At 50.4% G+C, this 109,598-nt stretch overlaps 2 protein-coding genes, 1 long non-coding RNA gene and 1 other non-coding gene across 17 annotated transcripts; 1 reads left to right on the top strand and 3 right to left on the bottom strand.

Moving 5' to 3' along the window:
* Positions 1 to 6,483: 6,483 nt before the first annotated feature.
* Positions 6,484 to 105,492, bottom strand: LOC125628634 (uncharacterized). Of its 14 annotated transcripts, XM_075123974.1 has the most exons (6): positions 104,535 to 104,710; positions 102,807 to 102,863; positions 102,136 to 102,274; positions 101,174 to 101,286; positions 9,886 to 10,029; positions 6,484 to 9,552 (listed from the first exon to the last, which is right to left on the bottom strand). In XM_075123974.1, the coding sequence occupies exons 4-6, from the start codon at positions 101,205 to 101,207 to the stop codon at positions 8,090 to 8,092; spliced, it is 1,641 nt and encodes a 546-aa protein (XP_074980075.1). In that variant the 5' UTR covers positions 101,208 to 101,286; positions 102,136 to 102,274; positions 102,807 to 102,863; positions 104,535 to 104,710; the 3' UTR covers positions 6,484 to 8,089. The 14 variants fall into 14 exon arrangements, with proteins under 14 accessions (XP_074980075.1, XP_074980077.1, XP_074980076.1 ...); XM_075123976.1 differs by lacking the exon at positions 102,136 to 102,274; XM_075123975.1 differs by lacking the exon at positions 102,807 to 102,863.
* LOC142070337 (uncharacterized) lies at positions 50,733 to 55,337 on the top strand. The gene is made up of 2 exons (XR_012666295.1): positions 50,733 to 53,156; positions 53,206 to 55,337. It is a non-coding gene; the product is annotated as an uncharacterized LOC142070337 (long non-coding RNA).
* Positions 57,378 to 71,514, bottom strand: LOC142070324 (uncharacterized). The gene is given in 4 exon segments (XM_075123967.1): positions 57,378 to 58,621; positions 58,623 to 59,982; positions 70,423 to 70,549; positions 71,422 to 71,514. Coding segments are annotated over 4 exon segments (1,725 nt in total). The 5' UTR covers positions 71,500 to 71,514; the 3' UTR covers positions 57,378 to 58,461.
* Positions 105,309 to 105,380, bottom strand: TRNAM-CAU (transfer RNA methionine (anticodon CAU)). The gene has a single exon. It is a non-coding gene; the product is annotated as a tRNA-Met (tRNA).
* Positions 105,493 to 109,598: the final 4,106 nt, after the last annotated feature.

Genomic DNA, 109,598 nt, shown 5'->3' with positions numbered 1-109,598 from the left:
CCCGCTCCAACCTCCAAACCAGACGGTGCAAACCTTCCCCTCTCCGGTGTATTTGCTGTCCCTCTCCCTCCTGCAGGAATCCACCAGCAACCCCCCGATAATCCCTACCCGAACTGGCTCCTCTGCAGCCATTTCTCTCCCCTGTCCGGTGGGAGGCTGGGATGAGCTGGAGTGAAACGTGGCCGTCATTCATGGAGCACATTTTGATAGGAAATATTTTCAGACCAGTTCTAATCCCTAAAGCACCATGAACATTTATACGGCCGTACTGTCCTTTACACCACTCTGGCAACGTAAAGGAGGCTTACCACTTTTACACCTTGTGGCGGGCCTGGCATCGCACCGCCCTTTTGGGCTGGGGGATGCGGTGTCGGGACCTTGCCACTCCCAAGTTCACGAGCTCACCTCTCTGTGGGCAGCCCGATGCGGCCTAATGACCTCCCTCCATGCAATCACCCCTTAGTCGGGGTAGTGCGGCCTAGCGGCCGGAGTCCGGGTAACTCCGGGTAACTGATTTAGTTGGGGATTGGTCCTGCTTTAACGCTGTTTTCCCCTAAAGTTCCCCTGGGTCGCTTCCTACAGTAAACGCCAGGTTCTCCGCTTCGGGGGGTGAGGGGGGTCCGCTGGTCTGTTTCCCTTCTGTGATGTACTCTGTCAGGGCACGTCCCGGCTTGGCTGGCCTCCAGATTCTGCTGCGCGGGCTGGCCCTCCTCGGGAGCTGGTGGCATGCCTCCTTCCCCTCCTTCTCCGGTCTGCCCAGATTGAGCAGCTGTGCAGGCTTTTATACCTGCTTTCCAGCTGGAGCATGCCCTGCAGAGCCCCGGGGGCGGGGCTTCCTCTGCTAGGAAGGAAGGGTTAAGCCCTCCGGTACCAGTGTGGGGCCGCTTTGCCCCGTCACCCACCTGTTTTATATTCCCGGGGAGAATTCACTAAGAACAACGGGAGCAATTCACCAAGCCGGCAGGCAGCTACATTCTCCTCTGCCTGAGGAAACAGGGCCTGCCCCACGCCTACCTCTTCCGAAAGACCCCAAAGTCCTCCCCCGCCACGCCGAGCATGCTGCAAGAGCGAGCAAAATAGACAGAATGTCCCTCTCTCGCACACACAGGTGATGATTTATGTCTCCTCTGGCTGCTCAAACTGACCTGTCTGCACTGCCAGGGAGTGGGCACAAGACCGCTCTTGCAGCTTCCCTTTGCTTCCCCGTCAGACGTCATTTTTCTGCAGGGGCCACGACTTGTGAGCACGCGCGGTGACGTGGAATTCCCCCAGGAGTAGTGATGTGGGTTTCTATATATTTCCCGACGGCTGTTTGGTCAGCCAGTTGGGTATTAGTTTAGTTTGACAGGAGGTAGCTCAGATTTATTGGAGACTTCGAGACAAATGACTATTTGCGAATGTCATTATTTCTTTCTCTAGTTTTGCTTTTCCCCCCACCCTTCCATGATGACATGGAGAAAGTTCAAAGAGAACTCTCCAATTGACTGGACATGCTAACAAAGAAACAGCCGTGATTTGAACTCTCCACTCGGTAAATTTACCCTAACCAAGGCCAAGGATTCGGAAAGAACAGGGGTAAAAAGAGTACAAACCCAGTTCTTGGTTTTCACCCCAGCAAAGGAAGCTATGGTGACCAATGAACCATTATTTGTTCAACTCCACTTCCTTGTTCAGTGTCACGGATTACACTTCCAAAGGATGCCATGGTTAAACTGAGAACCATCATCCTTCACTCTTTGGATCCAAAGTTTCTTCAGGAAATGAGAAAGAGAAGGAGTCTTTCAGGGGACATTCCTTCCCCATGGATCCCAAACTGGCTGCCTGATTGGGTAACAAGGGCTTTCCTGCTGTAGAAATGATGGCAACCCGGTAAGGGAATGCATGTGTCAGGCTCCAGTTTCAGACTGCAGGATGCACCAAGGTTGAGTCCAGATTCTATGGTTTTGTGTCCTCTCAGACGTGTGGATGTTTCACACCCCTGATCAATGTAGATATCCTAGTCAATGTCTTTAGTGTAAACCCGGCTTTGGTTTTCCCTTGTGTTTTATGCATTTACGTCACTTCTCCTCTACCTCCTCTGACTTTGAAAGATTAAGAAGTGTGAAAAGAAGAGAGAGCTGTTTTTCTTCATGATGCAAACGTTCCCACATAGCAGACCCCTTCCACCAACACATGGGGCAGAAGATCCAGAGATATAGGAACTCATGGAAGTGGTTGGGACCTACGTTGGGACAAACCCACAACTTGAGCCAAGGGTTCAGTTGTTGGCAGTGGGGATTAAGAGAAAACAAATATACAAGACAAGCATTTGTGATCTTTGAATATGTTAGAGTTACCAGTGAAAATGAAACGATAGGTGAAGTTATTGGTTAACGAGTAAGAGACCAATTATGTGATCATTTGAATTCTACTGGAAAACTGAAAGTTGTCTTGTTTTTGGTTTTGTTAGTCGTACAGGAAATGATGGCTAATCTTGAAAAGTTCATTTGATTTAATTTACCCCCGGTAGCGGAAGGAGTTCTGGTAGAAAACCTCACTCCAAAGGTTGGGGTGGGAGCATGTGTGTGAGAAAGAGAGTATAAGAGAATATTGGCCCAGTATAGATTTTAATTTTTTGTATTTTAAATAGAACTTATTTTGCTTAGCTTCCAAGTCAATTTCTAATAAAAGGAAAACTACTCAATCAGACAAGTTTTTACCCCATTGGACTGTAAGGGTCACTGACTTCCGCACTTCTCTAATTTGCAAAGGAAAGGCATGACATCTGTCGTAGGATGTGTCCAGCAGGTAGGAAAGCTACAATCGTCAACCATCAATATCGAGGAAAAGGCTGAAGTCCATTGCCTCTCATGTCAAAAAGCCATCTAACGGCTGGTCTACACTGAAAAGCGACGTGGACATAGCCACAATTCTCAGGGGTGTGAAAAAGCCACTCCCCTGAGAGAAGTAGTTAAACTGACCTGAGCTCCAGGGTAGACAGGGTTAGGTTGTCAGAAGACTACTTCCCGTGTTTGAAGGGTAGACAGAGCCTTAGTCAGATTGATCCCCTATGGGAAGCGAGTCATGACATCAATTCCGATCTTGACCCATCTCCCTGTATGTGAGAAAGCGACTAGCATGGAGGGCTGGGCCAGCTGTCCGATCGCCTGCTTCCTCACATGTAGCTACAGCTCTTCGAACCCATCCACCCAAAGACTGAGAGAAACGGAGAGTTCCAACCATTGTCATTTTAGTAGCTTATTGTTCCTTTCTCTGTTTTTTGTTTTTAATAACTCGGAGATGCCCTGGCCTTTCTATTATAGCATGCTGTGACAGCCCTGTGCTCGTGTGACAGAAGCCCACCAGTGCCAACTGGCAAAGGGGTCGCTCTTCTTCACAAGCAACTCCTGTCTCGGACCTGACAATCTCGCCACACCTCATACACTGCTTTCCCAGTATTTATCCAGGAAGCGTAGCAGTGAGATCTCTACTGAGAGCTTGTAAATTATGGATACTCCTAATCACTGTGAGAGGTGTTGTACGAGTCATATTTAAGGAATAACGTAACCGTATGGAAAATTATGCCCATATGGCCTTGAAATGAAAGTGGGTCACCCCAATCATAGGTCTCGGTGATGACGACCCATTCAAGTGGGAGGGAATTGTCACCCCTCCCTTGCTAGCCAATTATACGATATATTACTCAACTGTCAACCTTTGCACAAACCTAGAAAAGCCAATGGAAAACTATCAAAGACAAACTCGAGACATCAAAACTCTGTGGAAGTGAAAAGGACACTATGACAATGAGGAGATGGTCCTTTCTGTGAATAAAGACAAAAGACGGATTCAGTCTATAACAGGGTGGAGAAAACCAGCCTGGGAGCATTCACCAAGGAGATCCCTGATGAGCCCTGGTGCTTCATGAAAGACAAGGCCCTGGCTTCTAGGGACTAGCAATGGCTGGAATGAAGTGTGAGGTGAGAATCTACTTTATTAGCTGGGAAAGGTAAGTATTCATAAGTGTAGATCACATTTTGTGTGTGTGTGTGTGTGTGGGGGGGAGTTGTCTCTAACCACTTGTTTCCATCAATCACATTTGTTTTTGTTTAAATCTCTATCCCTTCTCAAATACATTTCCTTTTGTTTGATAACTGCACTCAAGCGCTGTGTGTCATGCCGAAGCAGTGGCCTGCAGTTAAACTGGTAATCTGGGATACACCGTTGCTTCGGGAACAGAGGATCTGGGTTTTCTCTGAATATCCGGTGAGGAGGGGTTGGACACCAGAGGGGGACACATTGAAGGAACTCAGGGGCTAGGGTGGATCTATTGTCAACGGGCAGGGCTGGCGTAGCCCAGAGGATAACTGAGTGGGTGACAGGCTGGGTGAGTTTGGTCGCTAACATCCAGCTGCCAAATCCCTCTTGCTAGTGGCAAATGGCAACCAGGAGACTCACAGCCCTGAGCACCCTGAGAAGGGTCACAACGTGCATCTATGTTGATCCACCTGTCAAATCCACGTAGGAAAAGGACCCACTAGCATAGTTCCCCCAATCCAAATAGCCCTAAAACTCTGCCCTGTGAAATCATGGAACATGTGCTCTTCGCTCTGTGAAAGCACGTAAAGAATCCAGGCTGTCGGTGATAAATTGCTAACCAAGGGCTGTTATTCTTTTCTCAGGGCTTGTCTACACTTGAAATGCTACAAAGGCACAACTGCAGAACCCCTCCCTTCCCTGTACGTAATCCCCTAGAGGTGGTAGCTTGGTCAACGGGAGACTGCTTCCTTTGGCCTAGTGCGTCTCCACTGGGGATTAGATCAGTTTAACTGTGCTACTAGGGGGTGGATTTCTCACATCCCTGAGTGATTTAGTTGGGGATCGGTCCTGCTTTGAGCAGGGGGTTGGACTAGATGACCTCCTGAGGTCCCTTCCAACCCTGAGATTCTATGATAGTTAAGCCAAATTCATTTTCTAGCGTAGACCTGGCCTCATTAAAGCCTCAGTGAAGGGTTTATCTGTGTTGTAGGGGGATGCCGCAGGATTTAGCCACACAAGAGTGAAAGCTAAGGAGGAAGGTTGACTTCTCTTTGAGGCTGTAGCTTAAATATGGACGATCATTTGGTTTCAGCGTTGAACTATTCAACCAGCTCCGTGTGGATTGCTCTGCCTAGATGAAGTTTTGGGGTTGGGGATTATGATGAAATGGCTAGACGACGCTTTGGATTCCTGTTGTAGGATTGATAAGATTTTAGTATCTGCCATATGAATGGGAAGATTTGACTAAATTGATGACTTGAATCCAATTCAGTATCATTATGCACACATTAATTTCCTGAGTTGGCCGTAACTTCATGCGTGTGTGTTCAACCCATAGTTAATTTAGTGGGGTTTTAGCAGTTCAGCCTTCCTGACGTGTGTTCTTGGTTTTATTTGTGTCCTAGTTGAATGAAATGGCTCACAGGGATATCAAGTCATCTTTCCTGACGCAGCACGGGCTAGACCCATACAGGATGTGGATGGAGATCAGATGGTCCAGCTCAGAGCCTAATCATCTACCTCTAAATTCGCCCTTTAGTCAGGGCCAGCCTTAGGGATAATGGCGCCCTGGGCAAACTTGCACTGGTGTGTGTGTTGGGGGGACTGTGTGAAGGAGTGTGTGTGTCCGCCCGAGTGAGTGCGCTGTCTCTTTAAGAAAGCACTCAGGGTCAGGAACCTGAACCAGGCTTGTTCAGACACCAGCAATGCACACAGCTGGCTTGTGCCCCCCGTCAGCTGGCTCTCGGCAGCTCAGCTGGGAATCCAAACCCTGCGCACGGTGCCCCCTTGGGTGGGCCGCCCTGGGTGGGGGGCCCCTACAGCCCACCCCAAAGGCCGGCCCTGCCTTTGGTTCCCACAAGGCAGCAGCTGCGGGGGAAGCTCCCACTGGACCGTGGGCACCTCCGAGCATGGCGGAGAAAGAAGGAAATAGGAGCCACGAGTCTCTGTGACAGAGCATTTGAGCCTGTTAACAGAGCCTGTTAATGGAGCAGTGGCGGCTTCAGGCTCCCCCGCCCCGTGGCGATTTCCTGGAACGAGATTTGGGGGGATTTCAACTGCAAGAAGGAAAATCTCTCCTCCTCCTGCCTAGCCTCGTTGGTCTCCTTTTCCCTTCTTGTTCCTTCCCCCTCACCCTCTCTTCTTTGCAGGTGGGAAGATGCAGAAACAAGACCTAGTCTGTCCGAGACACAGGGTCTGTCCCCAACAGCGTGGGGGGGTGAGAGTGTGGGCCGTAGGTCACTCTTAAATATTGATAATAAGTGTGTGTGTGTTAGGATGGAAACAACGGAGAACTGACAGTGGGGCTATCAGATTTCCCCACAGATTAGTAGGACTCCCTCCAGCCCACTTTCACCCATCTCTTGGAGGAACAAGTAGGAATTGCCTTTGGGAAGATCCCACTTGTAATAACTCAAGATCTTTTCCACGCGGTTGCCAAGAAATTAGCTCAAATCCAGGCCTGGCCCCTTTTTACTATTATTTTTAATTTTTACGGGCATACGGCAAAACGGCACTGAGGTGGCCAGGCTATTTTTCTACAGCTATTTCATTTCCAACACTGCTTCCATTTCATGCACATTTGCGGCACCTACAAACAGTCAGTTCATTCACAGCCCCGCTTCTGTTTCCGCCACATCTGTCTGATAAAGGGCAGCATTTCCCATATCATAGGATCATCTAGGAGACCTTTGCTGTAGGGCCCGAGTTACAAATCCTTTGGGAACCAAATACACGGGCATTTGGCATAGCTCCACGACACGGTGGAACTCTCTCCTCAGATCATCGGAGACAATATTGTCAAGTGAAAGTCCAGAGCAGGTGATAACTGATGATTCAGAATCAGGAGAAGAGGTTCTCCCATCACATTGTCCTCTGATCCATTCAAACCTGCTTCACTCAGCACAGTCTCAATACTGAGTTATGTTATTTACAACATTTTTAGCGTCCTCATACTGGAGGAAAAAACAGCCAACCTTCCCACAAGTGGCTTTGCCAATAGATGGAAATGGATTTTCAGTTCCAAGTGATCGCAGTGTTTACAATCCATTTGAAGTCCCCTTCCAGGTCTTGGACACTTTCATCTCCAGCCACAGTGACTCTGATATAGGATTAAAGAAGTCAAAACGTCCTCTCCAAGAACAGACAGCTGAGAACACTGCACCACACGACACTTTGAGAGGTGGAGGGATAGAATGTGAAGAAGATAAATTCTGCATGGCTCAAAAAGGAGGTAACCGTTCTGGAGTGATGAGGAAGGAGGGAATCTCTCTGAGTCACCCCATCGCCTTCCAGTGTCACCAAGGCTGAAATGACATTTTTTTCCCTTGCCACTGCTCCTCTTCATTTAAAATACATTTAAATATAATGAGGAAAAAAGGTCCACAAATAACTGCTCTTCAGCACAACCCAGAGCAACGTGAGAACAACTGAGAATGAAACAATCTGTATCATTCATGACCCTAACAATTACTCTGCAATAGGAGGAACAGTACAAATGTGATGCTCCTTGTTTCCTGGAAGAAGGGACACACTCCCATTACTCATGGGACAATGGAGTGGATAGAAAGGTCCATCAGGTCCACACCATGACAGGACAAACGGCAAAAAGCAAAAACGGGCCACTCCCCTGGACAAACTGAGGGATAACGGTGCTACAAATAATGCAAGCAGCCTTAACGGTTACTACGGTGGGAATTAGCAAAACGGTTAAATTTTTGTCATGGGTATTTTTAGGAAGTCACAGACAGGACATGGGCAATAAACAAAAATTCATGGAAGCCTGTGACCCGTCCTTGCCTTTCACTAAAAATACCTGGCGGTGGGGAATAGCAATTGGAGCCCCGTGGGGAGGGGGATGACTGTTAGCGGCAGCTCTTGGTCTGGTGGCTGACTTATCTCGGCCACTACTCTGGCCCTGGGGACTTACCACTGGCACCAGGATGATGGTGGTTCCTACTCTGGCCCCAGGGGCTGACAGCTGCTGAAACGGAGGTCCATTCAAGCCACAGAATCCATGACCCCTGTGACAGAATTGGACACTTAACCATTAAAAACAAGAGGGTTGATATCTCTAGAAGTTTTTATGGTGTTTAGCTCCCTTGCAAATTTTCTGATGTTTAAGAAGGGCTGAGTGATCGGTCAAACTTTTTCCACACTCACAGCGTTCGTATGATGTCTCTGCCGTGTGGGTTCTCTGATGTGTAGAAAGTTGTGAGCTCTGCGTGAAGCTTTTCCCGCACTCACTGCATTCGTAGGGCCTCTCCCCTGTGTGGATCCGCTGATGTGCAATGAGGTTTGAGCTCTGAGTGAAGCTTTTCCCGCACTCGCCGCATGCGTAGGGTTTCTCCCCTGTGTGGATTCTCTGATGCGTAATAAGAGCTGAGTTGTCAGTGAAGCGTTTCCCGCACTCACAGCATTCGTAGGGCTTTTCCTTTGTGTGGATTCTCTGATGCGCAATAAGATTTGAGCTCCGAGTGAAGCTTTTCCCGCACTCGCCGCAGGCGTAGGGTTTCTCATCTGCGTGGATTCTCTGATGTGCAATGAGGTTTGAGTTCTGAGTGAAGGTTTTCCCGCACTCGCCGCATTCATAGGGTCTCTCGCCCGTGTGGATTCTCTGATGCGTAGTAAGGTCTGAGCTCCGAGTGAAGCTTTTCCCGCACTCGCCGCATACGTAGGGCCTCTCTCCCGTGTGGATTCTCTGGTGTTGAAGAAAGGCGGAGCTGTCACTGAAGTTTGTCCCACACTCACTGCATTCATAGGGTCTCTCCCCTGTGTGGATTCTATGATGGGTAATAAGGGCTGAGCAGACACTGAAGGCTTTCCCGCACTCACAGCATTCATAGGGCTTCTCCCCTGTGTGGATTCTTTGATGGGTAATAAGGGCTGAGCAGACACTGAAGGTTTTCCCGCACTCACAGCATTCATAGGGCTTCTCCCCTGTGTGGACTCTCTGATGCGTGGTAAGTTCTGAGCTGTGGGTAAATCTTTTCCCACACTCACCGCATTCATAGGGTTTCTCACCAGTGTGGAGTCTCTGATGTACAAGAAGGTTTGAGTTGTGAGTGAATCTTTTCCCGCACTCACTGCATTCGTAGGGTTTCTCACCTGTGTGGATCCGCTGATGTCTAATGAGGTTTGAGTTCTGAGTGAAGGTTTTCCCGCACTCACCGCATTCATAGGGTTTCTCACCTGTATGAATTCTCTGATGTTTAACAAGGGCTGAGCAGCAACTAAAGGTTTTCCCGCACTCGGTGCACGTATTTTTCCTCTTTCCCCTGAGGATTTCCTGCTGGGCTGTGGTTTCCTTGAGGTCCTTCTGAGTTCCCCGACAGTAAATGAATTTATCCAATTTCTCCCCTGGCTGGTTTCCCTGATGTCTCTCCGGTCTGTGCTGAATCTCACAGGCTGTTCCCTGCTCGTGACTCCTGGACACATTCCCTTTCGATCTTTGCGATAATGCTCCATGTGATTCCACTTGCTCCGCATCTTCCTGCTGAGAATTCTGCTGCTTAGTCTCACGTAGCATCACGTCGCCTGCCGTGATAGAGACAGAAACCTCAAACAGGCATGGAAAAGGGAACACCAAACCAAAACAAGTGCTGGAGAGAGGTGGAATAAAAATCAGAAATTGAACTCCCCCAAACTCTTCCCCCAAATGGGAGAGAGGAGATGATTAATTCAGCACTCACATCCCATCCAAATTCTCAGTGGGAAGGGAGGAAGCTAATGCCAGGGGTCAGCTAAAATCTGTAGGAAGCCATGAGCTATCTCTGCACTGAGAATGCCACATCTGCTGGGCACAATCCTGAACTATGAAGCTCCCAAGGTCCTTGTAGGGTATGCCAGATGTTTATTTCAGCCACTTACAGATTCTGAGTTGGTTTAATGGGCCTTTGCCTGTGCAGGGACCTCTCAGGATCTCTCTTTCCTCTGAACACTGGAGGTCTGGGAGCCATGGTTCTTCCCTCTGTTCCAGCTGGGAGATCACATCAAGTCTGGAGACTGGAAACCCTGCTCAGATGAAAGAAAACAAATGAGATTGGGGAAATTCATAAGACTTTGTCATAAAAAATTGTCTATTAACTAAAAGAAGGTTGAGGGGAGATATGATTGCTCTCTATAAATGTATCAGAGGGATAAATACCGGAGAGGGAGAGGAATTATTTCAGCTCAGTACCAATGTGGACACGAGAACAAATGGATATAAACTGGTCATTGGGAAATTTAGACTTGAAATTAGACAAGGGTTTCTAACCATCAGAGGAGTGAAGTTTTGGAATAGCCTTCCAAGGGAAGCAGTGGGGGCAAAAGACCTATCTGGCTTTAAGATTAAACTCAATAAGTTTATGGAGGAGATGGTATAATGGGATAACATGATTTTGGTAATTAATTGATCTTTAAATATTCATGGTAAATAGGCCTAATGGCCTGTGATGGGATGTTAGTTGGGGTGGGATCTGAGTTACCCAGGAAAGAATTTTCTGCAGTATCTGGCTGGTGAATCTTGCCCATATGCTCAGGGTTTAGCTGATTGCCATATTTGGGGTCGGGAAGGAATTTTCCTCCAGGGCAGACTGGAAGAGGCCCTGGAGGTTTTTTGCCTTCCTCTGTAGCATGGGGCACGGGTCACTTGCTGGAGGAGTCTCTGCTCCTTGAAGTCTTTAAACCACGATTTGAGGACTTCAATAGCTCAGACATAGGTGAGAGGTTTTTCGCAGGAGTGGGTAGGTGAGATTCTGCGGCCTGTGTTGTGCAGGAGGTCGGACTAGGTGATCATAATGGTCCCTTCTGATCTATGAATCTATGAACTCCACTTCTTCGTAAACCAATAAAATCCCAGGGCCAGCTCCTCAGGTCCTCAAAGGTGAAGAACACTGATGATGAGGGACTGAACTACCCACATATCTGCTGAGAACTCACACAGATAGACACTGTGTGAGTCTGTAAACATATATTCACTATTTTACAAAATTATATTTAGTACAAAGTATGCCTTTTTGAGGTTTCATTTAAAATTCATAATCCACTGAACATTATTGTTGTGTTATAATATGTGTAACAACACTATGTACGTAAATTTATGAGATTTTAATGTATGATATTCATGAAAATATGTTACAGTTCTGGGGAATACCCACAGACCTGTTCCTCAGAGAGCAAGGCTATCACTTGGTTAAATGGCCATTCTCCAGCAGGGGGGAGGTGTGAACAAGAAATTTACTTTCCATTACAGGGGCTGCTTGAAGTTCACATCCAGAACAGACAGCCAGTCATCATGACAGCTAAAAATTGAAGATGTTTCCAGTACAAAGTGGTGAACAAACTTGAGACTCTCTCTGCTCACAAAATCAACAACTCCTGAAGAACTGATCTTGTGGACATAGGGAGTCCTGACTGATAGGAAACCCAGCCTGTCACAAGATATGGTGAGAGAAAGACATTTGCTTTGAATCTGTTTTCGCTTGTTAAGTTAGAAGTTGATTTGCAATGTATCTTTTATTCCTTTTGTAATCAATTTAGAATTTTATGCCTCATTATCCGTTGTCACTTAAAATCTTTTCTTTCGGTAGTTAATAAACGTGTTTTATTGTTTTATCTAACCAGTTCATTTGGATTAAAGTGTGTGGGAAACTATTTGGGATAACAAGGCTGGTAACATGTCAATTTGCACTGATTAAATTAAAGATTTTAGATGAGCTTGTAGTGTGCTGGACAGTGCAAGATGCACATTTCTGGGGAAAAGTCTGGCACTTGACAATTTGCTGGTGTTCTCCTGAGGTGTAATTCATGAGTGGCTGACTAGCAGCACTCAGTACTGTGTAGCTGGGAGAGAGTTACATGCTGGAGACGGGGTGTTTACTGGCCAAGAGAGGCTGTTCTCACAGTAAAACAGTGGAAAAGGCACCCAAGGTTGGAGAATTGAGGGGACACAGCTATTCAACAGTCCAAATTGTACCCTGGGTAATGTCACAGATACACATTATGAAAGAGGCTCCTACAAAACAGAGGAAGTAAATCCATGCCCCAGAAATTGAAGACTCCAGACTGAGGGCAAGTCTCCCTGGCACTGCTTCTTGCTGACAGAGAGGTCCAGAGACGATGCGAGAGTCCTGGAGAAGCTGGGAATGGCCAGCATGGGCTGGTGGGGTTCTGTGCAGTAAGGAACAGGAAGGGCAGGGAGATCACTGAATGCAGGAACTCAGCACTATTCGAGGTCAGGAAGGCACATACTGCGGGATTGGTGAATCTAGTGAGTCCAGTGCAATGGGAGGAAGTATGAAAATCCCTGGCTGTGGAGAACACTGGGAAATCAGAAGCTATAAATCAGGAGCAAAAGACACTAATTCATCTGGAAAAGCAGAATGTGAAAAATAAGGATCAGGCCAGGTGACTTCAGGAATGATGGACCCCAAGATCCAAGGAGCCTGCAGAGAAGAGAGATTGAGGCTACTGCAGATGGGGCTGGGGGAACAAGACTCTCCATCTCCCGAGAAGTGTCTTTACCGACCCAGGCCATTTTCACATGCTTAGTTGCAAGCCAGAGGAGTTGTGTCATCTGTAATGCTGGGTGACTTTCAATGTCCTGTTGCTGGAGCTCCTTTGTCCAGACATGTCCTGCCAGCATTGAAGGATGCACTGTGTGTCTGAGTGATAAGTAACCCTGGATCAGCAGCTCTGACTCCAGCAGCCTGCTTGTTATACCCCAGGCACATTCTGGCATCCACCAGCCTTGGATGCCCTGGCAAGAGATAGAGACACTCCCAAACTTGACCGCCAAGGAGGAAGGATGTTTGGTTGAGGCCCCAGCCCAGAAGCCATTACAACCTTTGCCTGCGGGAGCCAAATACCTCGAGACCCAGACCGGAGCCCTGTTGCCTGCAGCTGACCGGCTGGAGTCAGAGTCCCAGGGAGTTACCTGCGCTGGGGAGCCCAGAGGACTGAAGCTCCAGGAAGCCTGGGAAGAAGTGGCCGAGGGAGGTGGAACGAGTGGTATCTCCCACCCGGGTAAGGTCAGAGTGTTGCGGCTGGATTCCCTGCTGACCCAGTGGTTGTCCACTCCGCCACTGTTAGGGCCCTCGGCTGGGACCCGGTTGAGTCGGGTGGGCCCGGGTCTCCCTATCCCAGCTGCCGCCCCCACTTCGGTGGTGGCCCCGGGATCTGGCCATTAGGCCTCACAGCCCTGCACTCGAGAACCGCTTGATTGTCTTGAGCCATTAGGCCAAGCCGTCCAGAACCTAAGAGCAGCCACTTTACTCTGGCCATTGAGACGCACTGTCTCAAGACCCAGGACTGGTAGACTGTAACCACGGTGTCACCACGGCGACAATCCACCCCAAAGGGGGATGAGGTGTGTGTACACTGCCACACACGTGCTCTGCAATGTCTAATTTTTCTTGGAGCACTCAGAGGAATAATAAGGTTTCTTTGCGCCTCAGAAGAGACAAATGGCCCAGCTCACCACTTTAACTGGCGTTAGCCACCACTTGAATTCAAAGACAGCACCTCATTTGTTTAGATTAAAACTAAAAGAAGCTTAGTAGCAGAAACATTTAAAGTGAGTTCAGGTAGAAAAGATAGTTTTAGAAATGGTTACAAGCAAGTGAAAATGAAAAATGCTTTCTGGAGACTAGAACTTAACAAAACAGTCTTGGTTCAAGGGAAGAATCTGACCACACTACTTTTCAGCAAGATGGCAGAGCACCCCCAATATCTCCCCCCAAAGTGCTTGGTTCCTTTGATTTCTTAAATGAAAGATAATTTGGGAGTCTTTGCCTCTCTTTTGTATAGTTCAGTGAACCTTTGAAAGGGAGTTTTCTGAAGGTTCCCCTCCAAAGTAAAGGTCATTCAAGCTGTGACGAAGGAGGCCTGGAGTCTAGTGATGAAGGAAGTTCAATGCTGGTTTCTTCCCCTGCTGGTGTTTGCCAGAATGCAAATTGGTTTGTTCCTGCGATATCCTCCCCTGCCATGATGCTGAGTGGGTATTTCTTCCCCTTGTTAGTTTGATGGGTTTATTTATTGTTTATGTAAATGGCATCCCCATTGTCTCTTAGTGTACCCTGAAAGTGCCTGTTATAGAAAAGTGTTTATATGCTATTTTATATAAATGTTGAATAAGTTTGCTCTTATAACTTAGCATAAGTTACTAGCTTAGTATAAGTGATTAAAGTAGTTGAAGCCTTAGGCCGAGGTCAAGCTGACCTGAGAGGAATGCTGAAGAAGCAGCTGCAAAACCAGTTGGGGCCGCCCGTTATCACTGGAGATAGGGGAGAAATGCAAGAAGAAGAACTAATTGTCTTCAGGAGTGCATCTGGCACCCTTCAACGGACTGTCCGCTGTCCAACTGTAAAGGGTATAATTGTTTGCAATTTCCAAAGGGCGGGGTCCCTCTCTTGAGGCACCCAGCACGAGCTGTATTTCTGTTGACTAATAAAGGACGCTTGTATAAATTGGACTCAGAGTTTAGAAGTTTGTGGGATCCTAGAGTCGAATCTAACACCTAGATTGGTGAGAGACCGGCTAATTCATTTTCCTTTAACAGTGCCTTCCAGGTGGCAGAACCACCTGCCTTTGTCTAAGGTGGGGGAATTTTCAATCCTGCCTGGCAGACACTCTTTCAGAGCAATCATTCCTAATAAGTCTGCAATTTTGCATGTATCCTGCATACATACACCATGTAATAATATAAACCAACATTATCTCATTAGCTTTCTGTTGATATCTTAGGCTATGTACACACTACAGTTGAGGTCAGTATAAATTATGTCACTCAGGGGTTTGAATAAGCCACCCCCCTGGGTGATGTAAGTGACAGTTTAATGGAGGGATCCGTGAGGGACGCAAGCAGGAAGGGAAGAAGGAGGACTCAAGATGTCACTCAGTTGTGACATCTAGTGCAGGCCTTCCCAGAGGTCTTGTTCGGCCCACCCAGGATGGAAGACTGCAATGAGCCACCACGCGGCCACTATCCCGGGACAGAAGGCCCTCACAAGATGTGGGGAGTTGTCCAGAAAGAGCTGGATGACCACCTCTTCATAAACATTTAAGGGTTATAAAAAGCCAATGCCTAAACAATTAGATTTGAAGATTTTACCTTCTGCCTCCAGCCAGCTCGCAGAACTGGGTTAGATAACCGGGGGAAGGTCTGGGACTCAAAAGATCAAAAGAACTGGAGCAGTATAAAAAGGGATTCCCTCTCAAAAGGGGGGGTGGGTATTTAGGTAATTGTTTGGGGGAAAGACAGAGGGACACAAGGACACTGCTGGGGTGTGAGGAAGTTCTGCCTGCCTAGCTGACCATCAGAGGATGATAAGCTTTAGATAAGACAGGCAGCTATGAAGACTCTTTATATTTAAAATCCTTTGTTCTCTTATTTCCTTCCCCCCCCCCTTCAAAATAAAGACAGCTCTGGTTTAGAGGAGGACATTTTGTCAGTGCGCACCACGGACCCCAGACGGCCGAAGGGGTCTGCACTCAGCCTGGCCTGCTGGGTAAGCGCATGGATACACAGGACATTGTAGCCCCGGTCTAGTCTAGGAGCAGGATAATTGCAGAATTCCAGTCTCGGAGAGGAAACGGCAGGATGCCTGACACCTGCGGGGAGGAGGGGAGCACTGAAACAGACCAGGAAGGGGACAGGGTGCAGCTAGCCCTCTAACTCATTATGACACCAACTCCCCTTCCACCCACGGCTCTCACCCCTCCCTACCTTCTTGGGCCCCAGGAGCTCCCGCTGGGCTGCAGGGGAAGGCGAGCACGCTTCTGTTCTGACTGCAGCCGAATTAGGGACTTCAGTATCTCTGTCTGGTCCTTCATCAGTTTTATCATCTGCTCCTGTGTAGGAGCAGGATTTTATAATGAGTTTAGTTTATAATGAGTTTATAATTAGTTTAGTGAGAACTAATGTATGATTTGATATCATCCTGCCAGTCACCCCTTTTGAATAGCAGAAAGGAATGACCCTCCGGGACTATGGGAGTCTGTTTCCCATAAGCATTACAAATTGGGCCCTTTTAGTTCTTTGTTTCAAGATTTAGTTAGTAAGAGACAGGATCCTGTATTGTGTCTATGTTAAGTAGATTAGAGGAATGTTGAAGGCCTCGGCCGCGATTTGAATTGTTTTGGTTATAAAATTTAGCAAGATTTAATTTACAATGTCTTTTCACTTGATATAAAATACTGCTGTTTGTATTCTCAAATGTCTCTGTAAAAGACTGTTTGTGTGAATGAAGAGTGCATGCATCAGAAAAAGATAAGGTGTGAAGGCCATTGTTGGAGCCAGATGGTCAAGGGAGGAGGAGTGAAGAAATTTAACAGACTTATTGACCCCAGAGAACCATCAATGCGCATCCATGACTGAGGGAAGGCAGGTTGACGACCCTGAGGTGGAGGCTGGCATCCCTAAAGACAAGACAATTGATTAAATCAAAAGGACAGGATGGCCCTCTCGGAGGTGGTCAGAAGATAACACTGATTAAGGAGTAACCGGTCACAGACTGACACAGCAAAATCCATAGACTTCAACGGAGAAAAAAGACTAGAAGAACAGGGTGCTTTGCCATGGGACTTTGGGTTCGTCTTGCCACTACTCCAGAAGCATCAGATCGTGACTGACTGAGCCCGGCTCCCCTCTGCAACCAATCTGGCTGGCCACTAGATAGATCCAGACTCTGGACTGGTAACTATAAACTTCGACTCGGGGGTCTGTGTGCATGGGGTGTGTGTGTGAGACGGAAAAGCATATACTAACTGCTGTATTCTCAATTAATGCGACATTTTGCCTTCTCCCCTACAAAAGATCTTGTGTGCTTTGTTTAAGCATAACACCTGGCCCTCTAAGACATGCTCCTGGTCCTTCTTCCTCTCCTGGCTACGTATTTTCAATTTTTAGTTAATTTTCTCTCTCCACGCCCTGTGATCATGATCTGCGGTGTCAGACGATTGGAGCACCTCCCTAAACGTGCCCTCCTTCCTCTGCCTGGTTCGCCTCCTTATCTGACCGAGGTGCTCTGCTTGTGTCCAGGGGATTCCCCTTAATGACGCATCTGCCGAAGCAGAATAAACAAGAAACAAAGGCAATATTGTGAGTGCCCGCACAGCACAGAATCATAGTATTTAAATTCACCTCCTTCTCACTGTCCCTTGGCTAGCACACAGCTTGGCGAGTGCCCTCAACATGGTGAGTTCGGCCCAGGGCGGAGGGAAATGCTCAAGATGGGGCAAAGGGTCTAGGTGGTATGATCAGGGGATCACTGCAACTGCCCAGGGACATTACTGTAAATTCTGCCACCATTTTTCATAGACGGGGTGAGTGAAGCCAATATCTCACTCCTGAGGGTAGGCAAGGGTGCATCTCTTTAGCTGTGCCATGGAACTAAAAGCAATTTAGACTAAACAGATGGGAAACATTTCTTAAATGTGTGGCTGTAAACAGTTTCTAGAAGAAAGTGGTGGGCACCCTAACGTAACTTAAAGTGAAATTGTTCAGAGTATTTTAACCATATTTTTAGAACAATCCTGCACTGGCAGGAATAGACCAGGGCACACAGTGATCTTAGCTGATCACTCTCATACAAATCAGAAATAAGAGGAAGAACACTGAACTTCTTGAATCTAGTGAAGGGGATATTTCCATGGCACTTAAAGTTTGGTATGTAGTATAATCCAGGAAATGACGTTAAACCACAAGCTGTCGGTTGTGTCCTTCACCTTTCGGGAAAGTGGAAAAGTTGACAGCTCAGCAGCTTTAGTTAACGGATGTATTGTTGACCTTGACTGGGAATTGCCTGGCTTTGTCATTTTCATGTAATGTTGTTTAAGTATAGATTTCGGTGTTTAGTTCATTTTAAATCATGGAAACATCAAATGTGTTACACTAAGGGGGGAGGGATAGCTCAGTGGTTTGAGCATTGGCCTGCTAAACCCAGGGTTGTGAGTTCAATCCTTGAGGGGGCCATTTAGGGATCTGGGGCAAAAATTGGGGATTGGTCCTGCTTTGAGCAGGGGGTTGGGCTTGATGACCTCCTGAGGTCCCTTCCCACCCTGAGATTCTATGATCCTCCTACACGCGTGTGGCTTCAGACCAGGTCCCTGTGCTGGTTGGTCCCTGAAGAAGTGATCCCCAATGGGTGTGGCAAAGTTTCCTACAGTGGGGGAAGAAAGAAAAGAGCCCTGCCAAGGAACCTTTGGCACAAGATTGGTGGGTACCTCCAGGAAAGTTTCCTAGAGATCTCTCTGGAGGATTCCCGGGAAAACAAACTTCCGCAGGGCCCCTACTGCGTAACTGCACAGCGGAAGGCGAAGCAGATGCAAACACAGCTAGTCTTGTACGTTCCTATTCCCTTCACCCACAAAGGACAGCTCTACCTCATGTAACCGAGCAGTTTCAACTCAAAATGAGCATTTACCAGAGCTTCCCCTCTCCTGCATCATGGGCGCCAGAGCTGGAGTGCTGGGACCGGCTTGAGGCTACCAGAGTCAAGCAGAGCTCCTGACTCGCCACGCTACTGGACGACCCTGTCGCCTGTCCCATCTCATCCTCCAACTCCACTTCTTCGGCCTCAGGGTTAAGTCTGCTGGCCACTGTCTCCGGCTCCCCCCCGTCCCGCCGAAGTATCCATGGTGGAGACGGCATCCAGCTCTTTGTAGAAGTGGCAGGTCTTCGGCGTAGCACCCGAGCGATGGTTTGCCTCCCTTGCTTTCTGGGACGCCTGTCTCAGACCCTTGGTCTTCCCACGGCACTGATGCACGTCTGGTTCGTGGGCTTTCTCCAACGTGCCACGAGAAATCTGCCCGTAGGTATCGAAGTTCCTACAGCTGGAGCGGAGCTGGGATTGCACAGCTTCCTCTCCCCACAGATCCAACAGCTCTGTCCTGCTCCAGGCAGGAGAGCGTTTTCTGCCATGGTCAGCTGGGAAGATGCAATGTGAGCCCTCCTTGCTGAGCAAACAGGAAGTGGAATTTCAAAAATTCCCGGGTCTTTAAAGGGGGACGGGCTAGTTTACCTAGGCTGCAGGGCACAATCTGGAGGCCACTTACCGCGACACAACCAAGCACAGTGTCCACACCGGCACTGTGGATCTAACTTTGTCGCAAAAAGCTCTACGCCTCTCGTCAAGGGGGATTTTATTTTGCCGGTGTAGCTGGAGCGTGAAATCGGAGGGAGGAGTATTGTAGTGTGTCGACAAAACCCTGTCGTGAAGACGAGGCCTAAGCCAAGAGACAGATGGGAATGGACAGGCAGAAGCGGGAGGTGTCCCAGTTTGTATATGGAGCCAAATGCTCATGAAGAGATTGTGAAATCTTCAAGAGAGGAAATTTACTCGAAATAACAAACAGCAGGATCCTGATTTGGGGGGTACAGAAGAACACCCTGCATCCTCCAGCGTGGAGGCAAGCTGACAGCATCATTTGTCTCATGAGCAGAAGATCAGAGCCAAGCCTGGCTCTAAAATGCTGGAAGGACGTTGCTTGAGCATTACTGTAGAAGGTATGAAAGGATCTAGTCCTGTAAAGTCTAGGTTCTAGAAAGCGTGTTCTGATTTTACCTGATGTGTAACTATTTTTTCCCCCAGTACTTCTCCTTGCTATCACTTCAATCTCTAGACTCCCTTAAATAAACTTTTACTGGTTTTCACTCTACACACATCTAGGTGCGGTGTGTTAAGCGGCACGGTGATGGGATGTATAACTAGTAAGCTGCAATAGCTGTGAATCTGTAAGTGTCCAGTGGGAACAGGGGCTGGCTTCTCCAGGGAGATGCTCAGCGGTAACAAGAAGGGTTTCTACAGGTATGTTCACAACAAGAAAAAGGTCAGGGAAAGTGTGGGACCCTTGCTGAATGGGGGAGGCAACCTAGTGACAGACGAGGTGCAAAAAGCTGAAGGATTCAATGCTTTTTTGGCTCGGGTCTTCACAGACAAGGTCAGCTCCCAGACTGCTGCACTGGGCAGCATGGTATGGGGAGGAGGTGAGCAGCTCTCAGTGGTGAAAGCACAGGTTAAGGACTATTTAGAAAAGCTGGACATGCACAAGCCCATGGGTCCAGATCTAATGCATCTGAGGATGCTGAAGGAATTGGTGGATGTGATTGCAGAGCCATTGGCCATTATCTTTCAAAACTCGTGGTGATCGCGGAGAGGACCCAGATGATGGAAAAAGGCTAATGTAGTGCTCATCTTTAAAATAGGGAAGAAGGAGACTCTGGGGAACTACAGACTGGTCAGCCTCACCTCTGTTCCTGGAAAAATCATGGAGCAGGTCCTCAAGGAATCCATTTTGAAGCACTTGGAGGAGAGGAAAGTGATCAGGAACAATCAACATGAATTCACCAAGGACAACTCATGCCTGACCAACCTGATTGCCTTCTATAATGAGATAACTGGCTCTGTGGATATGGACATGATACACCTTGACTTTAGCAAAGCTTTTGACACGGTCTCCCACATTATTCTTGCCAGCAAGTTAAAGAAGTATGGATTGGATGAATAGACTATAAAGTGGATAGAAAGCTGGCTAGATCATCGGGCTCAACAGGTAGTGATCAACTGCTCGATGTCTAGTTGGCAGCTGGTATCAAGCGGAGTGCCCCAGGGGCTGTCCTGGGGCCGGTTTTGTTCAACCTCTTCATTAATGATCTGGATGATGGGATGGATTGCACCCTCAGCAAGTTCATGGATGACACTAAGCTTGGGGGAGAGGTAGACGTGTCGGAGGGGAGGGATAGGGTCCAGAGTGGCCTAGACAAATTGGAGCATTGAGCCAAAAGAAATCTGATGAGGTTCAACAAGGACAGATGAGGTTCACTTAGGACGGAAGAATCCCAGGCACCGCTACAGACTAGGGACCGAATGGCTCGGCAGCAGGTCTGCGGAAAAGGACCTGGGGATTATAGTGGATGAGAAGCTGGATAGGAGTCAGCAGTGTGCCCTTGTTGCCAAGAAGGCCAAGGGCATTTTGGGCTGCATTAGTAGGAGCATTGCCAGCAGATCGAGGGAAGTGATTATTCCCCTCTATTTGGCATTGGTGAGGCCAGACCTGGAGTACTGCGTCCAGTTTTGGGTCCCCCGCTACAGAAAGGATGTGGACAAACTGGAGAGAGTCCAGTGGAGGGCAACGAAAATGATTAGGGGACTGGGGCACATGACGTATGAGAGGCTGAGGGAACTGGGGTTATTTAGTCTGTGGAAGAGAAGAGTGAGGGGGGATTTGATAGCAGCCTTCAACTACCTGAAGGGGGGTTCCAAAGAGGAGGGAGCTCGGCTGGTCTCAGGGGTGGCAGATGACAGAACGAGGAGTAATGGTCCTCATGTTGCAGTGGGGGAGGTTTAGGTTGGATATTAGGAAACACTATTTCACGAGGAGGGTGGGGGTGACGCACTGGAATGGGTTCCCTATGGAGGTGGTGGAATCTCCATCCATAGAAGTTTTTAAGGCCCGGCTTGACAAAGCCCTGGCTGGGATGATTTAGTTGGGGTTGGTCCTGCTTTGAGCAGGGGGTTGGCCTAGATGACCTCCTGAGGTCCCTTCCGACCCTGATCTTCTATGATTCGATGAGTGTGTCTATCGCTTCCCTGTTGAGAATATTTTGAAGTGCTGTAAAATCCACAGGCACACTGACAAGGTGTGCTCTTCAAAGTTTGGCCAGGATAGCTCTGTCGCTTAGGGCTGTACAAAAATCACACTCCCTACCCCATCCAACATAACAATGTCGGCAAAAGATTCAATATAGACACAGTTATGGTGGCAAAAAATCCATTACAAAAAATGAAGGAAACTAAATACCCATAAACTATTTTACTGCAGAGTTAAGGTTGCCCAGAGCTGTCTCCTGCCTTTCACCATATGGACAGTGGCTAAACCTAAACCTTTGCAAACCAGAAAATGAAAAGTAAATGTACACGCTACCCCTGCATTGCCCCTTAACTCTGCTTCCATCCCCAACCCTGCAGCTGGTAAGAGCCACTGGGAATGGTTCTGTCAGGTTGGTGCAATGGTTAGCGAACTACCCCAGGAACTGGAGAATTCTCCATCTCTTGAAGTCTTCATGTCGAGACTTCCTTTCTGGAAGATGATTTAGCCAAACACAAGGTGTTCAGCTGTGACCAGATGAAATTCTACAGTCTGTGTGATACAGGAGATCAGAGTAGATAACCTAATCATCCCTTCTGGCCTTACAAATTCATGGATCTATAATAGATACGAGGAAGGACTAAGAACATGCCATTGCATTGTGTTCTCCAGACGGGAATCCCAGCATTTATCCACATCCCCTCCGGCTGTGTGCACTGGGTCAGGTGTAGCCGTAATCGGACGGTGGAAGGAGTACTTGGAGCAGCTTGGCAGAGCTGTGACTAGTATGCAGAAAGGTGCACGTGACCCCTGAGGGACCGAGTCTGCCCCATTTCAGTGCTCAGTGTTGTAGGTTGTGTCAGTGAAGGTGCACAAGGGGGAGTTCCTGCCCTGAGGATTGCCAGCACCCTGGTGGGATACACGCTAGTGGTCTCCAGGGCTTAGTGAGGGGCAAGTGAAGACAACGACTCAGAAGGAACTCAGACTCATGGTGAGGGTAGGCGAGTGGGATCACTTTGCAAGACGGAGCTGGTTTGCGTGGAGCAGGCTCAGTGTTTGAGAGAGGGGCAGGGGTTGGAAGTTTCTGTTCGTCATGCTGGACCCAACCCCCCGTTTTACCTGAGCAAACAGGAGAAATCTGACACCGTGCTGTAGTTCTCCTGTGCTCTGTTCCCAGGGTGTTCTGTAGTGAGCAGGGCAGAGGGCTAGTGTGTGTGTCATTCGCATGTCGGGGTCATGCTGAAACAGGGCAGAGTTAAGGTTACATTGTGGGGGTGACATGAACCTTAACTCTGCATTTCCCCTTCTAAGAACCGAGGGGACAGCAATCCTTACCCAGCGAGGTCACAGTCTCATAGGTCTCCTGCATGACGTCTCTGCAGAGGGCTCTCTGAGCGGGGTCCTGCAGAGCCCCCTCTTCCCTGGTGAAATACACAGCCACTTCCTCGAAGGTCACCGGCCCCTGAAAGAGCAAGAGTCCAACCCTCAGTGCCTGCTGCCCCACTCACAGCCCCACTATTCGTGGGGGAGAGGAGCCAAACAAACGGAAACTCCGGATGGTTTGGAATCAACAGAGTCCGTTAGGATACAGATATTCAGGCCTGTACTCTAAGAGTTTAGGTGTATTCTTATCACTTGGCTAGTTCTAGAGGTATAAAAGAAAGAATCAAAATCACTGACTGCGTAAGGCCTTTTCTCACTGTGACAGTCGGAGGCCCTGTTCTTAGGCTGAGATCTCTGGCTAAGCAGCAGAGACAGCCATAAGCTGGGAAGCGACCGGTCACCTCCTCACATCCCAAACTAGTCACATTGAAGGAAGGTGCTATGGGGCTGTTAGGATACAGTCCTGTCCTGATAATGCCTATCGCCTCCAGAGAAAGGGAAGAGCCAAGAAGACGTAAAAGGAAACTTAGTCTGATAGCATCCTGTCTGGCAAGAACTCACTTCTCAATAGCTGGGATGTGAAATCCTCACTTCTGTATTGTTTTGTCATTATAGTTCCCACTTTGCTGTTGTTTGTCTGTATAATCTCTGTCTGGTTCTGTGATTGTTCCTGTCTGCTGTGTAATTAATTTTGCTGGGTGTAAACTAATTGAGGTGGTGGGATATAATTGGTTACATAATCATGTTACAATATGCTAGGATTGGTTAGTTAAATTTCAGGAAAATGATTGGTTAAGGTATAGCTAAGCCGAACTCAAGTTTTCCTATGTAGTCTGCTGAGCTGAGAAGGGGGACACAAAGGAAGGGGGACACTAAGAAACTGGAATCATGCTTGCTGGAAGTTCACCCCAAGAAACATCGAATTCTTTGCACCTTTGGACTTCGGGTATTGTTGCTCTCTGTTCATGCGAGAAGGGCCAGGGAAGGAAGTGGGTGAAGGAATAAGCCCCCTAACAGAGTCCCACCCCCACCCCGCTCAGAGCATCCAGGAAACACCAGGGTGAGGGGCGAAGAGACACCCCTCCTCTCTCCCAGCAGATCCATCACACACCTACTAGCCACAGACGGATACAGGAGATGGAGCCCCTAGCAGGGTCCAGGGCGAGCTCCCTGGTAGGAAGCCCAACACCCTCCTCCTTGTGAGGAGCTGGATATGAAGGGAGGGGCAGCTCCCCTGAGCCTCACATGTGGGTGCCCCCTTCATATCTCACAGCAGCTGCTGGTTAGCCGGGTCAGGCTCCAGCACTGGGAGTCTGGGCCGTTTTCCCAGCCCCAGCTAGGTGGGTTGTTTCCTCTTCCACAAATTAGGGCATTTCCACCTCCGAAACTCATGGGTCTGTTCCTAGAATCTAGGCCACTTATTAAACAACTCCCAGCAGGTCTGCCACCCCCTGGCCTCCTCCCTTTCTCCACCCTGTGCATTTCCTGCCCCGCTCCAACCTCCAAACCAGACGGTGCAAAGCTTCCCCTCTCCGCTGTATTTGCTGTCCCTCTCCCTCCTGCAGGAACCCACCAGCAACTCCCCGATAATCCCTACTATGAACTGGCTCCTCTGCAGCCATTTCTCTCCCCTGTCCCATGGGAGGACGGGATCAACTGGAGGGAAACTTGGGCGTCATTCTGCAGCCTGGCAGGGCGAGAAGGGCAGTTGTGGAGGTTTAGGAGCGGGCTTTCGTTCATTTCACATCAGGATTCCCCCAGGCCTTTTCCCTGCAGACAGACAGCCTAGATTCTGCCATGCTGGGAAAATGCTTGTTCTCTGTATTACAGTGTAGACCGGGCCCCTCCTGCCAGGCTAAGCCCACAGAGAGATTTTAACCCCCCTTCTCCCTCCCCCCACCCCATAACAAAGTGTCTGAACACAGTGCTAGAAAAGAGCAGAACCAAAGGAGTCACTTAGGAGGATTCCCTCTGACCCCAGGGCAGCCACACCTGTTAAGGAAAAGTTAGCACATGTGCATATGTGACTTCATTTTGGTTTGGGGCCCACCATTGTCTAAAAGCAAACACATCATGTACCAGGAGGAGTATTCCCCAGATACTGCATTCCTGTGAAAAACCCCTCCTTGTTTCCAGCCTGTCTCGACTCCCGGTTTCTGTTCTTTGTCTGTTCCTAACTCCCTGCCTCCTGGCCTTGATGCGAGCCTCCCATCCTGATAAGAAAGGCTACTGGTGCATTGCTTTAGGACCATGTTGTGTGGTTGAAATAATGGTTTAGCACGGGGGATGCACTTAGCAGGGATAGGTGGTAGATAAGGGAAGGATTTGTCGCAGCAGTTCTTGTGCGTGACCTATCGGGTATAATTCGCAGCAGTTGGTGTGCGTGACCAATTAGGTATAATTCATAACAGTTTTGGAGACCACGAAGGGACCCTCGGCTCGCCCCGACAAGCAAGACCGCACTCCTCCTCTCGGACAGCTCCAGCCGGCACAGGGTGAGTTCACCTTTGAGAACTCCAAGGAGGGGGTGTGTGAGCCGTCGCTTTGGCGATAAGGCAGCACATTTTGTGTCCTTTTGGTAGCCCATTATGGGTTCTGGGCAAAGTGTAAGTAAGGGGACCCCTTTGGCTGAAATTCTCAAGAATTGGGGGAATATTTCTGGTACCCATGGGTTAGGTAAAAAGAAAGCAGTAATCTTGTGCAAGGTTGAGTGGCCAGCACTAACAACTCAAACACCTCTCGAATGGCCACCGGATGGTTCTTTTCCTGGGGAAAAATTAACAGCGCTTAGGAAAAGGCTGGAGAACAAAGCTCCAGCCCAGATGGATTATTGGTATGTATGGGACAACTGGGCTTACGCGTGTGCGAAAGGACGTCCTCTTTCCTCCTCCTTTTCTTATTCATCTCAGGGGTCTCCAGCCCCGCTCTCTGCTATGCCTGCTTCTGCCCCTCCTTCGGCTTATCCTCGGCTTTCTGACTTATGCCCGTCACCTCCTTGCCTGCCAATTGGCCGTGCGTTCTGTCCAGGTGACAAGCCTCATGGGGGGAGGACTCGGGTAGCCCTTGTAAGTGAGAATATTTAAGAGAAGAGAGCAGGAGGGCTGGGGGGCTAGTTAAGAAGCCCACCCTCCTTGTTAAATTGGTAGTGAAACAAAGCTGGTGTTCATGGAAGGGACAGTTCAGAGAAAAAAACAGGATCGGGCCCAAGCGGGCAGGCAACAGGTAGAAAGATTGGAAAACAGGTTGAAAACTTGGAGGTCATAGTGAAAAAAGAGGAGTAAATAATTACAGGAATGAGAAACGTAAATCCCGGAATAATACTTAGAATGGTAAAATCTAAGTTAATTGGGTGTCAAGATAAGCAAGTAATTTAAAAAAGAAAAGTAAAAAGTTAACTCTCTAGTTGCTGAAAAGAATTAAGCAGTTAAACTTTGTGAAATACCGGGAAAAAAAAAGAATTCTTGGTTTCTTTGGAGCCATTTTGAGGAAAATTGGCCCTTTTCCAAAGGAATGCAATTATACAGTGCTACTTAATATCTTATTAGGCTCCAAGGGGCTACAATAGGTGGTGTCTTCCTTTTCAGGTTGCTGTGTGTTTGACAGCAGGAGTTAAAAGTAAAAGGCAATCAAAAGTCTGGTAAAGTTTATTGTGCCCTTTTTAAAGTAAGAATCTTTAAGCTGTGGATCCAAAAGCAAGCCGGAAAGCATTTGTTTTAATGTAAATTACCTAACTGATAAGGTAGAAGCCACTAAAACCTGGGCTGCCTATGAAACAAATACAAGAACATATGGGTAATTCCTCTGTTTTGCCTGCAATTAACAAGGATATTTGTATAAAAAGGAGATATTTTAAGCAATGACTGACTGCCCGGAAGAGGTAGATCTATGTTCTTTTTGTCTTTCAGAAAATCAGAGAAAACTGATGCCAGCTGAAAAGCAATTCAACATCTCATGAACTTACTGGCACAATAGGAATTCTGGTCTGCGTTCTATGTCCTGTCTTGCGGTGTTTGTCTTGTGGCCAGAATTGCTGTGTTTAATTTTTCATAGGACAGTTTAGTTTAAAACTAAATAGAAGGGTTAAATCAAAATGCAGATACTTGTTTTATTCAACTTGGAATACAAAGTGTTTGGATAATATCAGAAAAATGTGATAGACTAAAGTTTAATACATTTGCTTAAGTAAAAAAAAAAAAAATTTCATTGGCCAGATCTTTTAATTGAAAAAAATTGTTGTTAAAATTCGCACATCAACAGTCTTTGGAAGCGAGGACATGGAAGGTTAACCACTCTCCATATTATACATGGGATCCTTCTGGCTACCTCACATTTCTAGCCAGAGGGCTGGGGAGGGAGGAAAGCTATTGGACACCAGAGGTTGTACCAAGCGGACTCCTCAAAAGTGGGTGTGCTTGTCCTGGCTTGTTGCTCCAAAGCTCCGTAATAAAGTCATTTTCCTAGAAGGGTGTATGTGGCATACGTTGAACAATAAGACGAAAGTGCTCTATAATGGGCAATGTACATGTGTTCCTTTTTGAACAAGGGTGTGGGAGTGGAAAGTGAAAGTTCCCTTTGCAGGTTAATAAAAGCCAAGGGGAAAAGAAATAAAACGGAGGACGAGCTCATTCAACGCTGTAGCTGGCAGGCTCGGTCCAAAGATAAGACACTGGCCTTGCCCAAGGACACTGCTCACAGCTAGGATTTGGCTGACAGCCAAGAAAGAGGGGGGCTTGAATGTGCCCAGGCAGCTGTGAGATCTGCACCACACTGCCAGACATTAATGAAATGTGTGAGGTCTCTGTATTTACAGGTGAAAGGAGTCCTGCTTCAAGAATCCTGAGCAAACCTGCCATTTGTTGAAACCAGGTGACTGGGTCTACATAAAGGTCCATCAACAAAAGACTATTCTGGCCCCATGCTGGAAAGGCCCTTATTAAGTCCTGCTAACTACCAACACCGCTGTGAAGTGCCAAGGACTGACTGCCTGGGCCCATGCTTCTTACTGCAAAAAGACCCCTCTGCCTCGAGGTGACTTCACTTCGACTACTGATCAGCCTCCTTCTGGGTTTTTTTTTCTTTCCTCCTTTTGGACAGCAGGGAAAAGGACAAGGTGAAGTGCTCGTAACCTCTCCCTTGTCCACTGACAGAGCTAACCTGCATTCAGTATTTGCTAAAGAAACCAAAGCACGGCAGGGTGACGTGCTAGTAACCTCTCCCCTGTATAATGCAAAACCATGACTCTTCCAAGAGAGAAGAAGGAACGCCTGCTCTGCTGAAACCACCAAGATCCAAGGATTCCTGACTGCAAAAGACACTGAGAATTGGCCTTGGTGGCGAAGACGGAGCATTGTACATTGGCAGGGAGGGAGTTGCGGGATGTATTCTTGGGAATGTGCAGTGAAGCGGTGGGGTGGGTTTATTCCAGGGGCTGGAATCTGTTCCTGTGGGCAAGTATGAATACCAGAAACGCCTTACTGCCACGAACATTACTCCCACCATCTGCCACCACTCCTTTGCAGGTAAAGGTTCCTGGCTCCATCATAGCTACGTTAAGTTGGCGCTGGGACCCCCACCTGACCCTGACAAGCCATTGGACGAGCCACTTCACGAATGAACACCACGACCAACCCATGGATTGAGCTTTCCAGCTATTGGGACATTTATAGCCCACCAGGACTTCTTGTGTTCCTGTTTATTGGACTTACATTGGTGGCGTTGTTTTTTGTATGGTATAGAGAAGGATGCCAACATTGGTATCGTTTGTCTGGGAGGTTCCTCTCCCTATTCCCAAGTCCAGTACAAGGATGGGAGGGCAATAGCTTCTTGAATTTAACCCGTGCTATCAAACAGGGTGTAAATCGAACGCAGTGTTGGATTTGTATTCATACCCCCACATATTTAGGTCAGGGGGTCCCGTTGGTAGGGGTACCTATCCCCCTTAATCGAACACTCCAAGCTAAGCTATGGGCAAACACTACATTCAACTGGAATGTTACGATCCAAAGATGGTCTATTGATATGGTGGCCCAGGGTAATTATGCTTTATGTGTGTCATGATATAAGGGCACGGAAAATACAGTTTTTGTGGAAAATTTTGTGGGATGCAAGGACACCACCCAGATCAGCTCTGGTGCGGGAGGCCCCTCCACCTACTCTGGGGCCCCGTGGCCAGTCCCCGAGGGGTCTGGCTGGTATTGGTTATGCAATCACACAGCCTATAAGGTTCTCCCAGCAGGATGGTGTGGTCCGTGTACCTTAGGGGCGATAGTACCCCCCGTGACAGTACACCAGACCCTGACCCAGGGAGAGATCCGCAATCTAGTATGGAGAAACCGTCGAAGTATTCCTTTAAACCCTCTTTCTCAATGGCCCAGAGGCTTTCACTCCTTTGCGCGATGGTTTCTGCCCTGGTTGGGAGTAAGCGAACTAGAAAAAGCTATAGTTAACATTTCAGCTGCTTTGAAACTAATGGCAAATGCAACTGCAGATGCCTTATCTGCCCTTCAAATTGAAGTCACTCAGGTATCCCAAACTACATTGCAAAACCGCCTAGCCCTGGATTATCTTCTTGCAAATCAGGGCGGGGTTTGTGCTCTGGTTAGCTCAAGCTGTTGTGTATTTGTAAATCAGCAGCACAGGGTGGAAACTGACATCCACCTCCTCATGCAGCAGGCAGCCATATTCCACCACATCAGCCTCGACAATACCAGCGCTGGATTCCAGGAGGTCTGGAACTGGCTCACCTCATGGCTACTGGATGTGGGGGCTTGGGGACGGCGTATTTTGTATTTCATTCTTTTGGCTGTTCATTGCTTTTGTGTTATTTTTTGTATGCCTACAATGTTGTGGTATGTGCTATCGGCAACTGCTAACCCTGCATCACGGTTACTCAGCCCCGATATAGTTTCCTGACGTACAAAAGAAAAGGGGGGACTGTTAAGGAAAAGTTAGCACATGTGCATATGTGACTTCATTTTGGTTTGGGGCCCACCATTGTCTAAAAGCAAACACATCATGCACCAGGAGGAGTGTTCCCCGGATACTGCATTCCTGTGAAAACCCCCTCCTTGTTTCCAGCCTGTCTCGACTCCCGGTTTCTGTTCTTTGTCTGTTCCTAACTCCCTGCCTCCTGGCCTTGATGAGAGCCTCCTATCCTGATAAGAAAGGCTACTGGAGCATTGCTTTAGGACCATGTTGTGTGGTTGAAATAATGGTTTAGCACGGGGGATGCACTTAGCAGGGATAGGTGGTAGATAAGACAAGGGTTTGTCTATTGGAGAAGGTTTCCGATGCACGAGGGCAACATGCTTTGCTAAAAGGTATATAATCTCTGTAGAACCGGCATTCGGGGTCCCCTCCTGATTAGCAGGGGGGCACCACGCTCGAGCGTAATAAACTTAGTATCTTTGGGAACTCTGCAGTTGTGGACTTTGTTCGTGTGCCTCAGCCTAGACTCGAACTGTGCGTGACCTATCGGGTATAATTCGTAGCAGTTCTTGTGCGTGACCTATCAGGTATAATTCGCAGCAGTTTGTGTGCGTGACCAATTAGGTATAATTCGTAACACACCCCAGCAGGAGGGATGTGGAGTCAGGAACTGGCTTTTCCTCTCTCTGATCCTCACCTTGTCCACAGGAAAGTGATTCTGCCCAGGGATGCTGCAATACAAGTGTCTGGGCAGATGGGAGATCTAGAAATCCCTCTCACCACTTATTTCTCCCACTACCCCTTTCAGCCTCTTTCCTCCCTTCCAGCTCCTTTGCCCTGTCCCCTCCCCCTACCCCCTAGCCAGGAAAGCCCCATTCCTGGGTTGGTTGCTCCCCCATGGCTGGATTTGCTCCTGCAATTGCTAACGGGAGGAGAAATGAGGAAGGGCCGTTTGTGCAGAGTCACTTTCATGGCAGACCCCAGCACTTTCCCCGAGCTCTCCCAATTACCTGGAGTCTCTGGCTCAGAATTTAGCATTAACAGGGCCCAGGGCTGCCCCAGGGGGTGAGTACCAGCTGGAGAAAGTCCTCACCTCACGTGGGCACAGAGGAAGCCTTCATTCAGGTCACCTCCCAGCACAGCTCCCGCTCGGGGAGCCGCAGCTGCCCAGATCGCAATGGAGGCTGCAGGGTCTGACCAGGAAGCTGAACCCCCATATCCTGAGCAGAGGGGGACAGAGCGTCTGAGCCGCCTTCCCTCCCTTAGCTCTCTGGGGAGAGCAGTGCATGAAACCACCTCCTCACAGAGGGAATTGCTGATCTCATTTGTCCCACTGTCCATCTGGAGTCACTTCTTGTCTGTCTCTTGCAGTGACTCCGGATTAACACTGGTCTCAGAACCACAAACACTGTTCAGAAAGGATGAGGCCAGAATCCTCCTCAACAGATCACTGTGTGGGAGCGCTCACCCCCTTCCCACCTCCCTCAACCCCCAGATCTCGGGCACGGACTCAGGGCAAGAATTTTCCCCACAGAACTGGAAGTTCCTGCAGTTTTCCAGAGGGAAGAGAAGCAAAATCGGTGGTGGTTTCACCTCATAGTGTCTGATAAGCGGGTAGAAAGTTCTCACCACGCCCTGCTGGCCACTCACACAGGCAGAGGGAGCCCTGGGGGACGCTTCTTTAACAGGAGAAGGGAAGGGCTGGAGGGGCCAAAATAGATAAGAAATTTCCATGTCCCGTCACTAGCAAATAATGGCCACCGTGGATCCACCCCAGAGGTGGCTGCATCTTTGCACTGCGGGAAGCCGCCCCTCACGGAGACCCTTTGTCATGGGGTTTGGGATACTTCTGGACCCACGCTGCACTCAGAGGGACCTCCTCATCCCGTGCCAGCTGGAGAAAAGAAAAGGGTCCAGACAACTCTCCTGTTACCGGCTGGGAACCACCGATCCCCCAAACAGGGGGAGGCCTCTGGCTGTGATGGGTATTGAATATATGGCTGATCTCTTTAATCGGCAAATATTTTAACAGGGCAAAATTATTCATAGATAACTAGAGAGAAAGTGGGGCAAATGTGTAGGGTATTTTAGGTCAGTCTTTGAGATTTGCAGAGAAAACGGGTCACAGACTACGCATGTGGTAATATGAGAGAAAAACACCGAGATTGGCGGGGGTTTTATATGGCTATTAAATAACAGAGCGGGAAAAGGGGAAATGTTTGAAGGGATTTTATATGACTGCCCAACACATAAACAAAGTAATGTTTTTCCCCACCCCACCATTCACATGGGGAGCAGGGAGCCCTTTGAGGAGCTGCTTTAAGAGGGCAAGGGAGGGCAGATGCAGCAGGAAGGTCCCTGGAAGAGGGAAAGGGGCAGTAGCAGGAGGTGGGCAAGTGATTGGCAATTGGTGGCTGGGGGCAACTGTGTTGATAGCTTGGGGGACGCCACTGGGATTGGGTAACCGGGGTCCTGGGGGACACTTGCTCTTCCCCGCCCCGCCCTGGCAGAGAACGGCCACCCCATCCCCACCCCAGAGGCAGCCGAGTATCAGGGCTCCCCCGAAGAGCCCCCACTGACCCCGATCCCTTTGGGGGGAATGGCTCAGGGCAACATTTTCCCACCTGAACACAAATTAGCGCCGATAAAATGGGTGCGAGATTGGGGGGAGATTTTAAACTGACATTTGATGATTATGGAGAGAACAGGGGGAAATCGGGGCGGCCGGGGTGGTGGTGGGGGAGACCAGAGAGCGGATGCTTGGAGGGGAAAGGGGGGAATCTCTCTGGATTTTAAAGCCACGTGTGGCACTGAGAGAGAAAAGGGGAAGAACTAGGGGGCACAAACAGGGACAGGATCCAATTAACTGCCCTCCCCCGGGGAATTTCCTGGCTGCCCAGAGACAGTTCAACCCCACAGCTGCCCCACTGACCTCCCCCCCCCGGGCCCCAGTCTCTGTCCCCACCTGGATTCCAGCTGCGCCCCTCGGATCTCGGGGCTTTGTTCTCCCCGGCTCCTGCCTCCTTCCTCCCGGCGGCTCCAGCCCCTTCCTGTGCCCGGCAAACCCCCGCCCGGCTGCCGCGCTGGGACCCGGCCCCGGCCCCGGCCCCCGGCAGCGCTTTGCCGGGCGGTGACTTCGCAGCCGGAGGAGGAGACGGGGGCTGGTCAGAGGCGGGGCAGGGACCGGGCTGTTTGCTCGCAGGACGCCTGGGTTCTCTGCCTGGCTCTGGGAGGGGAGTGGGGGGTTAGAGTAAGGGGGGTCTGGGAGCCAGGACTCCTGGGTTCTCTCCCTGGCTCTGGGAGGGGAGTGGGGGTCTGGTGGGTTAGAGCAGGGGGGTCTGGGAGTCAGGACTCCTGGGTTCTCTCCTTAGCTCTGGGAGGGGAGTGGGGGGCTGGTAGGTTAGAGCACGGGGGGGGTCTGGGAGTCAGGACTCCTGGGTTCTCTTCCTGGCTCTGGGAGGGGAGTGGGGGGCTGGTAGGTTAGAGCACGGGGGGGGTCTGGGAGTCAGGACTCCTGGGTTCTCTTCCTGGCTCTGGGAGGGGAGTGGGGGGCTGGTAGGTTAGAGCACGGGGGGGGGTCTGGGAGTCAGGACTCCTGGGTTCTCTCCCTGGCTCTGGGAGGGGAGTGGGGGGCTGGTGGGTTAGAGTAAGGGGGGTCTGGGAGCCAGGACTCCTGGGTTCTCTCCCTGGCTCTGGGAGGGGAGTGGGGGGCTGGTGGGTTAGAGCAGGGGGGTCTGTGAGTCAGGACTCCTGGGTTCTCTACCTGGCTCTGGGAGAGGAGTGGGGGGTAGTGGTTAGAGCCGGGGGGGGGGGGGCTGGGAGGCAGGACTCCTGGGTTCTGTCTATGAGGGAGGGTGCCTAGCTGGCATTGTCTCTCTCATCCCCCTTAATCTTGCTAACAAATCTGGAGCACGGGTCCCATGCAGAGGGGAGGTTTGGAGGGCCGATGATGCCCTGGGGCCTTTTCAAGGTCTGATCGCCCCCTGCTCCCATTTCGAGGGGGGAGGAGATGGGGCTGCCCTGTGCCTATTGCAAGGACATGAAAGGAACAGGAGGGGACTAGAGGCCACCATGGGGCATTGCGCCAGTCCAGGTCCTGGCTCACTCCTGGGTTCTCTGCTGGCTCTGGGACGACAGTGGGGTCTAGTGGTTAGAGCACGGGGCTGGGGGAATGGGAGCCAGGATGCCTGGGTTCTAATCCTCGGTGTCTCACTTTGGGGGATGTTTGCCCCTCCGTGCCTCAGTTTCCCCTGAGTAACCTGAAGCTGATTACGGCTTCTCATGGGGTTGTGGGAAAAGCTGGGAGTCTGGGGGGAGGGGGGGGCGGGGAGCATCCTCACATCTCCCCCACCCTGGTTCTTCCCAAGCCCTGTTGTGGCCAAGTCCTGCTACACGCTGGGTGTCCCTGATCCGGCGGGAGGCCAGTCAAGCACCACTTGGCTGACCAGCGCGATACGGTTCAGCGTTCTATGACACCCATCCCGTGCGGTACCATGCCAGTATATTATGGGACTCCATTAATAAAGAACTAAAGGAGGTCAATGTAATTAATGCCAATCAACACGAGTTTGTGGAAAACTCTAACCTGAGATCTTTTTTGAGGCGAGGACAAGTTTAGTTGACAAAGGTAATAGCATTAGGAGAATGGACTTAGACTTCTGTAAGGTGTTGGACTGGGTAGCACACATTTTGGTTGCAAAATGCGTGCTACAAAATGAAAACGGCCCACATGAAATGGATTAAAACCTGGCTAAATGAACGGTCACAAAATGTAACAGTAAATGGGGACTGTGACGAAGTGGGACTGTTAATATTTTCTCCGAATGCTGTGTGTGTGCCTCAGTTTCCCCTATGCATTTCTTAAGTCTCTTGGTGGTGGGATAAGGGGGTGTGATTGCTGCAGAGCCCTAGAGGGCAGGGGTCTGCACAGAGAATGGCCGACACCCTGTTTCCTCACAACTGATGGCCTGGGACCCTCCCCTGCAAGGTGCCAACTGAAGGGGTTGTGGAACAAAGAGATCAGGTGGCCTCCTGGCCTGGGAAAGAGACAAAGGCCAAAGGACGGGGGTCTGAGTTTGGAGCTGGCTGGGGAAACGGAGGGAGGCCCAGCACCGGGGTCTGGGCTCCCCATCCCCGAAGATGGACGTGACTGAGGGATCCTGTTGTCTGTACCTACAAGCTCTGGTTTGGACTGTGTTCCTGTCGTCTAATAAACCTTCTGTTTTACTGGCTGGCTGAGAGTCAAAGTGAACCGCAGGAAGTGGGGGGTGCAGGGCCCTGACCCCCCCCCCCCCCCCACACACACACACGCTCCGTGACAGGGACTAAGGGTGTTTCCAGTGAGGCCCTGCAGGGATTGGTTCTTGGCCCAATGCTATTTAATATATTTAATCAATGACCTGGAAGAAAAGAAAATCATCACTGAGAAAGTTTGCAGAGGACACAAAAACTGGGGCAGTGGAAAACAATGGAGAGGAGGGTCACTGCAATCTGGAGTGCTTGATAAACTGGGTGCAAGCAAACAATATGCAAATTAATACCTCTTAAAATGTAACTATATATAGCTAGGAACAAGGAGCCTCAGTGATACTTACAGGATGGGGGACTCTCCGGGGAAGCAGTGACTCTGAAAAAGATCTGGGGCCCAAATTCAGGAAGGACGTGGATACATTGGAGAGGAGTCAGAGAAGAGCCATGACGAAAGGATTAAAAAACCGACCTGAGCGCGAGAGACTTCAGGAGTTCAATCTAGTTAGCTTGCCGAAGAAAAGGTTAAGGGGTGAGTTGATTATAATCTAGAAGTACCTACGTCAGGAGTGGCCAATAATTTTTGCAGGGGGGGGCCACTCCATGAATGTTGGTAAGTCGTCACCAGCCGCACTTCTATGATATTAATGGAGAGGGTGCGAGGTCTGGAAGGGAATCTGGGTGTGGGGAGGGGGAGTGTCTGACCTGGGGCAGGGGTGCAGGCTCTGGCCGGGAGGTGCTTGCCACAGGCGGCTCCCGGCCGTGCCCACACCTGCAAGCACCACCCCTGCAGCTCCCTTTGGCCGGTTTCTGCAGAGATGGGCCAGCAGCTGCTTCCGGGAGCGGCGTGGGGCCATGGCAGGCAGGCAGCCTGCCTGAGCCCCGCTGCACTGTGCGGCTTTTAGCAGCTCGGACTCAGAGATCCCAAGGGGGCAGAGGAGGCGGGACAGAAATGTTAGATGGGCCGGATCCGGCCTGTATTTTGCCCGCCCTTGAGGTACGTGGAGAACAAATATTTAATACTGGGCTTTTCAGTCTAGTAAATTGAAGCCAGATGACTTCTGAGTGGAAATAAGGCACAAATTGTTTAAAGTGAGACTATTTAACTACTGGAACAATTTCCCAAGGGTCACGGTAGATGCTCCATCCCTGGCAATTTTTATATCAAGATTGGACGTGTTTCTGCTCCAGGAATGATTGTGTGATACAGGGGGTCAGACTAGAGGATTGCGAAGGTCCTGCTATGGCGTGTCCACTCCACACAGCCTCCCCCCGAAAAGGCGTTAATTAGGCCAATTAACCTAGAGGCTGCACCTGGAGGAAAGCCTTGGGCTGCTAGGGTCTAATTGCGGATGAAATCCAGCTGGGCAAGGAGCTGAGTGGGCTCTTTAAAGAGAGGAAATGGGCAGGTTTAAGGTTGCCAATTTTGGTTTTCCTGGAGGTTTCATCCCTAATTTTTAATTAAAGATTTGCTCTTCATCGCCTGGAGACTCCAGGATAACTGGAGGTTTGGCAACCCTCAGCAGCAGGGCCGGATTTACACCTTACGGGCCCCCTTAGGCTCTGCATCTTCAGCGCCCCCCTGCCAACAACTGACCCTCGGGTTTTCCATAGAGTTGGTGAGCTAATTCTCCACCTGCACCCCAAGGAGGTGCTGCCCAGGAGTGAGTAGGGTGGGCCTCCGTCACAGTCCCTGCTGGCCTTGGTCTCAATGAATTTTCCACTCCCTTAAGTATAGGAAGGATGTTCGCTACTCTCCGGTCGTAGGGTGCTACCCTGGATAGAGAGAGGTCGTAAAAATCCTTGTACGGACTGGCAATCTCCTATGCCAGTTGGTTCGCTATTCTGGGGGGTAAAAGACATCCCGCGACCCCAGACTGATCCTGCCCAGCCCAGCCCCCCAATCCCCTGCCCCCAGAAGACAAAGCCTCCCAGGCTGGGGGGTGTGTGTCAATTCTCTGGGGGGGGGGGAATTTGGGGGTGCCCCTGTGGGGGTGCGGGAGACACCCAGAGCAACTATAGTGGGGAGGGAGTGTCAGTTCTCAGAGGGGAATTTGGGGATGTGGGGGTGTCAGTTCTCGAGGGGAGCAATTTGGGGGTGTGCTCGTGGGGGTGGGGAGACACCCAGCGCAATTACAGCAGGGGAGGGACTATAAGGTGGGTAGAAAGCTGGCTAGATCTTCAGGCTCAATGGGGAGTGATCAATGGCTCCATGTCTAGTTGGCAGCCGGGATCAAGCAGAGTGCCCCAAGGGTCGGTCCTGGGGCCGGTTTTGTTCAATATCTTCATTAATGATCTGGAGGATGGCGTGGATTGCACCCTCAGCAAGTTTGCAGAGGGCACTAAACTGGGAGGAGAGGTAGATACGCTGGAGGGGAGGGATAGGATACAGAGGGACCTAGACAAATTGGAGGATTGGGCCAAAATAAATCTGATGAGGTTCAACAAGGACAAGTGCAGAGACCTGCACTTAGGACGGAAGAACCCAATGCACCGCTACAGACTAGGGACCGAATGGCTCGGCAGCAGTTCTGCGGAAAAGGACCTAGGGGTGACAGTGGACGAGAAGCTGGATATGAGTCAGCAGTGTGCCCTTGTTGCCAAGAAGGCCAATGGCATTTTGGGATGTATAAGTAGGGGCATTGCCAGCAGATCGAGGGACGTGATCGTTCCCCTCTATTCGACATTGGTGAGGCCTCATCTGGAGTACTGTGTCCAGTTTTGGGCCCCACACTACGAGAAGGATGTGGATAAATTGGAGAGAGTCCAGCGAAGGGCAACAAAAATGATGAGGGGACTGGAACACATGAGTTATGAGGAGAGGCTGAGGGAGCTGGGATTGTTTAGTCTGCAGAAGAGAAGAGTGAGGGGGGATTTGATAGCTGCTTTCAACTACCTGAAAGGGGGTTCCAAAGAGGATGGCTCTAGACTGTTCTCAGTGGTAGCAGATGACAGGACAAGGAGTAATGGTCTCAAGTTGCAGTGGGGGAGGTTTAGGTTGGATATTAGGAAAAACTTTTTCACTAGGAGAGTGGTGAAACACTGGAATGCGTTGCCTAGGGAGGTGGTGGAATCTCCTTCCTTAGAAGTTTTTAAGGTCAGGCTTGACAAAGCCCTGGCTGGGATGATTTAGTCGGGGATCGGTCCTGCTTGGAGCAGGGGGTTGGACTAGATACCTCCCGAGGTCCCTTCCAACCCTGATCTTCTATGATTCTAAGAAGAAAATTTAAGAGGGGGGTATCAGTTCTCAGGAAGGGGGAATTTGGCAGTGGGGAGACACCCAGTCCAATTACAGCGGGGGGGAGGGAGGGCAGGTGTCAGTTCTCAGGGGGGAATTTGGGGGTGCACCCGTGGGGGTGGGGTGTCAGTTCTTGGGGGGTAATTTGGGGGTGCATGCGTGCGGGTGGGGAGACACCCAGCGCAGCTATGGTGGGCGAGCGGGGCCAGTTCTCGGGAGGCGGGAATTTGAGGGTGGGGAGACACCCAGCCCAATTATAGCAGGGGTGTCAGTTTTTGGGGAGAATTTGGGGTGCAGCCGTGGGGGTGTCAGTTCTCAGGGAGGGGGAATTTGGGGGTGCACCCGTGGGGGTGTCAGTTTTTTGGGGGGAATTTGGGGGTGCACCGTGGCGGTGTCAGTTTTTGGGGAGAATTTGGCGTGCAGCCGTGGGGGTGTCAGTTCTCGGGGAGGAGGGATTTGGGGGTGCAGCCGTGGGGGAGGGGGGGTCAGTTCTCGGGGAGGGGGGATTTGGGGGGCACCCGTGGGGGAGGGGGTGTCAGTTCTCGGGGAGGGGGGATTTGGGGGTGCAGCCGTGGGGGAGGGGTCGTCAGTTCTCGGGGAGGGGGGGTTTGGGGGTGCACCCGTGGGGGAGGGGGCGTCAGTTCTCGGGGAGGGGGGATTTGGGGGGCACCCGTGGGGGAGGGGGCGTCAGTTCACGGGGAGGGGGGATTTGGGGGTGCAGCCGTGGGGGAGGGGGGGTCAGTTCTCGGGGAGGGGGGATTTGGGGGGCAGCCGTGGGGGAGGGGGCGTCAGTTCTCGGGGAGGGGGGATTTGGGGGGCAGCCGTGGGGGAGGGGGCGTCAGTTCTCGGGGAGGGGGGGTTTGGGGTGCAGCCGTGGGGGAGGGGGGGTCAGTTCTCGGGGAGGGGGGATTTGGGGGGCAGCCGTGGGGGAGGGGGCGTCAGTTGTCGGGGAGGGGGGATTTGGGGGTGCAGCCGTGGGGGAGGGGTCGTGAGTTCTCGGGGAGGGGGGGTTTGGGGGGCACCCGTGGGGGAGGGGGTGTCAGTTCTGGGGGAGGGGGGGTTTGGGGGGCACCCGTGGGGGAGGGGGTGTCAGTTCTGGGGGAGGGGGGATTTGGGGGGCACCCGTGGGGGAGGGGGCGTCAGTTCTCGGGGAGGGGGGGTTTGGGGGGCAGCCGTGGGGGAGGGGGGGTCAGTTCTGGGGGAGGGGGGATTTGGGGGGCAGCCGTGGGGGAGGGGGGGTCAGTTCTCGGGGAGGGGGGATTTGGGGGTGCAGCCGTGGGGGAGGGGTCGTCAGTTCTCGGGGAGGGGGGGTTTGGGGGGCACCCGTGGGGGGGGAAGGCGCCCAGCGCAGCTACGGCGGCCGAGCGGGGTCAGTTCCCGGGGGCGAGGGCAGGGACCCCGGGCGGGGGCGGGGCCGCGCGCGCGAGGCTCGTTGCCGAGCGCGGGGAGCGGGGGCGGGGCCCTAAGGTCGCCGGGAGCAGCCCGGAAGTGACGTCGCGCGTGCCGCGCCGTGGGGCTCCCTTGGGGGGGCCCCCGGAGGGCGGTTGGCGCCGCGCCGCGAGCCGTGACCTCGTCCCAGCCCGCGCGAGGTGGCGCTGATCCGTTAGGGCGGGTGGAGCAGCGGCGCGAACGTGGCGCCGGGCGCGTCCTCGTGACCCGCCGAGCCCCGCGCCGCCCCGCAGGTCACAGGGGATGGGGGCGTGGCCGGGGAGTGAATGTGTGGGGGGATGGGCAGGGGGCTATGGGGGGGCAGGCTGGCTGGGGGGGGCTGTGTGGGGGAGGCGGGGGGGCTGGGGAAAGCGGGGGGCTGTGTGGGGGAGGCGGGGGGGCTGGGGGGGCTGTGTGGGGGAGGCGGGGGGGTTGGAGGGGGCGGTGTGGGGGAGGCGGGGGGGCTGGGGAAAGCGGGGGGCTGTGTGGGGGAGGCGGGGTGGCTGGGGGAGGCTGTGTGGGGGAAGCGGGGTGGCTGGGGAAAGCGGGGGGCTGTGTGGGGGAGGCGGGGGGGTTGGAGGGGGCTGTGTGGGGGAAGCGGGGTGGCTGGGGAAAGCGGGGGGCTGTGTGGGGGAGGCGGGGTGGCTGGGGGAGGCTGTGTGGGGGAAGCGGGGTGGCTGGGGAAAGCGGGGGGGCTGTGTGGGGGAGGCGGGGGGGTTGGAGGGGGCTGTGTGGGGGAGGCGGGGTGGCTGGGGGAAGCGGGGTGGCTGGGGAAAGCGGGGGGGCTGTGTGGGGGAGGCGGGGTGGCTGGGGGAGGCTGTGTGGGGGAAGCGGGGTGGCTGGGGAAAGCGGGGGGCCTGTGTGGGGGAGGCGGGGGGGTTGGAGGGGGCTGTGTGGGGGAGGCGGGGTGGCTGGGGGAAGCGGGGTGGCTGGGGAAAGCGGGGGGGCTGTGTGGGGGAGGCGGGGTGGCTGGGGGGGCTGTGTGGGGGAAGCGGGGTGCCTGGGGAAAGCGGGGGGGCTGTGTGGGGGAGGTGGGGGGGTTGGAGGGGGCTGTGTGGGGGAGGCGGGGTGGCTGGGGAAAGCGGGGGGGCTGGGGGGGCTGTGTGGGGGAGGCGGGGTGGCTGGGGGGGGCTGTGTGGGGGAAGCGGGGTGGCTGGGGAAAGCGGGGGGCTGTGTGGGGGAGGCGGGGTGGCTGGGGAAAGCGGGGGGGCTGTGTGGGGGAGGCGGGATGGCTGGGGGAGGCTATGTGGGGGAGGTGGGGTGGCTGGGGAAAGCGGGGGGCTGTGTGGGGGAGGCAGGGGGGCTGGGGGGGAGGCGGGGTGGCTGGGGAAAGCGGGGGGCTGTGTGGGGGAAGCGGGGTGGCTGGGGAAAGCGGGGGGCTGTGTGGGGGAGGCGGGGGGGATGGGGGGGGCTGTGTGGGGGAAGCGGGGTGGCTGGGGAAAGCGGGGGGCTGTGTGGGGGAGGCGGGGGGGCTGTGGGGGAGGTGGGGTGGCTGGGGGGGCTGTGTGGGGGAGGCGGGGGGTGGCTGTGGGTTGATGCCTCTGTAGTTCATCCAGGCATGAATTCCAGGCATGCCGTGGCCTGTATCCCACCGGCAGTCGGACTAGTCCAGTGGTTCCCAAAGTTTAACAACCCACAAACCCGTTTCACTAAAATGTCAAGTCTCGCGAGCCCCCTCCTAATAATGAATGTTTCCCGGGATTTTCTCCTTTACCTGAGTATAAATGCTAAAAGCCGTGATCTTGGAAATACAAACTTTGTTTTTACAACATTCTTATTACACACTATTTTATTATCATTCATCATTACAGTATTTTATTACATTCTGAAAACGGCCACACTCTTCCCAGATCTCACTGTGGCAGCTTGTATCGCTTTGAATACGCCTGTTGTAAGAGGAGGCTCCTAGGTTTCCTCCAGGAGCATCAGATGTGAAGCAGCCCGAAGGGCTTCAAGAAGCCAACGTAAAGATTTCCCCCTACACAAGCATTCAGGGCTTGAGCGGTCCAGGCAAACAATGCACCTTACAACGAAGCTTAAACTTGTTCTTTGTCATAATTTTAAAAACCATACGAGCTGCCTATTGAATTTTAAAAACAGCAAAAAAAAAAAAAAAAATCCACCTCCCTTTCCATTTCTTAAAAGGTGTCTTGGAGTTTAAATGTCCTCAGTGTGATAGAGATGCTTGCTTGCTTTGAGCTGCTCAGCTCTTGGAAGTGCAGGGGCTCCGGGCTGCTGGCCCCGTGCTGCCCGGGGTCCCTCGGGACAGCTCTGTCCACCATTAGGGAATTTTTTCCCTGGAACCCCCTGTAACATTTTGCGAACCCCCAAGGGGTTCATGAACCCCAGTTTGGGAACCACTGGACTAGAGGATCACAGTCCTCCCCTCTGGCCTTAGACTGTCTGAATCTAGGACTCTAAACTCCTGCAGTTGGTTCCCTGCTGAGTCTGAGCCAAATGATACACAGCAACAGCAAGGCAAAGTATCACAGAGGTTTCCAGTGTTACCCCATAGCAGGTCCTCATTCAGACCCTTTGATAGGGATATGTGTCTGGACTGGATGGTGAAGGGGTTCTCGTGACCTGGTTGGAGGTCGGCAGGCTATGAGGTTTTAGCCCGGGCAGTACTGACTGGGCAGTAATAAAGATCATTGGGGAGCGGTTAGACGCAAACGGTGTTCTTGCTACTGGCCGAGACTGGGTAAAGGGAGTAACGAAGGTAGTGATATCGGCCTGAGAACTGGGGAAGTTGTTCCACGTAACAGAACAGGGCCCCTGTGAATCCCTGGAATTGTGTGTTGTTAAAAAGGAGGTCCTGGCCATAGCTGCTGGGATTGTACCAATGATAACTGGAACTGCCCCTGATTTCAACACATTAGCTTTTAAGACTACATTGTTAGACTGAATTCGGAAATAAAGGTGATTTTAGGATCCAGAGATCCAGGTAGGAGGCACCCTGAGTTACAATAAGATATTTTTTGAGCGGTTGTTTGTTTTTTGAGACAAGCTAGGAAAGGAAATGACAGGAGAACTGAACCTGTCCAGGCAGTAACTTTTGCCATCAGCGGGCCCCCAGCTCTACAAGAGGAGCCGGGCGGAGAAAGGGGCCCAGTGCAGTATGGCATGTTAGAGGAAGAGGACAGGGAGGTGCAATGGGCACCTGAGGAGCAAGAAAGGGAAGTGGATATGGATATCAGATGCGAAACAGAGGCTGTATGAAGGGACTGAGAGTGGAAGCATGGAGGAAGCACGTGATGGCAATTGGAAGCCCACAAGTGAGTTATTGTAGAGCGTTGTCCAGTTAGAGAGGCAAAAGGAATTGACTGACGGGTTCCTGTAACTCTCACAATGGACCCTGTATCATCAGTGCCACCCTGATAGCGGTGCCCGCCTTCCCGGACTCCTCCGAGGTAGTGGCCCACCTACAGTTTGACAAATGGGGGCATCCCATTGTAGGGGCAATAATGGGGAGATTAGGAAAAGCAACATGCCCCGCTAAGCTAATTGACGCCAGTGCATCCGTATGTGTGCTTGGCGAGCAATGGCTTCCCGGCAACAGAAAATTCGAGACAACTAGTATCGTATACAGGGGAGACCATGAAAACATTTATCGGGAGACCGATCCTGACCCACCCAGGGAATCGGGAGTCATGGGTAAAGTGATGTGTTCAGAAGCAGGATCAAATTGGGAATAGGGGTAAGGAGGATGGAATATTGGGAACGCCTTACCTTAATGAGGGGAGACTCATTGTGGATTTAGCCATTGGGTTCCTATGGGCAAATAGTGACGAGCCAGCAGAAACACTCACCCCCCCTCCAGTAATGCTGTACGTAGGTGTGTGGCGGTAAAGGCCTCAGAAGGAGGGCAAGCTGAAGAAGGGGACCCATGGGTGGACAAGTTTCCTGGGGTATGGGCTGAAAATAAATCGGAGTGTGGGAAAATGGATGCTGAGTTTTAATCCAAGGGCCTGACCCCACTCCACGGTGTCAAAACGGTATCCTCAGGAGGCAGAGGAAGGAATAAAATCTTCCATAGAACGTTTGTTAGAACAGGGTGTCGTTGTGCAAATAATGCCCTGATTTGGCTTGTGCTGAAATGGGATGGGAAGACCTGGAGAATGACAGTTGATTTTAGAGCATTAACTGCAGTAACCCCTGCCACTGCCCTGGGGGTGGCCAAGTACCAAGAAGTAGTTGATGCAGGAGCACAGTGGTTCTCAGTAGTAGACTTAGCAAGTGCTTTCTTTGCCATTCCCTAACGCCCTGAGTCTTGGCACAAATTTGGGTTCACTTACAGGGGACAACAGTTCTGTTTTACAAGGGTCCCCCAGGATTTTCATAATGCACCTGCAATTTGTCCCTCCCATGTGGTTAAGATGTGGGACAAATTGATACCTGAAGCCCAAAATAGGGTAATTTCCTATGTTGATGATATATTGGTGCATGGGGACAATAGGGAGGAGGTTGGTAGGATCACTGAGCAGGTATTACAGATCATCCAAGACACTGGATTCAAGGCTAGCAGAGCCAAGGCCCGATTGGTACAGCAAGAGGTAAAATATTTAGGGGTCATATTGGAAAAGGAAGGACAAACCCCAGCGGCACACTGGGTGGAACTGAAAACTTCCCGCCCCTACTCATGGGGCATCCTTAAGAGCCCTTTTGGGAACTGTAAACTTCTCAAGAGATTTTATTGAAATGTATGCTGACGAGAGTCATCCACTGTATTTTCTCCTAAAGAAAGGGGGGCAATTGGAGTGGGGACCTTATCAAGCAAAGGCATCGCTGACTCTGAAACAGGACTTGTCCCAGGCCCCAGCCCTCTCGGATCCAAAGGTGGGAGAACCATTTATCCCGCCACTGGCTAGTATGGTTTGTAGCACTGGGAGCAGTGCTATTACAGAAGCAAAGCATGGGGCAATTACAACTCGGGGTCTGTAGAGCCAAAACACTGAATTACACTGAGCAGAATTTTACACGCTGTGTAAAAAAAGAGAGTGCGTGGCCTTGGTGTGGGCCTTGCTGCATTGGGAATATATAATTGTAGGATCCAACATCATAGTGCAGACCATACATTCCCCGTTAAAATACATAGTATCGGGAAAAGTGCAGGAGGGACAGGTATCTAATCCTACGTTGGTAAAATGGACTCTGGCCCTTGTAAATCGAGGGGTAACTAGAAGAGGGAAAGGTACTATCCCCTGTACCATGTGCCCTGAAAGTGCAAGGGCAGGAGCATGAGTGCCCCCTCCCAAAGTATAAAAAGGTGGAGTGGCCAGTGAAATCAGGACTCCCCCTACAGAAAGCTCGAGAAAAATGCACAAATCTGGTTCGTGGATGGGTCTAGCTATTCTAGTGCTGGGAGAGCTAAGACAGGACTTGGAGCTGTAAAGGTAAATACCAACCAGGAACTAAAGGGACCAGTAAAGCCACACGCAGCACAAGCTGCAGAAGTGGTGGTGATATTAAGGTGTTACAGTTTGAGGATCAGGAAGCCGCCCTGGCAATTTTTACCGATTCGGACTAGGTGTGCAGAGCCGTAGTGGTGTGACTACCCATCTGGGTAGCTAGGGGTATGTGCCCAGGAGATGGAAAGCCAGTAGCTTGTGAACAGTACTGGGAGCAAGTGGTGGTGTGAAGAAAGGGAGACAGTTATGTAACACATGGAAACACATCAGAAACCAGGGAGTGAGGATGGATTTTGGAATAACAGGGCAGATGTGTTAGCCAAACAAGCGACCATGTTAACACAAGGCAAGGAAGAGAAGGTAATCAAAGCAGTAACCAGAGCACAAAAGCAGGTGACAAGCCCAGAGATGTTGGCTCTACAAGCCCTACAGGATGGGGACGATGAAATTGAATGATTACTGAAGCAAAAAATTCTCCTAGGAAAATGGCATGTACATAAAGACCCTGGAGGGGCAGTGTGGGTCACTGAGCATGACTCAGATCTTGGGGAACAGCCTAAAAGGTGGTTAGTGCCTAAGAAAGTCAGGACTGAATTGATTCAGTATGTGCATGAGCAAGGGCATTTTGAAGTGGACAAAATTCTGGATAGGATCAAAGACACAGGGTGGTGGCCCACCCTAAAGGAAGATGTAAAGCGGTGGTGTAATACTTGTTTGCAATGTGCTATGGTCAATGCAGGCCCTCAGGTACAAAAGGGTCCCATTGCTCACCAAAGGATGGAGGGTCCGTGGGCCCGGTTACAGATAGACAATATTGGACCCCTACTAGTCACCCGCGAAATAACAAGTATTGTTTGGGGATTGCAGATCCCTTTAAAAAATGGATAGAAGCCATCCCAATAAAAACCAACACAGCTTTGACTACAGCCAATCGTTTAATGTGGTGGTTAGCCCGTGGGCGCTGCCCAAAAAATCAATTTGGACCAAGGCCCACACTTCGTTGGGAAAACTCTGCAGGAACTATGTAACATACTCGGCGTTAAGCAAAGGTTCCACATTGCAGGACACCCCCAATCCTCAGGACAAGTGGAACAAACTCACCACACTCTAAAGGATGCTTTAAGAAAAATGTTAAAAGAAAATGGAGAAGATTGGGATGAAAAACTGCCTATGATTCTAACGGCCTTAAGGTTGGTCCGAGCGAGTCATGGTTGCAGTCCCTTTGTAGCAAGGACAGGAAGGGACATGAGAACACCCCAAAAAGGGTGGCTAGATGTAGATATTCCAGATGGGTGGCAACCCAGAGTGCTAAATAACCAAAGGATCCAGTCCCTTTTGGAGGCATTAACAGAAACCCGCAAGAAAAGAGCAGAACAATTGGGCCTTAATGTAAAAAAGCTGGGTAAAAAAGCCGATTTAGTGGGAGGTTGGAAAGCAGGGGTTGGATTGAAAATGTGCAGAACGAGATCATTCCGTGGGCATGAAATGGGAAGGCCCACTGAACTCTGTGAAAAAAGCCAGCCCAACAGTATACCAGGGAGACATCTGGTCACAGAGGCTAAACAAGCCAAAGTTAAAATGGTTCCATGGAAAGGGGATTTCAAGCAGTAACCTCTAATTAGCCCCACCAAGGGGAAGGCGGGGGTGGGGGGGGGAAATGTTTTTGTCTTTCAGAGTTCCAAGGAAAGGCTGGAGCCAGTAGAAGAACACAAGTAACCCGGGCACCATAATGAAGAAGCTTCTGTCGTGTGTGTGTTTGTGTGTGTTGTGTGTTGCGTGTTGTTTGTCTGCTAGCCAACCCTATTCGCTGGCCTGTCGACATTCATGCAGTAAATGTATGGAGAAATGAATTCTGGATGATGGTACAATGTTGGTACAAATCTGAGAATCAAGGCCCAGCACACTGACTATTCCCCCAGGACAACAATTGCAAACGTCAGGAAACTGCCCCAATGCACCTTGGCAGGTGAATATCTGGGATACAGGAGAAATGGAGCCCCCTGAATGGATTAAAGAAACTCAGGGCCGTGAATGTACTAAACACCAACCTAAAGTTCCATTACAATATCCGTGTCTGACTAATTTTCATAATATCCCTCCCCAACTCGGTGAATATATATTGCAAAACATCTGGGTAAAATTACATTTTGAAATAATTGCTACTGAACCTGATATGCAAAAATCAAGGAGACACTCACTGAACAGACCACATGTGGTAAAATTGGATCATAGGGGAGAAGTTATTAAATCACCAATACGATCTCTAAAGCAAAACTGAGCTGGACCTCACCGGGTTAAATGTGTCCAAGGTTGTATCTCAATGTGCCCCATATGTACAAAGTCTCCATAAGGGGTGGGCAGCATGGCTGAAATGATGTATATTGAAAAATCCATTTGAAAAAGGACACCAAGGGGTGTATTGGAAACTACTTTGGGTGGAACTGGATTAGGAGTTGGAGTACTGGATGCTGCTAACAAAGCGGTATTGGCAAACAAACTGAGTTATGTTACAGCTGAAATAGAAGAATTGAAAAGTCCATCCTTGTCAAAATTAGGGATATATTCCCTGAACAGAAGTCAGCTGTTGTGTTGGCAGGAAGGGGATGTGTTTGTGTTCGGCCTCATTGTCCAACAGCAGTAGTAGATGATAATGCAGTGTATTTTATTAGCGCTGTCAATTCTTCACGGGTAACTCAAAAAATGAATGATTAAAAAAATGAAATGCCATTTTAATCGCACTGTTAAACAATAATAGAACACGAATTGAAATTGATTAGAAATATTTTTGGATGTTTTTCTACATTTTCAAATATATTGATTTTAATTACAGCATAGAATACAAAGTACACAGTGCTCATTTTATAGTATTTATTACAAATATTTGCACTGTAAAAAAGATAGAGGAAATTGTATTTTTCAGTTCGCCTCATACAAGTACTGTCGTGCAATCTCTTTATTGTAAAAGTGCAACTTAAGTTTTGTCTCCACTTACCGTGGCTCAGTGATGAGCAGGGGGTTGGACTAGATGACCCCCTGAGGTCCCTTCCAACCCTGATATTCTATGATTCTATATGGTGATTGATCCACCGGGGGTCGATTTAGCAGGTCTAGTGAAGATCCGCTAAATCGACCGCCGGTCGCTCTCCCGTCAACTCCGGTACTCCACCGGAACGAGAAGCATAACGTAAGTTGACGGGAGAGCTTCTCCTATCGACTCAGTGTGGTGTAGACACTGCAGTAAGATACAGCGACTACAGCAGGGGTCTCAAACTCAAATGACCACAAGGGCCACATGAGGACTAGTACATTGGCCAGAGGGCCACATCACTGACACGCCCCCCCGGCTGCCCCTGGCCCCGCGCCTGCCATGAGGCCCCGCCCCTGCCCTGCCTTTTCCTACCCCTTCCCTGCCCTCATTCCAACCCCTTCCCTGAAAGGCCTCGTGTTTGAGACCACTGGACTACAGCTATGTGAATAACTTAGCTGCGTAACACAGTTGTGTAGCTTAGGTCGACTTAACCCCAGAGTCTAGACCTGCCCTTACAAATGTAGCTTTTTTTTGTTACATAAATGAACTCAAAAAGAAAACAATGTAAAACTAGAGCCTACAAGTCCACTCAGTCCTACTTCTTGTTCAGCAAATTGCTAAAACAAACAAGTTGGTTTATGTTTATGGGAGATAATGTTGCCCGCTTCTTATTTACAGTGTCACCTGAAAGTGAGAACAGCTGTTCGCATGCCACTTTTGTAGCTGGCATTGCAAGGTATTTACGTGCCAGATATGCTAAACGTTCATATGCCCCTTCATGCTTCGGTCATCATTCCAGAGGCCCAAGCTACTGCCGCTAGGGGAGGTGGATTACCTACACTGAAGGGGAGGGGGGGGAGTTATCTTACTCTTTCACCCATAACTTCATCTTTAATTTCCTTTTCATTGGTTTATCCCATAGGGCTAGCCTGCTGGCTTGCTTCTTTATATCCTGCCTTTATTGTTCGTTTATTTGATTATATTTGGCTTATATTTTTATATAGGACTATTGTGTGATGTTTGGCTGTAACACAAGGATCCTACAGGTCTGTATCCTGTATTGACTTGTGACCTTTGGCATAGATAACTGGCCTAACAGTTACCCTTTGAGATTTTGGGTAACTAAACACGTTTAGTTAAGAAATTTGGGACTCAACGGTAACCACAAGGTACACCGCCAGAACATGGAGGTAACGAACAGAAACTGGTTTGAGCAACAGGTTTCGAGAATGAGCTCATTGGCATTAATATATATGAATATATTAGACTATAGGATAAGTGCACCCCAATATTATGGGGGTGAGGAAATTAGATTTGGGCATGGAAGGTTGGGCACTGGCATGAACATTCAGAGTGCTCAGACCCCAGAAGAGGGCAGACCACCAAGCGGAAGCCGCTCTCGCTAGCTTTTTCCAGCTCTTGGCTTTTTCATCTTTATCTTTTGAGTCTTTTAGCTGTTAATTTAGCTACTCAGCTGCTGACCCTTCAGCTCTATTATTCACCATCAGTGTCGAGCGTTGAGGAACCTGGACCATCGGACTCATTTGGCAAGCCAGAGACGAGGCTGGTCCTTTGACTCTTACCACCGGGTCCGCAAGGAAGGGAGTGAGTATGTTAATAGAGGAAGCTTTTATAAAATGATATTATAATACCCCCAGAACTGTATTATTTCCTTTTGATTTTGTGGTTTGGAGCTTTGATAACTTTCCCATTTATTTTAATAAAAGTCTCCGAGGCTTTGTTTTGTCCTCAGCGCGAGTGTTCTTGCCACAGCTCCCAAGGGTCCTTGTGTAATGCCGACAGATCCCGGTCATCGGCGGGCGGGATCAAACCTCGGACCTCTGGAGCTTAGTGCATCAGCCTCACCCCATGAGCCAAAAGCCAATGGGCTGTTTGCTCAGGCTGTAGAGGAGACTCATTCTTCTCTCTCTAAGTGGTCTCCGTGCCACCAGATGGGACAGAGCACCACACCCAGGAGGTGCATGGGTTACACCTGCAAACTGTTGGAACTCACGACATTTGATTCTGTGTAGCCTGGTTCTGGGACGAAAACCCTCTGCTCCGATCAACTGGCAAGTCTATAACAATAATAAACAGCCCCCCAAAAATCAGGCAACATTGGTAACGCTAACGAAGGCTACGTTTTAGTCACAGTGGGTAGTTTTAGTAAAAGTCCTGGAGAGGTCACGGGCCCTAAACAAAAATTCATGGGCCATGACCTGTCCAGGACTTTTACTAAAACTGCCCACTGTGACTAAAACTTGGGCGGGAGTGCACTGCAAAGTGCAATGGTCTGGGGCACCACGGGTGCTGGGGGAGGGGGTTGAGGTGACTTGGGCCCCCCTCTGGTGCTGGGGAAGAGGGAGGCTGGGCTGCGGCACATGGCCCAGGACCCCTGCTGGTACGGGCCGGGGGGGGGAGATAGGCCGCGGCGTGCGGTGGGGAGCCGCGCTGATACTGGGGAGGGCGGGCCATGACGTGCGACCCAGGACTCTGGCTGGTGCTGGGGGAGGGAGGGTTGGCGGGGCTCCCTACCCGGCTCCACGACCCTGCAGCTTCTAGGTGGTGGAGGCAGGGGCCAGGGCAGGAGCCCCTCCGCGGCTCCCGCCACAAGCGCCGGCTGCCGCAGCTCCCATTGGCCAGGAATTGTAGCCAATGGGAGCGGTGGGGATGGGGCCTGATGGCGCTGGGCGGAGATCCCCTCCGCTGCCTAGGAGTTGCAGCCTCCACTCCCAGGTAAGCGTCCCCTCCAAACCCTTGCCCCTAGCCCCGAGCCCCCTCCCACACAGCCAAACTGCCCTGGGCCAGCACCAGCCACTGCAGAAGTCGCGGAAAGTCACAGAATCCGTGACCTCCCTGACAGACTCGCAGCCTTAACAATCACACATTCAAAGATCACAAAAACTTGTCATATACGTTCGTTTTCTTTTGATCCTCATTGCCACCAAGTGAAACCAAGTTGTGGTTTGTCACGACATAGGAGCCTCCAAGTCCCACTTTCCAGTTTTCCATTCCATGCATCTGAAGAAGTGGGTTTTTTACCCACGAAAGCTTATGCCCAAATCAATCTGTTACTCTTTAAGGTGCCACCAGACTCCTCGTTGTTTTTGTGGATACAGACTAACACGGCTGCCCCTCTGAAACTTGGTCCCACTTCTGTGAGTTCATATCTCTCTTGATTTTCTGCCATATGCATTGATGGAAGGGGTCTCCTCTGTGGGAATGTTTGCACTGTGCAAAAAAACCCCTCTCTTGTATTTTCACATTTTTTAATCTTTTGAAGTAGATGGAGGTAGAGGAGAAGAGATGCAAATACATAAAACACAAGAAAAAAAACTAAGGTTTGATCTACACTACAGTCCTAGATCGGTATACTAACGTTGGTCATGGGTGTGAAAAATCCACATCTCTGAGCGACCTAGTTATACAGAACTAACCCGTCACAGACAATGCCAGGTTGGTGGGAGAGCTTCTCCTGCTGGCAAAGCTAATGCCTCTCAGGGAGGTGGATTAACAAAGCCAACATGAGAGCTCTCTTCTTTCAGCATAGAGCTTCTTCATTAAAGCACCACAGTGGTTACTCCTGCGGGAATTCTGCACCAAAAAAATCAAAAATTCTGTGCACAATATTTGAAAATTCTGCATAGTTTATTTGTCAAAATAGTACAATATAATCATGTCAGTTACAATTATTTTGGTAATTTCATAGAATCTTAGAATATCAGGGTTGGAAGGGCCCTCAGGAGGTCATCTAGTCCAACCCCCTGCTCAAAGCAGGACCAATCCCCAATTAAATCATCCCAGACAGGGCTTTGTCAAGCCTGACCTTAAAAACCTCTAAGGAAGGAGATTCCACCACCTCCCTAGGAAACCCATTCCAGTGCTTCACAACCCTCCTAGTAAAATAGTGTTTCCTAATATCCAACCTAAACCTCCACCACTGCAACTTGAGTTTCAAAAGATCTGTCAACAAGTATGTCTGTAACAATACAGACCAAAAAAAAAAAAAAGAAAAAAAATCTGATAATTTTTTTCTTTTTTTTGCAGATAGATTCCTTACGAGGCATATTAACACAGAACTTTGTGCAATTCATTTAAATTACAATACAGAGCTGTATTTCCTGCACCTGTCAGAAGCAGTGCAAAGGCTTGGGGGAGTCGGGGGTAACGGAGGAGCAGAGAGAGAGGGAGGGAGCCTAGGAGTGAACCTGGAGGGTGTTAGGTGTGGGTGGGAAGTTTTTGTTTGTGTGTGTGTGGGGGGATTGTTAGGGTGTTGGGAAGCCTCCCCCATGCAGACCCTGGCTGACCCCAAGCATCTTCCATTCAGGCATGTCTGACCCTGTCCCCACACTCCTCATCCCCATGGGTCCCCTCCTCCATCCCTAGGCTAAACGCTGTCACCCCACTACCTCATGCTCCAGCCTGTCCTCCCCACTAGCCATTCTGAACCCCTATCTGTGACCCCTCGGTAGCCCTGTGTACCCCCCTCTGTCCTAACCTGGTTCTGCGGTCAGTGTGCTGTGATGAACTCCCACTCCTGGGGGAATTCTGCAGCACTGGACATAAAACCGTGTATTTTCCTGCCTAAAATACGTTTTGCCTAAGAAGTGCTGAAGTTCCGACTTTTGCCCACCATTGGCCTCTGGTGGGGAAAAGGAGGAACTGCAGCATATCTGAGGCAAAATGATTTTTAGGCAGGAAAATACAAAATTATGTGAGACAGATGAATTCTGTGCATCCGCAGTAGCGCAGAATTCCCCCAGGAAGAAGCGGTGCAGCTCCACGAATGCTGCATTTTTAAGTGCAGACAAGCTTTATGAGACAAAAACAGAATCAGGACTCAATATTCATGCATCCTAGAGCCTGAAATCGGAGCCCGACACATTCAGTCCCCTCTTTGGTTATTTCCAGAGCATGAAAATCCTTTTTACCCACTCAGGCAGCCAGTTTGGGATCCACAGGGAAGGAATATCCTCCAAAGGACTCTCTCTCTCTCTTTGCCTCATGAAATTTTGAATCCAAACAGTGAAGGATGATTGTTCTCAGGCTAACCATGACATCTTTTGGGACTGTAATCAGTGACACTGTTTTTAGAACACCATTCCTTAGTTCAATTTCCCTTGCGTCATTGGTCACCATAGCTACCTTTAGTGGGTGAAAACCAAGAACTGTGTGCATATTGTTTCTATGCCAGTTCTTTCCAAATCCTTGCCCTTGGTGAGGGTAAATTTACACTTCTCTGAAGTAGAACCCTTACCAGACCACTTGAAATCTCAGCAGTGTTAGTGAAGAGTCACTTTCCTAAACATGCCCAGTGTTTCTTTTATTTGGTGGCACAGATCTAGGCTAGGGACTAGATACAGGCCTGGGTCGGGATCTCTGTAAGTTACCAAAGCTGGAGTTTCTATTAAAAAAGTTATTTTTCTGCAACTATTTCATTTTATACACTGATCTCATTTTATACAAATTTGCCTCACCTACAAAGAGTAAATTCAACAAAAAACCCTTACTTCTATTTCCTCCACATTTGCATTATGAAGGGCAGCATTTCCCATATCATTGGATCAGCTAGGAGAGATTTCTGTAGGGTTACAAATGCTTTTGGAACCAACTATATGAACATTTTGCCTAGTGCCAAGTCACTTACTGTGGAATTCTCTTCCCAGATCATCTGAGCTAATAGTGAATTAAACACTAGTACTCCTCTGGGATCATCTGCACTTCCTTCAGTTAGTTCCAGTTTGGGGTCTGCTGTTGTTCACCATTTCCAAGTGGAGATTTTAAATCACTGCTCTTTCTTTTGTTAGCATGTCCAGTAGATTGGCGCATTCTCTCCTACTGACTGAACTGCGCTTGAATTTTCTCCATGTCATCATGCAGGGGTGGGGGGAAAGCCAAACTAAAGTGAGAAATCATTTTAGCAAATAGCCATTTGTCTCAAAGTCTCCAATAAATCTGAGCAACATCCTGTCAAACTAAAGTAATCGCCATGTGGGTGACCAAACAGCCCAGAAAGAGAGAAACCCACATTGCAGAGAGGTAGACGACATGAAAATGAAAGAGTCAAGTGAAATTCCAGAGCAGGTTACATCTGATGACTCGGAATCAGGGCAAGAGATTCTCCCATCATGTTCTCCACTGATCCATTCAAACCTGCTTCACTCAGCACTGTCATTATTGAGTTATGTTATTTCGCAAAGTTTTGGCATCCTCATATAGGGAGAAAAAACAGCCAAACTTCCCAGAAGTGGCTTTACCAATAGATGGAAACTGGGATTTAAACTCCAAACGATCCCACTGTATGGGGAGATTTTGATGGATCAGTACCAATAGTGAAAAATTGATGATCATACGTGTTGCTAACAGCAGCCAAAACTTGTGGGCCTTTTTGAGGGAGTGCAGCTTAGCAGAGAATCATACAATCATAGAATATCAGGGTTGGAAGGGACTTCAGGAGGTATCTAGTCCAACCCCCTGCTCAAAGCAGGACCAACCTCAACTAAATCATCCCAGCCAGGGCTTTGTCAAGCCTGACCTTAAAAACCTCAAAGGAAGTAGATTCCACCACCTCCCTAGGGAACCCATTCCATGCATGACAAAGCCAGGAAGGAAGGGAGCCTCTGGCTCAAACTTTGCCTGCACCTACGTCCCTCCCTGATGAAATCGCTGTTGGATGTGCTGGGGCCTATGTTTTAGGAGAAAAGCAAGAGGCCTGTCTACATTTGCCCTCTCAGAGGTGTCCGTCAGGGCCTCAAGACATGCAAAATTTACAGGAACACATCTGGCTAATTAGCAAGCAGAGAAAACCTCTCACTTAGCTTTTGAAATGGCTTACCGAACATGGTTTGGTTTTTTTTGCTTGATATGTCATTGTCTACCAACAAGGATAAAGAAGCGGTGAGAGGTTTGGACTCTTCGGGATCTCTTCATGGATACAATTTAGGATTCCCAAGGGCAGCTGAAAGATGGGCCAATGCACCGCTTGAGAGCCACACCACACTTTGGTAACTATCGAGGGTTGGGGGTGTTTTCCTCGCATGTTGCAGATGTGTGTAAGTGCTTGAGACTCAATAAAATAAAGCTTTAACTGAGACCCCTCTTGTATTGTATTGTTTGTGCCAGCAAGTTATTGGTTGGGTGGCCATGTCTCCACGGATTTATTTCCTGACACCACCTGGCACAGAATAAAGTTACCTAGAGCTTTGGGTTGAAAGAACCCCGGGTTATAATACTCTGTTTTTGATCCATTTGAATTCCCCTTTGAAACTTTCATCAACTTCAAGCATATAAAAGGTTGTTTGAATGAGGAGGGAGAAAAATTCTTCTTCTTAACCTCTGAGGACAGGACAAGAAGCAATGGGCTTAAATTGCAGCAAGGACAGTTCAGGGTGGACATGAGGAAAAACTTCCTAACTGTTAAGCACTGGAATAAACTGCCGAGGGAGGTTGTGGAATCTGCACCATTGGAGATTTTTAAGAGCAGGTTAGACAAACACCTGTCAGGGATGGTCTAGATAATACTTAGTCCTGCCATGAGTGCAGGGGACTGGACTAGAGGGACCTCTTGAGGTCCCTTCCAGTTCTATGAATCTATGATCTCCCGCCCTAGTGACACTGAGCAGCCCTCAAGTGGTGAAAGAGCAGGTTAAGAACTATTTAGAAAAGCTGGACATGCAGAAGCCCATGGGTCTGGATCTAATGCATGCAAGGGTGCTGAGGGAGTTGGCTCATGTGATTGCAGAGCTATTGAGCACGATCTTTGAAAACTCGTGGCAATCGGGGAGGTCCCGGATGATTGGAAAAAGAGAAATATAGTGCCCATCTTTAAAAAATAGAAGAACAACAATCTGGGGAACTACAGACCAGTCAGCCTCACCTCAGTCCCTGGAAAAATCATGGAGCAGGTCCTCAAGGAAACCATTTGGAAACACTTGGAGGAGAGGAAAGTGATCAGGAACAGTCAGCATGGATTCACCAAGGGCAAGTCATGCCTGACCAACCTGATTGCCTTCTGTGGTGAGATAACTGGCTCTGTGGATATGGGAAAAATGGTGGACATGATAGATCTTGACTTTAGCAAAGCTTTTGATACGGTCTCCCACAGTATTCTTGCCAGCAAGTTAAAAAAGTATGGATTGGATGAATGGACTATAAGGTGGACAGAAAGCTGGCTAAATCGTCGGGCTCAACGGGTAGTGATCAATGACTCCATGTTTAGTTTGCAGCCAGTATCAAGCGGAGTGCCCCAGGGGTCAGTTTTGTTCAACATCTTCGTTAATGATCTGGAGGATGGTGTGGATTGCAAGTTCGCAGATGACACTAAGCTGGGGGAGAGGTAGATACGCTGGAGGGTAGGGATAGGGTCCAGAGTAACCTAGACAAATTGGAGGATTGGGCTAAAAGAAATCTGAGGAGGTCCAACAAGGACAAGTGCAGAGTCCTGCCCTTAGGAAGGAAGAATCCCATGCACTGCTACAGACTAGGGACCGAATGGCTCGGCAGCAGTTCTGCAGAAAAGGACCTAGGGGTTAAAGTGGACGAGAAGCTGGATATGAGTCAACAGTGTGCCCTTGTTGCCAAGAAGGCTAATGGCCTATTGGGCTGCATTAGTAGGAGCACTGCCAGCCGATCGAAGGCAGTGATTATTTCACTCTATTTGGCACTGGTGAGGCCACATCTGGAGTATTGCATCCAATTTTGGTCCCCCCGCTACAGATGGGATGTGGACAAATTGGACAGAGTCCAGCAGAGGGCAATGAAAATGATTAGGGGGCTGGGGCACTTGGCTTATGAGGAGAGGCTGAGGGAACTGGGCCTATTTAGTCTGTGGAAGAGAAGAGTGAGGGGGGATTTGATAGCAGCCTTCAACTACCTGAAGAGGGGCTCCGAAGAGGAGGGAGCTCGGCTGTTCTCAGTGGTGGCAGATGACAGAACGAGGAGTAATGGTCTCAAGTTGCAGTGGGGAGGTCTAGGTTGGATAATAGGAAACACTATTTCACTAGGAGGGTGATGAAGCACTGGAATGCGTTACCTAGGGAGGTGTTGGAATCTCCTTCCTTAGCAGTTTTTACGGCCCGGCTTGACAAAGCCCTGGCTGGGATGATTTAGTTGGGGTTGGTCCTGCTTTGAGCAGGGGGTTGGACTAGATGACCTCCTGAGGTCTCTTCCAACCCTAATCTTCTATGATTGTATGATTCCATAAAGAAGATAACCTCTGCATGGCTGAGATGGAAGGTTAGAGTTCTGGAGTGATGGGGAAGGAGGGGATCCCTCCGACACATCCCATATCCTTTTCTTCCCACCCCGTTCCTGCTTTTTGTTCTATTAACATTTATTTTAAATGAGAAAAATGGAAGGAAAAACAACTACAGTTCAGCGCAACCCTGGGCATTGTGAGGACGGGGAATGAGACAATCTCTCCTCAGAGGGGTACACGGTGACTCGAACAACAACTTTGCAGTGGTAGGAAGAGTAAAAATGTGATTCTCCAGGTTTGTTTAGACTAGGAAATGTGATGGAGGTTAGGTCAGGTGAGGAGGAAATGTTCTAGATCACCCCAGCCAGTATACATGGCTTTACAGGAAAAATTGTTGTTTTTTTTTTACATAAGAAAAGCGAAGGCAAACTAGCTAACTCCATGGAAATCATGGTGATCGGGGTCAAGTAAATTTTACCTCCATTTAGCTAGCTGAGGTCATACCTATGTCCTCCACCTGAGGAGACGGACATTCCTGATAGGAAGGACACATACTTCTAAGACTCATAGGACAATGGGGTTGATAGAAAGGACCATGGGATTCAACCCAAAAGAAGAGAAGGAGTACTTGTGGCACCTTAGAGACTAACCAATTTATTTGAGCATAAACTTTCGTGAGCTAGCTTATGCTCAAATAAATTGGTTAGTCTCAAAGGTGCCACAAGTCCTCCTTTTCTTTTTGAGGATACAGACTAAAATGGCTGCTCCTCTGAAACCCAAAGAAGGTTGAGCTGCAAGAGGCAAAAGTGGGCCACTCACCTGGCGGAGCTGAGGGACTATGGTGACGCAAACGGTGCAAGCTGCATTGCATGTCGGAAACAGCAAAAGACTTAAAAAAAAAAAAAAGTTTGACAGTTCTAGACAAGGGTTTCATGGTGTTGTTCCCCCTTACAGTTTCTCTGATGACAGATGCGTTCTGAATGAAGCTTTTCCCACACTCATAACTCTCATAGGGTCTCTCTCATATGTGGATTCTCTGATGCGTAGTAAGGTCTGAGCTCTGTGTGAATCTTTTCCCGCACTCACAGCACTGCGAGGATCTCTCTCTGGTGAGGACTTTCTTATGATAAAAAAGGGCTGAACCCTGAGTAAAGCCATTCCCACACCCACAGCATTCATAAATGCTCTCCTTTATGGGTTCTTTGATGTCTAATAAGGTATGAGCTCTGAGTGAAGCTTTTCCCACACTCGCAGCATTCATAGGGTCTCTCTCCCACATGGATTCTCTGGTGTGTAATAAGGCTTGAGATTTGAGTGAAGCTTTTCCCGCACTCGCAGCATTCATAAGGTCTCTCCCCCGTGTGGATTCTCTCATGTCTAATAAGGTCTGAGCTCTGAATAAAGGTTTTCCCGCACTTACAGCATTCATAGGGTCTCTCCCCTGTGTGGGTTCTCTGATGTGTGACCAGTTTTGAGCTCTGAGTGAAGGTTTTCCCGCACTCATAGCATTCATAAGGTCTCTCTCCTGTGTGGATTCTCTGATGTTTAAGAAGGGCTGAGCTGTCAATGAAGTTTGTCCCACACTCACAACATTCATAGGGTCTCTCCCCTGTATGTATTCTCTGATGAGTAATAAGGTTTGAGCTCCGTGTGAAGCTTTTCCCGCACTCACAGCATACGTAGGGTCTCTCTCCTGTGTGGATTCTTTGATGTTTAAGAAGGGCTGAGCTGTCAGTGAAGTTTTTCCCACACTCACGGCATTCATAGGGTCTCTCCCCTGTGTGGGTTCTCTGATGCGTAATAAGGTTTGAGCGCCTAGTAAAACTTTTCCTGCACTCAGAGCATGCATAGGGTCTCTCCCCTGTATGGATTCTCTGATGTGTAAGAAGGCTTGCTTGCTGAGTGAAGCTTTTCCCGCACTCACAGCATTCATAGGGTCTCTCTCCCACGTGGATCCTTTGATGTTTAAGAAGGGCTGAACTGTCAGTGAAGTTTGTCCCACACTCACTGCATTCATAGGGTCTCTCTCCTGTGTGGATTCTCTGATGCGTAAAAAGGTTTGATCTCCGAGTGAAGCGTTTCCCACACTCGCAGCATTCATAGGGTCTCTCCCCTGTGTGAATTCTCTGGTGCGTAATAAGTTTTAAGCTCTGAGTGAAACTTTTCCCACATTCACTGCATTCGTAGGGTCTCTCTTTCATGTGAATTATCTCATGTCTAACAAGGCCTGAGTGGTAACTGAAATGTTTCCCGCACTCAGTGCATGTATTTTTTCTCTTTTCTGTGAGTATTTTCTGCTGGGTTACTGTTTCTTTGAGGTCCTTCTGAGTTCCCCACCCATTCATCGGTTTACATACATTCTCCCCTTTCTGGTTTCCCCGTTCGCTCTCCGGCGTCTCCTGACTCTGACAGGCTTTTCGCTGCTCATTACTCCTGAACACTTTCCCTTTGGATCTTTGTGATAATACCCCATTTGGTTCCACTTGCTCAGCGTCTTCATGCTGGGGTTTCTGCTCCTTGTTCTTCCTCACCGTCCCATCACCTGTTGGGATGCAGAGAGAAGCCTCAGGAAAAGGGAGGGGCAAACCCAAATAAGAGCTAGAGTGAGAGAAAATAAAAATCGGGATCTGAATTCCCCCAAACTCTTCCCTTCTATGGGAGAGAGGAAGGGATCAATTCTGCCGCAAGATCCCACCCAAGCTCTCAATGGGAAGGGAGGGAGGTACTGCCAGGTGTCAGTCAGAATCAGTAGGAGGGCATGAGTGATATGTACCCTGAAGTTACAACACCTCCTGAGGAGACTCCTGAACTTAGAAAGCTCTCATGGTCTTTGTGTGGAATCCCAGCTCTTTCCTCCGGACACTTACAGATTCTGAGTTTGTTTAATGTCTCCTCACCAGTATAGTGAACTCTAAGAATCTCTCTTTCCTTTGACCTCTGGGGCCCAAAACTCTTCCCTTTGTTCCAGGTGGGAAATGATATCAAGTTTGTAAATTGGAAAGAAAGGGGAGATCAGCTGAATGTATAGGTTTATATATTAGTTCAACCACAGTCCACGGTAGACCAGTAAAATCCCAGGGTCAGCTCACCAGGTACCCAAAGGTATACAACACTCTGCAGGGACGGAGCCGGTAGGAAGCCTCACCAACCCCCCCTAGTAACAGCAGCCCCCACTTCCCTAGCCCCCGGACTGGCCCCCCAGCCAAGTTTTTGTCACGGCGGGTATTTTTAGTAAATGACATGGACAGGTCACGGGCCTGTGAATTTTTGTTTAGGGCCCGTGACCGGTGCAGAACTTTTACTAAAACGGAGCCTTAGTTATTATCAAAGAGGCTACTAAAACATAAAGAAGGTAAAACCATGTGCCGGAAAGTGAAGATGCCAGAGAGAGGGCAAGTCCCCCTGGCACTGCTCCTTGCTGACCGAGCGGTCCAGAGACAATGTGAGAGTCCTGGGGAAGCGGGGAACAGCCAGCATGGGCTGGTGGGGTTCGGTGGAGTCAGGAATAGGAAGGGCAGGGAGATCACTGAATGCAGGATCTCAGCAGCATTAGGTGTCAGGAAATCACATTTTGCAGAATTAGGGAATCTAGTGAGTCGGATGTAATGGGTGGGGGTATGAACATCCCTGGGTGTGGAGATGTGACGGGGTGTACAGGCCCCGCACTGGACAAGAAGGGGTTAACCCCACACGCTGGGCAGAGAAAGCCACGCCCCCTCGCCCCTGCTGGGCATGCTCCAAGTGCTGTCTCAGTATAAAAGGGAGACACCCAGCTCATTCCAGACTGACCGTGGGAGAGGCGGGACACACGCTGCTGGCTCCCAGCCCAGGGAACAGCCAAAGCCCCAGACTGCAGGACCTGGAGACACTGAGACCTAGGCAGACACCTGGATACCTGCGGATGCCCCTGTGGAGGCCAGAGTCACCAGGGGTAGCGAGACCCTGAAGACGTCACGGACACGGCATCAGGGGATACAGGAGGAAGAAGCCCAGGGGAGCCAGGATGTGGACCCAGTTAGTGACCCAGCTTTTGTGTTTCAGCTGGATCCCTGCCAACTCCGTGGCACAGATGCTTGCCACTACCAGGGCCTTGGACGGGGACCCGGTGGAAAGCGAGAGCCCTGGTCCCCCTACCCTGGCCACCACCCCCTCCTTGGTGGTGGCCCACTTCCCTGACTCTGGCCAATAAGCTGCATTGTCCTGCTGAGGGGGGCTGTTTTATGGACTCTGACCACCAGGCCATACAGCCCAAGGGAGAGGGAAATTGAATTGATTCTGGCCACTAGGCCCTCGAGTCTGAGTGAGAGGGTGCCCATATTGACTCTGGCCATTGGGCCGTACTGCCCTGAGGCTAAGGGCAGGCAGGCAGACTTAACTGGGGGGCAGCGGCACCCTCACCCCGCCCCCAAAGATGGATGGGGTGTACAGGGCCTGCGACGCATAATGGAGAACGCGGGCGCCGGTCGGCTCCCACTGAAAGGCCCCGTAGGCGAGACAGCTGACGAGTTGACGACCCCTCTGTCTAGCAGTCACTCTGACCCGAGAAGGAGACGGGCAAGTTCCTGAAACGGCTGCTGGAAAACCCCCAGCAGCAGGTGACCAACTGCAGCAGCCCAGCAATAACAGATGATACAAGAGCTGGCCGCACAACACCGGGTGCGACAAGAACAGTTGGTCCAGCAGGTGCAACCAACAAGATCACCTTCCCCTGCCACAGCTGGGCTGCCAGAAGGGACCCCACCTGTCGGCCTCCCAATAAACCTCACAAAGGTGGGGCCTGGCAATGACCTGGAGGCGTTTCTAGTGACTTTTGAGCAGGTGGCTACCGTGGCCCCTGGGCCACCCTCCTGGCCTTATACCTGATGGGACCAGCCCACGCGGCATCCCGGAATCTGGACCGGAAGACGTTCTGAGCTACGAGAAGGTGAAAGCAGCCATCTTGGATCAAACCGGCATCAACCCCGAAACTTTCCGCCGAGAACCATAGCCCACGAAACGGTCCGGGGCCCAGGTGGCAGAAGCCGTCACTTTAGAAGAGTTCACCCAAATCCTCCCCGGTGTGCGTGGGGGAAGGAGGGGATGCAGCGACGTCGGCCAGCGACATTGGCTGAGACAGTCTTCCATCAACTTGACGATTTGGCAGCCTAGGGGGGCAAAACCGTGACCCTGTACACCCGAGAGCCTGGGCAAGAGGGATGGCCCAGCAGGGAGTTGAGGGGGGACGCAGTCGCCCCAACCAGGGGACCCACAACGCATGCCCCTGATGCTACCTGCTAATCTGAACCCCAACCGAAGATGGCCAGCCAGCCAGCCGACCTACAGCCCAGAGAGAGCAGGATCTGTTAGGGGGTCCAGCCCTGACAAAAGGCAGACCTGGGGACCAAGAGGGACCAAGACCGCTGCTATGAGTGTGGCCAGGAGGGGCACTTTTGGCGAGACTGCCCCTATATGGACTGTAGTTATGGGCAGGTGTGCATAGCCAGCCCTTGGGCCCGGAAAAGTGGTCCAGAGAAACTCCTGACCCCCATACGAGTCGACGGGATCTCCACAACAGCCTTGGTAGACTGGTTGCAGCCAGATGCTTATCCGGGCCGGCCCAGTACCAAACCTAGACTGGCAGGGACTGAGACACATCTCTAGTATATCCACGGGGACATATGGCCATATCCGACCGCGTGGGCCAGTCTGGAAACTAGCCACCATGACTAGGTTCTCCAGGTGGGTGCAGCCCCCAAAATTGGCCGACCCTGTGGTCCTGGGACAGGACTGGCTGGGGATCCAGGAGATCCTACGTGAATACAGTTGTCGACCCGCAGAAGAGGGGAAGAAAGGGCTAGCAAGCTGGGGATTACTTGGGCACCGATCAGAGCCTGACTCAGGAGAGTGGCCATCCAACCCCACCGAGACTTCAGGTGACCCATACCCTGATGCGGAGACCCCCCATGAAGGATGCCCACGCAGAGCTGGAGCACGACAGGGACTCATCAGGGAACAGAGGGGGGACCCCACCTTGAGCCGAGCCTGGGAGCAGGTTATGAACCCAAACCGACGGGCGAGTGGAGAGGTTTAACGGACCCCACAAGGTGATGCTGCGTAAGTTGGTGGGAAAATGACTCTGGGCACTGGGACACGTCACTCCCAGCCTGGCTGTTTGCCATATGGGCTGTTCTCCAAGCCTCGACTGGGTTCTCCCCTTCGAGCGTCTCTGTGGGAGGCAACCCCTTTTTCCTTCTCCAAAATAAACACTGCTAGGGTTTGAAGATGCCTGTTTTGTCACTCTACAACACTGACCCCAGACGGACGAAGGTATCTGCACTCAGCCTGATTTGCTGGGCAAGTGAGGTTCATACGTAAGTTATTGTCGCCCAGGGCCCGGTGTCGGTCACGGTAAAATTGCAGAATTCCACTGCAGGAGAGGGAAAAGCCTGCGGCCTGACAGCTGAGGGGGGCACTCAGAGAGACCCGGAAGGGGACAGGGTGCAGCTAGCCCGGTCACTCGTTATGAGACCCACTCCCCTTCCTCCCACTGGTCTCACCCCTCTCCACCTCCTGGGTCTCCAGAAGCAATTGCTCTCGGTGTTCTCGCTTCCGCTCTCAGTCCCTGCAGGCCTCTTCGCTACCTGTTCCCCAAAATTTCCTGTTTCCCAACCACTTTCCCCCACTGTCCTGAGCGATCTCTGCTTCAGACTCCAACAGGGCAGAAGTAAGTATGGCAATACACCAGATACCAGACCACCCTTCGTTCGGGGCAATACACCAGATACCAGACCACCCTTCGTTCCCCGATGGGGGCAGCGCGGCCTTCAGAGCTGGTCTCCCGGCCAGCAGCCGCCATTCTCTGGACGCCCGGATCTGAAGGCAAAAACCAGAGAGAACGGCCAAGTTACAAGAAATTTGTCACATTCTGTGATTTGGGCAAAAAAAAAAAAAAAATTAACTTTGAAATGCTTTAAAGAAGAACCGATCTGTCTGCACATTGTAAAAGATGCCACTTGATAGAGCAGAGAAGTTCTATCGGGCTGGTTTAATACGATGCCATGAGAGAGGATCCTTTATAGGTCAGCTTTTCTTCGGGCTGGTCTGTTACTGCTTTCAAATAACTCTGCAAACACACAGAATAAAAGCTTAGTTCACCCATTTCGTTTTTGTATTTGTAAATTAAAAAAAAACAAACAAACCAGGAGTAAGTCATTTAAAAGAGAAGTACGCTCTTTCACATATTCCAGGAAAACGTGATGGACACTGCGTCATCTGCTCCTGGAATTTCCACTGTCCATAACTGTAAAAATTGGAGTCTCACGAGATGAAGGCTTAAAAAACCCGTCAAACAGAACACAGACCACACTGAGCTTGCTTCGGCGGGGGTTCTGTTGTTATAACTGCATAACTTAGCAACTTCTACGTCAGCTACAGAATAAAAAGAATATAAATACATAAACAAGTGCAAAATTCTGGACTTAGAAAACACGGTTAAATCGCGGACAACGTCTTTACAAGAATCATCACTTGATTAGGCTAATCGAAGCGGCGAAAGTTGATGCCAGAGCTTATTCTGAAAAAAAAGTTCCCTGTATTAGGAATTAATTTGTCAGGAACCCGTACGTTCTAGCTTTAACACACGTAGAAGATCAGGGTTGGAAGAGACCTCAGGAGGCCATCTATTTGCGGATGATACTAAACTGGGAGGAGTGGTAGATACGCTGGAGGGGAGGGATAGGATACAGAAGGACCTAGACAAATTGGAGGATTGGGCCAAAAGAAATCTGATGAGGTTCAATAAGGATAAGTGCAGGGTCCTGCACTTAGGACGGAAGAACCCAATGCACAGCTACAGACTAGGGACCGAATGGCGAGGCAGCAGTTCTGCGGAAAAGGACCTAGGGGTGACAGTGGACGAGAAGCTGGATATGAGTCAGCAGTGTGCCCTTGTTGCCAAGAAGGCCAATGGCATTTTGGGATGTATAAGTAGGGGCATAGCGAGCAGATCGAGGGACGTGATCGTTCCCCTCTATTCGACATTGGTGAGGCCTCATCTGGAGTACTGTGTCCAGTTTTGGGCCCCACACTTCAAGAAGGATGTGGATAAATTGGAGAGAGTCCAGCGAAGGGCAACAAAAATGATTAGGGGTCTGGAACACATGAGTTATGAGGAGAGGCTGAGGGAGCTGGGATTGTTTAGCCTGCAGAAGAGAAGAATGAGGGGGGATTTGATAGCTGCTTTCAACTACCTGAAAGGGGGTTCCAAAGAGGATGGCTCTAGACTGTTCTCAATGGTAGCAGATGACAGAACGAGGAGTAATGGTCTCAAGCTGCAGTGGGGGAGGTTTAGACTGGATATGAGGAAAAACTTTTTCACTAGGAGGGTGGTGAAACACTGGAATGCGTTACCTAGGGAGGTGGTAGAATCTCCTTCCTTAGAGGTTTTTAAGGTCAGGCTTGACAAAGCCCTGGCTGGGATGATTTAACTGGGAATTGGTCCTGCTTCGAGCAGGGGGTTGGACTAGATGACCTTCTGGGGTCCCTTCCAACCCTGATATTCTATGATTCTATGATTCTATGATCTAGTCCAACCCCCTGCTCAAAGCAGGACCAAGCCCCCACTAAATCAGCCCATCTGCAACATCTGTCTCAGAACTGGCAAGAAACCACGCTTTCTCTCTCACAGTACGTGCGGTGTATAGACAACAGGAGCCTGGCCTGGTGATTTTACTTCAGGATACAGAGACCGAAGTATGGAAGAACATAGAAGTGTTCTTTATTCATCCCGACAGCAGCAAATCTTGGAAAGGTTGGCAGACAAATCTACACCAATGTAGAGCGGCTCCAAAACTCTGAACTGCCAAACCACAGCAGGAGCGGGGGACGGATCCTTGCAACCTTCATGAGTTCAAAGCGGCTATTGTGGCCCGTCAAGCTTCCCGTGGGGGCCCCCCCCCCGGACCCTCCCCAGCGCGCTGTGGCCCTAGCCTACCTCCAGGCCAGGGGTGGCCAAACTATGGCCCCGGGGCCGGATCCGGCACCTCAGGGCTTTGGATCCAGCCTGCAGATTTGCCAACCCCATGGTGCTGAGGGCCCCACACTGCCCTCGCGGCCCCCGGGGGGAAGGGGAGCAGAGAACTCCATGAACGGGGACCCACGGCCAGTGGGAGCTTCGGGGGAGGTACCCATAGGCAAGAACAGCTCATGGAGTGCTCTGCTCCCCATCCCCCTGGGGCCACATGGACAGGGTGCCCACCGCTTCCCGGAGCACAGGGGGCCGGGGCCAGGGCATGCAGGGAGCCTACCCTGGCCCCAGTGCGCACCCCTGCCTCCCCGGAGCCGCTCAAGGTAAGCGGCGCAGGGCCGGAAACCGAACCCCTCCTGCAGCCCGCACCCCAACTCCCTGCCCTGAGCCCCCTGCCGCACCCCAAACCCCTGCCGCATCCCGCACTCCCTTCTGCACCCCAACTCCCTGCCCTGAGCCCCCTGCCGCACCCCAAACCCCTGCCGCATCCCGCACTCCCTTCTGCACCCCAACCCCCTGCCCTGAGCCCCCTGCTGCACCCCGCACTCCTTCCTGCACCCCAACCCCCTGCCCTGAGCCCCCTGCTGCACCCCGCACTCCTTCCTGCACCCCAACTCCCTGCCCTGAGCCCCCTGCCGCACCCCAAACCCCTGCCGCATCCCGCACTCCCTTCTGCACCCCAACTCCCTGCCCTGAGCCCCCTGCCGCACCCCAAACCCCTGCCGCATCCCGCACTCCCTTCTGCACCCCAACCCCCTGCCCTGAGCCCCCTGCTGCACCCCGCACTCCTTCCTGCACCCCAACCCCCTGCCCTGAGCCCCCTGCTGCACCCTGCACTCCTTCCTGCACCCTAACCCCCTGCCCTGAGCCCCCTGCTGCACCCCAACCCCCTGCTGCATCCCGCACTCCCTTCTGCACCCCAACTCCCTGCCCTGAGCCCCCTGCTGCACCCCAAACCCCTGCCGCATCCCGCACTCCCTCCTGCACCCCAACCCCCTGCCCTGAGCCCCCTGCTGCTCCCGGCGGGCAGGGGCAGAGTGGGGGCTGGGAGGAGGGGTGTGATGCAGCCCTCGTACGAGTCCTCATGTGGCCCTCCTGGTGATTCGAGTTTGAGACCCCTGCCTTACATGGATCAAATCTTTGGCTCCTGCAGTCAGGTTTCTGCATGCTCCCAAAAATAACGTAAGGGAAGGCGCGAACCCTGGCAGACGGAAGGGGAGATGGACCCCATCTCGGGCTAGCGCAGAGAAGCAGAGAGTGGAGCCACTGATAAAACTGAGGGTGATTTTCAGCTGAGACGTATGTCTGAAATTATTTGTAAAAGACAAAATAATAATCATGAATAATCCCGTCTGAGCCCCCGAACCCCTTCTGCACCCACATGGGGAAACTGCCCTAGATGCATGGAGCACCTGGCGTTGCTGCTTGCCCCCCCCCACCCCCCCAAGCCCCCCAGAGCTCCCTAGGAGGGCACAGAGGAATGTTTGGGGGCGGGGGGATGCACTCTGCGCATCACCGCTCACCCCTCTAACGTTCCTCCATGCGGACAAAGCAGGGAGAAATCCGGGCGCCTCCCCATGCATCACCTCTGTGAGTTTGGGGGGGGGGGCAACACCCCTTATGTCCCCCCAACTCTGCCCATTCACTGCACTCCCCACTGTCACTCACTGCTCTGGGCGCCCCTCTGCCCATTGGCATCATGCCCCTCTTCTACCACCCGGGCGGGCACCCGTGTCGCCAACACCTAAAGCCGGCCCTACCTGGGCAGGAGCTAACTGGAAGCCCTGTTTGTTTATAACCTAGTCCCTCTGTCCCGAGATGGTCCCTTGGCTCACAGTCATCACAAACCGATGCCCGGTCGTTGTGTCTCTCCAGGGCACTCCATTCATATATGGACAGTTCCTTATAGCGTATCCCTGCCAACCTGGGCAGGCCTACCTTACTCCAACAGACGTTAATTCCCCGGTCCCAGAGGAGGAATTAACGCCTTCACCCCCAGTGGGTAACAAAGCAAAACGAGAGAGGAAACTGAGTCATACATATTGTTCATGACAAAAGAATATTAATTAAGAATGCCCACATTCTCCACAGGGCGATACGGGCAAAGTGAAGGGCTAGGATGATAAATCGTAAAATCCGGTCTGAAAAGGACATCAAGAGGGCATCTTGTCCGACAACCCTGAGGCAAGGTGAGGATGTAGTTCCCCGGATTCTCCTCCTTCCCTTTTCCCCCTAAAATACAACCCCCGCCCCTTCAAAAAGTTCTAAAAAACTTTGAACTACGGTTCTAATTATCTGACTGATCTCAGTCACTTGCCACGTCTCTCAGCTAGTACCCGCCACCCCACTGCCGCGACGGGGAAGCAGCGTCGCAAAAGTGACTAACTGAGGAGTTTGGCACGCGGAAAAGCGAGGAGCCGGCGATTGAAAGGCACGCGACGTGTGCATGAAAAGCCGCGAGGCCGAGGCTTCTCTGATTAGCCACAATATTTCCAGTCATCTACAATCACAATAATGGTTTGGACCGAGAGAACAGACTGGGGCCATTGAACCTGGCACCCATGCACTTGGGGATAGACATTTCAGCCCTGCCACTGATACCTTTCAGGCACTGTGCATTCGGCATTTCGCTTGCGTCCCGCAGGAGTTCCTCTTGGAAGTTTTTGCCCTCGGATACCAACATTTCTGGGTTCAGAGCAATATTTTAAAAGTCCTTGAAAACACACGCGCAGACTCTGACATGGTCTGCTCTCATCCCTCTGTTGATAAGGGCTGTGGAAAATCCCCCTTCCCCCATCCAACATGTCTATTCTGGCAAAAGCTCGAGTGTAGACACTGGTATAGTATCGAAAGCATCAATTAAAAAAAAAATCAAGGAAATTAAATGCCCATAAACTACGTTCAAGGAAAGTCAAGTTGCCCAGTGTGGTCTCATGCCTTTCACCATAGGGACAAGGCTAAACGTAGACTTCGGGAAACCAGAAAATGAAGAGCTCAAGTACATACCACCCTCACAGTGTAACCTTAACTCTGACCCCCCCCCCCCCCGCTCCCGCCCACACACACACAACTCCTGAGAGTAAGAGCCACTGGGAATGGTTTAGTAAGGTTTTGCAAAGGTTAACTAATGACCACAAGAACTGGAGACTTCTTTTCCTGAAGGATGTCAAGATGGGAAGATAATTTAGTCATACACAAGGTAGTCAGTTCAGTATAGTCGTGACCGGGTGAAATTCGATGGCCTGTTATACAGGTCAGACTAGATGCCCGATCGTCTCTTCCAGCACTCAAATCTATCAATCTACAATAGATACGAGGAAGGACTAAGAGAACATGCCACTGTTTGTGTTGTGTTCACAGACGGGAATCCCAGCATTTATCGGCATGCCCTCCGGCTGCGTGCACGGGGTCAGCCGTAGCTGTAATCGGATGGGGGAGGGAGCAGTTGGGGCGGCTTGGCAGAGCTGGGACTGTGGTATGGAGGGAGGTGCGGGTGACCCCGGAGGGACCGGGTCTGCCCCATGGCCATGCTGAGTTTAGTAGATTGTGTCAGGATAGGTCTAGGGGCACGCATGCTCGTGCTCTGCAGTGCGAGGGGTAAGTGAAGATGACGACTCCGGAGGATTCCTGCCGGAGAGGGTAAAGGGGTGGCCTCATTCTGCACGCCTGAGCCGGTTCCCGTGGAGTAGAGTCAGGGTTTGAGTGCAGGCCAGGGGCAGGCAGCTTCTGTTTGCTAGGACAGAAAGAAACCCAAATATCATCGGAGCAAAAGGAAAGGGTTAGACTTTGTGCGGTACTGCTCCTGGGCTCCGTTCCCGGAACGGTTGGTAGCAGGGGAGGGCAGAGGGCGAGTGTGTGTGTCCCTGGCAGGTCGGGGCGATGCTGAAACTGGGCAGAGTTAAGGTGGCACTGTGAGGACGACGTGAACCTTAACCCTGCATTTCCCCTGCCAAGAACCGAGGGGACGGGAACCCTTACCCAGCGAGGTCACGTTCTCACAGGTCTCCTGCATGACGTCTCTGGAGAGGGCTCTCTGAGCGGGGTCCAGCAGAGCCCCCTCTTCCCTGGTGAAATATACAGCCACCTCCTCGAAGGTCACCGGCCCCTGAAAGAGCCAGAGTCCAAAACTCAGGACCTGCTGCCCCAGTCACAGCCCCATTATTCGTGGGGGAGAGGAGCCAATCAAACGGAAACTCTGGGTGGTTCGTTATCAACAGAGTCCCACCCCCACCCCGCTCAGAGCATCCAGGAAACACCAGGGTGAGGGGCGAAGAGACACCCCTCCTCTCTCCCAGCAGATCCATCACACACCTACTAGCCACAGACGGATACAGGAGATGGAGCCCCTAGCAGGGTCCCAGGGCGAGCTCCCTGGTAGGAAGCCCAACCTCTTCCTCATTGAGAGCAGCTGGATGTGAGGGGCCAAGGCAGCTTCCCTAAGCCTCCCTGGAGGGTGCCCCCTTCAGATCTTGCAGCAGCCAGGGGGTTTGTTTCCCGTTTCACAAATCCCACTAAAACCCCCAGGGTCTGTTCACAGAATCTAAGCCTCAAACTAAACCAGTCCCAGCCTGTCCCCCTCCCTTTCTCCACCTTGTAGGTTTCCTCCCCTTCCCACCTCCAGACACAACTGCCCAGAAGCGCCCCCCTCCCACGTATTCACTGCCCCTCTCCTTCCAGCAGGAACCGCCCCCCCCCCCCCGCATTCTCCTGGGGATCCCTTCCTTCCCTGGCTTTGCTGCGGCCCTTTCTCGTCCCTGATCCTTGGTCGCATGGAGCGAAACATTAACCTTACTCTGCAGCACTAAACCCACAGAGACATTTCTAATCCCTCCCAGGGACAGGGTCTGAATCCAACGCTAGGAAAGAGCAGAACCAAAGGAGCCCCCCGGGGGGATTCCCCCTGACACTATCCCCAGGGCAGCACGCAGGGGGAACAGGGAGAGTCAGGGGCTGGTTTTTCCTCTCTCTGCTCCTCACCTTGTTCACAGGAACATGATTGTGCCCAGGGATGGTGCAGCAGGTGTGTCTGGGAGTCTGGCAATCCCCCTCACTCATTTCTCCTCTTCAGTCCCTTTCTCTCCCCCACTTTCCTCTCTCCTTCCACCCTCTAGATGGGAGGCGTGGTCACCATCCCATTCTCGGGGGCTTTCTCTCTCCCGCCGCTGGCCCCGCTCTGCGTGTGCTGGGAAGGGGGATCCCAGGCAGGAAGACGTGTTACCAAAAGCAAGTTATTGGACGCAGTACAGGGTGCGTGGGAGAAATGGAAGGGCCTGGGTGAAGCAGGTCAGACGAGATGACCTAATGATCCTTTCTGGCCTTAATGGTGGGAGCAGCTCTGGGGCTCACAGACATATAGGGAGTGGAGAGGTCTCTCTCAATCCCTTGGGAGTTTCTGGGTCAGGAGTTCCCATCAGCAGCACCTGGGGCTAGTCCCAGCTGGAGAACGTCCCCACCTTGGTGGGGCTTAGGGGGAGCTTTAATGAAGGTCTCTCCCCAGCAAAAGCGTGGTGGACAGCTATTCTCCACTAGCACAATGGAAATCTCTATGATTAGGGTAAAGCTCATTAATACTTAGCCCTGCCATGAGTGCAGGGGACTGGACTAGATGACCTGTCAAGGTCCCTTCCCGTCTTACGATTGTATAAGACACAAGAATAGTGACACGGGTCAGACCAAGGGTCCATCTAGCCCAGTATCCCGTCTTTTGACAGTGGCCGGCTTCAGGGGCAATGAACAGAACAGGACAATGAATGAGTGATCCATCCCCTATCATCCAGCCCCAGCTTCTGGCAATCAGATGGTTAGGGAGACCCAGAACATGGGGTTGCCTCCCTGACCATCTTGGCTAATGGCCACCGAGGGACCTATCCTGCGTGAAATGACGTCATTCGTTGTTCGACCCAGTTATACGTTTGGCCTTCAGAACGGCCCCCTAAAAGCCAGTTCCAAAGGTTGACTCTGCATTGTGTGAAGAAGTAACTCCAATTTTCCTTCTTTTCCACTTGCTGCCTCTTAATGTCATCCAACCCCTGCTTCTTGTGTGATGAGGAGGGGTAAACGACACGTCCTTATTTACTTTCTCCACACCAGTCATGACTTTATAGCCCTCTATCATATCGCCCCTTAGCCGTCTCTTTTCCAAGCTGAAAAGTCCCCGTCTTATTAATCTCTCCTCATATGGAAGCCGTTCCAGACCCCTCATCATTTCTGCGACCCTTCTCTGTTCTTTTTCCAGTTCTAACTTTTTTCCAAGGCGGGGCATGCAGCGTTCAAGGTATTCAAGCTCATTTCTAAGCAGTAAAATCCCAGAGCCAGCTGCTTTAAGCTGCAGGACACTCTGGGATATTTAACTATTCCCAGCTCTGCTGGGAACACACAGCCATGCGCGGGTCACCAAAGGGGCTCCTAAAAACGCCGAGAAGGCCACTCTGTGTCCCCGAAAGTGAACAGTAACCAGAGGGGCAAGTGCCCCGGATCATCTCACTGAGATGGATCTATGCAGGAAATAGCCCGACTTGATTATGTAAAGAGTTGTCACTTTGGATGGGCTAGCACCAGCAGGAGAGTGAATTTGTGTGGGGGGGTGGAGGGTGAGAAAACCTGGATTTGTGCTGGAAATGGCCCACCTGTTGATCACTTTAGATAAGCTATTACCAGCAGGACAGTGGGGTGGGAGGAGGTATTGTTTCATATTCTCTGTGTGTATATAAAGTCTGCTGCAGTTTCCACGGTACACATCTGATGAAGTGAGCTGTGGCTCACGAAAGCTCATGCTCAAATAAATTGGTTAGTCTCTAAGGTGCCACAAGTCCCCCTTTTCTTTTTGCGAATACAGACTAACACGGCTGTTCCTCTGAAACCTGTCACTGAGAGTGAAGATGAAAGGCCTAGCGAGGAGGGGATCAGAGTATAAAAGGGGACAGCTCAGCTTAGTCTGGGCTGACCGGTGACGGGAGCAGATACGTGTTGCAGGTTCCCAATGGGAGGTGGCTGAAGCTCCAGGACATGGAAGCCAGCTGGGTTGAGACTCCAGCTGACCGCCCGTGGAGGCAAGACAGTGAAAGACGTCAGACTACCAGTGCTGGAAGGCAGGGTATGAAGCGGGCCAGGGAACGGGACTGGAGTATCGGGTGCCCGAGACTGATGAGAGAACCATTGGTTTCCAGGGACCCGGGGGCTGCGCAGTGGGGATGGGAGAAACGCCTGGTGGTGAAGCACTGGAATGGGTTCCCTAGGGAGGTGGTGGAATCTCCTTCCTTAGATATTTTTAAGGTCAGGCTTGACAAAGCCCTGGCTGGGATGATTTAGTTGGGGATCAGTCCTGCTTTGAGCAGGGGGTTGGACTAGATACCTCCTGAGGTCCCTTCCACCCCTGATCTTCTACGATTTTATGATTAGCAGAATATGGTTTGTCACCACCTGAATAGCCAGGAGATAAAGCCACAATAAAACAGTCACTTATCTGCCAGAGAAATGCTCCAGGCAAGCTCCACACCGGTTGATAAATTGTAACTTCATGTAAAGGTCCTATAAACCTCATTCTTGGCCATTACCTATCAGTTTATGTAATTTATTTATTTTTGCGTGCTTTTAAAAAAATGGCTAAAACAGTATTTCACTGGCCCTGGCTTACCACTGCATAAGAGACCAATTACTTGGATCAGCTGGCAGAAATGTTCTTACGTTGAGGTTAGTCACTGGGTCAACATAACACTGTCCCTCAACGACAACTGTGCTCCCAGTTCAGAAGGAAGAGCAGGTGTGAAGCATTAAGTGTCAGCCTGAAGGAGTGAGCCTTTCCCATTTACCGACGGCAAAGGAACCGGCTCTAGGTAAGACGAATAAAGTTAAGACAAATTCTGATGCTAAACGAGTGTATTTCGGTGGAGCGCCCCTTGGGAAAACGACGGGGTCTGATTGTTCCCGCGTGAAACCCTCATTAGGGTGAACGTCAGCTGTGCGTACACTTTTGTTGAAATTTACCCAGGAACATAAATGGCCACAGAAAGTCCCCCAGGGCCGCAGAACCATCACGGTTACATGACGTGAATGGGTACAGTGTGCCAGAATCACAGGGTCTGGGACAGCAACTGCAAAGAGGGTACGTATCTGCTCTGGCCACGGGTTGGGGTGTTTATTCTGTACACACACCCCCGCACCATGCCTCAGTTTCCCCATTTCCCAGATGGAAATAATGACCTTGACCTTCCTCTGTAAAACACTTTGAGATTTATAAATAAGCACTAAATATGGCTGGCTTTTTGAGTTGTGTGTTAAAAGGAAATTAGCCAAACTAGGACGAACGGAAACGTTTTTGTGACCGGTGTGGTCTGACTTCCAATGGCAACAATTCCCTGCTGTGCATTTGAACCTCCCCACACGGTGTTTGCAAAAGCTTTTTGAGGGCAGAGGGACCTATCTAGGGGCCTATCTATGGAGCGGTTATGCGAGTGGCCTTCTGGAAAGAAGCCCGGGGGGGGGGGGACGTCAAGCCAAATGAAGGTTTGCCTGAGCCCATGTATTTGTAAAGTCTGCCCAGCGTGGGCAGTGAACCACACAATGACGGGGTCCAAATTAACTGTTACCGCTCAAGAAAGAGATCGCGGGGCCGTTGTGGCGAGTTCTCTGCAAACATCCATTCGACGTGCCGCGGCCGTCAAAAAGCGAACAGAAAGTTGGAAATCATTAAGAAAGGGATAGAAAATAGGACAGAAAATATCCTATTGCCTCTATATAAATCCATGGTACCCCTACATCTTGAATACTGCGTGCCGATCTGGTCGCCCCACCTCAAAAGAGATATATTGGAATTGGGAAAGGTTCAGGGAAAGGGCGACAAAAATGATGAGGGGTCTGGAACAGCTTCCGTATGTGGAAAGATTAATAAGACTGGGACTTTTCAGCTTGGAAAAGAGACGGCTAAGGGGAGATACGATAGAGGTCTATAAAATCATGACTGGTGTGGAGACAGTAGATAAGGCAGTATTGTTTGCTACTTCTCATAACACAAGAACAAGGGGTCACCCAATGAAATTATTAGGCAGCAGGTTTAAAACAAAGAAAAGGAAGCATTTCTTCACACAACGCACACTCAACCTGGGGAACTCCTTGCCAGAGGATGTTGTGAAGGCCAAGACCATAACAGGGTTCAAAAAAGAACTAGATAAATTCATGGAGGTTAGGTCCATCAATGGCTATTAGCCGGGATGGGCAGGGATGGTGTCCCTAGCCTCTGTTTGCCAGAAGCTGGGAATGGGAGAGAGAGGACGGATCACTTGATGATTCCCTGTTCTGTCCATTCCCTCTGGGGCAACTGGCCCTGGCCACTGTCAGAAGACACTGGGCTAGCTGGGCCTTTGGTCTGACCCAGTAGGGCCATTCTTCTGTTCTTAATGGATCATTGTATGTGTGCGTGAGACTCTGAAGGGGAACTGGACAGACCTACCTTAATTATCCAAGCCGATCCAGTGAAAAAATATAAACAACATGAAGGTTGAATAATCTATAGGATTTTCAAAGTGCTTTGTACTGTTAATACAAGAGGACGGGAAGATGAGTGTTTTTTCAAACTACCGTGAGCCTTAGTGTCCTGATTTAAAAAGAAACACTGACTTTGATTTCGAAATTGCGGTGTTATATTTTACAGTCAGATGAGACCGTCACAGATGCAGCCCTGTCTGAACATTAAATCACTCAAGCATTTGGCATAAGAGGAAAAGATTCTTCCTATCCAAAATTCCCCTGCTCTTTCCAAAGAGGTGGCTGCATTTCCGCAGTGCATTTATACGTAGCGTGTGCGAAAGCAAAGTGCACTGATCCTGGCGGAAGGAGGGAGCGGGAATGAACCGCTAAGTCCTGCGGAGGTCACCTGAAGACAGACCTTCTCTGGGAGCCGTAGGAGGCTGGGAGCTCTTGGCGGGGTCCCGCTGGTTGGGGTCCGGCCAGTGAGATGGAGCCGCGGAGAGGTGTTCTGGAAGCGATGGTTCCCCCACTGCCCGGCCACCCACATGGGCAGGGGAAGCGAAGGGCAGGCAGTGAAGCCCAAAGTTCGTGTGGGCCCAGCAGCAGGGGTGGGGAGCTGCCTTGGGCAGCTGGGGGGAAGCCTAGACTGGGTGACCGGGGGCTGGTCAGTCTACGTAGGGGGAGCACGGCCCTCTTTTCCCCCTCCTGTGCCCCTGCCCTGTTGCTGGCAGAGAACGGGCACGCCTTCCCCACCCCAGAAGCAGCCGCACCCCACAACTGCCTTGCTATTTAGCGAAGGAGTGGGCGCACCGATTGGCCACCTAAACCGGGTGTGTGTGTGTGTGTGTGTGTGTGTGTGTGTGCGGGGGGGAGGGAGGGGAACACACTTGCAGATCTTTTGTCGATTTAAAAGGGCCAGTGCAGAGAAACCGGAGGCAAATCTGGGGCAGGCTGGCGAGGGAAAGGCGGGGAATAGACACGGAGTTTATAGCTTTCATGGGGAAGAAAAAGGCCAAAACTTGGGGGGGGGGGGTGTTCAGAGAAGACAGGCAAGATCTGCTGGAACTTGACCCCCCCTTTACAGGCAAATCCCCTGCAATTCACAGTCTCCCCCCCCCTCTCCACCGGAGTGTTTATCTCTCCCCTTCCAGACACAGACACGGGGTGGGGGGGACCCCCCCCCCCCCTCCATACCTCACTTTCCCACGGTCACTTTCCCACGGTCTCTGTCTCACTTTCCCTCTGGCTCCGGGCTGGTCCCAGCGGGAGAAAGTCCCCGGCCGGGCAGGGAGGGGTTAATGAGGGGATTCCCCCCCCCCCCAGCACGGACCCCGGGGGGAGCCGCAGCTGCTCGCCCAGCGTCTGATGATCTTGTTCTTTGTTCTCCCTGATTCCTGCCTCCTTCCTCCCGGCACCCACCGCTCCCGGCTGCTCCAGCCCCTTCCTGTGCCCGGCAAACCCCCGCCCCGTCCCGGGCTGGGGGGTGTCTGCGGGGGCTGGGGTCTGCCCTCGGGGACCGGGACAGGGGGAAAGAGGAGAGAGAGCGAGACCCTGGGCAAGGGCCTGCAGCTGCAGGGGGCATCAGTGGGGAGAGAGATTCCCGCCTCCCCACATCTGCCCCTCCCCTCCATTTGCTGCCCCATCCCTGGGCTGAGGACAAGTACCCCCCCCTCGCCCCCCAGCGCCGAGGGCCTCAGAGATCCCCCCTCTCCCTCCAGGACGCGCCCCGTCAGCCCAGACCCTTGCCTCGCTGAATAATAATTGCATGAATTCATAGCCTCATAGATTAGGGTTCATAGAAGATCAGGGTTGGAAGGGACCCCAGGAGGTATCTAGTCCAACCCCCTGCTCGAAGCAGGACCGATCCCCAATTAAATCATCCCAGCCAGGACTTTGTCAAGCCAGGTCTTAAAAACCTCTAAGGAAGGAGATTCCACCACCTCCCTAGGGAACCCATCCCAGTGTTTCACCCCCCTCCTTGTGAGATAAACGCTCTTGCAAGCTGTTAAATAATAACCTCTGCTGCCACTCTAGTTATTATATTACCCTACTGAGGCCAGTGTGGCCCCACGGCTGAGCGAGAGATGTCCTGGGCCTTGCACCTTGGGAGGAGAAAGAGCAAGCCGACTCTAGGCTAATTCTAAGTATGATTTATTGTTGTTCAAATACACCTGCCTTGGAGCGGAGAAACAGCCCAGGGGAAGCCTGCTCCTCCAGAAATCTCAGCCCATCCCGACGCCTGGTTCCCAGGTTGTTGCTTTGGGTGACAAATTGCCTCTGAATTCAGAGAACAAAGCCGGAGCCAACTCAGCTGTCTGCCACAACTTCTCTCCAAGGACAACTGATGCCCTAAATACACCGGGACACATTGTCTCCCAAAGGCTAAACATTTGCTCGCGTGCTCAGGAAAAGAACCTGGGGTCAGCCTGGATAGCAAGCAGAGCCACCTGTTACCTCCCACCATAACAGTTCCTGGTGGAAAGGAGCCACAAGGTCTATCCAATTCATAGAATATCAGGGTTGGAAGGTGAGGCGATCACCTAGTCCAACCCCCTTGCTCAAAGCAGGACCAATCCCCAGTTTTTGACCCAGAGCCCTAAATGGCCCCCTTGAGGATTGAACTCACAACCCTGGGTTTAGCAGGCCAATGCTCAAACCAGTCTAGTCGGGTAGGAGGGGAATTCAGCTTTGTGATGTCTCAGAGCTCTGAGACCAGATGGGGTGGGGCCTTCCTCAGTGTTGTCAACTCTCATGACGATTATTGTTTTCCGTAAAGCCCCAGCTCCTGGAGTCAAGTGGACATTTTTTCGCTCTTAAAGAAAAAAGTAAGTTTCTAGCCCTCGTGGCTACGGAGAAAGCTTCAAAATGTGACCCCCGTGCGCCCTGAAGACTCAGAAAGCAGAAGGCAAATAAAAAGAAGCCCAAATGTCTTTTGACACAGTCACATGATTGTAAAGACATGTTCATGATTTTGGGTGAGCCTGCCTCAGGGTTTCTGAGCCTTTGGGGTTGGCAATTCAGCAGAACACCGGAGTGACGAACACGCTGGGAACGGAGGACGTTCGTACCTCTGAACGAAACGTTCTGGTTGTTCTTTCCAAAGTTTACACCTGAACATGGCTGGGGGGCTCTGAAACTTTACTATGCAGAAGAAAATGGCTGCTATCCCTTTATTTTCTGTCAAATACATTTCACGCAATACTGTACTGTGTCTGAATTTGGATTTTTTGGTCTTTGCGGCTGCTGGATCACGTATGTCCGGTTCCAGAGGAGGTGTGTGGTTGACTGGTCAGTTTGTAACTCTGGTGTTTGGATCTCTGAGGTTCTCCAAAGCCTCTCAATACTTGAGGATTTAGATGTGGCATCTGTAAGCGTCCTGCCCCTTCCCACCACTCCCCGGCAGGGAAGCATGACAGGGTTTCTGAAGTCAAGTGACTTAGGGAGAAGGTTTTTCCTTCTATTGAGGCCCTGAGTTGACGTGAAACCACTCAGTGAGAACGGGGGATGGAGAAGCTAACACCCTTGCTGTCTAGGGTGACCGTATTTCCCAAAGGCTGGGGCTTGCATCTCTGCTCGCCCATGCCCTGCCTCCCCCCTGCTTTGGACTGGCATCACCACTCAGCGACAAATGCCCACTTTGGCCAAAAAAGTCGGGATGGCCGGGACAGGGCTGAAGAAAGGGATTGCCCTGCTGTCTCTCTGATGCCTGGCCAGGGATCCTGGCGTTGCCACAGTGGTCCGTATACAGAACTTTTCCCCCAGTGGCATGCACCAGGTTGAGTGGGGCTGGGACTGGGGGAGGGAGAGGGAAGATCCCACAAATCCGCCAGAATCCAGACGTCACGTTCAATGCTAGGCGTGTCTGGAGAACGTCCTGGAGTTTGCACCCTGCGGAGCTCAGAGACCAAGCCTCTGTTCCTCAGCATCCCTGCCCGCAACCCTCCCACCCAGAGAGACCACGGCTGGTGACACTGGCATGAGCAGGAACGGCTGGGCCCATCGCAGGGTCACTGAGGCACGAATGAGCTTTGGTAGAGCTAACATTCCTCATCCCGCTCTCCGGGTGCAGATGCTGATCCGCTGGGCTTAAACCATGTCACGCCTAGGGTGATGGTCGGGTAACGGCCCCACTCAGATCGCGCTCTGCTGTCTGAAGTGAGGGACCCATCTCCCCTTTCCTGAGCCAGTAACTGTCTCTGGAAATTTCTTTCCCCAGCTCTCTGGCCGTGCCCAGATTTGTCAGAAATCTCCCAACCCGGGTCAGTGAGAGAGGAGAAGGGGGTCACCCTGAACGGCAGGGGGGGTTTACCCTGAAGAGCTGAGTGTGGCCTGGCTCCGGAGGGGCTGGGAGCTGGGGTAGCTGTCACCCTACAGCACTCTCCGGAGTATACGAATCCTGTTCTGTTTCAGGGTGGGTGTGTTTGGCATGGAAGCGCCTCGGGGCAGGGTCCCCTTTCGCTGCACCTGCCGAGCAGTCAGAGGTGTGAAGTTCTGGCATGGCCTTCCAAGGGGAGCAGTGGGGGGCAAAAAAACGAACTGGCTTCAAGACTGCACTGGATACATTTACGGAGGGGATGGGATGAGGAGACTGCCTACAATGGCCTGTGGCCCATCGGCGACTGCCCATAGCAAAACTCCGCAACGGCCGGAGACGGGGCATTAGATGGGGAGGGCTCTGAGTTACTACAGAGATTTCTTTCCCCGGTATCTGCCTTGCCCACATGCTCAGAGTCTACTTGATCGCCTTATTTGGGGTTGGAAAGGAATTTTCCACCAGGATAGATTGGCAGAGACCCCGGGGTTTTTTCCACCTACCTCTGCAGTGTGGGGCATAGGTCACTTGCGGGTTTAAACTAGCATAAACGGTGGGTTCTCTGTAACTCGGAAGTCTTTAAACCAGTGGTTCTGAGCCTTTCCAGACTATTGTACCCCTTCCAGGAGTCTGATCTGTCTTGTGTACCCCCCGCAAGCTTCACCTCACTTAAAAACGACTTGCTTACAAAATTAGACAGCAACGTACAGAAGTGTCACGGTGCGCACTTACTGAAAAATTGCTTCCTTTCCATTTTTACCAGCTCATTATAAATCAATTGGAATATCAATATTGCACTTACATTTCAGTGTGTCATCTATCGAGAGGCATAAACAAGTCATTGTCTGTATGAAATTGTCGTTTTGTCCTGACTTTGGCAGTGCTTTTTGTGTTACCCGTTGTAAAACTAGACAAATATCGAGATGAGTTGATGGACCCCTCGTGGAAGACCTCTGTGTACCCCAGGGGTACGTGTATCCTTGGTCGAGAACCACTGCTTTAAACCTTGATTTGAGGACTTCCCTAACTCAGCCAGTGGTTAGGGGGTCTATTACAGGAGTGGGTGAGTGAGGTTCTGTGGCCTGTGACGTGCAGGAAATCGGACTAGATGGTCATGATGGTCTTTTCTGACCTTAAGGCCTAGGAGTAGTCAAGTTGAAGGAATAGGAAGGGGACGCTTTCTTGAACCCCCCCCCCCCCCACACACACACACGCTGGGACAAAACCACACGTCCTTTCTGCAGACACTTGCCCAGGCCATGCTTGGCTGTGACCCTGAGACTATTATTGTCCTGGAAGGGGGTTTCAACGGCAATGTAGATTAGGTTTTGGACAGGAACCATGAGGAGCCACACGCTCCATCAGCCGGGGGACTGTATTGTCTCCTGCAGACCTTTGGATTAGTAGCTGTCTGGCAGTTCTCCCATCCCACTGCTAGGCAGTACCCTTGCCTGAAGGCTACTCCCAACCAGGTCTTAGGGGCTATCATTTTTATACCACGAAGGCAAGTGTGAATATATTTGTTCAGTCTTCTAGGTCTCCCAGAAACGAGGAGTCTGGTGGCACCTTAAAGACTAACAGATTTATTTGGGCATAAGCTTTTGTGGGTAAAAAACCCCACTTCTTCAGATGTATGAAGTGAAAATTACAGATACATGGCTGGGATGATTTAGATGGGGTTGGTCCTGCTTTGAGCAGGGGATTGGACTGGATGACCTCCTGAGGTCTCTTCTAATCCTGATAGTCTATGATTCTATGAAATATACTGGCACATGAAGAGAGGGAAGTCACCTTACCAGTGGAGAACCAGTGATGTCCAGGCCAATTCAGTCAGGGTGGATGTGGTCCACTCCCAATAATTGTTTAGGAGGTGTCAATACCAAGAGAGGAAAAATTGCTTTTGTAGTGAGCCAGCCACTCCCAGTCCCTACTCAAGCCCAAATTAACAAACCCCGTTGCCTACTCTGTCCCATATCTACTCTAGTGACACCATCAGAGGACCCAACCACATCAGCCACACCATCAGAGGCTCGTTCACCTGCACGTCTACCAATGTGATATATGCCATCATGTGCCAACAATGCCCCTCTGCCATGTACATTCGCCAAACCGGACAGTCTCTATGCAAAAGGTGAAATGGACACAAATCGGACATCGGGAATGGTAAGATACAAAAGCCAGTCGGAGAACACTTCAATCGCCCTGGACACTCAATTACAGATTGAAAAGTAGCTATCCTTCAACAAAAAACTTCAAAAACAGACTTCAAAGAGAAACTGCAGAGCTACAATTCATTTGCAAATTTAACACCCTCAATTTGGGCTTGAACAGGGACTGGGCGTGGCTGGCTCACTACAAAAGAAAAGACGACTGAAGTGATCCTGATAACAGTCTTCAAATATGTTACGGTCTGTTATCAAGAGGACAGTGATCAATTGTTCGCCACGGAGCAGCAGGATAGTACAAGCAATAATAGGCTGGATCAGCAGCCAGGGAGGTTTAGGATGGATATTAGGAAAACCTTTCCAACTATAGGGATAGATAATTACTGGACTAGGTTACCAAGGCCTTGTCTACATGGGAAAGTCGATCTAAGCTAGGCAATTTGAGTTACATGAATAGCATAACTCAAGTCAACGTAGCTTAGATCAACTTACCGCGGGGTCCACGCTACGCTGGGTCATTGGGAGACGCTCTCCCGTGGACTCCCCTTACTCTTCTCATTCTGGTGGAGTACAGAAGTTGACGGGAAAGTGATCTGTGGTTGATTTAGTGGGACTTCACTAGATCCGCTAAATCCACCACCACTGCATCGATCCCCCGGTAAGTGTAGACAAGCCCCAAGAGAGGTTGTGGAATAGCGATCACTGGAGGTGTTTAAATAAATACCCGTGAGGGATGTTATATTCGATTCTGCCTCAGGATGGACCAGCTGACTTTGTGAGGTTTATTTTAGTCCTATTTTTGTATGATTTTAGGGTTCATTGTCCTAGTCCTTCACTTTGACCATGTCTCCCTGTGGAGAATGTGGGAATTTTTGTAATCTCATAACACAAGAACGAGGGGTCACCCAATGAAATTAATAGGCAGCAGGTTTAAAACAAATGAAAGGAAGTATTTCTTCACACAACACACAGTCAACCTGTGGAACTCATTGCCAGAGAATGGTGTGAAGTCCAAGACTATAACAGGGTTCAAAAAAGAACTAGATAAGTTCATGGAGGATCGGTCCATCAATGGCTATTAGCCAGGATGGGCAGGGAGGGTGTCCCTAGCCTCTGTTTTCCCGAAGCTGGGAATAGGTGACAGGAGATAGATCATCTGATGATGACCTGTTCTGTTCATTCCTGCTGAAGCACCTGGCATTGGTCACTGTCGGAAGACAGGACACTGGGCTAGATGGACCTTTGGTCTGACCCAGTATGGCCGTTGTTTTAATTTTTTTAAAGAAACATGCATCACTCCATTTCCCCTCTCACTTTGCATTGGGAACTACTGGGTGTGAGGAAGTTAATTCCTTCTCTGGAACAGGGGAAGTCATGGTTCTTGGTGTACCATTGTCCCATCCAGGCTGGCATGGATACACCGTCAAGAACGGTCCACATACAAATGGAGCCCCCTGGTCAGGCAATGGAAGATCCATCTGTCACAGTTCAGGGCAACTGGACCTGCGTTTCCTTCAGTGGCCCAGCAAAGGCTTTGGGGGAGACATGCCTCTGTCTACCTTCTGATGGGGGTATTTTCAGAATGGATAGTGACTTCCCTTTGTAATTCCCAGCACAGACAGGTTGCTATGGATAGACGTTACCACAGAGTTCCTTCTAAGCAAACCGACTTTATTCTTAAGGTAAAAACCATGGGAGAAAAAACATATCACAAACAATAGAAGCTACACACATGCTAAGACGCTTACCAGGGTTCATCCCAGCTCTCACACGGGCTCTGAGAAGTGCAGTCTTTTATGACCCATCTGTAGGAGCACCCTCGTCATAATAAGTTCATTAGCACTTCTGCTCAGAACAAACACAGTCTTACGAAGCCCCCATGGGCCAATCCACCCCTAAGGACAGGGGCCCTCTGTAGACCAGGGAATCCACCACAATGCTTGGTGAATTGTTCCCGTGGTGAATTACCCTCACTATTTAAAAACATACACCCGATTAACACTCTTCATTTTTTAGCTTTAACCCTCAGTCCCTGGATCCAGTTAGACCTTCCTCGGCTGGATTCAAGAGACCTTTAAGATTTGTTCCCCACGAGATACTTATGGACTGTAATCAAGGCACCCCTTAACTGTCTCTTTGTTCACCTAAATAGATTGAACTCCTTGACTCTACCACTGCAAGACAAGTTTTCTAATCCTTTAATCATTCTTGTGGCTCTTCTCCGACTCCTCTCCAATTTATCAACATCCTTCTTGAATGGTGGGCATCAGAATTGGACACGGTATTCCAGTAGTGGTTTCACGAGAAGTAAAATAATCACCCTATTACTACTCAAGAGTCCCCTATTTATGCAATGCACATTCACATTATAAAGTTTGCGGACGATACCTCGCCGGGAGGGGTTGCAAGTGCTTTGGAGGACCGGATTAAAATTCAAAATGATCTGGACAAACTGGAGAAATGGTCTGAAGCCAATAGGATGAAATTCAATAAGGACAAATGCACAGTACTCCACTTAGGAAGGAACAACCAATTGCACACATACAAAATGGGAAATGACAGCCTAGGAAGGAGCACTGCGGAAAGGGATCTGGGGGTCATAGTGGATCACAAGCTAAATATGAGTCAACGGTGTAATGCAGTTGCAAAAAAAAAGCGAACCTCATTCTGGGAGGTATTAGCAGGAGTGTTGTAAGCAAGACACGAGAAGTAATTCTTCCGCTCCACTCCACGCTGATTAGGCCTCAACTGGAGGATTGTGTCCAGTTCTGGGCGTCACATTTCAGGAAACATGTGGACAAACTGGAGAGAATCCAGAGAAGAGCAACAAAAACGATTGAAGGTCTAGAAACCATGACCTAGGAGGGAAGATTGAAAAAACTGGGTTTGTTTAGTCTGGAAAAGAAAAGATTGAGAGGGGCCAGGATAACAGTTTTCAAGTACATAAAAGGTTGTTACAAGGAGGAAGGAGAAAAATTGTTCTTCTTAACCTCTGTGGATAGGACAAGACGCAATGGACTTAAATTGCAGGAAAGGCGGTTTAGGTTGGACATTAGGAAAAACTTCCTAACTGTCAGGGTAGTTAAGCACCGAAATAAATTGCCTAGTGAGGTTGTGGAATCTCCGTCATTTTGAGATTTTTAAGAGCAGGTTGGACAAACACCTGTCAGGGATGGTCTAGATAATACTTCGTCCTGTCTTGTGTGCAGGGGACTGGACTAGATGTCCTCTCGAGGTCCCTTCCAGTTCTATAATACTATCATTAGCTCTTTTGGCCACAGCATCACACCACGACCCCCAAATCTCTTCCAGAATCACTGCTTCCCAGGATAGAGTCCCTCATTCTGTATGTATGGCCTACATTCACATGTAGCTGTATTAAAACACACATTGTTTGCTTGGGCCCTGTTTACTCAGTAATCCAGATCGCTCTGAATCAGGGACCTGTCCTTTTCAGTATTTACCACTCCCCCCTATTCTTTGTCATCGGCAAACTTCATCGTGATGATTCTCTGTTTTCTTCCAGCTCACTGATAAAAATGTTAATCAGTATTCAGCCGACAAGACATCCATGTTGGGCCCCTTTGGAAACAGACCCAATTGATGGCGATTCCCCTTTTACAATGACATGTTGGGACCTATCTGTTAGCTTGTTTTTAATCCATGTAATACGTGCCTGTGACATTATTGACATAATCTCTACCTGTATAGATCACTGTTGCAACCACTGTTATATATTTGCAGCAAATACAGTACACAGGTTGTCGTTTAAAGTGTCTATGGAAAGGTGATGGTTTGCTGGTTATGATTCTGCTATCTGGATGCATGTATCATTTTTGTAGTTGAAGTTAGGAATATTGGCTCTGTACTGTCTGTAATTCAAACTTGTGCTGTGCTTCTGGGGGACACCCCAGACAAGTTGGTGTCATCTCTGCCTAGCCTGCTGGATGGCCCATTAAGGACCATCAGCAATACAATTGAGAGAAGGCAAGGGATACACCTTGTGACTCAGCAAAGTGTGCAGGGACTTGCCCATGTGGCTCCAAACTCCATTTTGCTGGAATTTTCCACAGTAAGAACAAAGAGGGGTTCTTACACCTGGAAAAGACTATAAAAGGCTGATGCCTCATCTCCACCTTGTCTTCAGTCCTGCTTCTTGCTTCTGGAGGGACTTTACTATAAACTGAAGTTCTGAACAAAGGACTGAAAGACCCATCCCAGCTGGGGATGTTCTCCAGAGACTGGATTTGAACCTGCAGTTTATTCCACCACTGCTACAAGAACTTGGCCATGACTGGATGGAATTGAGTCCATGTAACCAATTCTGGCTCTCATCTCTATCTTTTTCCTTTTATGAATGAACCTTTAGATTTTAGATTCTAAAGGATTGGCCAGAGCGTGATTTGTGGGTAAGATCTGATTTGTATATTGACCTGGGTCTGGGGCTTGGTCCTTTGGGATCGAGGGAACCTTTTTTCTTTTACTGGGATATTGGTTTTCATAACCATTTGTCCCCATGACGAGTGGCCCTGGTGGAGATACGGGGAAACTGGAGTGTCTAAGGGAATTGCTAGTGTGACTTGTGGTTAGCCAGTGGGTTAAAATCAAAGTCTTCTCTGTCTGGCTGGTTGGGTTTGCCTTGGTGTGCACAGAAACCCCAGCCTTGGGCTGTGACTGCCCTGCTTGAAGCAATGTGTCTTGAACGGTCACTCTCAGTGGGGTCCCACCAGAACCAGTCTCATTACAATGCCATGTTCATTTTATAGCATTCTAGTTTTTTAATCAAAATACCTTGTGGTATCAAGTCAAATGCCCTATAGAAGTTAAGTAGTTTATATTAATACTATTATCTTCATCAATCAAACTTGTAACCTCAACAAAAAAGATACCAAGTTTCATAGAATCATAGAAGATCAGGGTTGGAAGGGCCCTCAGGAGGTCATCTAGTCCAACCCCCTGCTCAAAGCAGGACAAGTTTGTTTGACAGGATCTATTTTCCATAAACTCACGCTGATTGGCATTAATGACAACCATGTTACTCAATTATCTTGAACTGTGGACTGAATTGCACTTGAGCTTCTTCCATATCATCATGAAGGAGCAGGGGAAAAGCAAAAATAAAGTAAGAAACGACAATTTTAGTACATGGTTCTTTGTCTCAAGGTCCCCAAATCTGAGCTACATCCTGGCAACCAAAACTAACATACAGTTACGTGACTGAATGGGCTTCAGGCAGGAGAGAAAAATCCACATCACAGACAAATGTGCTGGAGTTCACATAAAATGAAATTCCAAAGCAGGTTACCTATGTGAACTCCAGAATCAGGAGAACAGATTCCTGCACTGCATTCTCCTCTCACCCATTCAAACCTGCTTCAGTCCGCCCCACTTCATTATTATTGAGTCAAGTTATTTACAAAAGGTTTTCCCCGTTTCGATGATGCTAGAACATCCAGTCTTCTCATCTGGAAACAATCCCAGCTCAGCAGCAAAAAGCCCAGGAAAAGCTTTGCCAATAGATGGAGAAAGGGATGAAAACACTGAACCATCACGGAGTGGTTTTGTGATCCTCTCAACTCCCCCTCCAGGCCTCTGACACGTTCATCTCCAGCCCTAGTGAGTCTGATTTAAGATCCAGTTGTGATTCCTAAGCACGGAGAGCTGAGAAGACTGGATCATGTCGCACTTTGGGAGGCGGAAGGATAAAATGGGGAGAGGGTAAGCTCCATTGCGGCTCCCACAGACGCTAACTCTGCTGGGTTGAGGGGGGGTTGAACGGTGATGGAAAAGGAGGGAATCCATCAAGCTCACCCTATTGCCTTCCGGTGTCAATGGTGGCTGAAAGGACACTTTAATCCCATCCCTGCTCCAGATGTTCGTTATATTTAAGTATATTTTTAAATGAGAAAAATGGTAGGAACTATAGCTTCTGTTTAATACAACCCAGAACAGCCGGGAGCGAGACAATCTCTCACCAAAGGGGGAACTCAGTGACTCCGCCAATCACCCGGCTAATGGGAGTAAAAAGTAGAAATGTGGTGCTCAGAGTTTTGTCTAGACTAGAAAAGGCGTGTAGATTAGGACAGGTCAAGGGGCAATGTGTTCGTTAACCCTGACCATTATACCTGTGAGAGGGCAGTACTGCAAATATACTTGTCTTTTTACATGAGGATCGCTACCTCAAGCTAGCTAGCCCCTGGGAAAATCCCAGGGGAGACGAGGTAGATTTTACCTCAGTGTAGCAAGGTGAAGGCATCCCATCTCCCCTACCTGGGGCTGATGGACATTCCCGGTAGGAGGGACCTACATTCTCATGACTCAGGACAAAGGAGCGGATAGAAAGGACCAAAGAAGAGCAAGCTGCAAAAATCAACAGTGTGCTACTCATCTGGGGTGGGGGGAGTTGCGGGACCCACAGTGAGGCAAACACCGCAAAGAGCCTTAAAGGTCACGATGTGGGAATTAGAAAAGCATCCAAAAACTTTTTTTTTTTTTGACAGCCTTAGACAAGCTTTTTGTGGTGTTGCTCTCCCTTGTGGAGACTCTGATGTCTAACCAGGTGTGAGCTCTGATTAAAGCTTCTCCCACACTCCGAGCATCGATAGGGTCTTTCCCCCGTGTGGATTCGCTGATGTATGATAAGGGTTGAGCTCACACTGAAGCTTTTCCCGCACTCGGAGCATTCATAGGGTCTCTCCCCCGTGTGGAGTCTCTGATGCGCAACAAGGGCAGAGCTCACGCTGAAGTGTTTCCCGCACTCACAGCATTCATAGGGTCGCTCTCCTGTGTGGATCCTCTGATGTGCAATAAGAGCCGAGCTCTGAGGGAAGCTTTTCCCACACTCAGAGCATCTATAGGGGGTCTCTGCCATGTGTATTCTCTGATGCTGAGTAAGGTTGGAACGGTCAGTGAAACTTTTCCCGCAGTCGGAACACGTAAAGGGTCTATGTCCCGTGTGAATTCTCCAGTGTGTGATAAGGTTTGAGCTCACGCTGAAGTTTTTCCCGCATTCGCAGCACTTATAGGGCGCCTCTCCCGTGTGGATCCTCTGATGTCGAATAAGGGTTGAGCTCCGACTAAAGCTTTTCCCGCACTCGCGGCATTCATAGGGTCTCTCTCCCGTGTGGGTTCGCTGATGCCGGATAAGATCGGAGCTGTCCGTGAAGCTTTTCCCGCACTCACAGCACTCATAGGGTCTCTCCCCCGTGTGGGTTCGCTGATGCCTGGTAAGGTTTGAGCTGTCCGTGAAGCTTTTCCCGCATTCTGAGCACGTAAAGGGCTTATTTCCCATGTGAATTCTCCAGTGCGTAATAAGGTTTGAGTGTCGATTGAAGCTCTTCCCACACTCAGAGCACGAAAAGGGTCGATTTCCTGTGTGGATGGTCTGATGTGCGATCAGGTTGGAGCTCACGCTGAAGCTTTTCCCACATTCCAAGCACTTAAACGGTCGGTTTCCTGTGTGGATTCTCTGATGCCGAATAAGGTGCGAGTTCCGATGGAAGGTTTTCCCACATTCACCGCATTCATAGGGTGGCTCTCCAGCGCGGATTCTCTCCGGCTGAAGAAGAGCCGAATGGCTACTGATGTTTTCTCCCCACTCAGGGCACGTGGGCTCTCTCTCACTTGTGGGGATGCTCTGCTGGGCTGTGGTTTCCTTGAGGTCCTCGTGACAATGACCCACTTTCTCCCTTGGCTCATTTCCCCGCTCCCGCTCTGGCCTGTGCTGACTCTCACAACCTTTTCCCTGCTTCCAGCTCCTGGACACATCCCCTTTAGATCTTTGTGATAACGCCACATGTGATTCCCCGTGCTCAGCATCTTCCTGCTCCTCATTCTCACTCACCGTCCCATCACCTGCTGGGACAGAGAGAGAAACCTCAGAAACAGGAGTGGAAAAAGGGGAGAGGGTGACGCTAAGCACCCGTGTCTTTTAATGCAATGATATTAGTGCAATAATATGTGTTGTTCATTTTCAAATGATATCCCAGTATATGCCTTGTGGGGTATCATTTGAAAATGACCACCCCACGACGAACACACATTATTGCAAACTAAGCGGCAGTTCTGCAGAAAGGGGCCTGGGGGTGACAGTGGATGAGAAGCTGGATACGAGTCAGCAGTGTGCCCTTGTTGCCAAGAAGGTTGGAGGGAAAAGGGAAGAAGGAGGATCCTGGGAACTACAGGCCAGTCAGCCTCACCTCTGTCCCTGGAAAAATCATGGAGCAGGTCCTCAAAGAATCAATCCTGATGCACTTGCATGAGAGGAAAGTGATCAGGAACAGCCAGCATGGATTCACCAAGGGAAGGTCGTGCCTGACTAATCTAATCGCCTTTTATGATGAGATTACTGGTTCTGTGGATGAAGGGAAAGCAGTGGATGTATTGTTTCTTGACTTTAGCAAAGCTTTTGACGCGGTCTCCCACAGTATTCTTGTCAGCAAGTTAAGGAAGTATGGGCTGGATGAATGCACTACAAGGTGGGTAGAAAGCTGGCTAGATTGTCGGGCTCAACGGGTAGTGATCAATGGCTCCATGTCTAGTTGGCAGCCGGTATCAAGTGGAGTGCCCCAGGGGTCAGTCCTGGGGCCAGTTTTGTTCAATATCTTCATAAATGATCTGGAGGATGGTGTGGATTGCACTCTCAGCAAATTTGCGGATGATGCTAAACTGGGAGGAGTGGTAGATACGCTGGAGGGGAGGGATAGGATACAGAAGGACCTAGACAAATTGGAGGATTGGGCCAAAAGAAATCTGATGAGGTTCAATAAGGATAAGTGCAGGGTCCTGCACTTAGGACGGAAGAACCCAATGCACAGCTACAGACTAGGGACCGAATGGCTAGGCAGCAGTTCTGCGGAAAAGGACCTAGGGGTGACAGTGGACGAGAAGCTGGATATGAGTCAGCAGTGTGCCCTTGTTGCCAAGAAGGCCAATGGCATTTTGGGATGCATTAGTAGGGGCATCGCCAGCAGATTGAGGGTTTTGGGCCCCACACGACAAGAAGGATGTGGATAAATTGGAGAGAGTCCAGCGAAGGGCAACAAAAATGATGAGGGGACTGGAACACATGACTTATGAGGAGAGGCTGAGGAAACTGGGATTGTTTAGTCTGCGGAAGAGAAGAATGAGGGGGGATTTGATAGCTGCTTTCAACTACCTGAAAGGGGGTTCCAAAGAGAATGGCTCTAGACTGTTCTCAGTGGTAGCGGATGACAGAACAAGGAGTAATGGTCTCCAATTGCAGTGGGGGAGATTTAGGTTGGATATCAGGAAAAACTTTTTCACGAGGAGGGTGGTGACGCACTGGAATGGGTTCCCTAGGGAGGTGGTGGAATCTCCTTCCTTAGAAGTTTTTAAGGCCCGGCTTGACAAAGCCCTGGCTGGGATGATTTAGTTGGGGTTGGTCCTGCTTTGAGCAGGGGGTTGGACTAGATACCTCCTGAGGTCCCTTCCAAGCCTCATCTTCTATGATAATAATGCAGCATGTGAAATTATACACACTCCCAAAATTTGTGCTTTGAAGTCTATGACGAACAGGCATTTAAACTAGGCATGTCAGTGTGAACGGATCTCTCAGAGTAGGGTTATTGGGTTGTAATTTAAAATACATCCAAAGGTCACCCCCTCTCCAACCCTGCTGCCAAGACTTAGTAACGTTTCAGCACGGCGGTGGCGGTGGAATGTTTCTGGTAGGGGCGTGTTACACTGGGGTAAAAGATTATTTAAGGGTAGCTGAGATAGGACAACTTGTTGTCCAAAACAATACCATGGGGATTTTATTTAAACTAGAATAAATGGAACTTGATTCTACAGTAACGTTAAATAGATGAATATATATAATAAAAAGGTACACACACACTATAAAACTTACTACTGAGTGTACTTAACTATAACCCTCTAAATAAAGAAACAGATCTCTCTCGGTATGCACAGGTTATTAACTCTTAGGTCGTGGTGGTTTATCTCACAGGTGGTGGTGATTATTTTAGTTCAACGTAGTTATTTCCCCAAATATCTCACTGGGTGCTGTATGACACCCAAGTCAGTCTTTGAGCCTCGAGTGCCCCTTGTGACTTCCTGAAGGGATAGACTCAACTCGGAGGGGTGAACACTATTTATCTCTCTCCGTTCTGAGAGCTGACCATTTATTCCTACCCTTTGTTTCCTATCAGTCCAGGAGAGCCCCTTCCCTCTTATCCCACGACAGCTTACTTTGCTTAAGAGTCCTTGGTGCTTAAGACCTCTCCCTCTTTTGTGGCACCCCACGAGCACCAGCTCCCCATCATCTTCTTGCCTCCCACTGCTCCCTGCCCTCCCTTCTCCCAAGGACTCCTGGAGAGGAACCTCACACGGTCTCCTGTCAGTGGATGGCCCCACCTGACTGTCACACCCTCCATGCACTTGGGGGGTTGTTATAGCAGATGACCAGTTCTGTTATAGTTCGGCTTGGAAAGATGAAATTTTTACCAGTACATGCTGATGAACACTGACCGCACCGTACATTCACATACGGATGGGAAAATATTTCTATCGATAGCCATCTGTATTTCCAGATAGGCAAAATAAGAAAAATACTGCTTGAGAACTTATTAGGGTTGGATGTCAGGTGACTTACTTGGTATATTTTGACGTGTGACGTTGACGACTTGTGTTTTAACCGTTATAAAGCATTCACTTTTTCAACGTCGACATCTGGGGTCATAAAATAATTGTCTGGCCTCTCCCCTCCCCTGCATAATTTCCTGAAACTGTGAACATTTAAATCACAAAAGATCAGGGTTGGAAGGGACCTCAGGAGGTCATCTAGTCCAACCCCCTGCTCAAAGCAGGACCAATCCCCAACTAAATCATCCCAGCCAGGGCTTCGTCAAGCCTTAAAAACCTCTAAGGAAGGAGATTCCACCACCTCCCTAGGGAACCATTTAAAATCATTTAAAGTCCTGGACCTCCATGGCAGTATTCTCTGAAATGGTTCCTCTGTTCCATGCGCAGGGCTGGTAAGAGAGCAGAACTGAAAGCTCTTGATGTGCGGGTGAGGCGACGGTGTAGGGAGGAGGGATTTCAGTTTATTAGCAACTGGGGAAGAACTCCAACGAAACCAGAACGGAACCAGATTGCTGCCACACAAAATTCAGAGAAGATAGTAGAGGGTTTTTTTTGTTTGTTTGTTTTTGTTTTTGGTTTTTTTTTACAAGTATGGGGTGAGGGAAAGCCAAGAGGTGTGGAGGCGCACATGGTTCAGACAAAGACATCTCTTAGGGATGAGTTTAATTAAAGGGGGACGTCTATATCTCAGTAAAGAAGACAGGAAAGAAGTCCAGATAGGAGGTAGTGAGGAACAGTCAAATGAAACAGAATCCCATTTAAATAGAACACATGAAGGAAAGCACTGACAAAATTTAGAAAGACTGGTATACAAATACAAGAAGTCGAAATAATACAATGGTTGAAACGGAGTGCCTGACATGCCATGAGGGTATTGATAGAATAGGCATCATGGAAACTTGGTGGAGAGAGACTAATCAGTGGGACATGGTAATACAATGTTTTGTTCAATATCTTCATAAATGATCTGGGGGATGGTGTGGATTGCACCCTCAGCAAGTTTGCAGATGACACTAAACTGGGAGGAGAGGTAGATACGCTGGAGGGCAGGGATAGGATACAGAGGGACCTAGATAAATTGGAGGATTGCGGCCAAAAGAAATCTGATGAGGTAACAAGGACAAGTGCAGAGCCCTGCACTTAGGACGGAAGAATCCCATGCACCGCTACAGACTAGGGACCGAATGGCTAGGCAGCAGTTCTGCAGAAAAGGACCTAGGGGTGACAGTGGACGAGAAGCTGGATATGAGTCAGCAGTGTGCCCTTGTTGCCAAGAAGGCCAATGGCATTTTGGGATGTATAAGTAGGGGCATAGCGAGCAGATCGAGGGACGTGATTGTTCCCCTCTATTCGACATTGGTGAGGCCTCATCTGGAGTACTGTGTCCAGTTTTGGGCCCCACACTACAAGAAGGATGTGGATAAATTGGAGAGAGTCCAGCGAAGGGCAACAAAAATGATTAGGGGACTGGAACACATGAGTTATGAGGAGAGGCTGAGGGAGCTGGGATTGTTTAGCCTGCAGAAGAGAAGAATGAGGGGGGATTTGATAGCTGCTTTCAACTACCTGAAAGGGGGTTCCAAAGAGGATGGCTCTAGACTGTTCTCAGTGGTGGCAGATGACAGAACAAGGAGAGTGGGGGAGATTTAGGTTGGATATTAGGAAAAACTTTTTCTCTAGGAGGGTGGTGAAACACTGGAATGGGTTCCCTAGGGAGGTGGTGGAATCTCCTTCCTTAGAGGTTTTTAAGGTCCGGCTTGACAAAGCCCTGGCTGGGATGATTTAATTGGGGATCGGTCCTGCTTTGAGCAGGGGGTTGGACTTGATACCTCCTGGGGTCCCTTCCAACCCTGATATTCTATTCTAATACCAGGGTACAAAATATAAAGGAACGACAAAGTAGGTCATACTGGTTGGGGAGTGGCACCATCTGGTAAAGAAAGCAGAGAGTCAAATAAAATAAAATAAAAAATTAGATGAAACAAGCTGCACCGTAGAATATCTATGGATAGAAATTCCGAGCTTGAATAAAAAGAATACAGCAGTAGGGATATAACACCACCCACCAGATCAGGACTGTGAAACGCTGCAGAAGTTTACAGAGTCTACAAAACCAGAAAGAACAAATAATACTGATGTGAACTACCCTGATGTTGACTGGGTAAATGTCACCTCAGGGGGTGAGCAGAGGTGAAACTTTTAGATGCCATTCATAGCTTCTTCTTGGAGCAGCTGGTTCTGGAACCCACCCGGGGAGAGGCGATTCTTGATTTCGTCCTAAGTGGACACGGGATTCGGTCCGCACAGCCCAGTAAGTGTGACCATAATGTAATTAAATTTAACGTCTTTGTGGGGGGGGGACAATACCGTGGTAACCTTTAGCTTTAAAAAGGGGAACTACACCAAAATGAGACGGAAATTTAAAAGAGCGGTCACCAGGGTTAAACGCCTGAAAGCAGTACGGGGAACATCGAAAACTGCCCCAGTATGGGTTCAGACTAACTGTATAACCCAAAGTGGAAAAGGCAAGAGAGTGTCTCAAACTGGGGGTTCCTGACCCAAAAGGGGGGTGATGGTATGGCCACCCATATTTCTGCACTGCCTTCAGAGCTGGGCAGCCGGAGAGCAATGACTGCTGGCCGGGCACCCAGCTCTGAAGGCAGCATCGCCACCAGCAGCCGTGCAGAAGTCAGGGTGGCATGGAGGGGAGGGGGGACGATCATCACAGCACGAAGTATTTTCGAAGCTGGTCCCAGCAAAAACAAACAAACAAACAAAAAACTTGAGAACCTCTACAGTAAGAGGACCAAAACAAGGCCACTATAGCTAAACAACAGAGCTACGGAGGCCATTCAAGGTATGCTGTAAAATCTGGACGTTAAATGCTGGTGAAGTGAATAGGAACACGCACAAACTCTGATACGCTGATGCAGGGCAAGAAGGGAATTTGAGAAGCCACTTGCTAAAGATGCAAAAACGAACAGATTTATTTTTAAGTATACTGGAAGCAGAAGGCCTGCCAGATAGCCAGTGGAGACACAAGACAACCAAGGCGTTGAAGAGCTCCGTTTAAGCTTGAAAGCTGGTGTCTCTCACCAACAGATATTGGTCCAACAACCAAAATACCACCTCACCCACCGCATCTCTCTAATATCCTGAGACCAATTTGACTAGAACACCACGGTCTAAAATGGAGCACTCAAGGAAGACAAGGCCATTTTGGAGAAGCTAAATGAACGCTTCCCACCAGTCGGCACTGCAGCGGATGTGGGAGAAATAGCTCTGGTGGTGGGGGGGGGTCGTTTTTGGGTGAGAGATCTGAAGTCCTGTTCCACACTGACGTGTAAACAGAAGAGGCTTTCGAATAAACTGATACATTTAACAGTACTAAGTCACCAGGACCAGAGGGTATTCGCCCAAGGGTTCAGGAGGAACTCAAAGGTGAAATTGCAGAACTACTAACCATGGTCTGTAATCTATCACTGAAGCAAGCCTCTGTTCCGGACTATTGGAAGATCGCTAATGTTTAAGGCTACGTTCTAGTCGCGGGTATTTTTAATAGTCATGGACAGGTCACGGGCGGTAAACATGTCAAACCCCCACCCCGAGGTAAATCATCCCCCCTGACTGCCTCCCACACACCCGAATGGCTGCTGTTTCAGAACTCACGGAAAGTCATGGAATCTGTGACCGATTTTTAACCTTCCTGATGTCACCCCAAGTTTTAAAAAGTATCCCAGGAGCGACCCTGAGAATTACAGGCTGGTGAGCTTCACTTCCCTTCTGGGCAAATTGGTAACAATGGCAGTAAAGAACAGAATGATCAGACGCAGAGATAAACACGATTTGTTGGGGAAGAGCCAATTCTGCTTTTGTGAAGGGAAATCAGGCCTCACCAATCTATTAGAACTCTTTGAGGGTGTCAACAAGCATGTGAATAAGGATGATCCAGAGAATATAGGGCACTTGGACTTTCAGAAAGCCTTTGACAAGGTCCCTTACCAAAGGCTCTTAAGCAAAGTAAGCAGCCATGGGATAAGAGGGAAGGTCCTCTTGTGGATTGGTAACTGGTTAAAAGACAGAAAATCAAAGGGTAGAAATAAATAGATTTCACACTGGGGAGAGTTAAATGGTGGGGTTCCCCAAGGATCTGCACGAGCTGTTCAACATAAATGATCTGGGAAAAGGGGTACACAGTGAGGTGGCAGATACAAAATGACCCAAAGCAGACAGCAAAGAGTTACAAAGGGATCTCACAAACCTGGGTGACTGGGCAACAAAATGGCAGATGAAATTCAAAATTGGTAAGTGCCAAGTGATGCACGTTGAAAACAATAATCCCAGCTCTACATATACAGTGATGGGGTCTAAGTTAGCTGTTACCACCCAAGAAGGAGATCTTGGAGTCATGGTGGCTAGTTCTCTGAAATCATCCACTCCATGTGCAGCGGCCGTCAAAAAACCGAACAGAACATTGGGAACCGTTCGGAAAGGGATAGATAATAAGACAGAAAACATCATATTGCCTCTCTATAAATCCATGGCATGCCCACATCTTGAATACTGCACGCAGATGGGGTCACCCCATCTCAAAAGAGAGATCTTGGAACTGGGAAAGGTTCAGAAAAGGGCAACAAAGATGATCAAGGGCATAGAAAAGCTTCTGTAGGAGGGGAAACTAAAATATATATTTCTGAGCTGTTCGGTTTAGGGCTGGTCTACACAAATTTAAGGCCAGCTTAATGACGTCACTGAAGCCTGTGAAAATATCACACCCCGCGCAATGTAATTAAGCTGACTTAAGCCCCAGTGTAGACACTGCTGGGTCTATGGAAGAATTCTTTCAACTAAGATACCACTTCTCCATCACTGTAGTGTGTGCAAAAATAACGCCTACCCTTAAAGAAGAGAGGTGACTAAGGGGGGATATGATAGAGGTCTATGCAACCATGAATGGTGTGGAGAAAGTGAACAGGGAAGCCCCATCACTGGGGATTTTTAAGAGCAGGTTAGACAAACACCTGTCAGGGCCAGTCTAGATAATACCTAGTCCTGCCATGAGTGCAGGGGACGGGCCTCGATGAGCTCTCGAGGTCCCTTCCAGTCCTATGAGTCTAAGTGTTATTTACCCTTTCCTGCAATACCAAAACCAGAGGTCACCTGATGAAATGAATAGGAAGCAGGTTTAATACAAACAAAAGTATTCTTTTCCCCCCCACACAATTAACCTGTGGAGCTCGTTGTTGTAGGATGTTGAGTTGGCCAAAAGTATAACTGGCTTTAAAAAAGAACTAGATAAGTTCATGGAGGATAGGTCCATCAATGGCTATTCCACAAGATGGTCAGCGATACAACCCCATGCAGGAAGCAACCCTAAACTTCTGACTGGCAGAAGCCAGGAGGGGAAGATGTGTCGATCACTCCAACTGTCCTGTACACTCCCTCTCAAGCTCTGGTACAGGCCACAGTTGGCAGACAGGATACTGGGCTAGATGGGCCATGGGTCTGACCGGTAAGGCTGTTCTTATGATAAAAACGGCACACACCAAAAACGCTTAAAACCCACCGTTTTGAGCAACTGTGAAACATTACATTGATAAAAATCGGGGGGAAAAGAAGCTTAAAAACAAACATGGATATTATCCATCAAAAGTATAAAAATAAAATAAAAATCGAATTCTGCCTAGCCTAGCTATAGTTATTTACGTTCAGCATTACTTTCTGTTTAAAAGTCAAATATTCTAACAACTCTCAAATCCAGATGCTTACTCAGATTGTCTTGAAATTCTTCGGGATAGCAGCGTTGAAAGAGTTTGTAACTGTACAGATTGAACTTTCAGACTGACGAGGAAACGTGAGGCATCAAAAGGACGGACACGCCCATGAAGTGCGGCGAGATTAAGGCTCTGTTAATAGCCAGAGGTTTCCGGCAATCCACTGTCACAAAGACTGGCTTGCTCAAGGGAGTATGCTGTAAAGTCTGAGCCATACCACTGTCAACTTCCAGACAATATGTGATATGCAGGAGTTTCTTCTTGACGTTTTGCCCCAACTTCGAAATTTCCAGATTAAAAGCAATACTTTAAAGTTCTCTGAAACCCACATGCAGACCCACACCCCTAACCGATGCAGGTATGCCGGCCGATCTCTCGTATAGACACAGTTAACAGGGGCAAGACCATTAAAAACCCTAAATGCCCATACCTGCATTAATGCAGAGTTAAGGTTGCCGAATGCTACCGTAACCCACACGCCCACGTAGTGGCGCCGAGACCACTTAAAGAGGGAGATTAAGGAATTTCCTCTACAGCCTTAGCTAACAGCCAGTTGGCTTTCAGCTCATGCACTAAGCTCCAGAGGTTCCCGGTTCGATCCCACCCACCAACAACTGGGGTCCCGCGTGTGGACGGTGGCTGAACGAAAACCAGGAGATGAAAAGTACACAACACCTCTTCCATGCAACCTTAACTCTGCCCCCACCCACTAGCACTGCAGCTGGCAAGAGCTACTCAGAAGAGTTCAGTAAGGGCGGTGCAAAGGTTAACAAACTACCAGGGAAGAAGAGATGGATTCTCCAGCTATTGAAATCTTCAGGACGATTTAGTCCGTGTCATAAATATAAAGGGAAGGGTAAACCCCTTTAAAATCCCTCCTGGCCAGAGGAAAAATCCTCTCACCTGTAAAGGGTTAAGAAGCTAAAGGCAACCTTGCTGGCACCTGACCAAAATGACCAATGAGGAGACAAGATACTTTCAAAAGCTGGGAGGAGGGAGAGAAACAAAGGGTCTGTGTCTGTCTGTATGCTGCTTTTGCCGGGGATAGACCAGGAATGGAGTCTTAGAACTTTTAGTAAGTAATCTAGCTAGGTATGTGTTAGATTATGATTTCTTTAAATGGCTGAGAAAAGAACTGTGCTGAATAGAATGACTATTTCTGTCTGTGTGTCTTTTTTGTAACTTAAGGTTTTGCCTAGAGGGGTTCTCTATGTTTTGAATCTAATTACCCTGTAACGTATCTACCATCCTGATTTTTCAGAGGTGATTTCTTTACTTCTATTTCTATTAAAAGTCTTCTTGTAAGAAAACTAAATGCTTTTTCATTGTTCTCAGATCGAAGGGTTTGGGTCTGTGGTCACCTATGCAAATTGGTGAGGATTTTTACCAAACCTTTCCCAGGAAGTGGGGTGCAAGGGTTGGGAGGATTTTGGGGGGAAAGACGTGTCCAAACTACGTTTCCCAGTAAACCCAGTTAGAGTTTGGTGGTGGCAGTGGATATTCCAAGGACAAAGGATAAAATTAATTTGTACCTTGGGGAAGTTTTAACCTAAGCTGGTAAAAGTAAGCTTAGGAGGTTTTCATGCAGGTCCCCACATCTGTACCCTAGAGTTCAGAGCGGGGGAGGAACCTTGACAGTCCGACACAAGGTATTCAGCTGAATGCTGCCGTAACTGGACAAAATTCGAAGGCCTGTGTTACCCAGGAGACCAGACTATATGACCTCATCCCTTCAGGCTTTAAATTCCATGAATCTGTCATAAATATGAGGACGGACTAAGAGAACATGTCACCATCTGTCTTGTGCTCTACAGACGGGAATCCCAGCATTTATCGGCATGCCCTCCGGCTGCGTGCACTGGGTCAGCTGTAATCAGATGGGGGAGGGATCAGTTGGAGCAGCTTGGCGGAGCTGTGACTGTGACATGAAGGGACGCGCACATGAAACTTGAGGGACTGAGTCTGCCCCATTTCAGGGTTGTAGGTTGTGTCACCAGGGGGAGTTCTGGCCAGGGGGATCGTCAGCAGTGTGGTGGCATACGGGCTTGGTGGTCTCGAGGGCTAAGTGACGGCAACGACTCACCTGAGGCTGACGGGCTCCGTACCATTTTGCAAGTCTGGGACAGCCTGTGTGCGGTAGATTACAGGCCAGGGGTAGGAAGTTTCTATTCACGACCCTTGCACCTAAGCCTACGTTTTGCCTTAGCAAAGAGAAGACGTTCGACTTTGCCCTGTACTGTTCCCGGGCTCTGTTCCCCGCAGCGTTCTGCAACAGGAGAGGGCAGAGCCCTCGAGCGTGTGACAGTGGCACGTTGCTGAAACAGGGCAGAGTTAAGGTTACATGATGGGGGTGACGTGAACCTTAACTCTGCACTTCCCCTTCCAAGAACCGAGGGGACGGGAATCCTTACCCAGCGAGGTCACATTCTCGTAGTTCTCCTGCATGACGTCTCTGAGCGGGGTCCAGCAGAGCCCACTCTTCCCTGGTGAAATACACAGCCACCTCCTCGAAGGTCACCGGCCCCTGAAAGAGCAAGAGTCGAACCCTCAGGACCTGCTGCCCCACTCACAGCCCCACCATTCGTGGGGCAGAGGAGCCAATCAAGTGGAAGCTCCGGGAGGCTCCCGGTGAACAAAGCCCCACTCCCACCCTGCGGAGATCAGGCGTGGGGAGAAAGAGAGAGCCCCTGGTCTCTCCCAGCAGAGAAACAGGGGCAAACCCACTAGCCTCCTACAGTGGCTAGAGGCCCCAGCAGAGTCCACGGAAAGCCCCCTGGTACGAATTCCACTGTCAGCAGCTGGATATGAGGGGAGGGGGAATCTCCCCTAAGCCTCACTGCTGGGTGCCCCCTTCATATCTCACAGCAGCTGCTGGTTAGTCGGGTCAGGCTCCAGCATGGGCAGCCTGGTCCGTTTTCCCTACCGAGTCCAGGGGTCCTGTTTCCTCTTCCACAAATTAGGGACTATTTCCCCTGACACTGTCCCCAGGGCAGTGCACCACACACCCCCAGCAGCGGGGGACAGGGAGAACCAGGGACTGGCTTTTCCCCTCTCTCTGCTCCACACCTTGTTCACAGAAGGCGGATCTGCCCAGGGAGGCTGTAAGAAGTGTGTCTGGGCAGGCCAGTCGGCCAACCGCTCTCCCCACTTATTTCTCCCACTGCCCCCCTTCAGTCTCCCTCCTCTTTCCCCATCGCGCTCCCTCTGGCCGGGAAAGTCCCGTTTTGGAGTTGTCTGCTCTCCCGTGGCTGGATCGGCTCCCGCAATCGCTAATGGGAGGAGAGACGAGAGGCCGTTGGGGCAGACCCAGGACTTTCCCTGAGGTCTCTCTGGTTCAGGAGTTAGGAGCAACGGGGCTGGAGAATGTCCTCACCTTGGCTGGCGCAGAGGGGGCTTTACTGAAGGTCTCTCCTCGGCACCGATCCCACTTGGGGAGCAGCAGCTGCTCAGCCTGGTCTCCCACATCACAGTGGAGGCTGCAGGGTCTGACCAGGAAGCTGAACCCCCATATCCTGAGCAGAGGGGGGCAGAGGGTCTGAGCCGCCTTCCCTCCTTTAGGTACAACCAGAGCTCCGTGGTGCGGGCAGCTAATGGCAACACCTCCCCACAGGGACAGGTGCTGATCTCATTTATCCCGTGTTAATCTGGAGTCACTCTTTGTCCTTCCTAGCAGTAACTCTGGATTAACACGTGTCTGAAGGTTCGTCTACACCCCACCAATTTATGTAGGTTATTGGAGACTGCGGGGGGGGGGGGGCTCTTGGAAGTCCAGGAGCTCTGGGCTGTCGGTCCCGTGCTGCCCGGGGTCCCTCGGGACAGCTCTGTCCGACATTAGGGATTTTTTTCCCCCCCGAGAACCCCCTGAAACATTTCGCGAACCCCCAGGGCACCCTGTCACCACAGCGACTGTCACTCAGGGAGCGGGGAGTACCTACGCCACCAGGAGAAACACCTGGCGTTCCTACAGTTTTGAAGGGGGAAGAGAAGCAAAAACGGTGGCGATTTCATATCAGACTTTGTAAGTGGATAGAAAGTTATCCTCACCCCTTGCAGGCCATTCATACAGGCAGAGAGAGCGTCTTTAACAGGAGAATGGAAGGCCTGGAGGAACCAAAAAATATTTAAGAAATTTCCATGTCCCGTCACTGGCCAAGAATGGCCACCAGGCAACCACCCCAGAAGTGGCTGCATCTCGGTGCTGGGGGAAGGAACCCCCGAGGGGAGACCGTTCATCACCTGGCGGGTGGGGGTACCTCTGGTGAAAATGGTGAGGAGAACGTGAGGGTAGCTTGGAGATGCTCGGGCACTGGATGGGGCCGCAAGGACCCAGTTACACCCAGGGCAGCCCACTGAGGAGCAAACTCCTCGGCTTGTGCCATCTGGGGAAAAGCAGAGGATGCAGCCCACGGTCTGGTTAGCAGCTGGGAGACCCTGATCCCCTTTCCAAGAGGGGCAGCCCCTGGCTTTAATGCCTATTACATATGGGGCCAGTCTCTTTCATCGACCCTTTTAAATGATTCTCCAATGAGAAGCAAGTTGATCAGGGGACAATTTAACCCCCTGCATCCGGAAACTGTCTCAGGGCGACAGAAAAGGAGGACTTGTGGCACCTTAGAGACGAACAAATTTATTCGAGCATAAGCTTTCGTGAGCTGCAGCCCACTTCATCGGATGCATACTGTGGAAAATACAAAGTGGGGAGATTTTATGTACACAGAGAACATGAAACAATGGGTGTTACCCTACACACTGTAACCAGAGTGATCAGGTAAGGTGAGCAATTACCAGCAGGAGAGAAAAAAACCTTTTCTAGTGATAATCAAGGTGGGCCATTTCCAGCAGTTGACAAGCACCTCTGAGGAACAGCGGCGGGGGAAGGGGGGGGAATAAACATGGGGAAATAGTTTTACTTTGTGTAATGACCCATCCACTCCCAGTCTCTATTCAAGCCTAAGTTAACTGGATCCAGTTTGCAAATTAATTCCAATTCAGCCCTCTCTCGTTGGAGTCTGTGAGGTTTTTGATAAAATGCTGATGACGCCAGAGGGAAAACCACCAAAATCGGAGGGGATTTTATATCCAGATTAAAGGGGGGGGGGAAGTGGGCTCCTTTGAAGGGATTTTTAGATGAATGTTCAGTAAACGGTCCTGGATTCTCCCCCCCCATATGGGCAGCAAGGTGCCCTTTGAAAAGCCGCTTTAAGAGGGCAGCCAGAGGGGTTGGAGCACGAAGGGCTACCTGAGGGCAGGGATGGGGTGGCAACAGGTGACTGGCAGCTGGCGGGGGGGTGGGGGGGGGACTTGAGACTACAGCAGCTGTGACTGGGTCACCTGGGGCTAGGCACATGGAGGGGGGGGACACTTGCTCCTCCCTTTCCCTCCTGTGCCCCTTCCCTGCCCTGTTGCTGGCAGAGAACAGCCCCCTCGTCTCCACCCCAGAGCCAGCCGCAAAGCTGCGCCCACTAAGCCCCTTCTCATTTGGGGAATGACTCAGGGCAAGAGTTTCCCACCTAAGCCAGGTCAATGAGCATTGAGAAGGTGGAGGGGGGGGAGGGGGGGGGAACCCTCCCCCCCAATTTTGAGATGTTAAATTGATATTTGAGAACTAGGGGACCTCTTTCCCCACCAGGAGCAGATCCTGCCCCACAACTTCATTAGCCGCAAGGGAGCAGATTCGGGGCGGGGGGGGGGGGAGATTTAATGCCCCCAGGTCCCCTTGGGCAGAGGGTCTCACTTTCCCACGGTCACTTTCCCACGGTCTCTGTCAATTACCTGCCGTCTCTGGCTCCCGGCTGGCCCCAGCTGGAGAAAGCGCCCCCCGGCCGGGCAGGGAGGGGTTAATGGGGGGATTCCCTCCCCCCCCCCCAGCACGGACCCCGGGGGGAGCAGCAGCTGCTCGCCCAGCGTCTGATGCTCTCGGGGCTTTGTTCTCCCGGATTCCTGCCTCCTTCCTCCCGGCTGCTCCAGCCCCTTCCTGTGCCCTGCAAATCCCGTCCCGCGGCTGCAGCGCTGGCTGGGGGGGGGGCTGGCCCCAGGGGTGCTCGCCCCCCTCAGCCCGGGCAGGGGCTGGGGCTGGGGCTAGCCCGGGATGCCCGGAGCTCCTCTCCGCACCGCGGAGTTTTGTCCGGCGAGATCCAAACCCTGCAGGGCTCGGGCGCCGCCGGAGCGTGTCCACACCTGGTGCCCTGGCGCGGAGCGTGAGCGCAGGGCACGGGGCGGGGGGCGCTACACAGGCCCCGGCGTCCCTGGGGGTGCTCAAGCCCCGCACCCCCGCTCTGCCCCCAAACCATCCAACCTCTTCCCCCCCCCCCCCACGCGACCCCTTCCCACCTCTTCTGCCCCACCCCACCCGAGCCCTTCCCACCCCTGCTCTGCGCCCACCCCAGCACATCTCTGCCCTTACAGGAGGGGACTGTCCCTGGCTTTATCCCTTCACTTAATGACTGTGAAAAAGCAAACAGCAAGAGAAGGAGTTCCTGTTTCCTACCTGGCCGAAAGGAAGGCAGGCTGAGTGATTTCCAGGGCAGTCGGCAATAAAAGCCAAGCTAGCAGAGGATGGTTTCGATCCATCGACCTCTGGGTTATGGGCCCAGCACGCTTCCGCTGCGCCACTCTGCTGGGTGATTTTGTCCCTCTGCCACGCTGGGCAGACTGCTCCTTGTGGGGCCGAGCGTGTGACTTGGGCGCTGGGGAGAGGGAGCGGGCACAAGGGACTGTTACAGTCATTGAAGAAGCTCATTTTGCCTGTGTCCTTTTCAACTATAAAAGAACGAACTGAAATCTGAGCGCTGCATTCTTCTCCGCTGTTCGCCTTGGGGTAAGAATTGGGCAAAAACATCCTCTCCCCCTCCACCCCCCGGCTTTTTTTCAGTCCGTTTGCTGAAAACCTGGTGCTGAAAACGTTAATAGTTTTGATGTCATTTATTATGACCCATTTAACATTTGTTCTCCATCTCACGTGTATTAGAACCAACTCTAGCTTCTAAAAATGAATTCCAAAATCCAGTCTGCCCTCAAAACTTGGTGGCCAAATTTCCAAACCTCTCTGAGCAAGAGAGATCCGAGCACTTTACATAGGCCCGTATATTTTTCAAAGGCAGTTTTGTTCAGTGAAATGCAGGCCCGGAGAGTCTATTAAACTGAGAGGGGAATGGAGCTCACTGCTTATTTTATTTGTTTCCCAATGGGCAATGCCAGGTTTCTAAATCAGCTGGAATATTTTAAGATTGCAAATAATTTAGGGCAGGGTCCTGGCTCCCTGGAAGGTCGGGGAAGATGTGAGCTTCGTTAGCCAGTGAAATCTGCAGCGTGCCTATCACAATCGGCCAGTGCGGCGTGGTCCCGGGAGGTTGAGGACTGTATTTATTCGCCTCCCTTTTAAGAACGGGTGGAAGGGCGAGCGGTGTCTCACAGATCCTGCACCCCCCCCAGGGAGCTGGGGTGGGGGGCAAGCAAGGGGCAATACCAAGCGGTCCGTGCGTCCACATCACTTTCCCCACCTGGGCTGGGCAGCTTCTTGCTCACCCCTCTGGGGGTGCGGAGGAACGTGGGGGGAGGGGACGGACGGGGAAGCAAGCCCCAGGTCAGTTTCCCCATGGGGGCATGGGAGGGGGGGTGCAGGGCTTAGGAGCCGGAGAAGAGACTGCAGCACGCAGTAAGTGTGGCAATATACACCTCTTCAATCCAGATTAAACACTGTGGGGAGGCAGTGTTGCCCTGGGGGGGGGGGGGGAGCCCGCAGGAGCCAGGGGCAATGCGGGGTCAGGGGCCACCATGCGGGCTCCAAAATACAACTTTGCCCAGGGCTCCATTTCCCCTAAGACCAGCCCTGGTTGAGATGGTGGCAGAGGGCAAAACCCCGGCACCGGGAGGGGCAGACGGGATAAAAGTTACCCCGGATGGGCTGAACCCTGGTTGCAAAAACTGGGGGGGAGTGAAGGGGCTTTTCCGTTTCCCCCACTCGCCGGAGTGGATGTCTCAAGCCCTGCGTCCCAGGGCTGGGTCTGGAAAGGCACCAGGCATCCCCATGCCGAGGCCAGTTTTCATTTGCGGACCCCTAAAAAATTGTGAAGGTAGGCGCGGAGCCCTTTGGAAAGCTTAGACCTTGTCGGCAGATCCCCTGCAGACCACAGGTTGAAAACCGTGGTAACGACAACCTTCGGTGGACCCTTCCAAGGTAGTCTGGAGACCCCCAGGACAAAGCAGCTCTTCCCTATCTATGGCCAGCTGTACTCTGCAAAGCGTCTTCACGAAAGGGTTGTGTCCCTGTCTCCTCCAGAAGGCCGCTTCCGGTGAAGGAAGCCGCCTTCTCCACCGAGGTAATCATTCCATATCCACAAGAGACGTCCAAACTCTCAAAACCGACTTAACTACCCCCCGGGTTTGTTTACCAAAACCATCCCTCGGGCTTCCGAGTCTTTCATCCAAAAATGCATCCTGAAGGAAAAATCTATGCCTCAAAGAGAACATCCTAATGGCTGAGCTGTACAAACCAGAACTGTTCACGATAGCAGCCCTGTTCCGCAAGGGAGTCGAAATCCTACATCTTTCCGTAAACTCACTCTTTCACAATAGGAGATGTGGGCTATGTCGATGAGGAGCGATTGCACGGGTGTAATGCTGAATTAAAAATGGTTACCCATGCCGCAACGCTCGCAGGCCTTTGTGTTAACAACCCGTGTGGTTAACGTTCTTAAATGTTTACATCAGACGCGTTTGTTAAAATGTGTAAACGTGTGCTTACGTACTATGGTGTAATTTTAAGCATATAACAGGCTAGTCTATCCATTCTTTACGTGGATTTTCCCCTATTAAAAAAATAGAGAAAATAACAGGTTTAAGACATCTTAAAACACGCAACACTCCTTAACTCTTGGTTTTGCAGAGGTCTCAGGTCAGGACGGGAGAAGACCTATCGTATGTGTTGCAATAGTTAAGGGTAACAGGTCCAGTTTAAGAAAAGAGTGGGGGACAAGGGAAAAATGGTGAACGCTGATTTTCAATTGTGCGATTCCATTCTGAATCTCCATGATTGGGGAGTTTTAAGAGCAGGCTGGACAAACCTGTCAGGGACGGTGTAGATAACACCTAGTCCCACTGTGAGTGCAGGGGACTGGAGTCGATGGCCCCGCGATGTCCCTTCCAGTCCTGCGGTTGTACGGGAGTGGAGTCCTAGGACGGAGGGGACCGTCTGTGGCTTTGTCCCTTGGTTTCATGACGGTGAAAAGTGAAATAGCCAGAGAAGGAGTTCCTGTTCTGGACGTGGCTGAAAGGAAGGCAGGCTGAGTGATTTCCAGGGCAGTCGGCAATAAAAGCCAAGCTAGCAGAGGATGGTTTCGATCCATCGACCTCTGGGTTATGGGCCCAGCACGCTTCCGCTGCGCCACTCTGCTGGGTGATTTTGTCCCTCTGCCACGCTGGGCAGACTGCTCCTTGTGGGGCCGAGCGTGTGACTTGGGCGCTGGGGAGAGGGAGCGGGCACAAGGGACTGTTACAGTCATTGAAGAAGCTCATTTTGCCCGTGTCCTTTTCAACTATAAAAGAACGAACTGAAATCTGAGCGCTGCATTCTTCTCCGCTGTTCGCCTTGGGGTAAGAATTGGGCAAAAACATCCTCTCCCCCCCCACCCCCTCCGGCTTTTCTGCAGGCAGGATACAGTCCGTTTGCTGAAAACCTGGTGCTGAAAACGTTAATAGTTTTGATGTCATTTATTATGACCCATTTAACATTTGTTCTCCATCTCACATGTATTAGAACCAACTCTAGCTTCTAAAAATGAATTCCAAAATCCAGTCTGCCCTCAAAACTTGGTGGCCAAATTTCCAAACCTCTCTGAGCAAGAGAGATCCGAGCACTTTACATAGGCCCGTATATTTTTCAAAGGCAGTTTTGTTCAGTGAAATGCAGGCCCAGAGAGTCTATTAAACTGAGAGGGGAATGGAGCTCACTGCTTATTTTATTTGTTTCCCAATGGGCAATGCCAGGTTTCTAAATCAGCTGGAATATTTTAAGATTGCGAATAATTTAGGGCAGGGTCCTGGCTCCCTGGAAGGTCGGGGAAGATGTGAGCTTCGTTAGCCAGTGAAATCTGCAGCGTGCCTATCACAATCGGCCAGTGCGGCGTGGTCCCGGGAGGTTGAGGACTGTATTTATTCGCCTCCCTTTTCTGAAAACCTGGATTGAAAAGCAGAGGTGCACACTGTGAGGGGAGTGTCCGTTCCCGATGTTGATTGCAATATCAAACGTCTCTCTCGTTGACGAAGCCACCCTCTTGCAATAAAGCCAGGGCTGGGTAAGGATCAGACTTGAAAGCGAGTATAAATGTCCGTGGAAAGAAAGGAGAAGGGGGACGGGGGACGAGAAGAAGTCCATTATTGTTGTGGTCAGGGTCCGGGTTCCAGAGAACCATCTTTCGCCCCGCAAACGTCCCTGTTCGACAAACACAAACCCGCCCAGGGCCTCCTGGTTACACTTTTTGCCCGTGACGTGAAAAATCAAACCAAACCGCCGTCTCACCGGAACATGGCCTCCCAGCAAGATGTAATAAATGACATCGAAGGCCACGTCTACACATGGCCGCGCCCTGCTGTCCACTCCGGGGCTTTGGTTGGTATAACTAGGGCGACTAGACGGCAAGTGTGAAAAATCAGGACCGGGGGGGGGTAATCGGCACTGATATAAGCAAAAGCCCCAAATATCGGGAATGTCCCTATAAAATCGGGACATCTGGTCACTTTACGCTTTACGTCTTCCCAGGAACAACACCCCCCCCCCCCCCCGCCCCACACATGTGCATTCAGCCAAAGAACCGTGACTCGCCAAGGGGGTTAAAGCCC

This window comes from Caretta caretta, chromosome 28 (assembly GCF_965140235.1).
Source record: "Caretta caretta isolate rCarCar2 chromosome 28, rCarCar1.hap1, whole genome shotgun sequence".
NCBI classification, from domain to species: domain Eukaryota; kingdom Metazoa; phylum Chordata; order Testudines; family Cheloniidae; genus Caretta; species Caretta caretta.
This window is presented reverse-complemented; position numbering and strand designations above follow the sequence as displayed.

What these genes read in the sequence shown, in the direction of transcription:
- LOC125628634 (XM_075123974.1), bottom strand. Translation starts at nt 101,207, where the DNA reads ATGCAGGAGAACTACGAGAATGTGACCTCGCTGG. An exon ending in CGAGAATGTGACCTCGCTGG is followed by an intron (nt 10,030 to 101,173) that starts GTAAGGATTCCC and finishes TCATCTGAGCAG; the next exon opens with GGTTTCCAGTCTCCAGACTT. An exon ending in ATTAAACCAACTCAGAATCT is followed by an intron (nt 9,553 to 9,885) that starts GTAAGTGGCTGA and finishes CTATCACGGCAG; the next exon opens with GCGACGTGATGCTACGTGAG.